This window comes from Nyctereutes procyonoides, unplaced genomic scaffold, assembly GCF_905146905.1.
Source record: "Nyctereutes procyonoides isolate TBG_1078 unplaced genomic scaffold, NYPRO_anot_genome, whole genome shotgun sequence".
Classification (NCBI taxonomy): Eukaryota; Metazoa; Chordata; class Mammalia; order Carnivora; family Canidae; genus Nyctereutes; species Nyctereutes procyonoides.
The window spans coordinates 34,493,131-34,637,309 of NW_026575160.1; the positions used below are offsets into that span (position 1 = coordinate 34,493,131).

At 44.4% G+C, this 144,179-nt stretch overlaps 1 protein-coding gene across 1 annotated transcript; it reads right to left on the bottom strand.

Annotated features, from left to right (window-relative positions):
* Positions 1–13,471: 13,471 nt before the first annotated feature.
* On the bottom strand, positions 13,472–111,063 carry SLC13A1 (solute carrier family 13 member 1). The gene is made up of 16 exons (XM_055314864.1): positions 110,948–111,063; positions 91,736–91,864; positions 83,852–83,988; positions 81,368–81,555; positions 80,767–80,824; positions 80,637–80,685; positions 62,166–62,317; positions 50,025–50,144; positions 45,498–45,596; positions 45,001–45,102; positions 41,608–41,714; positions 39,067–39,176; positions 36,812–36,973; positions 35,232–35,369; positions 32,900–33,064; positions 13,472–16,066 (listed from the first exon to the last, which is right to left on the bottom strand). Exons 1-15 carry the CDS (start codon positions 111,044–111,046, stop codon positions 32,927–32,929), a joined length of 1,788 nt encoding a protein of 595 aa, XP_055170839.1. The 5' UTR covers positions 111,047–111,063; the 3' UTR covers positions 13,472–16,066; positions 32,900–32,926.
* Positions 111,064–144,179: the final 33,116 nt, after the last annotated feature.

Below are 144,179 nucleotides of genomic sequence, written 5' to 3' on the forward strand. Positions count from 1 at the left end.
AATGTAGGAATTTATTTCAGCGCCTGCAGATAAAAACGTAGCATGGGCCACCTTCTTTAGCAATTGAGTGATCTTAGAGCGTTAGTAGCTCTTAACTGGATTTATCGAGTGTGCTCCTCAAACAGGCCTCTGGATATATTCATAAGACTATGAAATGAAGATGGAATTGTTGCCGTTAAGGTTTATAATGAAAGTGATGTAGAAGCAACTCGTAGAAGCGGGTACGGGATACGACCACACACGTGCCGCCTGCTGCTCCTTCAAGCTCCGCTTCCTTCCGTGAACTCACCTGTCTTAACGTCCTGTCACTGCCCTGCGTCCTGTGTAGCTTTTCTTTTTTTTTTTTTTAAGTGATTCACCGGAAATTCGGAAAGGTCTCCATAAAGGTCACGCGAAGGCAGGAATGTGTAGGAGCTCGGGTCATGGCCTCGGGGTTGCGGGTTTGAGTCCAGGTAGGGCTCCATCTCCGCACAGAGTCGGGGTGAGATTCCCTCGGGGCCTCGGACCCGAGGGTCGCCTCCCATCTGGTTTGGGAAGGGGACCGTGTGTATTCAAGCAGATACAAGGGGGGCCCCGCGCTGTGTCCCTGGTCCTTCCTGTGACTTGAGGTTCAGACGGGCCTGGAGGGGTTGATCTTCTGAGGGACTGAGTGGCCCGAGGCATTTGCTCAGGCCCCGACTGGACGGGGAAGGAGGCTCGCAGGGAAGGAAGTCAGAGGCAGGGGCGGAGGGGACCAAGGGGAGATCTTATTTATTTATTTACGTGAGAGGGAGGCAGCGTGTGCACAATGGCAAGGGTGAGGGGCCGGGAGAGGGGAGGGGACCTCAAGCAGGCGCTGCACCCAGCTTGGGGCTCTGCCCGGCTCGAACCCATGACCCTGGGACTGTGACTGCAGCCAAAAGCAAGAGTCGGAGCTCGACCGCTGAGCCGCCCGGGCACCCCTTCCCTAGAAGTTTCTTAATGACATTTCCTTTCCGAACAGTATTGTAGGAACAGGGTATATAACACACGCGAAACGCGTGCTCACAGGGCCCGACGGCACCGGCAAGGCCTCTGCTGGCCTCCGGGTCGTGAGCGGCCGAGCCTTGGAGGCGCCCACGTCCCTGCAGATGTGCAGCTGCCGGGGGTGGCTGCTCGCGTGTCCGTGATGTCAGCCCCTCGTCGTAGAGCAGCTGCGGGGCCGGACTCGAGGCCCCCCCCTCCGGGGCATCCACCTTGGCCCCACGCACGTCACAGCTCGCGGAGCACGGGGCAAAGTCTCAGGAGGCTGAGCAGTGGACGAGCGCAGTGCGGGGCCCCGGAGTATTTTTGGGTTCACAGATGTAGTGATAAGAGATCCCGAGGTTTCTTTAGGTTCTTCTCATTAAAAAATCCTGCCCCTAGAACACACGTGCACACAATCCACAAAATGGGAATATGTAGCATTTATGATCTATGATGGGTTCTTGGGGAAACTCCTTTTGATAATGAGAAAGGAGTGTCTTTTTTTTAAAAAAAACATTTATTTATTTATTCATGATAGATATATATATATATAGAGAGAGAGAGAGGCAGAGACACAGGCAGAGGGAGAAGCAGGCTCCGTACAAGGAGCCCGACATGGGACTCGATCCCAGGACTCCGGGGTCACGACCTGGGCCAAAGGCAGGTGCCAAACCGCTAAGCCACCCAGGGACCCCCGAGGAGTGTGTTACAAAGCAATGTTGTATTTTTAAAATATTTTTTCTTATTTAACCATCAGGTATTCAGTTCGCTTGAATCATCAAAAACCTTATTTCAGACGACAACTGACATTTTCTCATATTAAAAAAAATAAATCCTTGAGTTGACAGACATTCAGCAGTAGGAGGGAAGGCCCGAGCTGACAGCTGCTTCCTGGCACGGGCTTTTAATTACAGAGTCGGCACGCAAGCTCCAGAAGCCCCGGGAGCGGAGCGAACGCTGACTGGCAGCCCGGCCGCGGGGAGAAGCGAACGGGAAGGGGGGCAGCTACCGGCTTCGGGGGGAGCGTGAGGAGCGTGCATCTGCTCTAGGGCCGGGAGCCTCGGCGTCCTCTAGGGAAGACAAAGACCGCCGTTGCATCCGTGTAGCTTTATCAGAAAATAAAATAAAAATAAAATAAATGGTTTCCCATAATTAAAATTTTGTGATGCTGAGGTTTAGAATTTTTTTTTTTAGGTTTAGAATTTATTCAGTTACATTTAAGCTTTTCAGATATTTAAGTCAAGGCTTTTCAACGTATGTCAGGCACTTTCTCGTCCTGTTAAGTACAATATCCTGAACAGAACGGAAAGTTCTCTTGTGCAGCCAGAGTGATAAATCGCAATTCTTTCCATTTTACTGTGGATGTGGCGAGACCCCATTTTTTCCAGCTCTGGGTTTTATATCAGCTCTTCTTGCTCAGCATCAGCTTCTGGCTCAACAGCCGAATTGGCCTTTCTAAGAGGTTGTTTAATGTCATCTAGGGGCACAGATGACCAAGTTTGTTAACTTAAAAAATAAAAAAATAAATCATTTCTTCATCATTGTAAATCAATGGGCTTTTATCTGAGGCCCCAAAGAAGACTTCTTTTCCTGTGGATTTCCCTGTGCATGCAAGCATTTTATTATTGCCATTTTTCTAATCAATTCGCAAATGATTTTCAGAGCATCTGTTATGCCAGTGGTGGAAGAGTTTGCCAGAAATGTGTCCTTGGGTGAGCAAAAGGCCAATGAAGTCTGCCACTGGGGAGTGGGGGTGGGCTGTGGGTCTCCGCGTTCCTGCCCAGGCCTTCACGCGTCCACGCATCGCCGGCTTTTTCAGACCTTCTGTCTTCTGAATCAGCAGGAGGAGGGGACGTGACCTCTCTGGCCTTTCGATCTTGGGGTCAGAAGCATAGGTCTCCTGTGGGGCCGCCCGTTATGGCCCCGGACCCCGGGAAGCACAAGGGCCGCGGGCCAGACCCCAGAAGCAGCTCATGGCCTTCCAGGCGCTGGCTTGAGCCCGATCCCAGATGCGGTCAGTGTTATTTATGTGACGTCTTCCGGCTGCCCGGCACCTAGAGAACGTAAAGTATATTCCAGAAGCAGGTGGTAAACAAGCTTCTCCACTTCCAAACAAAAACAAACCAGAAGTGCCGGGGCTGGGAGCTGGGGAGCGTTGGGGGGAGGAATGAGAATCAAAGTCCTTGATTCTTGGTGAGAAAGCTCACCCTGTGACCGTGGAAGTGGGCACGAACCAGCCGTCCCGTCACCGCACGTCGTTAAACGCAAGTGTCTGAGGCTTTCTCTCCCGCCCTGAGCACGAAGCAAGCACGTGGACAGTAATTGCTGCTCCTCGGGTCACTTGGGCCGTAGCGTAACTTGATGTCACTTGAAAATCAGTTTTGTGTTTTAATCACAATAGAACACACCGGGAAGCGTCCTGACACCGCATGGTCTTCAGCTATCGGGTGGAGACGCGACTCCCGACGAGGCCACCGGGGCCGCCCCTTCTCATGCTGCTAGAATAAGGCATTTTCCACCCGATTTCATTCCGTGGAGGTCGTCCGGTGAGGTACGCTGTAGGTCGGCCGTGAGCCGAGCACGCCCGCCCCGACCCCGGGCAGCCTGCCCCCTGGCGCGCTCCTGGCCCCCGCTTCTCGGAGCACCTGCTCGAGGGGGCATCACGTTGCTCCTCTGGCCTCGAGGCCGAAGCCCTGGGGCAGCCCCGGTGGTGGTGCGGGCACCTGCGTGTCCAGAGCAGGAGGTGGCCCCCATGGCCCGGGCCGTGGCTTCTGTCGGGCAGCTCCCGGGGACCCCCGGAGGGCCACGGCCACCGACTCGGGAGGGCTGGGCCAGGCCCAGGGCTCCCCCGCCTCGCGTCCCTGCTGCGCCCTTCGCCCCATTGCGAGTGCCCTGCACGGACCCTCCTCCTCTCGTGTGACATGACTGGTGGGGTGGCCGCGCCAACGTGGGGACACAGGCCCAGGCCCCTCCATTACCCAGTGTGACCACAGGGGCCTTGGCAGAGGCGGGGATGGGCCTGGATGAGGGAGGAGCTTATCTGCTGCAGTGACAGGTCTCTACCCTTCGTCCACTCGATCTGAACGAAAACCACAGAAGAAAGCCCCTGGGGCATTCCACGGTGTGGGGACTCCCCACCGCCGCGGCTTTACTGCCTCTGGTGCTACGGATTCATCGTGTTGGGGACGTCGCCGGCTGGAGCAGGGGGTGTCGACAGCCTGGGTTGCCCACCGGGTCCCTGTGCACCTGGAGGGAGCGGCCCGGACTCACGGAGCCCCCGAGGCCAGGTCGCAGCCAGCCCTGGGGCTCTCTGTCCCCAGCCAGCCGCCCCAGCCTGGGGGTTGTGCCCTTACACCTGCCAGGGGACAGCGGGCGGCCGTCCATGATGAACGAGCTCCAGGGGATCCTTCAGAACTAAGGGGTTAGGGAGACGCTAAATACAGCATGACTGAAGCTTCTTTTTCTTGAGCTCTTGGTCTCACTGCTTGTCTCACAAACCGTCCCAGCAGGTATGACCCAAGCAGTGAAGACGGAGGCCGCGGAGGCCGTGGAGGTGCGTGGCAACAGCGTGGGGCGAGCAGCGGGGCTGACAGCAGTGCGGGGGAAAGCAGACGGCACAGGGGCCCTCGCCCTCCTCACCTGGCTAGGCTGGGCTCTGACACACGGTTCCGCGCGTGACACGTCAGACGGCTCTGGGACGTAGCTAGCAGGCGGCCTGCAGCCCTGGAGCCCCCGTGAGTGGCCCAGTTAGAGGCCGGCTTCCTGCTGTGAGCTGGTCCGGGCAGCGAGACACGACAGGCTGCTGCTTGGGACAAAATCAAACTCTGATGCCCGAAGGAAAGGGTTTTCTCTGAATCAATAGCAAGTCAGGCCCAGACCCTGGCTGACTTCCTTCCGAGGATCTCCAGCCATCGGGGGGACGGTCCGGGCACCTGCAGCTCCCGGCTGCTCACAGGCTCTCTTTAAAGAGCTGCTCGGGCACTGAGGGGGGCACTTGCTGGGATGAGCACTGGGTGCTATTCTGTATGTTGGCAAATTGAACACCAATAAAAAATAAACATATTTAAAAAAAAAGAAAAAATAAAGGACAATGCTTTTACATTAAAAATAAATAAATAAATAAAGCAGGAAAACAAACAAACAAAAAAATAAAAATAAAGAGCTGCTCGGAAGCACTTGCTTCGCCTTTGGGAGGGTCCTCGGACCCCCGAGCCTGATCTCACGTGGACTCACCTGCACTGCTTGCAGCTCCGAGGCCTCACACCACTTCAGGGTCTCGGAGCAAGTTCCTCCCCGGAGGCCCATGGACTGGGCACCTTCCTGCCGGGCCGTCCCCCAGAGGCGAGGGTGGAAGATCGGGGAGCGCAGGCAGCTCCTGCGGGGTCTCTGTCAACCTCCTTCTGAATCACCGTTTCCACAAGGCCAAGCTTTAGCTTCTTGGTGCAGAAGCCCAGCCCCAGCGCGTGTTTCTAGGGAAGGGGGAGCACGGAGCTTCCTCTGCTCGGGTTGCTCCCAAGGGAAGTCTCCAGCTGCCGAGGAACCCACTAAGCGCTCACAGAAGCCCTAAGAACCCCACATTGTCAACCCGTCGGGTTTTAGATTCCCATCTAAACAAGCATTAGAGGGATGCCCGGGTGGCTCAGTGCTTGAGCATCTGCCTTTGGCTCAGGGTGTGATCCTGGAGACCCGGGATCGAGTCCCACATCGGGCTCCCTGCATGGAGCCTGCTTCTCCCTCTGCCTGTGTCTCTGCCTCTTTCTGTGTGTCTCTCATGAATAAATAAATAAAATCTTAAGAAAATAAATAAATAAGCATTAGAGAAAATGTCTTCAAAACACTGTTTGATTGATGATACTCTATGTTCTCGAACTCTCGGTCATTTAGAAAATATTTTCACAAGCATTATCGCAGTCTATGGATCTCGTGATTACCACCCACCCCTCCGTTCTTATATTTATTCATCAATAATTTTGAGTCACTTTAAACCACCAGATAGACCTGTATGAGCTACATAGTAACAATTTTTTTTCTGAATTGAGGGAATTGAAGGTGAGGTTGATTAAATGACTAGATCAGCATCATAAGAGAGTAAATCCAGGGGGTGCAGAGTCAGGCAAATCCAGTCCCGTCCTCATGACTTTCAGAGTTGAAAAGCAGTTTACTTGAGCAGAGCAGACGACTAAGACCAGTGACTATTGCTGCTGAGATAAGTTTGAGCTTTAAGTATTTTTCTTCTTCTTGTTCTTCTTCTTCTTGTTGTTCTTCTTCTTGTTCTTCTTCTAGTTCTTCTTCTTGTTCTTGTTGTTGTTGTTGTTGTTGTTGTTGTTGTTGTTCTTCTTCTTCTTCTTCTTCTTCTTCTTTTCCTGATCCACGTAGGTGGGAAGTCTAGCTCAGGAACCAGAAAAACATTCATTGTGATATCTATGTTCCGTCATTTCTAGAAGGAGAAGAAGTAGAAGAGAGAGTCTATCAATCTCCAGCTCCCGATGACAGAGATTAACGATGATGGTACATTAATGGGTCTAAAATTACATAATCACTCTTCTTTGATTTGTACGTGCCTGGAATGTTAGCCTTAGATGACACTTGTGCTGATATTTGTGAAATGTGTTTCTCTGAGAAGCTCGCGACGTTAAAAAACTAGCCATCTTCCTAATTTTTATGTCGCCGTGGTAAGGAAGCCGTGGTACCTGAGATGAGTTGGACGATGTCAGAAAAACTGTGAGACATAAACTGATTCAAATACGTTTGAATTTAGTCAGAGTATCAGTTAACACGGTGGTGCTAATTTTAGAACTTTATTAATTCTTGATTATATTGTGTTAATTCTGGGTTCACCTTATTATCCCTTTAGAGACTGTGACCATGTTCCAGAAGGGAATAGTCGCAATCAACTTTTCTCCTAGTATTTCTGTAGGGCCCGCAGGAAGCACGGCACATGTATTGGTCAGGACAAACAAGGCCATGCCCAGGCAACCTACTAGCCGTGAATTCCAGCGGTTAAAGACCATAAAGGTTTATTTCTGTGTCAGGGCCATGCAGAGGCAGGCTCTGCTCCACAGAATCACTCGAGGATCCTGGTTAAGGGAGGCGCAGACAACTCAGCGTCAGGTCTCAGGGTTTGCTGTAGGAGGCGTAGAGAGCCTGAGGACCGCCTCGACCTGGAAGCGACCCGGTCATTTCCATTCACATTCCTTTAGCCAAGACCAGTCCCACTGGCCTGCCTAATTGCAAGAACTCCTAGGAAATCCAGTTTCCCTTATGTTCAAGGGCAGGAGAACTGCATGTACAGTATTTGTCTCAGCAAGTCTGTGATACTCACAACACGTTGATGGGATCTGGGAGTAGAGAAGATGAAAAGGTGTGTAAACCAGTTGTCTAAATAAAAGAAAATACAGCTGGCTACTTGATACCGTGTATAATTCCTTTTAGTTCAAAGTATATGTCTCTCAAGCCATCTTCCTTCATATTGTTGATCATAATAAAGAATTTTTAAAGGATTTCATGAAATACTGTATTACTCAGAGTTTTCTAGAGAAACAGAACCAGTAGGGTGTCTGTCTGTGTGTGTGTGTGCGGAAAAGATACCTATTTTAAGGAATTGACTCATATGATTATTGAGGCTGGCAAATCTGAAACCTGCAGGGTGGGATGGCAGGCAGGAGATCCAGGAAGAGCCAACGCCGCACTTCAAGGACACAGGCCATCTGCCGCAGAATAATTCCCTCTTGCTAGGAGGTCAGCCTACAGTTCTCAGGAATTCACCTGATGAGGCCCATCCACTGTAAGGAGGGTAATCAGCTTTATTCTAAATTACTATTTTAAGTGCTGATCTCACCCAAAACAATGATTATCACAGAATTATCCAGAAAAATGTTTGACCACATACTGGGCACCGTGGCTCAACGTAGTTGACACTTAAAGTCAATCATCACACACACGGAAGTATAATCCCACCAGCTGAGGGAGCAAGGAGAATGGACTTGCCCTCATGACCAGTGCCTTCAGCATGAAATAAGCTTTTCTAGCCACTTACAGATTTATAATTCCCTAAGAATCACTGTGTTTAGTAATAATCCCTTCAGAATTACTGAAGATCACTTTACTTTCAAATATTAAGCTTACAAATCAAGTCTAAACCTAATGGCATTGCTTATCCTCATTAGTTCAGTAAATTCCTTTTTTTAAAAGATATTATTTCTTCATTCATGATAGACATAGAGAGAGAGAGAGAGAGAGAGAGAGAGAGAGAGGCAGAGACACAGGCAGAGGAAGAAGCAGGCTCCATGCAGGGAGCCCGACGTGGGATTCGATCCTGGGACTCCAGGGTCACGCCCTGGGCCAAAGGCAGGCGCTAAACTGCTGGGCCATCAAGGGATCCCAGTTCCTTAAATTCCTTTACAGCATCTGCTCTTTTCAGATTCTTAATCACTAAACCATTACAATCTTTTATAAAAGCTTTCCTTAGATTTTTTTCCTTCAAGTATGAAAATATTTCTACCCACCCAGATCAAGTCTTTAAATGTGTATTAAAATCAGACTCCTTTTCTATGTTAAGAATTAGGTACTTACAGTCCAATAGCATGTTGAAAAGTAGGAAGTGTATTGTTGCCTGAAGAAAAGTCATCCAAACCACCATGAGATACCACCTCACACCAGTGAGAATGGGGAAAATTATCAAGGCAGGAAACCACAAATGTTGGAGAGGATGCGGAGAAAAGGGAACCCTCTTGCACTGTTGGTGGGAATGTGAACTGGTGCAGCCACTCTGGAAAACTGTGTGGAGGTTCCTCAAAGAATTAAAAATAGATCTGCCCTACGACCCAGCAACTGCACTGCTGAGGATTTACCCCAAAGATACAGATGCAGGGAAGCGCCGGGACACCTGCATCCCGATGTTCACAGCAGCAATGTCCACAGTAGCCAAACTGTGGAAGGAGCCTCGGTGTCCATCGAAAGATGATGGATAAAGAAGATGTGGTCTATGTATACAATGGAATATTCCTCAGCCATTAGAAATGACAAATACCCACCATGTGCTTCGACATGGATGGACCTGAAGGGTATGATGCTGAGTGAAGTAAGTCAATTGGAGAAGGACAAACATTATATGGTCTCATTTGGGGAATATAAAAAATAGTGAAAGGGAATAAAGGGAAAAGGAGAAAAAAAATGAGTAGGAAATATCAGAAAGGGAGACAGACCATGAGAGACTCCTAACTCTGGGAAACGAACTAGGGGTGGTGGAAGGGGAGGTGGGCAGGGGGTGGGGGTGACTGGGTGACGGGCACTGAGGGGGGCACTTGGCGGGATGAGCACTGGCTGATATTCTATATGTTGGCAAATTGAACACCAATAAAAAATAAATTTATAAAAAAAAAGAAAAAAGAAAAGTCATCCAACTTTCATAAGCAGAAGAAAGGAAGAAACTATCAACTATCACATAATAGCTGAAACAGAGGACTTCATGGAACAGGTTTTTCAATAGTTTTCCTTTTTTAAGGAGCACTGGTAAGGCGCTTAATCTGTGTCTCTGAATTAACAAAGCCAGTGGAATCGTGGTGTCACCTATTTGTGGAGCACCGGGTGAGGATTAACACGATCTTGGTGGTAAATCGCTCGGAGAATCTCAGCTGAAGGCAGTGGGTGAGAAAGTGGTCAGCTAAGCGCCGATTACAATACGCTCACGTATGTGCAAATAAGTACACACACTTCTGACGTACACTTGTGTGTAGGGTGTGTCCTGACGGCTTCTACGTGTTCCTGTGTCGTCTGGAACAGGGTTCTCAACCTTCGCACTAGTGACATTTTGGGTCAGACAATTTGTTGTGTGGGCTGCCCTGGGCACCCCTGGTCTCTACTCACTAGATGCCAGGGGCACCCCTCACTTCAGCTGTGACAACCAAAAAATGTCTCCGGACATCATCCAATGTCCCTTGGAGGGCAGAAATCACTTCTGGTCTAGAACCACTGACATAGAGACTAAGGTAGAACTAATGGCGGGAAGTTAAAATATGAGAAAATTCATATATTAGGCTAAAAGGGAGCTTTTAAATTAAAAAGAGAATGAAACAGTTTTTATTCAAAGTGATAGCTCAAAGGAGACTTTTTTTTTTTTTTTAACTTGCTACTCTGGCCCCACAAATTTATACTGGAAGAAAAAAAGGACAAAAATAATGAAGATGATTTTGAATAAAATTGGCAGGAGAATTGCTCTTTCGATTAATTATTATATTAATTAAGGCAGAATTTTTTTTCCGGGAGGGCAAAAACTAAGTTTTTATTTGTGTGAAGGAATGTGCAATTATACATGCAAATTTTGAAATGTCTAGTATGAAAATTAGGAATTTCAACACATTGAACTCTGCAAAGACATTTACATTTAAATATAAATCCACTTACTAGTTAGGTAGTAAAGAAAATTTTACATGTCTAAGCACAAATACTTTATATAAATACCCTAAATGTTGAAAAGATAGGTGCTTATACGGACACACATATGCAACCACTACATACCAACAGGTAATTAGACCATATATTCTGAAATTTTCTTCCCAAATACCTAAATGGTATTTTTATGGAATTTTTATGTTAAAAAAAGTCACTACTTAACAGTCAAGACCTTACAATTTTTTATGTTAAAAAAGTTACTACTTAACAGTCAAGACCTTAAAAATAAACATTTTATGTATATTTGTTTGAACATTTAATGTTCATTTTAATAGCCTGACTTCTTTTTTCTTTGTTTCTTTTTTCTTTTTTTTTTTAATACCCCAAATTGTTAAGTAGTTATCTAGGGAATTGTTTTTTGAGATTTATTATTTTTTTAATAAATTTATTTTTTATTGGTGTTCAATTTGCCAACATATAGAATATCAGCCAGTGCTCATCCTGCCAAGTGCCCCCCTCAGTGCCCATCACCCAGGCACCCCCACCCCCCGCCCACCTCCCCTTCCACCACCCCTAGTTCGTTTCCCAGAGTTAGGAGTCTTTATGTTCTGTCTCCCTTTCTGATATTTCCCACTCATTTTTTCTAATGAAGGCAGAATGTTATTGAAACAGGACTAGACAAATTATCCAATGGATCATGATAAAGAACCTAGAAATATACACAAACACAAGATGCCCCTTAACCTTTGTAGGGTCTCGGGCAAGAGTGGAAACGAAAACCCATATGCCATTTAATCAAGCTAGCAAACAATGAAGCGAAATATGTTTCATCTTTTCATTTTGATATATGCACATTTACCTGTATATATATTTGGAAGGCAAGATCTGAATTTATAATTCTTGGATTCCTGGAGTTCTGTCTCAGGACGTGGTGCTATGGGAGGAGCAGACCTCAGCTCCAGCTCCCGAGTCTCAGCCTAACCCTGTTCTCTTTCCATCCCCGAGGGCCTCATGCGCACCTGTATGTGGACGCCGGGACCGTCGCCTGCACATCCTGGCTCCTTCCGTGGACAGCACAGCCCCCATACTTACTGCGGTGTGGTCTGCCCTTGGGGGGGCTTGCTGCAACCACACCAGTGCACCCACAGTTGTCTGGGCATAAGATTCTGGGATCCCGGGTGTCTATCGCTGGCTAGGTCTAAAGCTGGGACACGGGCTCCGGGTGGGTAAGTCTCTTGCGTCGCCATCTCCTCTCTTCATGAGAAGGTCTGTGGCTGGAGGGGAACAACAGCAGACCCCCTGAAGCACGGGGCCTAAGCTGGAGGCTCCCCCTTCTAGAAGTCTGTGGTGGCATCACACAACCGTACATGGAAATATTTTATATGGCAGAGTCTTTCAAACTAGTGGGGTAAAATAGGGGCATTCAACAACCAGTTTTAGAATAGTTGGTCATTTATATAGAAAAAATTAAGTTGTATCCTGTCCTTATAGCAGCACAAAATAAATTCAAAGCTGTATCAAATACCAAAATATTAGAAGGAAAGCTTTAAAGCTTTTGCTTTTCTTCTTCTTTTTAATATAAGAAAATGACCACAGTCCCAGAGAGAGTATCATGTGGAGCCACAGGGGAAAGTCAGACAGATGCAACATAAAATCTATCACCACAGGTTTATAATTGATATCCTGGTGAGAAGTTTAAAAGAATATTTAGTTGCTCTGTAAACATTCACCAGAATACAGTTTAGGGCCTCAATTCAAAGATCTTAATTTGTTTTAATGAACAACAGTAACCGTGATGGGCACCCTGCTGAGGCAGGATTGCTGGTCTCCCCTCCTCTTCAGACTTAGTTCCTATGTTAGGCTAATAAGCTACACAAGCTCCAAGAGGGTACGAAACGTTGTATTACTCACATAATGAAACTTTCTGGGGAGAGCAGGGCAGGCCCCCAAGCAGCTCAAAATACTTAGAGGCCCAGTCTAATCATGATAAAAAAAAAAAAAACATTAGAAAAACACCAATAGAAATATCAGAAAGGGAGACTGAACATGAGAGACTCCTAACTCTGGGAAACGAACTAGGGGTGGTGGAAGGGGAGGGGACGGGGGGTGGGGGTGACTGGGTGACGGGCACTGAGGGGGGCACTTGATGGGATGAGCACTGGGTGTTATTCTATATGTTGGCAAATTAAACACCAATAAAAAATAAATTTATATAAAAAATAAAATAAAATAAAATAAATAAAATAAAATAGAAAAACCCCAGTAGAATGGCATTCTACAAACTACCTGACCAGGACCTCTCAACATCGTCAAGATCGCTAAAACAAAGAGCGTCCGAGAAATTGTTGGGAGAGCCTAAGGAGATATGACACCTGAAGGTGGTCTTATCCTGGAGCAGAAAAAGGACATTAGGTAAAACTAAGAAAATAGGATTAAAGAAGGTACTTTATTTAATAATAATGTTCCGATATTGGTTTCTTAATTGCAATATATCTTACCAATTAAGATGTCAATAATAGGGGAAATTGGGTGCAAGACATAAATATTATACGGTCTTTGCAACTTTCTGTAAATCTAAAATTATCTGAAAAAATCTTATTTAAAATTCATATTAAAACTTTATTTTAAAAAAATAGAACCAATGGGTCAATGAAAGAGATGAAAGTCCTCGCACAGGGATTATTCTAAGGAAGTTTGGCACGTGAGAAGACAGTCTTGCCAATCGCCTGGGAAAATATTAGACTTCTTAACTTATATTACCAGGGCAATAGGTTTATTCATACTGAAAGCTTAAACATAGATGCTTATTCTCAGTGTTTACCAAAATACATTTTAAATGGATTAAAAACAAATGTGAAAAGCAAAACAAATAATTTAAAAGAAACTGTAGAAAATAACTTTCTAACTGGAGAAGAGAAGGCTCTTCTTAAATAAGATACGTATAGAATAAAAAAGAAAGGAGACATTAGTTTGATAAAAACTTAATGAGGATTAAAAGCTACTTTGATGAGGGTTTAAACCTAAACTCTTCTATTAAAAAAAAAACAAAATAAACAAAGGCAAAGACGGTCGTTTATCAGGACAATTGGACGCGGCTGCAAGTGTCAAAGGATTACAAATAGGAAGGTACAAGGAGATGGTAGTTTGACGAACAGAAGCCCAACAGCTCAACAGAAACATAAATGGGAAAACATGAAGAAGCAATTCAGAGAAGAAATTAAAAATATTCTCATTATCAATCAGGGAAATGCAGGCTTAAATCATCAAATACTGATTATCTGTTCACCAAGTGGGCCGAGATTATAGGAAAGTTGCAAATATCAATTGTTGGGGGAAAAAAATGAGGGTAAGTGAAAATGGTCGGTCATCCCGGTAGGAGCAGAGTGTGGCTACTGTCAGGGGTCACCTGGCGGCCGGGGGCTCTCACTCCCTAGCACCGTGGGCCGGGGCACTGCCGGCATCCGCAGGTGCCCCAGCGCAGGTGCCCCCAGCAGTGCCGCGTGGGCTCCTCGTGCACAGACGTTCTCTGCCACGGTTGGGAACTCAGGGAACAGGCATGTCATGGTGTGTCGTATTATGAATATATATTAAGGGAAACACATATACGGACGAAGCACGAACATAAACAAGGCAAAACTTAGAGTGAGACTTTCATTCCAGGTCGACCTCCCACTATCACATCCTTGAATCTGCTGGGATCGCATCCCCCCAGTGGTGTGTGGCGGAGGGCGGTGGAGACAGGGCCTGGGGCTGGGCGTTAGCCCTCTGGGGGTCCCAGTATCGGGGATGGTGTCGCTGCGCAAGGCTTGTGGCTGTCCTGTCGCCACCACGACTCCGAAGGCCTCAGGCCACTTGGTCACAGCCATGTCACCGGTTCCCGAACCCTGCACTATCCGTGTCACTTCTGCTCAGGGAAAACGGATTCTTTTCTTTTCTTTTTTTTTAAGATTTATTTATTTATTCATAGAGACACACACACACACAGAGAGAGAGAGAGAGAGAGAGAGAGAGAGAGGCAGAGACACAGGCAGAGGGAGAAGCAGGCTCCATGCAGGGAGGCCAACGCGGGACTCGATCCCGGAACCCTGGGGTCACGCCCTGGGCCAGAGGTGGTGCTAAACTTCTGAACCCCCCAGGGATCCCCAGAAAAAAGGATTCTATTTGCTTTTGTCCACATGGGATCTTAGACCTCATGTCTCTAGGACAGCCTCCCTGCTCCCTGCCATCAGGTCTCCTGAAGATTAGGAGCAAGACAGGTGTCACCCCGGGTCCGGGCAACAGGTGCTGGTGGCTGCCCCAGGTCCCCATGACCCCAGGGCCCCTCCTCAGGGATGCTCTGGTCCCGCGCCCCCCCAGGCCCCCTCCCCAGGGATGCTCTGGCCCCACACCCCCCAGGGCCTCTGAGGCTGGAGGCCACACTTGGGGTTCCTGGGGGGCTGCTCGGGGAGCTGCTGCCAGGTCGGCGGGTGGGAGGGGGGCGACCACAGGCAGCGAGCAGCACCCCGGGATGGGCGGTGTCCAGGCCCGAGGAGGGCCATTGTCTACACGTCTGTCCCGCCTGAGTCCGGGGGCCTCCCTCCCAGGCCCCCCTGGCTTTGCAGTGCCCAGACCCGTGGCCAGCAGATGGGGCAGGCCTGGCGCAGCCTCAGCAGATGGCCGTGGGCCGGGGGCTCAGTGCCAGGAAGACACAGGTCAGGTGCTCCCCGTGGCGGCTGGGGGCCATGCAGGTACTGCCCCTCATCTATGTGAACCCCGCCGAAGACCGCGGGATAAGCGTGCAAAGGCAGTGAGCGAGGCTTTAGAAAATAGCACCAAATGAATGAAGAAGGGAAAAATAACAACAACAACAAAATCCTGTGAGGATCATTTAGAATCTTCTATTGTCACCGGCGAGATTTTAGGCGTATAATTCCAAATAATGCATTATGTCCGGCTGCCTTTGCGTGTTTTTGCACAGGCACGCGGGTGCTGGCTGGTGCCGTGCTGACCCAACCTCCCTGGCGGCGCCAGCTGCACCCTAATGGGAAGGGCAGGAGGGAAATGCTGAGGACGTGTCCTCCACTGATCCTGCTGCCGCTGAATCAGAGTTAAACTAATTTTCCACCTTTAACAAAGTGGTGAGGTGACAGGGAATGGGCCCAGTGTAGGAAGCCCTAAGTGCCCTTAGGGCTGCCGTCCCGAGTGGCAAGTGGGAGCCTGAGAGCCGTGGGGCCAGGCCTGCGCCCAGGAGGACGCTGGCCCTGTCGTGGGAGCCGGGCCCAGGCCAGCTCCGAGCGCCCGCTGTCCCCCGCTACTGGGGAAGGGGTGGGGAGCGGCCCTGGCCCCCAAGTCCTCAGGGCCGGTGCCCGACACCGGGGGTGTCTGGGGCCCGGGACACACACCAGGAGCAGCCGGGGCTCCACTGCTCTTCTCTGCGTGCAGCCAGTGTTCTTCGGGCAGCACCTGGGCCCGGTCGCGAAAGGGTGACGGCCTAACCTGACTAGGAGCAGAGATCCAAGTCAGGAAAGCGGTGACACAGGCTGCGTCCCACAGGAACGGGGGAGACGGCAGCTTCTCCCACGGTGCACAAGTGACAGGAGCAGGACGGATTACAGTGAATCACTGGGCATCGTGTGGAATCCACGGGCGCGGCAGCTCGCGGAACAGGTGCTTGTTCTGACCACGACGTCGACAACATAAAATCCGCGGGGACCTATGAAGAGAAGACTGGAATCTTATGAAAGCACACACAGCAGGATCTCAACAGCCGTAGCACAGAGGAAAATGCACAGGGCATACGAGCACAAATCGCTCGGTAGCGACACGCTGACAGCACCGAGATGCTACTGGAAGCAACTTATGGAACATCCGTAGCAAACACACCAGCATGACTTACAATTCACGCCATATGATCATTTATTAGAGATGTTTTTAAAACGTGTAACGCTTGAGGTTATTTTGAACTATCTTTATATTATTAGCTACTAATTTTATTACATTGTGGTCACAGAACATTGTCTCAAAATGATTTGTTGTGATGTATTGAGAGGTTTTGTGAAATAGTTCATGATCAACCAATTTGTGAAAAAAAATATAATGGAGAGATGGGCACAGTTACAGATATAATAGACAAAATAATAGGATCATATCGAAAACTTTATTCTGATAATACTGAAAACTGAGGTGAAAGTCATTCATAATAAAGTTTTTTAAAGTCCGAATTGATTTACTACATTAAGGCAGAATCAAATCTATTTACCCCCAAGAGTCTAGTTGGGCAGAGGGATGGAGAGATGGACAGATCCGTGATAAAGCAAGTAGAGTAAAATGTTAGTGGTACAATCTAGGTAGTAGGTACAGGGACCTTCACTAAAACTCATTCGACTTTGCTATATGAGAACTTTCACAGTAAAATTTTGTGGGAAAATTCTAGATACTTATGTAGTCAATTTCTCTCGACTCTTGGAAGAAAGGTAATCTATAGCAAACAGAAATGGCTTCAGGGAATAGAAAAAGTGGGAAAGATATTTAACTCACATGATGAGTATCATAACTTTGATAAGGAAATTGGACAAAGACAAAGAAAGAAAAATTATAAACTAATATTATAGATGAGATTGCTGCAAAACATAAGAAAATAGCTTTATGCCATTGGGACACAGGAATGGGTTTCCTAAATGAGTGCATAGAGTATATCCATAAGGGCAAAAAGGGCAGAAACCACAAAATGCTAAAGAAAACAACTCATAAGTTTTACTACATTAAAATTAACAAATTGGTTCAAAGATAATCCATCATGGAAAACAACAACAACAACCTGCCAACCAGCATGAAGACTGTTATTTAAAATATAAATTAAAAAAAAGAATTACTATGAATCAATAAAAAGAAATAGCAGAACATTAGGGAAACCCAATTTATAGACACGTCAAAGAACATGAAATTCTGAGGGCTGGCTAATAAATATATGGAAAAATGGTCAACCTCAGAACATATTAGAAAAATGTTAAAGCAATATCAAGACAGAATTCCTATGAGAATGGCAAAAATTGAAATGTCTAACAACAAACGTTGAAAAGGATGTGGGCAAGTGAGAACTCCTGTATGTTGTGGGCAAGTGAGAACTCCTGTACGTCACTGCCGGGAGGATAGACCCATACGGTCACTCCTGAAAGCCGGCTCGGTGATGCCTAGTAAAACTGGAGGTGTCCGTACTCTGGAACTGAGCAATTTCAATGGTACCGATCTTCTCTGGAGAAATTCATACGTGCGCACAACGAGCCATGGGCAAGAATATTACAAGGGAAAAAAATATTGTCCACGACTAGAGGAGTTGATAAGATTGTCTTTTAACATAAGATCTAATGCTATACAGAAATTAAAATGAATAAACTAGGCCTATTAATACAGTTATTATAATAATTATCTGTTAATATCTAATAATACACATTGATACAGTCCCTAAGAAAAATATATTGTAAAAATACACTGATAGAATGAGAAAAGTTATATAAAACTTAAAAAAAACCCACTCTCAACACAGTATTATAAATTGCTTATGGATACACATAGATGTTGAGGACGTATGGCATCGTGGATGGATGACAGTGAGGTCAGTGATTACCTCTAGTGGAAATAATGAGTTTTGGGGGGCTTTAGATGTTATTTGGAATATTTATTTCTTTTTGGAAAAAATACATGGAATGAACATTATACATTGTTATTAATTTTAAAGACCTGCATCGTGGAGTCATGGGATAGTGGGTGTACTGGTATTTTTACTAATATTTTCTGTGCTTTTCTATGTATTTGAAGTCTTTCATGGTAGAAAAAATAGATAAAAATAATTGATAACATGGAATATATTTCAAAGACAATGATGGGATGAGCACTGGGAGTTATGCTATATGTTGGCAAATTGAACTCCAATAAAAAAAAAAGACAATTATAGTCATTCTTTAGATAAAATATTGAGTCAAGCCAGTAGGATACCAAACACCTGAACTAAATGAAAGTGTGTCATTTCCCCTCCATCTGCCCTCCCCACCTCAACTCACCCCCACTGCCCACCCGGGTTGTAACAAGACTTGCTTTTCCTGAGTAATATCTTGTGATTATTTTATAGGATTTTATTACAGAGCATTCTAAGAAACAGCTCTGGAGCTTCACTATTATATTAATGTCATGAAGGCTGGGATCCTCTTTAGCACCAAGGTAAAAAGACACCTGACTCTGTGCGACAGTATCTGAAATGCACTGAAATGCATTTAGCATCAACTGATATTCCTGTATTTATTTTCCCTATACTCTTTCTTCCTCTATTTTTAAAAATTATCTTAGATTGCAATATCTATAATCCAATCACAACCCTTTTTGGAAGGAAGTCCAGGGTAAAAGTTTAAAAATAAACAGAGTAAAAGAAATTATCAAGAGGATTCAACAGGAGTTGATTTTCTGACCCTACTCTTGTATAAGAGCTGTGATCCCTATAGGCAAAAACGTATTTTATAAGCAATAATAAAATAATGAGGACGATTTTAAAGTGCTTCCTAAAAACTAAATACATGCACTATATCTTGTACTCTCAATAGTATGACATTTTACAGGGGCGAGTGGCAGAGACAAAGGGAGAAGCAGACTCCTCGCTGAGCAGGGAGCCTAACGCCTAACTCGGGGCTCGATCCCAGGACCCTGAGATCACGATCTGAGCGGAAGGCAGACACTTTATGACTGAGCCACCCAGGCACCCCAGGCCTTGGGATTTCCTACTCTCAAACCAGGTTCTTAACATATATATATATATATATATATATATATATATATATATATATATATTTTTTTTTTTTTTTTTTTTTACTTTCCTAATCTTAAATTAGACAACAGTACTCTGGCAAATAATCTAAATCCAAGGCATCTCGATAGTGTTTGTTTGTTTATTTTAAGGATTTATTTATTTATTTTAGAGAGAGAGAGAACGCATGAGGGCCTGCACGTGGGCAAGAGTGGGGTGGAGGGAATCTTCCAGCAGGCTCCTCATTGAGCGCAGAGCCCTTCTCGTGACCCTGGGTCACGGCCTGAGCAGAAACCAAGTTGGTGACGGAACCGATTGAGCCCAGGTGCCCTGGATGATACTTAAATATTATACAAACATGTTCCTACCTTATCTTGTACTTCCCCACCCCAGGCTTTCATATTCCACTCACTCGTTCAAAACAACTTGGTCACACCTTCCTTATAATCAGCTGGTCAACGAGCTCTTCATATCAAAGATCTTTGAGCATCCACATTTATACAAAAAAATGAGAATGTGGACTAAGTGATCTTTTCCGGATGATCATTGTTTATTCTGATTTTTTTTTCCCCTAAGAGTGACAGAAATATTTATTACAATGCTATGTTCTCACAAAGAATTCCTAGAACCGATCGCAAAGTCTTGCTTGAAAATAACGCTTTGTACAACAGGCTGAATCAGCCCCCAACTAATTCTAGCCTCTGAACGGGAGTGGCTGTGCGTGTGTGTGCATGTGTGTGTGCGTGTGAGTGTGTGTGAGTGTGTGTGTAGGGGACGTGGCTGATTTCCCAACTCTTCCTGGAATGTTCGCACGTAACGCTGATAGGAATTAAGAACAACACTGTGGAAACAGAGAGCACTATCAGATCAGCTCTTGTTATATTTTTTTCTGAGGGAATTAGAAAAGGGGATAGAAAATGTCAACAAGAAAATTTTGGAAAGTCTAATTCACAAGCTGACAATTTCCCACAAGCGGGAGTCAGAGCATGAGCTGATGGTTGCGTTGATGGTTCAGCTCCTGCTGCTTCGCCTCACATGTGGCACGTCCCTGGACTCCGCTGAGAACGAACAATGCGAAGGTTCGTGGAAAACAAGAGGTCACGGGGGGGGGGGGGGATGCGTCCTCCAACTCACACATTCTGTGGGCTTGATGGAAAGGTGTCAGCCACCCAGATAGGAAGAATGAGAACAGACGGGTCATGAAGGATGACACTAGGAAGGGAAGAGGAGGCCCAGAGCTGCTCCCTCCGGGGTCACCGGGTCACCACGGTGCCTGCGCAGCCCAGGCGTCTGCACCTCTGGGTGCCCCACTGCCCCGGCACCTTGCAGCGCAGCCTCGGGCCCCACACCCCTGCTCACCGTGATCTCCCGTTGGCGGTGGGGGGACTCAGAGCCACGTCAGCAGCAGGTGTTTACAGGGACTCCTGCTAAACTCTTAGCACCTCGGGAAGTGCGACCCCACAACCCTGAGAGGCGCCTGGGCCTTTCCACCGGGCGGCCACGGACACGCAGGGGCTCTCTAGGCCCTAGAAGGCCCCAGCTTGGTGCAAAGCAAAGGTTGTTCTTTTTCAGTGCTGAGTGATGTTCCCCGGTACGAGTGTGTCGAAATGCTCCACCGGACGAGCTCTGAGGGTCAGCAAGTCTGTTTCCAAGGTCTGACCTTCACTCCTATATAGGAGAACATACATTCTTGTTTCCCCGGAATAAATGTCCACAATTGCAATTTTTGGGTCATATAGCAGTTTTGTGTCCAATTTTTTGTTAAGAAGCTGCCGCTTAGTTTTCCAGGGCAGCACCTGTATGCGTGGCCGCCTTCCTCCGCTCCTCGCCAGCATTTTGTGCCATCATTATTCTTTATTTTAGCCATTCTGATGCGGGGCTGGTAATATCTCACTGTGGTTTTAATTTGCATTTATCTAACGGATCATGATGTTGAACAGTTTTTTCCTGTGCTTACCTAACATCCGCATGGGCTCCTCTGGGAAGAGTATCTTCCTATCTTTTGCCCACTTTCTCATTGGATTGTCTGTTACTGAGTTTAGGCGTCCTTCATCCATTATCAGTATTATTCCCTGTGGTTTGCAAATATTTTCTCATTTCGTGGCTTGTTTTTTTGTTCTCTTAATGGGGTATTTGTTGAGCAAATTTAAATTTTAAATTATTAAGTTTTGCTTTCGTGGACTATACTTTTGGTGTTAAGTCTAAGAACTCTTTGCTAAACCCTAGATCCATAAAGATTATCTTCCATATTTTTCTCTAGATGTTTTAGAATTTTATGTTTTTCCAGTTTATGCATTTAAGTTCACGATCAATCTTGAGCTAAATTTCATACAAAGTATGAAGCTTGGGTCAAAGTTTTGTTTGTTTTGTTTTCTGTTTTGGTCCATGGATGTTCACTTCTCTAACACCATTTGCTGGAACGGCTATTTTTCCTTCATTAAATTACTTTTGTAGTTTTGTCAAAAATAAGCATAGTTATGTGAGACCACTTATGGGTTTTCATTTCATGTCAACCCGAGTTGTCCATCTCTTTCCCAAGAGCACATAGTCTTGATTACTATATCTATTTAATAAGTCTTGAACTTGGGTAAACTATCTAGTCTGGTTTTGTCCTCTGTCATGACATTCAAAAATCTAAATTTAAAGTCTATTTTGAATTTCTTTGAATGTTTTTTGTTGGATATACTGAGCCGCTTTACTACTGATTCAATATCCATAATCTTTAGAGAATAAAATTCAGAGGAGATTGCATGAGATGCAACAGTAATACTAGAATCACCGGTACTTGTGTGTTATCATCTCTGCTTTCCATATAGGTTTTCCCAGGAAAACTCATCAAGGATTACTAGTTAGAACAGCTCTTTCTTGGAAACTTGCTTTATATTTTGCAAAGTACTTGGCTAATGACAGATTTTTAAAAAGCAAGAAATGCTCAAAACTGCTTTAGGAAATTGCATACAATTGTGTTTTTTTGTTTATATTCTTTAGTCAAATGAATATGTGAAGATAAAGGAGATAGATATAGGAGATGGTATGTACACAGAGGCCAGTGGGACTTCTGTCTCCATGAGAAGACTGAGGTTCTTTATAACCTTTAGAGTTCTGGTTTTACAAAAGAAAAGGAGGGGGGAGGGAAGCAAGCACAAGTAACAATAGCCCTCAGTAATATATTAACTACAAAGCTGCTTTAAGGGGCACCTGGGTGGCTCAGCGGTTGAGCATCTGCCTCTGGTTCAGGTCGTGATCCTGGGGTCCTGGGATCAGAATCCCACATCAGGGTCCCCGCAGGGAGCTTGCTTCTCCCTCTGCCTGTGTCTTTGCCTCTCTCTCTCTCTGTCTTTCAAGAATCAATAAATAAAAATCTTTAAAAAAATAATGAAGCTGTTTTTAACTCAAAGTATAAAATATCTAGCACATTAAATCATGCATACAGTCCTGACTACAGATGCAATAAAAGAATTCGAATTCCAGTTCTGATGATGGATTCTGGCCTTGTTCAAATTCTAGGGAGGGCCCATGAGTAGGTTCTATATGGGGGAGGATGAGGACCCTACTAGATTCTGTGAGGAAAGGACTGCTTGCTCCTGTGAACCCCAAGCTCTGGCCAGAAGCAATTACTTTCCCAGCTGAGATGGAGATGAAAAGTTTATGGAGAGCAATATCAAGGACTGCAGTCAAAAATGCCTTCCCAGACCCTGAGGAATAACCTGCCATTATTTATTATTCATTTAACATTTGTTAGATGATCTACCCAAAAAGCCCCATGGCTGTGAAGATACAATTTTCTTGCCAGACCACAATCTCTGTCAGAGACGTAATCTTCTCAGGTTGAACTTACTTTGGGGCTGAATTGTTCTCTGAACAATTTCCCCAGGATTTTAAACTTGCTTATTCCTTAATTATTTTTACATAAAAACAACAACAACAACAAAAATGAGTTATATTTAAATAATATTGTACAATTATATTTCAAGTATGGCCATAAAATCTTCAGTTTTGAATTAAGATAATAATTAAAAATATATCAAACAATTTAGGACATTAGTATCAAGTAGCTGTCATAGTATTGAAGTTGATGAAAAAACAGAAAGGTTGTTCCTACACATTTTTTTCTATGTTCTAGACTCCATCTTATATTTTAAACTAGAATGCAGGTCCGACCATTATTCTGCATCTCACATTTGGATTAATTAAGTGCCCATTAGTTATTTCTTCTTGAGTCTCTCATAAGTGGTGAGTAAATCTCAAACTCAACAAATTCAGAATTGCATTCCTGAGGTAATAGGAGGAGTAGGCTCCTCATCCAGGGTTTGCCCTTATTTAAGAGCTACATTATACACCAGTGATTAAAATTGGAGACTTCAGAACCATCCAATTAACTCAACTTGTTCTGATTCCAACCTTACTAGGAAAAATAAAAATAAAAAAAGACTGTAATGAAATCTGACTCTTCTAGATACTTCTACTTTCAGCAAAATGCAGCATGAGGAACAGGAATACCCTCTGCCTGAAACAACTACAATAGGAGAAATTATTTGAAATGGCAGTTTTCAGACATTGGACATCAGGCAACATAGGCAGTGATCGCTGAAAGAGAAAAAATAGTTGAGTCCTCTGATTATTCCAACTTACAACAAGGGAAGAGTTTCCAGGCAGCAGTTCAAAAAAGGAGGAATCCAGGCAGATGCCGGTGATCATGTGTTGAATAGTTGGAGCTGGGAGTCTGAAGAGAGGTGGTGGCTACAGTTTTGGGGCAGAGAATCAGAAAGGAAAAACAGGCACGGACATGGGACATGTGCATAAAGATCTGTGGGCATCCTGTCCACTATTCTGCTGACTACTGATCAACATAAGTCCCAGAGGAAACTACCTGAGGGTGAAGAAAGAACTAATCAAAATTATTAGATGGAACAAACTCCAAAAGCTAACACAGGGCTGGGAATTAATTCATGTTCCCACCAGCTAGAATGGAAAACCTTAAATTTAATGGAGCATTAAGTACAATGCTCAAAAGGGCATTGTCTTAAAAGTGAGGCCAGTGTAGCTGTAGACTAAGGGGTGTTCTAGTCTCACTCGATAAATCTGAAGAGCAGGGCAGCCCCGTTGGCTCAGCGGTTTAGTGCCACCTTCAGCCCAGGGTGTGATCCTGGAGACCCAGGATCGAGTCCCACGTCGGGGTCCCTGCATGGAGCCTGTTTCTCCCTCTGCCTGTGTCTCTGCCTTGCTCTCTCTCTCTCCCTCTCTGCATGTGTGTGTCAAAAATAAATAAAATATTTTTTAAAAATCTGAAGAACAAACCTCAAAAGGATCAAATTGTTTCCAAATAATGCAACTGCATCCCAGAATAACATTCAAGTATATAGGAATAAAAATATATCTGGTATTAAACAAAGCAAAATAAGCAATGTCTTTCTTTCAATTGAAAAAAAATATCAGGCAGAAAAAGCAGGAAAATCTGACTCTTGAAAGAGAGAGAAATCAAGCAATAGACATAGAGGCAGGAATGAATATGTGATAGAATTAGTAGACAAGAAGATTAAAAGTTATTAAAACTATACTATGTATGTTCAAGAAGGTAGAGAAAAATATACATATGCTCAGTAATGACAGGAAAAATATAAAAGACCTAAGTCAAATTTCTAGAGTTGAAAATTACATTTCCATTAAATGGAAAACACACTTGATGGATTTAATAGAAGATTCAGCAGTGCAAAAGAAAGAATTGGTGAACTGAAAGATGTAGCGATAAAAACTATTCAAAATAATACAGAGAAAATGGTGGAAAAAAACAAAGAACAAAAAACAGAGCCATTCCAGCAAGTGTACTTTGGGATAATTTCAAGTGACCAAATATGTTTGTAATTGTAGTCTCTGAAATAAAAGGTGTAGAGAGAATATTTTAAGGGATAGTTGATGAAGATTTTCTAGATTTGATTAAAAAACAAACAAACCTATAAATACTTCAAAGCCTAATGAACCCTGAACACTAGAAACAAAGAAAATGACATCAAGGTACCTCACAATTAGATTGCACAAAATCAGTAATAAAGAAAAATATCTTAAAGGTAACCAGAAGAAAAAAAATACACATTACATTCAAAAGAACGGAGTTAGGAATTAAAGTACATTTCCCATCAAAAAGGATATAAACCAGAAGAAATAGAAATAGAAAAAAATAGCAAAATGGTAGACTTAAGTGCAATTATACCAGTAATCACATTAAATATAAATGACCTAAACACCTAAATTAAAAGACAGAATCTGTCATTTTTTATTAAAACATAAGAAAGCAAGATTCAATTATATTTCCTACAAGAAACTCACTTTAAAGACTCGAGTAGGTTAAAAATAAAAGGCTGGAGAAAGATAACTCATGCTAAAACTAATTTAAAAAGTTGAAATACTTATATTAATATCAATGTATTTCAACGTCTTTTGTCAAACTGGAAGCCAATTTCATGGCAGTCGTGTTAGGATAAATCAAACTTGCTTTTTTCAAAACATCTCATCTCTTCTTTCCTAGCTTTTCCAGCAAACATTTCCCTCACTCTCTATCAAAATGACTTGGAGTTTGAAAGCCATTGCACAGAATATAAGGTAGGTAATTTTCAAGCTTTATTTGAAAATTTATCCATAGGCCACAACAGAGGTTGGAATACATGGATGAAGTGATCTATTTGTATTTTTTTTGTGTGGAAACGCTGTCAGAGACCAGTATTCTTAGAGATTCTAACAAACGTAGCGTCTGACTTTCCGAGAAGTCCAAACGCATTTGCTTAAATAAAAATAAAAGACAATATGTCAAGAAAGACAGGTGTGCTGATAAAAAAGGATAGAATGAAGCAATTAGAATAAATAAGGAAAAATAATGGAAATGCTGGCTGTTGCAAATGGAGGCAAGAGCACATACATTTTCTGGGAACAAAGGAGGAGGCTGCGTTACATTTCCAATGCTTGGTCCATCTTCCAGTCATACTTTTTACAGAACTGTAGCCACAAAGGCAGGTGTCAACTCCACGGCCACCGGGGGTCAGAGGGCACACGGGCCCCAGCAGGTGCCCTACAGGTGGGCTACAGGTGTCAGGATCCATCAACACCCCGCGGGCAAACTCCGGGGGCACCAGCAGCAGGGCGAGGTGGGGGGGGGGGAACTATCTGAACATCCCTGAAGTGAGAACAGTGATGAGAATCGTTTCATGGAGCAGGAGGCTCATTCGACACCAACATGCCACTATTATTATTGCACTAAGTTATTGAACTTGGGTTGCAGCATCGCATGTGGGGTGGAAACCCTCCTAGACTGTCTCCCTGAGCCGGGCTCTGTAAGTGGGGGCCCGTCTAAAAAGATACATGCTTCGTTCACCCTTTGACCTCCAGGGCTCTCTCTCAACCGAGGACTGATTTTGTAAAAATAAGATTTTCTGGAAATCTGCACTTGGGCGTTACAAACAGGAGTCGCCCTTCTACCGTAAATCCCAGGCTCCGGGGAGACCCAGCTAGAGTCTTCCAAAGCAGGGCTTTGACCCAGGTGGTGGGTGCGACTCCTGGGGGGGTCTGGGGCTGACCCCGTTGCACCTGCACAAGCCTGGGGAGAGGCCTCCACGACCCCTCCTCTCATCTCCGCAGCCCTAGAGGCCGTGCCCAGCCGCTCCAGGTGAGGACCGTACAGGTGAGGGCTGGGAGCAGGGCCTCCTGCCGCGCGAGGCTCCCCTCCGGGGCATGAGGTCACACTCCTTATTTTTGCTGTGAACCCCTTGCTACTAGGACTCAGGGCAGCAGCAGTGAGCACTTCCTGGGGCGGGGAGGGGCCGGGCTTCTGGGCTCAGGTGGGGCTCCATCCTGGAGACTGGGGGCCCGGGGTGCAGAGAGCACGAGGCTGGCTCTGCAGAGATGGAGCGACGGGGTGAGTGGGACGCGGGGGGCACAGTGTGGGGTCAGAAGCTCCAGCCGGCCTCCCAGGGGGCTGCGGACACACCCACTACACAGTTTAGATAAAACCCCTAAGCGAAATCAATAAGAGAGAGGCTCTAAAAACCTAAGGCCAAGTTGACTAAATTAAACTCTGACATCCGTTAAAACACAGACATGGTGAATTCAACTTGGATTCAACTAGATTAAGTGTTCTGCCGCCAAGAAAAATGGGGGCTTCAGAGAAAATTAGAATGTTTTGCCTCCTTTGAACTGTATGTTACACTTTTGCAGGATTTTAATTCTAGTCGGTTTTTTAAACCCACGTATAATGTGTTACATTATCTTCTTTGTTGGATTATCTTTTCCTTTGTTATAGACATTGGAAGTAACTTTGGAGCTTTGGTTGGTGGTAAACTCCCTTAGTTTCTGCGAGTTTGAAAATTCTTGAGTTTCCTTTTATTCTTAAAATGTAGATTTTCTAGATGTACGATTCTAGGTTGACAGTTCCTTGTTTTCGCACTTGCTGTACTTGTTTCCAGTTGCTCTGGAGAAGGTAGCCTTAGGCTAAGTCTTAATTTCTCTGTTAAGATCTTGTCTTTCCTTTGGGGGTTCCACTATTCCACAATCATGGAGGTGAGTGTACATTTACTTTTTTTTTTCTTTTTAAATCCTGCTTTGGATTCTTTATGCTTCCTGAAAAATCCTGTTTCACTTATTAGTATTGGAAATTTATCACTCATTGTGTTCAATGATTGTTGTCTCCCTTGTTTTTTAATCTAGTCTTGGAATTTCAATTAAACATATGTTATATTTATCATCCTGGCTTGTATTTTCCTTAATGTCCCTTTCAGAGTTCCTTTTGTCTATCTCTGTGTTGCGTTCTAATTAATTTTTTTGGAATGTGTCCTCAAGTTCACACACATTTCTTTCCTAGTTGGTGTAATGTGCTATTTAACCATTTCATTATGTTTTTAATTTAAATTATCATGCTTTTCATATCTAAAATTCTTATTCAATACTTTTTCAGATATGGTCACTTTTCACAGTCTCTCATTCTTTATTATATTTGATTTCTATTGTTGTCATGAAAAAAACTACCATAAATTTAGTGGCCTAAAACAATAGTCATTACTATCTTAAAGCTCTGTAGATGAACAGGCCGGTCCAAACAAGTCTCATAGGACCAAGATCGAGGCCTCCCTCTGCTGCCCTCCTTAATGGAGACTCTTAAGGAGAAGCTACTCCCAGGCTTCCCACATGTTGGCAGAGTTCAGTTCCATGCGCCTGTAGGACTGACGACTCTGTTTCCTTGCTGGGTTTCAACCAGGGGTCATTCTCAGCTTCCAGAGGCTTTCTGCATTCCCTGGTTTATAAATCCTTTCACCTTCAAAACCGCCAATATTGGGTCCATCCTGCTCATGCTTTCAATCTCCCTGATTTCCCCTTGTCTCATCTTACCCCCTTGATCCTTCGACCTTCCTCTTTTGCTTCTTAAGGCTCATAGGATCACACTAGGACCACCTGAATAATCCAGGATAATCTCCATCGTTTAAGGCTGGCTGAATCCATGTGTAAAACCTCTTCACAGCAGTACCTAGATCGGGGTCTGACTGAGTAACCAGGAGCCAGAAGTCTTAGGGAGACATTTTCAGCATTCTTCCTACCACAATTACATTTACAATACTCTCTTTTATATTCTCAAACATACTTCCTCATCTTATATTCTCTATCTGATAATTAGAGTATCTGTTGTCTTTGCACTTGGATTGTTTCTTTTGTTCATGTTGCTCTTGAACAGTAGTGTTTTCTGTCTTAGCATAATTGACAAGTTTCGATCATAATCTCTTGTCGAGCTTTAATCTTAGTAATATGTTGAGCCCCAGGTTGAAGAAAGTGTTCCTTTTTTTGCCAGGTACTTAGGCACACTATCAACCCGGAATTGTTTTAAAATAAAGTTTGGGATTAAGGGTTTGGTCTCTCCCCCACCCCCCTCCCCACACTGGTATTGGCCCATAACCTGCACATTGTGAATTCTCTGGGGGAGATTCTTTCACCCAGTGCATAGGCCAAGACATCGAGGTTCCCTTGAGGTTTCCCTTTATAAGATGGGATTTTGTCCTAGCTCACATCTTTTCAGAGAACACAGCCCTTTGAGATCCTCACTCATAGTTTTCCACTCAACCCACAACTTGCTTGGGTCCTGGGTTTGTCTCCCATCCCTTGTTCCTTGTATTTCTGTTAAAGAAAATGTGGGATCCCTGGGTGGCGCAGCGATTTGGCGCCTGCCTTTGGCCCAGGGCACGATCCTGGAGACCCGGGATCGAATCCCACGTCGGGCTCCTGGTGCATGGAGCCTGCTTCTCCCTCTGCCTGTGTCTCTGCCTCTCTCTCTCTCTCTCTCTCTCTCTCTGTGACTATCATAAATAAATAAAAATTTAAAAAAAAATAAAGAAAATGTTGAGCTCTCTAGGGATTAGCAGTTGCCACGTCTGCATTCTTGCTGATGCTCCATCATCTTTCTCTTTGGAGGATTTCCATTATTTTCTTCCTGACACAGAATGCACATAATACAATATTTTTTTATTATTATTATTTGGCTTTAAGATCTACTCCCCTCAAAACTGCCCCTAGTATCTCCACCACTATACTATAAGTAAGAAAAGTCCCTTTGTTTCTTTTTAAACGCTGTGTCTTTTTCTTCCAAGGTAAATGAAGATCCCCATATTTGGAAAAACCCTTTAGCTTCTGCTTTGGTTATGTGCTGTTTCACTGTTTGCTCTTGGGCTAGTCTGGTCTTGCTTCTACAATGGGGACCTGTGTTTTTGATATGTGTGTTTTCAAAACTTACCTAGCAAATTTTTCCTTTGACTAAAGTGCTTCATTTTTGAATAACATGGCTAATGGTGTCCTAGACTAACAATTTTAACCTTTCCTTTTTAGATTATGTTAGAGTACTAAAACTGACCCAGTTTGTTTGAGTGTATTCTTTTGTTTTTAGTACAACCCTCCCCCTCCTAAAAATTAAAAAAAAAATTTAATTTGGTGAAATTCACATAGTCGAGCAAAGATAGTCATTCATTAACTGAATCAGTAATATTTTGGAATAAAAGGACGGATGACACAGATCTTTATCATATATTTAGCCATGGCAGAGATAGAATAATATATTTAATAACAAATCTTTGAAATATAATCCTATGCAGTACACATGTCAAGAAACCGTTCAGGTATCAGGATAATTTTTTTTAAATCAATTTTGGCTAATAGGATTAATTAGTACCATTGGCAAAAAGCATACTTTCCTAATGTCCAGGCTGAAAGGAGAGAACAAAGCCTTGGATACCAAGTGAGGTGGAAAGAGTGCAGACATTTGAAAGGAAGGAAGTCTGAGTTCTGGAGATGCTGACATGTTCAGAGGCCGTTGGGGTGAGTGAAGGATCCACACATGTCGGTGGAGTCTTCCACGCACTTGCATGAACAGACAGTAAATAGGCACTTAGTGAAATTGCTACTATTATCTAGACAAGATCCAACCCTAAGTGAGATACTGGGATTTAAAGTGACAAGGATTTCTAGTTAACCTTTAAGTAAGGATGAGGATAATGACAAAAACACTATCTACCATAGAGTGGGAGGACAGAGATTTGTTTGATCATCTTTCCAACTAAAAGAGCTTGAGAACTTTGATGTAAATGGAACAAATGTGAAATGGATGAGTTTAGTCATTTTTGATATATCAACTAAACAGAAAGATGTAGCAAGAGAATGATATGGCTCACTTAAACAAATTTTGACTATTACTTTTCCTGTACTCAGCTGGCAGCTGTTGGAAGTAATTCATTAAAATGATTCAAGTTGAAATGTTTATATTATTTTCTTGAGAGCAAAACTTACTCATTCTAATTTGAAAAGTCATTTCATTTTTCATAATTAAAATGTATTCATCACATAATTCAGCAGTGATAAATTGAATGACTAGAAAAAAGCCCAAAAGAAATACTATTGATCTTAAGTAAATATGTAACATATGATAGGGAAAGAAACAAATGAATAGAGGGGGAACTTAGAAGATATACATAAAGTGGCAGTATATTTTAAGGTTTAAATTGACAAATTTTTAAAAAATGACAAATTGTGCATTGACTGATTAATAAATAGATAACAGACAATCTATCATGTATGCTTTTTAAAGAAATGTCTTCCTTTTTAAAAATACTTTTTACTATATTTAATTTTTAAGAACAACTTTATAAATACCATCATTTGCAAAAAAAAAAAAACAACAAACAAAAAACAAAAAACAAAAACAAAACAAAACAAACAAAAAAACCCCAAACCAGGTCTGATGCCTTCTATGAAGATTAAAAATACCAAGGATATTTTCTTGGCCTGTCTTCCTTTTTATTTTTAAAATGAAATTGGTTATGTTTTAACTCCTCCATCTTTTCCTAACTGCACATTATTTTGTTTTTGATTGTCATTTTTCCCCTTGTAGTCTGATTTTGGAATGTCAATACACCTTATTCCTCTTCACATCCCTCATATTAGGAGACTATTCTCTTCCACTTTTTGTTTGAATGTTTAGATCTCCTTTTTTTGTTTGTTTTCCCATGAATAATTCATTTTCTTTTTGTAAATTTTTCAACAGTTTTATTCTTATTTTCCATCTGATATTTCATCTCAATGTTGATAATAATGGAGTTGTGTGACCTTTTTCTGTCTCTATACATAATGATAATTCATTTAAATTTCTGAGTCTTTTTACATGACATTATGTATTTCTATTTCTAAACTTTTAAAAATTTATTTTATTGTTTATTTATTTATTTTTAGAGAGAAAGAGAGAGAGAGAAAAAAAAAACAGGGAGAATGAAAGAGAGAATCTTAAGCAGGATCCAGGCCAGGGCTCGATCTCATGACTGTGAGACCATGACCTGAGCCGAAATCGAGAGTCAGATGCTTAACTGACTGAGCTCTCCAGACACCCCTAACTTTGTGTATTTCTGAAGTAAGATAAACACTAAAGCAAAATTGCTATACAGCTACATAAATGTGTTAATAGTTCTATAGTGTTTAGCTTTCTTTTATAACTATGCTGTGCTAACAGTACATCTCACAGCAAGCATTAGTCACAGCCCTACAAAATGCATTTCTTAGCGCACGGAGATATTAAAGGTATGAATTACATTAATCTAACCACAGGGTAAAGTAGAAATTAATCCTTATCTACAAGTTTTCTGTTGTTTAGTTGATTCAGTTATAATTTTGAAACTACTAATTCAATTTCAATTTTTCATGCCATATCTATACATGAAGAATAATCTGGCATTTTCTAAATGGGAGGATGCACATTTCATTTAGACTAAAACTTTTTTTCTGCAATACGGTGCAGATAACCACAGTGTTGGTTTTTCAACAAATTCCCTTCAACAACACAACAGGAATGATTTATCCATGTATTCATTAACTGGTATGTTTTATTTCCTATTTCTAACTTTACGGGAAGTTTTTGAGATAATAAATTGATGTTTGAAATGTTACACCAAACCCAAACTGTAAAATGAAGTAAATCGCCTAATCTTTTTGAAGGTCATGTTATAAATTATTCTTATGATGAAGCAGGATGCATATGGTCCATGAGCAGAATCTCAGCTGTGGGCTTCTTGATAAAGGGACGTAGTTGCTCTTTGGTTGTGTCTCAAAGGAACTGTGAACTCTAGGTTACGACGGCAGGTTTTGGGTGTTTACTGGAACCACAGCAGCTACAACAGGACTAATTTAAATGAGTCTCCAATTTTCCAATGCCATATCTGCAGTGAATTCTCAATGGTTTCCAAAACTCACCAAAGGATAGTCATAACATTCAGCTTGTCATGGCATGGTCTCATTACTGATTGGAGGAGCCCAGGAAGGGTAAGTAGAGAGGTCAAATAGAGCCCAAATCCAGGTGGACATGCCAAGCATCACCACAGCAACACCCACAATATTAACGCCAAGTCCAGCTTTAACCTTGAATAGGGAAGAGCATAAATGTCAGTTTCCTGAAAAGAAAACCTATAGGAGAATCGGAATACTACCGCAGAAAGTATATGTCAGACTTGTTTACATCATAAATGATTAGCATAAATTGTTGTTACTTCACAAAACAATGAGCTCTCCATTCATATCAAAACAGAATCTATCCTCAACTAAATGACATTTAGTTGCAAATTCTATGAGGTTCCTTTTAGGAATATACTGGAATCACTCTGATTCAAGAAAAATCCCTTTAAAAATTTCCCATTTCATGTTAAATCAGAATATGAGTTTTGAGGTCTTGTATTTCAGTGGATAAGGTTCAGGTCACTATATGATAACTGGATCTTTCAAATTCACTCAATACCATTATTAGTTTAGCCTTCAGTATTCTCTTATTGAGATTTAATAAAATGCCACTTCTATTCATCTTCTTTAGAGTTCTCATTTTTCTAGCTCTTGTGTCATCATCCTGGTGTCCACTAAAAATTTCAAAGTTGCTTTGAATCCATTAAAACAGAGGTTGGCAAACCTCTGCTCATGATCCGTTTTGGCAAATTAAGTTTTATGGGACCACAACCATGGTGGTTACATATTTTGGCTACATTCATGTACAATGGTGGAACTGAGCAGTTGTGACAGAGAGCATATGGCCCAGAGAGCGTTAAATATTTACTATCTGACTCTTTACAGAGAAAGCTTATCTCTGCATTCTCTGTATTAAAACATGGAGCCACAAAGCAAAAGGGGATACCTAGCAATGTTTATTACAGAGGCCCCCTTTTCTGTACATGCAAGCCACTCATTTAATCCAGAATCCTGTTTTTTTTTGTTTTTTTATAAATTTATTTTTTATTGGTGTTCATTTTGCCAACATATAGAATAACACCCAGTGCTCATCCCGTCAAGTGCCTCCCTCAGTGCTTGTCACCCAGTCACCCCCACCCCCCGCCCACCTCCCCTTCCACCACCCCTAGTTCGTTTCCCAGAGTTAGGAGTCTTTCATGTTCTGTCTCCCTTTCTGATATTTCCCACTCAAGAATCCTGTTTTTATTTTTTTTAATTCACATACGTCCGACACTGGTTGTATTCTATTATGCACATTTTCTTTTCCAAAAGGATATTATGTGACTTCTGCATAGAGACCTTTCCAGAGTTTTTACATTGCAGAGTTGTAGGGACAGCACTGTGTGTGGGAGGAGGCAACTGAGACCTTGGAACTGAATTTTCATAGTAAGCTCATTGAGTTTACTTTGGTTATATTCTTTTTTTTTTTTTCCTTTTTTGGTTTGGAAGTTGGTAATCAAGGTTAGGGGGAGACTAGAATATTCTCAAACTAGTCCTTGACAATCACTACTTTTGTATTTGGGGAAAAATGACCATGTTTTATCACTTGAATGTCTCATTATTGCTTGTGCTTTTATGTCAGGTGCCACCATTAGAATCAGAGCAAGAAAGATGACCTTTCATCAGCAGGTACTGAGTCCAGTGTATTATGTGAAGCAAGTATTTGCTGCAAAATATTTGTGGTAGAAAACCACAGCGTGGGTGGGGATCCCTGGGTGGCTCAGCGGTTTAGCGCCTGCCTTCAGCCCAGGGCGTGATCCTGGAGACCCGGGATGAAGTCCCACATCGGGCTCCCTGCATGGGGCCTGCTTCTCCCTCTGCCTGTGTCTCTGCCTCTGTGTGTGTCTCTATGGATAAAAAAATGAAAGAAAGAAAAGAAAGAAAAGAAAGAAAGAAAGAAAGAAAGAAAGAAAGAAAGAAAGAAAGAAAGAAAGAAAGAAAAAAGGAAAACCACAGCGTGTAATTGCTGAATTTCATTAACCCTATTTCTTCCTTTTGACTAGGTCAAGTTGGATCCTGATCCTGATATGCGAGTTTAAGCCATTGTGTTGCACGTACTCTGTGCTCTGTTCATTTTTCAGGTACATTACTGATGCGTTCAGTATCTCTGTGTTTGTGACTGCAAATCCTAACGGTAAGTTTGCTTCTAGTTCCCATTTTTAAAAACAGTTCTGTGACCAATCATGTACTCACCTTCAGAAGCAGAACTAAAGCCTTGCTTTTCCTGGCAGTTGATAGTGTGTAAAAAGAGCGATAACCCAGGACATAACACACACACAAAGATGTCTATTGGACCTGATTTCAGCTCACTCACCATGTCCATAACTTTTAGATGGCCATAGGAAAAAACAATAGCATTGGGTGGATTTGCTACTGGTAGGAGGAATGCAAATGAAGTACACAGAGTAGAAGGTATCAAAATATAAAGAGGGTTCACTTGAATGGCTTCAGCCTGTTGGAAAAGATAAGAAGGAGTTTAAGTAAAATTTCGAGGTAGGCACCAAGCATCAAAATGAACGATTATTATGATGAGCTTTCCCAGAAGCACGTTAAAATCTAAAGACCTAATACTATACACATAAAGGCAGTTATCACGTGAAGAATATTCTTCAGAAATGCAGTTATCACTTGAAGAATATTTTCCTCTTGTTTTTATATGGTAATTAGTGCTATTTAAGTGCTATAGCTCAGTTCATATAGAAAATAAAGTATCATTTACTTCAAGAACCATATAAAAACAAAAGTAGTTTTTACTCATCTAGTGCCAGGTGCTCTGTGTGTGTGTGTGGGCGGGGGGTGTGCATTTATATAAAATAACTGAATTTTCCCAGTGACCTATGAGATGGCTACTATAGCCCCAAATAACAGATAAGAAATTAAGACATGGAAAGGCAAAAGTAACTTGTCCAGACACAAAGCTGGCAAGCAGTAGAGTGTATGTAGGGTCTCCGGTCCCTCTGGCTTCAAAGCTTCTCATTATTCCATTAATTGTCTGCCCCTGTGCCATATATAATTTAAAATTGCTTAGGGATCATCATAGAAGAAGAGTTACTACTACCCTTAATTCATCACATAATTTTCTAACTGTGCCCTGTTGAGAAGCAAAAAAGAGAAAAACCAAAATGATATTTTACCATTAAAAACTGCCTACATTTCTTCTCTAATTTGAAGCAGCAGCTCAAGAACGCCAACATATGCCCCTTGAGCTGTAGCAGAACAATCCCAGAAGGGCGATCCTTCTTAATTTGAAGTGCTATCCTTTCACCAAACTCAGCTGTCCCCATAAAAAAAAAAAAAAAAACAACACTTTACTTAAGGCTATTTCTTGTAACTGCTAGCAGGTGGGGAGACAGAAGTAAGGTTGTCTTTTCCTCTCTCTCCTTGCGAATCTGCTTTTTTACTTCTCTTTAAAAACTATTCCCTGGGCCGCAGAGAACTGTGTCTAAGATATTTTAGCTTAAAGCCTGAAGTGTAAGCCTAGGTTTTCATTCATTTGCAAATCACTTATATGAACCACTTCTCAGAAATTGAAGAATAATCCGAAGAGAGAAGTGTCAGTGTCAGAGCCAGAGTTGCCAGGAAACATGGATTCCCAAAGTCTTACAGCTAGAAAGGATTCAAGCTGACCCTCCCGATGATCTGCAAATATAAAATCCAGGGAGACCGAAGAAGGTAAGTGCTTCTCTTAAGATCCTTCTACTTGAATGTGGAAGAAAAGAGTTCTCCGGATTTAAGGTCTCCTAAAAATGTATTCATGCAAATAAAGACCACCCTATAAGTTACTTACAGGAAGATCATTCACACCCGAAATGATTCTATACCACAATATGAGAACAAGCAGAGTGGAACACTCTTCTTTCGATGAATATAAAAGCAGATGAATGAGATACTCACCAAAGGAGATAATATAGGGAGAAGGAGGGTAATGGTAGCTGGATTGCTGGCTACCTCTGTTAAAGATGTGACGAGCAAAGAAGATATCAGAATTATCAGCCAAACTGGTAATGAACCTAGAGGAGATAATTTATTTCCTATCCACTTAGATAATCCTGACTCCTACAAAAAAAAATTTCAATATTATTCATTAACAATCATTTTAATCAGACACAATTTAAATGCATAAGATGTCAGTTGCTCTAAGAACTCAGTTTCTAAAATACAATTTTAATCTTTCCTATTTTCCCATGGTTTGGTGGATCTAGGCGGCTTTGACACAGAGAAGCTCTCAATTATTCTTATTTCAAAACTACTGACATGCTTTAGGAAATTCTAATTGTCTTCCCACATTGTTTCAATTGAAATTTAATTTTATCTAATTAATATATGTGAAGAGTTTAACAAGTCATGTGGCACTATACGGCTTTAGGAAAATGGCAGCCTCTGGTCTACCTCTCTCCCCTCCTAAGTTGTGTTCCTCAGACACAATTTTCAAGCCGCATTAGCTATATATAGCTAGTTTTTAAAATATGCTTTTTCCTAATTTTCACATTTAGACATTGTTTACTAACTTTCTAACATGCTACATAAGGATTTAGTTTTCTTACATCATCAACCATATATATATATTGTGTCCCCCTATTTCTTTTACTCTTATATCCGCATTTTTATTAAGTCAATGTTTAAAGTTTGCCATTATGATTATATCAATATTGCTCGTACCTGAATCACTTAGTGTACTGTGAAGAATAAAGTTGCTACTTCTTTGTCCTATGATCTATCCAGTTTATATAAAGTACAAGTCTGGGGACGCCTTTGTCACTTGAAAGTCATTGTAGGACTCCTAGAAGGAAAGTATCTTCTCAAAACGTCCATGAAAATTTTTTACTCCTTTGACTAATTAAAAACCTCTCATTTCTGGATTTCGAAGCCTTCTGTGAAACATTTAAAGCTCACAGCTGTTCCATTTCCTTATCCAGTCATCAAAGTAAAAAGGTTGGTGAGAGAGATGTGTTGTGTCCACCCTTTTAGCTTCTGGAGAGTTAAATTTTTATTCTTCTCAAGACAAATAACTATAAGCTATTTTCTTAACAGCCTATAGGGAGGGTTTTTTTTGTTTCTGACTTTACTGTCATTTTTTTTTTTTATTTGGACACAGCTCTCGGCAATACGATTTAGTAATGGTTTGAAAATCTTAGAAATTGTCTCAATTCTGAGTGCCACTTACAATGTTGTTTGATGTCTAGATTTGGCTTGCTTCATAGACCACTCAAGTTTAAATGATAGAAATATAAGACAAATACACTTTTCTACTATTTCAGCAAGACTGAGACCTGGCTTCTCAGAATCAATAACTTCCATTCTTTTGATGGCTACTTTGAATTGTGAGGGAATCAGAATCAGCAATTGCAACCTTGACATGAATTTTATTCCTTATGTTGTTTTTTTTTTCTCTTTAAAATTGGACATGATATAATATTAGCCATGGTCATATAAAATTCTGACTTCATTCAATAAACATGTACAAAGCACCTTTAACATACTTAATATGTAATAAATAATGTAATAAATAAATGATGTAATAAAGTACTATTATTTCTCCTTCTCTTTCTCTGACAGCCTTAGGACTATGATATATTGAAAAGGGGTCTGTGAGCTACTCAAATTCATCATGAAGTAAGATAAGGTTATAAACAGAATGTTTTACGAGGAGTCATTGTACATATGACTTTTATATTTTTTCTTTTTAGTCAAGTTTCTAATACTATTTCATGGATTAAGAATTCTAATCTTCAGGGTGCCTGCGTGGCTCAGTTGGATAATGACTTTTGATTTTGGCCCAGGTCATGATTGCAGGGTGGTGAGATTGAGCCCCATGTCAGGCTCTGTGCTCAGCGGGGAGTCTGCTTGAGAATCTCTCTCTCTCTCCCTCTCCTTCTGCCCCTCTTTACCCCCTTCCTGCAGAATTCTAATTTTCTCTGCTTTATCCCTTTCGACATACTGAGACATCATTTAAAAACGATGTTTAATGCCTGCAGCCTGCCAAAATTATTAAACTCACTTCATCTGTGTGGTATACTTACTGCATGGCTACTAAAATCTGCATCATTAAAATGATAGGATAAAGTTGAATACGCCAAAGCTTGAATGTCTCCTGTTTTTCTTTTAAAAAGTCTAGTTAACTGTTAAATATCTTAGTCACAGCATATTACCTCACAGCCATCTGCCAAGGCAAACCCTCCACCAACAAGTATGGCTATATCCCAGGGCATGAATGACTGGAATTCTTTCCAAGTGATCAGTGGAGAATAATCAAAAGCAACTGCAAAACACAAGCCCAATAGTTATACATTGCTTAATTATGACCATATTACATTTTTTTCTATTATCCCAAATCACCATCTCAGGAGAAGTTTTTAATATCCCTATCTTGAGGTGGAACACTGCATTACAAAAAAAGAAAAAAAATGCCATATCTTGGAAAAATCCTTTGGATCATATTACAGAGTAAACTTAGAAAGACTATATCATTGTCCTTTATAAGGCCTTTCATTCATTCATTTCACTAACATCTTTGCCTACTATGAGTGACACAGTGCATTGGACTGTACTATTCTTTGCTATACAAAATGTGTATAATATGCCATTGGTTCTAACATCATCAGTGTGACATTATACTTTTATTCACTAATATTTACTTGAATCTTTATTTTTTTCCAAATCATGAGGAAGGTCATAATAGATTCATCAGGATTTCAGTGTAAAACAAAGCTCAGATTAAATAATTTAAGTATCATTTATAAGACTCTTAAAATTCTTATAAAGCAATTATCATGAAGATTTCTCTTGATATTTGGGTCATAATGGCTCATTTGATTTATTGAAAAAAAAAGTCATCCATGAATATATAATTAACATTTAACATTTGTGTGTAACAAGCAGCCTTCTACATGGTAAAATTTTACCATCTTACCGTACTGATAAAAATTTTATTTCTTACTTGAATTAAGGCATATGTCCTGTAATTATGCAAACATCTCTGAAATGTACCTCTCATGTAAAATTTAACATATGATATCATTTTTAAACCTAGCGTGAGTGGGTTTTCAGGGAGAACAAGAGTTGAAGAATGAGAAGAGAGAGAATTGTGGATAGGGGTGTGGGGTCTAAGGGCAGGCTGTCCCAAGATGGGCCTCTTTGGCATGAACATTATTTTGAGTTAAAAGCAATCAACAACCAGCAGATTCAGAAAAAGCTCTTGGCCTCCCCCTCAACTACCCAACTACCTTCTTATACCAGGAAGAGAGAGATTAATAAAGATTCCTTTTTACCTAAGAATCTTATCTTCATAATTAGGCAGCCTTTGTTTTACAAATATCTCCTTTCACCTTCCTGCACATGGTCTTTCTCCTCTTTGTATCCTCAGACCTCTACCCTTCTTCACAGCTCATAAAAGTGTCATGTTGCCTCACTGTCTTTGGAACTTCCACATCTATGTGGATTCCTTGCCTGCACACTATTAAATTTGATTTTCTACCATTAATCTGTCTCATGTCAACTTGATTCTTAGTCCAGCTACAAGAATCTTGAAGGGCAAAGAAAATTCTTTCTTCCCAACAGAAGCAAGGCTCTTTCTCAGTGGGTGATTCAGATATGCGAGCCAGGAAAGTTAAGCCAAGCATTGGTTCTTCAACATTTGCCACCGACAGGCCTTAGGGCTTTGTGCAATGGTCAATACTCAGGGTCTCATAGAAATCGTTACTCTGTACTTTGATATCTCCTTCTAACATGCTTTGAGATGTTCTAGTGTTAAGTAAAGAACAAAAGGCACTTATATCTATGCTGTGGTATTTACATATATCATGTCCTAGACATCTGACTCAAGTCATTTATCAGTTTGGACTCAGGGAGTCAGAAGGGTCAACCCAACTGCATGAATCCCAGTTCCATCTAAGTAAAAAAAAAAAAAAAAAAAAAAAAAAAAAAGGAAAAAGAGAAATAAAAGAAAAGCCATCAGGAAGAAAGCCCACAACTATACTAGACTATTTTCAAACGATTTTAAGCTATTTGTCCCACAATAATAACATAGGAATCTGACTACCCAAAACATACTGAATTAGTACAGCATAGATGCAGATGAATCCTATGTTTAAAAGGTGTGTGTGTGTGTCAGGCAAAGGAAGGGTAGGTTCACATAAACGTGGGTACTTCTTTATTCACGTATCACAAAGACAACGAATGCTCCCACGGAATAAATACCTCATCTTTCATTTGTGACACTAGGTTCCGGCTAAGTGTGGGCTTGATTTGCATTCCCTCCAGGATTACTGTGAGGCTGTAATAGTAGTTTCCCTTGAAACTCCTCATCTTTTTAGATCCTTAGCACTTATTACCAAGGGCTCCTCATGAAGTGTGCCTTCCAAGTTCTTGTTCCTATGTTTGCCAATAGTAAGATTAATTCTGATTATGGCAGGGGAAGTGGGTTTATTGTGGACCAAATAGTATCATTCGTAATGGAATCCTAACCATGGTACATAAGGAAATCTACTTCTCACTTCTGCCAAGAAAGATGATCCTTCTTGTAGGGGGAGAACATGTGCTGGCTGAATCAGGGTTGCGATGTGCACACAGGGCATGCCCAGACAGGGTGAGCACGTCCATTCTTTCTGTTTTAAGTACTAACTGAAACCAATGGAATTTTGTAATATTTTCTCTTCTGTCAAATTCATTCAGAATTATAAATAATACTCAACCAATTTCTCCTGTAGGTGTAGTTTTAGTCAATCTCTTAGCTGGGATAATAAAGAATAGGATTCCTATAAGCAAGGCAACAGTTGAATCTGTAGCAAAACCAGGATACCTGAAAAAGGACAGATGGATACATTAAAAAATTGCATCAAGAATTTGCATGAACTGAAGAACAATTGACTATGCTAATAAGCATACAAATAGTGATGTTATAGGTTCTTCATTCTGGATAATCTGGTCTAACATCTATGGATTTCCAACCAAATATTAAAACTTAGTAAAGCCAAAAATCTCAGACCATGTTCCCATTGTTTCCATATGTTTCCAACATATAATGATTCCTTATTTTCAAAACCATGAATACACATGCTGACATACAAGGGCGACATGGCAAATTCCTTTTAAGGTAAAGCTTAAGGATTTGATAAACAACTTTTTCTTTGAATTATTTCTTTTAATTATATTGGCAGAGAATTGAGGCCAAAACAATTGCTAGCCTAGGTAAAACCCTGTATGATTGTTGTGTAACATCCTACTATTGCATTGTGGCAAGGAAAGGGTATTTCTGGAGTCCTCTAAAATTCCTCTGAAAAGAAATTGATCTGTTTTTCTAAGATGCAACATCTGCTACTGTGATTATAGGCCCTAGCCATATCATACAAATGAAATCAACCCATTTAATGCTTTGCACCCTATGAAACTCAATCAAGAATATTAATCATTAGAATGGTTTATGAGATGCTCATAAATGATCACTGTGCAAATTAAGAGTGATTCAGGAACAGATGGGGTCTTAGAATCACCAGGCCATTCCAGCAAATAAGACAGGCTCCCAGAAGCCTCAACAGTTAAGAAGCACCTGGAGACCAGATATGAATGAAACAGACATAAATAATTAGAATTCAGTTCTAAGACTCAGCAATATTAGCTAGTGAATATTTGCAGTCTGAGAAGAGCTATGTACACCCCGGAGATTATTTTGCTCTCCTGTGACTCAGCAACGTGTCCACAGTATAGATGCCTCTACATCTGTGATTTACTTGAGCAGTCTAAACAATCAAGGAAATGGACTATTTTATTCAACCTGACAAAGGATAAAGGAGTCTGTTTTCCTTAAATATAGATTTTATTTATTTCTTTGCTGAATAAAAAGCTATCTTGGTGTAATTCATTCAACAAATGTAACCAATATTTATTATGTTGTTGTTGTTCCTTATTTCTTTTATTTGAGCTGTAATTTTTTACGGTATTTTTGCCAAATTAGGTCAGGCATCATGTAATCTGATTTTGTCTTATATGAAAAGACACATTGAATTCAGTCCAGGTTCAAACAGATGGAATGAAAACATTAGGTGGTAGCCATAAATCTTGATATATCATTCTAGCTTTGGAAATTCGAAATGCTTAAAATCTCTATAATGTACATTCTACAGATTATACTTTAAATAAAATCAAGCTATAAATACTGAAGTAATTTTGTTCCAAAAGACCTTTAACACTATAATTATTTTATTGTTATTTTCATTTTATTTTTAGTTTATTAGGAACAAAGGTTGTCTCACCATTACAAAATATTAGGCTTACACAAATTTTATTTGCTTTGGCAATTTATGAATCAAAGTTGATTAGATTTGTATCCTCAAATCCCCTTTTCTCTCAAACCTTCGTTCCTTTTCCTGTTGTTTTCTCAGAATTCTAGGTAACCTGAGCACCCGCCCATAGCAAATATACTCTGCTCTCCTGCTGCAAACAAAGTGTCTCCTGAATTACACTCTCCTTCAGTAAGGAATAGAAATTAGAAACTGATTATATTGAATTTTCTGCTGGGATTTCTTCCTGGTTTTTATTAGCTACTGTGTGATTTCATTTGGTTTTTACACCCTGGTGTTTAGAGAAGACTCTCCCTTCCTAAGGTAATAGGACTAGGATTTTATTTTATTTTATTTTTAAAGATTTTATTTATTGATTCATGAGAGACACAGAGAGAGGCAAAGTCACAGCAGAGGGAGAAGCAGCTCCCTGTGGGGAGCCCGATGTGGGACTCGATCCCGGGACCCCGGGGTCACTCCCTGGGCCGAAGGCAGATGCTCCACCGCCGAGCCCCCCAGGTGGCCCAGGAGTAAGATTTTAAAAGAATAATAATCACTTTATGTTGGTTTAGGACCTATTACAAGACTAAAAAGTAATACTCAGGGTGCTAAGTGCTAATTTGCTATGAATAGCCTGCTTTGAATAACCGGATGCTGCCTCGTGTTTGGACTTTGCAAAGTGACAAATCTTAGTTCAAAACATGAAGTCACCGTCTGAAGCCGACCCCGTGGAACCCGCCCTCACGCGGCACCGCTGCGCCCGGAGGAGACCTGCGCCCCCGTGGAGCTCCCAACAGCCGTGGCAGGGCCCACGCAGCCGAAGGCTCTGGCTCAGGGGTCGGGGAATTCTTTACTCCATGTGGGCCGGGTACTTCTAACCCCAACAATTTTGGTTTCTGTCCCCACAAACGTGGATTCCCGCTGTGGGGTGTGAGGCAGGAAGTCCCCACCAGCGATCTGCTCAATTTAAGAACCCGAGCACCTCGGTGAGAGATGGATTAACAGCACAAATCTCAAAAACCCAAGTATTTATATTGATATGTAGGCTGGTCCTTAATTTAGAAAATCACAGTCTCGTCGTCCCCCTCACTTCATGTGACTCAGCATGACTGCTGGCCTGGGAGATGCGAGGAGGTAAAATTAACGTGACCCAGCTTCCAGCTCCTAACGTCAGTCTGTAGAATCGGTCCCATTACTTACTTGGAAATTCCTGGTCACAAAATAGGGGCAGGGATGGAGTCATAGTGAACTCGTGTGCAGGTGAGCACGATGAGAGGGCAAGGCGAGATACTGAACTGAATAAAAAAACAAGCTGGCAAGAATCCCAGAATGTGAGCCTCTCTCGGGGGGCCAGCGAGGACAGGGTGGCATTCATGTCACCTAAGAAACATGCATCTCGGCCCCCCCCCCATCGTGGAGCCACCATCGCCAGTGTCCCTTCCAGGCCCAAAATGTGGGGGACTCGCCCCAAGCGAGGAGCCCGGTGAGACCCAGCGGGGCCCCGGGGCTCTGCTCCCACCCGGGGCTCTGCTCCCACCGGCACCCACAGGCCCGTTACCGCCTCACCCCTTGGGGACCAGCAGGGCCTGTTCGGAGGAGCCTGGCTGGGCATGCACCTCTCGTCTGCGGTCGCCCCTGTCATTTCACTCCTTCCCACCTCTTGTCCCGAAAAGATTAGAACCGAGCCAATCGAGCCACCTTCCCAGCAGAGACGGGAGTCCCTCCGACCCTCCGAGTTGTGGGGCCACCGAGGAGAGAAACGGGGCGAGGCGGGAAGGGTCAGCACATGGGACACGGAGCGATGCTTACTTGGAGAACAGCGCCGACCAACCGGGCACAAACCCAGGATCCCGGCTGAACCAGAGCAGAGCCATCACGATGAAGAGGATCAAGGTCACGATCTCCTGGTACCTGCAGGAGGAGTCCGTGCCTAGTCGGCCCCGGGCCAGGACGCTCACAGGCACCCGGAGCCCGGCTGAGCCGCGCGGGGGCAGGCCCGGCCCGACCCCACACTGTGGCCAGGTGACCGCGACCAGCGGCTGAGGGCGACTGTCGGGTTAGAGGACTCGACTCCTCGCCGGGGCCCTGGCTCCCTTCCACTCTATCTGGGAAATTTTTGTTGGGCCGAAGTATGTGTTTTGTCACGTCGAGTCCTATTTACAAAGGTCAGCGGGCTCCAGGCCCCCGTTATGTGTTTAAATACGTTAAATTACGTTAAGGTGCACGTTCACCTTAAACAAACACAGGCCTCAGAAGCCTCTGCGTGTGTCGGAGTGTTTGCACGTGCGCCCGCGGGCGTGTCTCACCTCATTGGCCCGAGTTTCTGGTATTCTTGTTTGATCACCTCGGCACAAGCTTTTTGTTTGGCTGTTTTGGTCTTGCCGCATTTGAACATCTCCTTGAAGCTGAAAACAATAATGGAGCCCGTTAAGCAGAGGATTCTCCCTAAAGAGGAGATTTGTGCCAAAGCTTCACAAAATACCAACCTCCCGCCAACAACAGAGATCTGTGTGCAACGCCGATGCCTCCGGGTCCTCCTTTGAATGTCCTCTCCCCTCTTCCCGCCTTGCCTGGTTTGCTCCGTTTTCAAGGCTTAATATTTGTTCCATATTTCACACATCCTCCCCCGATCGCCTCCTTCTCGAAGTGCTCACATCATTGGAATTTTGCCACGTGCTGCTCATCTCTGACTTAATGCGTTATTCCGTACCTGAGTGTTACAGATTTTAATTTCTTTATTGTCTATTTTGATTGTTAGTTGCTGCACATGTCTAGGTTTTATCTCTTTAGATAATGAAGTCTTGGAAGGCGGGGCAGTGCCATTGGTGTTGGCTCTGGTGCAGGAACTCAGCGCTGGCATGCACAACAAATACTTGACTCGTCAACTCAACAGAACCTTCCTCAAATTTATGGGACTGCTGGTTGTCAGATCCATCAGTTTGCACAAAATATACCAGACTCGAGCCATTCTCTAGGGCAGAGAAGTCATGTACGCTGATCGTGAGGGGAGTCGAAGCTAGGGCTCTTTCGCTCAGGACGCACACCAACTCTATTACACTTTTTTTTCTTCAAGTTTCTTTCATCCTTTGTGTCCTAATAGAATCCACTAGTTTCCCATCTTCTGCCAATAGTAACTGCCAGTCTCCGTTTTCTACTGACACTTTCCCTTGTGACTAATTTTCCTTTCCTGAAGTCTCAGGTCTTCAAAACTTTTTTTTTTTTTTGGGGGGTGGGGGTGAAGTACTGCTCTAGGCCTAGATTTAAAAAAAAAAAAAATTCCTCCAGTGGAACAAACAAATGAGCAAATGGTTAGATTCTTATGTTCTTTTTTTTTCTTTTCTTTTCTTTTTTTTTTTAGATTCTTATGTTCCATCTTTTGGAATGTCTATAAGTAGCTCAGTTAGATCACATTATGTGTGGGTAGGGAAGGTATTTCTGAGTGGAGGATTAAGGAATTGAAATCTGGATCTTGAAGAGATACCTGCATTCACGTGTTCACGGCAACATGACCACAATAGCCAAGGCGTGGACACAACTCAGATGTCCATCGACAAACAAGTCGATAAAGAAAAAGTGGAATAGAAAGAAAAGAAAAGGTGGTATAAACATACACTGGAATATTAGCCTTAAAGAAGCAGGAAATCCTGCCATTTGTGATAACTCAGATGGACTTGGAGGACCTTGCGCTAAGTGAAATAAGCCAGACACAGAAAAACCGAATATTGTATAGTCTCACCTATAGGTAGAGTCTAAAATAGTCAAACACATGAAAGCAGAGAGTAAAACAGTTGTTTGTCAGGGAATGTAACGAGACAGAAATGGTGAGGTGTTAGTCGAAGGGTGCAAAGTTTCAGTCACCGGAAATAAATAAGTCCTGGAGATCCACTGCACAAAGTAAGGCCGATAATTCATGACACTCTACTGTCACTTAAAAATTTAACGAGAGCGTAGCTCTTACGTTAGGTGCTTTGACTATAAAAGGAGAAAAAGAAGAAAAAGAACCTCAAAAAGCAAAGGGGGCAACAGGAAACTTTGGGAGGTGATGGGAAAGTTTGTGGCCTTCACATTGATGATGGTTCATGGGTGTCCACGTATCTCCAAAGACATCAAGTCATATACGTTAATTATCTACGGCTTTTTGTATGCCAATCGTGCCTCAGTAAAAGCAGATTTAGAAAAAAGAATGAGTGCAGAAGCATGTTCTCCTATAAAATTGCTGGGCTAAAAATAAATAAATAAATAGATAAATAAATAAATAAATAAATAAATAAATAAATAAATAAAATTGCTGAGCTAAACATGGATAGATATGAGGGAAAAAATAAGAAGTCTAAGATGGTGTGACCGTGACCATCACACACATTTTTATTTACTTATTTTTTCCGTAGCTCTGCCATTCTGATATGTTTAAACTCTTATTCCCTTTGAATGAACAGATTTTCCTCAATTCTTACATCCATCGTACGTATTGAAAATCATCCTCCTGGACACACTCCAACCACTGGACAGAATTACATGGATGTTGTTATATTTAAGATCGATGAGGTAATATTTAACTTTTATGATCTCAACTAAACTACTGACCAGTGCCAATCTTGAAATTTTACCCCTTGCCACAATTTAAATAAGAGTATTGTGAGAAACGGATCCACGGACCACTTTGAGATCCACCTATAGAACAGAAAGTAGAATTTTAAAAAAGGGTGAGTCTCAGGGCGCCCGGGTGGCTCAGTCGGTTAAGCGTCTGACTCTTGGTTTCAGCTCAGGTCATGATCTCGGGGTCGTGAGACTGAGCCCCTCGTTGGGTTCCATGTTGGCTGTGGAGCCTGCTTAGGATTCTCTCTCCCTCACCCTCTGCCCCTCCTGACACTCTCTCCCTCTCTCTCTAAAAAAGAAAAAAGAAAAAAAAAGAAAAAGAAAAAAAAAGGTGAGTCTCCTTAAAAAATGTTTTTCACCCAGTGGACTGCATATGTACTTGGTCTTTTTGGTTGAAGATGATAAACAGTTAATCCCGGCTTTGGACAAATGAAGGTTGGTGCCTTCGAGCGGCCTGTGACAGGGCGGCAAGCTCTTGCTTTGAGTAGGTTCAGGGCGCTGACGGACGAGCTGCTCCCGCCAAGTGTGCTGGGGTCACTTATAACGGGACGTCAGCCGTGTCGCCCTCCAGCCCCGATCAGCCCCGTTGCCCGGGGTGGGGCTGATCATTTCTGGTTGTTGCTCTAAGGCCCCTGGAGGTGAAGACCCTGCCGCCCTGAGGCGGACACTGCAAACTTAGCAGAGGCAAAGCCGTGCAAGGCCTAAGGGACACGGCGGGCGGCGGGGGCTGCCCCAAGGTGCCCGGAGTCATCGGTTAGGGGCCTTGCCTAGCGCAGGCACCTCACCGCATTCTCGACCTCCTACACAACCCCCTTCGGTGCGCCTGCCCTCTATTTTCTTGGTTTTCCCTTTATACACGGTGGGCCACTTCAAAATAATGACCATGGTCGCGTACGTTTTTTATAAAGTCCTTCTATGTAGCGAAAGGGAAGGACACCGCTGTGGGTCTGGGCCTGGGCGCTGTGTCCCACGGCTGGCACTGCCGCCCTTCGCCTCCTGCTTTGCCACCCTTGCGGTTGAAGCCACCCCAACGGCGTGCGTCTCCAGGAAGGGGCGGTAGGATGCAGCTGGCCTCCCCGGGCCCCTGCTGGGGTCTGTGACCTGCCACACATTTGCTTCAGCGGGAGGACGGCCGCATGCTGGTCCCACAATCTGCACAGAGAGTGGGTTGTTTTGTTTTGTTTTGTTTTGTTTTATAGCCATCAGTACTGTCTTCCAACTATGAACAAAACTGTGGCCGTTCTGGAGAAGACCCGGGAAGGGGAAAGGAGGGGGAGGAGCACCTTCCTGGTGGGGCTCGGAGGGCGGCAGGGAGCACCACCTGGTCACTGCGCTTTGCTTTGCAGAGCGAGGCTGCGGAGCTGACCGCGGGCCCCCGCCCGGCAGAGAGCATGTGGTTTTGCTCACAGGTCCTTGAAATTATTTGAATACAAGACAGTAAAGATGAATTTGAATTATTTTGTTTTTTTTTTCAGGAAAAGATCCTCAGGGTTTGATTTACAGTCATTTTCCTGGTCTTTCTGGGGTTTTGTTTTATGTGCTCCAGGTATAGGCTGCATTCGGATCTGCCGTGGAGCCCTTCGTGATTTTAGACGCCGCCCGTCACTTAGGTCATTTAAGTAGCTCATTAGCTCCAGCCACAGCCGAGGCAATATTTGCAGATTCTCCTTGAATACAGAGATTTGACCTTTTTTCAGCTTGCACCCATGTGTGTTAGAACCACAGCGTGGGAAGCGGGCTTACTCATCTTCCAGTTAAATTCCATCGTTTTATGATTGAAACACTGAGACCGAGACAGATGGCTCGTCGCGAAGAGCCACAGCTCTGTCCCCGGTCTTCCGGCTCCTCGTCCCGGACACACAGGGCGCGCTCTCGGTCTCCCTGTGGCTCTTCAAGGACGTGCCAGTCTTGGCGGCGGCCGCGGGCACTGGACGGCGCAGGCGATGCCCACGTACACGAGGGGGCAAATGTCTTGGAGCACCCCCCGGACGGGCTGGCCTGGCCCATCAGGAGGAGGCCTCAGGCCCGCCGCTCAGTGAATCACTGCGTAGGACCCGGAGGACGGCAGGACGGGCTGGGCTCTACAGGCCCCCTCCTCTGCCAGCCTCGTGTGCGGACTTGCTAGGGGCCTTCAGCTGGGCCCGGGGGCTCTGTGAGTCCGGGCACCACGGGGCTCCGGCTGCTCTCGGGGAGCCCAGGCAACCTCGTCCCGTCATCAGCATGGGGGCTCTACTTACTTGAACCCTAGGAAAAGCCACTGGAGCCAGATCCAGGACAAGAGCAGAATGATCACAGCAGCCGGGAAGGAGAGCAGAAACCAGGATCCGAAGTTAATGCAGCGGCAGTCAGGGTAGCGCCTGTGGAGACACGGAGAGTCACGGGTGTGCGCCCGGAACCTGGCCTGGGGCCTGGGGGGTCTGGGGGTCTGGGGGCTGGGGGCCTGGGGGGTCTGGGGGGTCTGGGGGGTCTGGGGGCCTGGGGGCCTGGAGCAGTGGCCCGCATCTCCCCGCGGCCCAGCCAGCAGGAGGACGTAGGGCGGTCGGTCTGACCTCTGCCCTTGGGTCCCGATTCCGGGAGTGCTCCCTTGTGGCTGCTTCCCGTCCAAGGACAGTGGGACCTGGGGCTCGGGGTCTCCTGTCAATCTGTGAGGCAGCGCGGCCGAGCCGGCTCAGGCCCGGCTGTCACCCAAGGCCAGGAGGTGGGAGCGCGGCCTCCGGGGGCCTTGCCCTGGTCCCGGCCACCAGAACGGCCACCGGAACGAGCCCCAGGATCCGACCGGTGCTGCCACCGCGGGGCGCACCTGCCCCCGCAGCCCCCGTGGCTCTCCCCCTCCGGGTCGCCCGCCCTGAAGCAGCCGTCACCACCAGGCGGGCCGAGGCTAGCCCTGGGCTCGCTTGAACACTGAGACCAGTTAAAAACAGTCCAGAGTTCTGTGGAGAGCGTGAGCTCGGCCGTCACTCCTCCTACTTTCAGGTGTTCAGGCCACACAGTCACGAGCAGTAACAGGACACCTGGGGGGCGTCAGACACCAGCATAGTTTCTTTGGTAACCTCACACTTATTTTTGCGAAACATAGTATAAATTCCAAGTAAAATCTCATATAGTTATCTATTTTGTGACAGAAGAGGGAAAAACAGATAATTTGAGAGACAATTGTCCTTGATTTTGTTTCTTTACACAACGACCCAAAGAGTTGGAACTTTGGAAAGTATAGGAAATATTCAGAAGCAATAAAAACACCATTAACATACATTTATTACTTTTGAAATTACAAAATACAGAGAACTTTCTAGGAATGATAGATTTTTAAACTGTTATTCTATTGAAATCACACCTTGTATTTTTCCATTTAAAAAAGTCATGTAACTAAATGAAATGTTTCATACCACATGCATCAGCAGAAGCCACATTTTTTCGTACTTTATAAATCGTTTCTTCTTCTATTTTAGGATGGTTGCTAAGTAATGCAAAGACTTTTTAAAAAAACAACAATGGGTTTTTAAAACTCTAGGTTTGTAATGTTTTCTAAGATTTCTTTGAGGTTATAAGAAGTTGTCGTGGATTCTAGAGTTATCATTATCAAGTTGAGGGCGATTATTATCGACCACGAAGAGATCTAAAGCTTAATTTACATATTATGCAATTAGAAGCGACAAATGAAAATAAATAATAAATAAATAAATAAATAAAGCAACAAATGATGAATAAGACATGCTAGAGAACACAGAAAATTGATGAATGGAAAAATGCTTTATCACGTCCACAAGACTGTATTGGGAATGCTCACTTAAAAAAAAATGTTTGTTGTCTTTAGTTGGAAAATGCATTAAGGAGGAAATGCTTAAGCTTTTTTCCCATCAATTTATTAGACCTGGGTTACAGGTCGATGACCTAGTTACTCTGTCCAGCCTAAAGGCATTTAGAGATGCTGCGGTTCGCCCGCCCAGCTGCGGCTGTCACCATCTGCGGCTCATACCTTGAGGTTCTCTCCACCCAACCCTGTTGAATTTGTTTAACCGAATGGGGGTTTTAGTTGGAATTTTTGCCTGGAGGGATAGTTCAGGTAGAAAAATGAAAGCCTGCAAAAGCGAAATTCTGTTTTGTGTTAGTTTTTTTCTTTAGTAAGGAAGTGAGCACCGTGCAGGACAGTGGCCTCCATGATCACAACCTTTACGCTTCCATCTGCAGTGACTATTTTGAACGATAATGGAACGAACGGCAAACTGTGAGGGATTGGTTTCACCGTTTCTTTTCCCACTTCCTCATACCCTGTAAGAATCTGCCCAAAGTGAATATAGAATTCTTTCATCATGAATTACGTTAAGTACAATTAATTCTGATAGAATCTTTTGCCCAACAGCATATTTTGAGCGTCTACCATGTAGACACCTACCAGGCGCTCTTCCAGATAATGAGGAAATACTGGTGAAGTCGACGGATGCAGTCCAGCCTCTCATAAAGTTTACATTTAAATGAGGAGCACAGGCAGTAAATAGGTAAGCATAAAAAGAATCAGAAAATATAACAAAATAATATAATAGAAGGTTGCTGGGGGAAGGAGAGATTTTACATAGTGTGGTTAAAGAGGGTAAGATTCGGAATGAGATCTAAATGGCAAGAAGGAGCCAGTCATGTAAGTAACTGGGAAACAGCATTCCAGGCGGAGGAAATAGCAAGTCCAAAGGCCCTAGGGTAGGAATAAGAGGAGCATGTTTGAGGATCAGAAGGCCGTGAGGCTGTGGGTGGTGAGCTAAAATCAGTGAAATCGAGTCTACGAAGTAGCCGGTAGGGATCAGACCATATAAAGCCTTGTAGGTCGTCAGAAGAAATGTGGATTTTAGTATGAATGCAACTAGGCATGATCGAAACAGGAAATATGTTAGTGACATGACTTAGAGTCTGTAAATTTGTGATTTACTCAAAACATCCTGGTTGGATGATCCTCAGGATTGAAGGCCACGGAGTAGAAGCCACGGTGCGATAGGTGACCCCCTATCTGCCTCTGGTATAAATTTCTGTATAATCCTCCCTCCTTCTGTGCAGGCGGAGTCTGATTAGGTTCTTTCATGGGAAAGGTGAAGGGATTTTGTTGCGGAGCCAAAGTCCCCATTGAGATAGACTCTGGTTACTCAAAAGGGAGACTTGGACGGGTCTGACTTAATCAGGCGAGTGCTTGGGGATCCCTGGGTGGCGCAGCGGTTTGGCGCCTGCCTTTGGCCCAGGGCGCGATCCTGGAGACCCGGGATTGAATCCCACATCGGACTTCCGGTGCATGGAGTCTGCTTCTCCCTCTGCCTGTGTCTCTGCCTCTCTCTCTCTCTGTGTGACTATCATAAATAAATAAAAATTTAAAAAAAATTAAAAAAAAAATCAGGCGAGCGCTCAAAGGACAGCCTTTCCCGCTGGCCTAAGGAAGCGAGCTTTCCTGCTGTCAGTGGAGGGCTCAGGTGGCGAGGATCGAGGCACAGCCTCTGGAAGCAGGGAGTGACCCCAGGCCACATACAGTGGGCACCTCCGTAGTTGAGCCACAGGGAACTGAATTCAGCCAGTGGGTGATCTGAGAACAGGGCCCTGACTTCCGTGGGATTTGAGGCCCAGCTGTCACCTCAATTTCCATCTAACGAGATCCTAAGCAGCAGACTCACATAACCCGGGCCTAGAATTCCTGACCTGGGGAATTATGAAGTCATAAACTCATGCTTTTTTAAGCCACTAAGTTAATGGTAGTTTGTACAACAGTCACATAAAACAAATACGCAAGGAAATTCGTTAGAGGACAAAGAAGCTTGGCAGAGGAGGAGGGTGCGAAGGCGTAGGAAATAGAGCAGATTTGGCTGGAGGCGGATTGGTGGCGGTGAAGGTGAAGAGAAGACCATTGGTTTCCAATATAGTTGGGACAAAATGTGGAGAAGCGGGGAATAGGTGCCATTTATTGAAATGAAGTCTGAGGGAAGAACAGGTTGGCAGACGGGGAGGGAGCGGCTGGGCACACACGCCCCGCGGGCACGCTCACCTGAGGTGGGAACGTCCCCAGGCTCCCAAGTGCTCACGTGGGTCTGGCCCCGAGGGCAGAGGGCAGGTTACATATAAGATGGGTAGGTAGCGACAGGTAGGTGACACCGCAAACCAGAGGAATGGGTGTGATGGTTTCAAGAGTAAATGGAGGCAGGAGGAAGGGGGTGCTCACCCCGGGCGTCCAGCCACAGGTCACACCGACGGCTAGGACGAGCAGGTGAGCCATGCATGCTACGTTCCAACGCGCGTCCAGCATCTTTCCACTTTCCGCAGGATGACACCATCTCACGAGCTTCGGTGGACTCTTCAAGGTCGCAGACTGTGCAGCCGAGCAGAATTCTCGCCCCAGAAGGAGCACTTTAAGCGCAGCGTGTTTGCATCGAAGCCCAGTGTCCTCAACTCCAGCCCCGGTGAGAACAGACGGTTCCGTGTGTGCTGCGGAACGTGCCCAGGCCAGGCCTGAGCCTGGTGTCCTCAGGACGCGGTAGAGCCCCGTGGAGATGCTCTCACCGCGACGAAGGCCAGCCCCGGCCCGGAGTGCGGCCCAGCTGGGGGAGGCCTTGCTGCCCTCCTCGGCCCCACGGCCCGGCCCACGCGCCACGGCCTCCAGCGAGCAGCTGGGGAAGTTTGCGGCCTTCAAACCACGTTTGGCCTTTCGAGCGCCCGAAGCCGTGGCCACGCTGATCGGAGTCCTTTTGATTACGGACTGCCTTGATTACTCCTGAGTCCGAGCCACTCGTTCGTGTATTTCCAGACGTTTCTTTTCAAATATCAGCTCCTCCCGTTCACGAGCCAGCGTGTCTACGGGCAAGGGCCTAGGAGGGGAGCCGGCGGCCAAGGCCCACCCCTCGCCAAGGCCCACCCCTCGCCAAGGCCCACCCGTGCATTCTCCAGGCAGTCCTCGCAGTCCTCTGACATTGCCCCATTCGGCAGAAGGAGCGACGTTCACAGACGTCAAGCTAACATATGGCAGGACTGAAACCTGAGCCAGTCAGAGTCCAAACTCTGCAATGCCCAAATCTCCCCTATGGTGTTTGCCAGAGAAATTATTTCTGAGAAATAGAATTGCTCGTCCCTGCAGGGGAAAATCGGGGCGACCTCTGACGGCAGCTGCTGCTAGGTAAGCGCTTCACCCTCCCCTCTGCAGGGCGCCAAGAAGAAAGGGCGGGAAGGGGGGCTCTGAAGTTGGCGCCCCTATGAACACATTTATTTTGCCATTTCTTAGTTTGTGAACCTAGAGTAGTTATAATTTAACACGTAATTAGTAACAGTGATCGCACTAATTATTGATGACAAAACTTCCTTCTGTGCTTCTGGTACACCCACAAGCTGACACCCACAAGCTGAGTCATATACTCTGACAATTAGCCAGCGAGGAGAGATTTCTCGGGATAATCTTCCATTTTAATCCGGTAGATTTGTTTGTTTGAGTCTGATAGCTATTCTGTTTGTTAACTACTATCGATGCACCAAAACTACTCTGCTATGAAAGCAGTCATTGTCTCTAATAATATTTCCCTCAATAGCATAATTTTAATATCAAAAGATTATTTCGTTATTTAGGTGATTCCCAAGAACAGTAAACGCTTCATGTGTGTCTTGGTACGGTCCATCTCAGATAGTGCTTATTGATCGCCCTTTGTGTGATAAAAGGATGAGACAGCGGTCCCTGCGGACTCGACGAGATTTCAAATCATTAGGGGTGACGGCGTGAGCGTGGGTGAGACAGGTTTGTAGAAACGCAAACATAGTTCATGACAAGAGGAGCTGGGAAAGGTGGCATAGCAGCACCTGAACAGAGGGGCAGACGAAACAGCATCTACAGGCCGAGGAGGAAGTTGGCAGCGTCGGCCCACCTTCCGGGAACCGGAGTAGGAGGAAATGGCTTGCTGACAGCGTGGTATTTGTTAGCGACATCGTCGGGAAAGACGGAGATTGGGTGACGACTGGGGGCGTTATCGGGGGAGCAGGAGGGAATGGGGGGCAGGTAGAGAGCACCGAGCAAGCAGGATTTATCCACTGGACACGCCAATAAAAACCTAACAAAGCAGCAAGTTGTAACAGGAGGCGAGAGAACAAAGAATGTTTCCAGAATGCTCTGTTCCAAGGATTAATTAAGGCCAACGATGAATTAATCACAGATAAGTCAGAGCTTAGGCACCTCTGGAGCTCGCTTCCAGGATTAAGAACGCAAGAAATGTCACGCTTTATACTTGAGTTAGGTATGTCGCTCCGTCTTGATAGTATTATCCTGAAAATCACCTCCCGAGCTGTCTATCGGCTCATGACGAGGGGATGGTTCAGTCTAACCCGGAGCTAACTGAGCTTTGCAACTACTTCACATAACACGCGCCGAGTTTGCAGGCTCACGTTTATAGGAAGAAAATGCGACCCGTGAATGTGAACACGGATGTGGCCCTTGCTACTGGCAGCAAACTCACTTGTTTTTCTAGATCTTTGCAGGTTGGCACCTTCCCCATGGTCTGCGAGGCAGGCTGTGGGGTCAAAGGAGCCTGGGACTCGGCCGTCTGCCCTCAGCTGGCAGGCCCTTCGTTGACTAGGGGTCATTACTGAGAGTGTCCGAGCCATGGGGCCCCAGGCTCACTCAGTGGAGCGTCAGACTCTTGGTTTGGGCTCAGATCATGACCTCAGGGGCTCGTGAGGTGGAGCCGAGTGGGGCCTGGTGCCCAGGGCAGACTCAGCCTCAGATTCTCTCCCCTGCCCGCCCCCCCCCACTATCTGCTCTCTCCCAAATAAATAAATACATCTTTAAAGTCTCTGTGCCTCAGTTTCCTCATCTGTGAAATAAGGGAATCATATATGTAACCTGAAGTGTCTGTGTCTTCCCATTTTTCTACTTCCCCCATTAGTCCTCAGGACGACACGTCCTTCTTTTCCAAGACCGACATTTCTATGCTTGTTTCTATTTTCTTTCTGCTTCTACCCGACACTTAGCCAGTCATTTCCTTCTCTCTCTCTCTCTCTTTCTCAAAACGTCACGTTATCTGTTTTACAGTTTCCTTCCTGAGCGTAACACAAAACTGAGGGCTCTCTGCCTCTGGGCACACCACGCTTTGCTCTTTTCTTCTTTGCTTCCTCAACGTCAAAGGAAATCATTCCAATTAGCTGTTTCCCTCCCCACTGCTCACATCTTCCCTCTCCTCGGCCTAGCTCTGCCCTGCCTCCCACGTCTTATGGGAGGGCGCCCATCAGAAAGGAGCCTTCCCATAGCCACGGTCCCCCTTGGCCCTTCTACAGTGCGGCTTGTTCCAACTCATCCTCCATTCTGAAAAAGGTCTCATTTAACCCTCAGAACACCACATGCCCATGGCTCTCCACCCACTTTGATAAACTTTTGTCATCTTCTTTCTTGTCAATAGTTAGTTCCCAAGAATCTATCCATGTCTTGATTCTTTCAACTTTCTTCTCCCTATGTGACCATTTCTACATTCAAGACACTAATTTCTGGGTTTATATACACATAGCCCTCAAAGTTTTCCACTCCTTTTGCAAATGCCTACTAAAAACCCCGTGCAACACAAAGAAAAACTCAAAATGGATGAAAGATCTTAATGTGAGACAAGATTCCATCAAGATCCTAGAGGAGAACACAGGCAACACCCTTTTTGAGCTCGGCCACAGTAACTTGCAAGATACATCCATGAAGACAAAAGAAACAAAAGCAAAAATGAACTGTTGGGACTTCATCAAGATAAGAAGCTTCTGCACAGCAAAAGGAACAGTCCACAAAACTCAAAGACAACCTACAGATGGGAGAAGCCATTTGCAAATGACATATCAGATAAAGGGCTAGTATCGAAGATCTGTAAAGAACTTATTCAACTCAACAGCACAGAAACCAACAATCCAATCATGAAATGGGCAGAAGACATGAAGAGAAATCTCACGGAGGAAGACATAGACACGGCCAACATGCACATGAGAAAATGCTCTGCATCACTTGCCATCAGGGAAATACAGATCAAACCACCATGAGATCCCACCGCACACCAGTGAGAACCGTGAAAATTAACAAGGCAGGAAACCATGAACGTTGGAGAGGATGTGGAGAAAAGGGAACCCTCTTGCACTGTTGGTGGGAATGTGACCTGGTGCAGCCACTCTGGAAAACTGTGTGGAGGGTCCTCAAAGGGTTAAAATTAGATCTGCCCTACGACCCAGCAATTGCACTGTTAGGGATTTACCCCAAAGATTCAGATGCAGTGAAACGCCGGGACACCTGCACCCGATGTTTCTAGCAGCAACGTCCACAATAGCCAAACTGTGGAAGGAGCCTCGGTGTCCATCAAAAGATGATGGATAAGGAAGCTGTGGTCTGTGTATACAGCGGGATATTCCTCAGCCATTAGAAACGACAAATACCCACCATTTGCTTCGAGGTGGATGGACCTGGAGGGTATTGTGCTGAGTGAAGGAAGTCAGTCGGAGAAGGACAAACAGTGTATGTTCTTATTCATTTGGGGAATATAAAAAATAGTAAAAGGGAATAAAGGGGAAAGGACAAAAATGAGTGGGAAATATTAGAGAGGGAGACAGATCATGAGAGACTCCTAACTCTGGGAAATGAACTGGGGGGGGGTGGAAAGGGAGGAGGGTAGGGGTGGGGGTGACTGGGTGACGGGCACTGAGGTGGGCACTTGATGGGATGAGCACTGGGTGTTATTCTATATGTTGGCAAATTGAACTCCAATAAAAAATGAATTTATAAAAAATTTAAAAAATAAAAATAAATAAAAACCCCATGCATAGGCTCTGAGCAGCCATCCCGAGATATCTAAAATCAAATTTATTAATTTCTTCAATGAACCTAAAAGTTCACAGCATCACCATCTATCTAGCTGGATCAGCAAAAATCCCAGACTTGCCCTAACCCCTCATGGCCCTTAAATCCTCACACCTGATTACTCACCACCTTCTGCCTGTACATTATCTTGAGTCTAAATCCTATCACTTCATAACAGTTTAGTTCTGCCCCTTGTCACTTGTCAGCACTTTGGTAACAGACTCCTAAATGGTCTCCTATCCCCAGACTCTTGGAATGCCAATCAATCTGCACACTGTTATTTAAACAGTGCAAAAAAAGGTAAAGAAAAAAAAAAAAGAAAATCCACAGGCTCTTTTACTGCCTTGAGGAAAAAAAAAAAGAAATGATTACAAACTTTTTGTGCTTTCATTTTATGAATTATTTGCATTCATTTTCTCCATAAATGTGGTGTTTACCTCTTAGGACTGAGCCATGTTGCACAAATCTTCTCTAGTGTTTGAAGGGTGCTGCATACAGCTACAGTCCCCTTTTGGGGTATATATTCAATTATGTTTCTAAGGAGGTGATTTTTTAGGGAGACAGACTTTGGGGTTTGAATGACCATAGTCCGAACTTCAGTCTGCTAGATGAACATCAACTTTCTCAAATCTCATAGTAATAACCAACATTTACTGAGCATATTCTCTGAGACAGGTACGATTTTAAAGTGCCATTTATTTTTTAATAAACACTTTAAACAATTCTCTAAAAGAGAGTTATTAATACTCCATTTTTCTGGCAAGGTAAGAAGCTTAAAGAGAGTAAGTAGTGTAAGATCACCCAGCTTGGAAATGGAAGGGCTGGGATTTCAACGAAAGCAGTTAAGCCCAGAATCTGTGCTTTACTCACCTCCATATGCTGCCCTCACAGCAAGGGCATATAGAGTAAGTGTGTACTGCGGAGCAGGTGGAATCCAACACATACCACCCACCTACTGGCCTCCATGTGGAAAACCAAACGTTATTATGTTTTAAATTTTTTAATGGTTTTCACAGATGTCTAGAACCCAGAGAGAATCTCAAAGCTTCCTGGCCAGTTTCATTGTTTTTCATTCTCCAAAAGAATTCACAACAGTGCCTTGCTTGCACATCATCAGTCCTAGAACAAATGTTTATTCTGAGGAAGCTAAATTTTATTCAGTGCAAATAAAAATAAACTTTTATCCATTCACTCGGTCAATAAGCATGATACATTTTATATCTGCAAGTGATAGGTGAATAGATGGATAAACAAAGGCTTTGAAATCCGCTCCCCTCTTCCCACTGTTTGTAAGATAGCACCTTTCTCTAGATGTCAAGTCACTGATTCTTAGGATTCATGCACCCATGGAGTTAGGCAAGATCCAAATTAAATTATACAAAATGACTGTCGATACTGCTTTAAAAAGGATGGCAAGCAGTGTCAAGAGGAAAAGGTGGCATTATTGCATAAGGTTTGGAAACAAAGGGCAATTTCTTTCCAGGTCCAAACATCTTGACAAAGAATATAAATATTTTTTTTCCCTGTATTTCTAAGTTCTTGGCACTTTTTCCAATGAAATTGAATGCATTTCATTCCACTGTTGCTTTGAGATGTGGTTGTATCTTGGGGCCCATGTTTAAGAAAAAGTGGGTTAAATATCTGGCTTGTTTAATAGGATCAATCATATTGCCTCACATAAGTTTGTTTTCCCTCTCTATTCTAGTATTTTCTATCAGGAAGGGATACTTTGAGTTTCTTTCTGTTTGTGTATAATTCTCTAATGTTAAAGCAAACTTTTGAAGAAAAAACTTCACTAAATTTCAAGTACATATTAAGCATTTTCTAAATTAAAGAATATTTGGCCAAATTCCCATGAATAGGAGAATTGGAAGATTAGATAATTAGGGAAAATAGTTACTGAAACATTTTGCTTAAAGTGCTGCAATGCTCCCAATCTGTCATTGCAAATGGATTACTGCATCCAAAGAATCAAGGGAACAGTTAAATAAAAGAAAGAAAATTTGGTTGATACATTGTGCAAGACCGCAGACAAAGGGCAAGTCAGCATGGATTACTGCAACAACATGGATCTCATGAGAATGGTGGAAACCAGCAGTTCTCTAACACCAAGAGTAAAACAATAAAATTTTGGTCTACATTTTAGAAAAAGATTTGCAGAGAAGACCAAAATGTGGAATCTCTTTCTGGGGGAACTCATGAAAAAGGATGGAAGTCTAGTTTTCAGAAAGAGATCAAGTACATTTCCTGTCTTGAATTAGGAGACACATTAGATAAATCCTCTCCGACACAGAGAGCTTCAGAAGTCTCCCACTTAATAAACCAGATGCCGTTTTAAGGTTCCTTTCGATGTTGGCCACTGGAGCATGCGTGATGGACGTGCAATCATGGAAACAATAAATACACATGGAGGTCTGTATTAGACGGTCTTCAGCTGCTGTCCCACTGTTCTTGGCACACAGTTCTTGTTCTTTTTAGGACAACGGAGTGTGACATTTTTTTTTTGTCTTAGGTTTCCGAGAAAAGATATGCATGCACAACATTTTGCAAATAATTTTAGAAAGGTCATAAAATCTGTGAATCTGCTTTGAAGAATGTAGTCTTCCTGACTCCGAACCCTAGTCTTTTTGTGAAAAGACGTACATCCTGTTCCAGGGCATCCTTAATGTGGCCCACCTTGCTGGAACTCTGATCATCTGTCCTGTTAGTATTTGAAAACACACTGCGGTTGTAGAATTCAGTTTGAGTCCTCACGTGAAAGCATGGACTTTCAAACTATTGTATCAGTAATTCTTACAATAGCTCTCAGAAATAGCATCAAGTATTTTTACATGGTTTACTTCATTTAAGTCTCACAATAATCATCTGAATTGTGACTGTTTTAGATATGAAAAATTTAAGTCTTGGGAGAGTAATTCACTTTTTGTTGTTCAAATTCACAAAGTAAGTGGCTGAAAATTACAGATTTTTTAACCCAAGTTATCTGACTCTACCCACAGATTCCCCATGTTCTCCAATAGATGAACATCACGGTTGCAAACTTATATTTAGAGTCCTATGTCTGTCCTTAGAATACTTTATCACTGACATTTCTTGCAATTGCCCAATCCTTCAAATCTTTTTAAATTCTAGGCAAGACTTCTGTAATAAGCACGTTTGTGCGCAACTCTCATCTTTTATGTTTAAATGCTAGTTCCCAAACCCTACATACATTTTCCTACTCAGATAATCCCTAATCACATTAGTTAACTATCATTCACAGTATTATTTGTAACAAGAAAAGTCTTCCCATTTGATTAGAATGGTCAGCCAGACATAACTATCTATTGTGAGCTGACTTGGGGAATCTTAAGGCACCTGTTAATTCACTACACCCTCCATATTTAACTCTTAGTGGAAGGGAAGGTCTCTAGACCTATAGATGTCCTGATGAAAAAAAAAAAAAAGGTTAACTCAGTACAGCAATTTCCATTCCTGATTCTCTGAATCAGTGAAGAATAAGCCTCGTAAGTTATGTGCTGCCTATTTATTTAATCAACGATCCAATCATTTTACTTACGTATTGAAATGCTCAGAGAAGATCAAGTTGGTAGAAGTGCCTGTGATCGTTGTGAGTCCACCAATGGTAGAAGAGTAAGCGATACACAAACACATAAGTTTACACATCATGTGGTCCTTCTTTGTCCGGTACTTGGTTCCTGTGTCTGAGTTCTGTTCAACAAGAAAAAAGTTTACACATCATGTGGTCCTTTGCTTAGTATTTGGCTTCATGCCGCCAACATTTCATCATTTTCAAGTCGTCTTTACAAAAGGGAAAATGGCGGCCTTCGTTACCTTCTTCTCAATTAAACCACGGCCCTACCTCGCCCCCATTTTCACAAACTACGCAAAAGAGTTGTCTACATTCACTGACTCTGTTCCTTTAACCACTCCAATCTGGCTTCCGTCCCTTCAGGCCACCCCAACCGCCCTTGCTTTGATTATCAATGTACTCCTAAACCCAACACATACTTCTCAGTCTCAGTCTTGTAGACCTCTTGACAGTACCCAGAAGAGTTAACCACTTCTTCCTGCTGCAAAACTCTTCTTGGGGCTTCTGTGATATCTCACTTTACTGGTTTTTCTCCCACATCTCTGCTTGTTTCTCTATTTAACTTGCCAATTCATTTTCCTTTATCCTTCCTTAAAACTGGAGTTTCTTGAAACTCCGTCACGGCTACCTCTTTTTTCTGAAGTATTTATCCTTAGGAAATCTCATATATTTTCACTGATTTAATGCCTGTAGATACACCATACCATCAATTCTGGTCTTCAGCCCAGACTTCTCCTTTTAGACCTATATATCCAATTGACTATTTAACATAACTTGAATATCTTAAATAAAACTCCACTCCCAAAATGTTCAAGACCAAGCACACTATTTTCTTCCTCAAATGTAGTTCTTCTTTAGGATCACCTATATAAGCTAATAGCATTATCATCATTATAATTACAAACACAGTGTGCTCCATATATAATAAACACTATTCTAAGATCAAAGTAAATAAACAATTTAATCCGTGTTATTCTTACAGTGCAATGAGGTTAGCACTGTATTTATCACATTTCACACATGAAAACATGAGACAGAGTAAAGTTCAGTGGTTTGCCCAAGGTCACAGAGTCTGGAAATGGCAGACTTGGATTTTGAAACCATGTAGTCTTGCTGTAGAATTCATACCCTCAGCCTCTATATACTATATTGCTTGTCCTCCCTGAGAACATTCTCTTCCTTCCCACCAAATTGGGTCAATTTTATCTATATAAATATGTCTGGACTCTTTCATGTTCATCTCCATTGCTATCACTTTGGAATAAATCAACATCACCTCTGATTTGGGTTATTGTAATAGCCTCCTTATATTTCTTCATGTATCAATTCTTGCTTATTTATGATCTGTCCTTATTTAAAAATATACAAATAGAAGAATCACCCTGTTTCATACAGAGAGGTATGCTGTCTGTGATATATACACTGAAGAATCTTTTTAAGAAATCATGGAAAGGAAGTATTTAAAAAGAAATCATGGAAAGGAAGTATTTAGTACTCATTGAAAGCCATCATGGATGTGGGAATGACCTAGCATAGTAGGGTCAGGTGCATTGGATTATAATTTGCCTTTTATGTTCTAATTAATTTAAAAGTTAGCTCTCAAAAAAAAAAAAAAAAAAAAAAAAAAAAAAGTTAGCTCTCTGGGGTATCTACTCTTCACCCCAAACAAATTAATTTATAAATATCTTGTTTGTCTTATATTTCATACATGGGAATGTTTTATATTTTCCATGGTAACTGTTTCCATTGAAAACTTGAAAAAATGGTATGTAAATAAATAGCGAAATAAGTTTAAAAATTCTTATAGTGTAGTACTAAGTGGCAACTGAAATTTGGGGCTTAAATATTAACTATTTTACTGTAGAAAAAATCAACAGAAACCAGGAAGTGATATATAATTTGGATATTATTAAACTGAACATAAGAATGGAAACTTAAAGATATAATGTACATAATTCTCACCACACTTAAACTTTCTTAATTGCAAATATATGCATATACAGATATATATATGTGTATATAAAACATAATGATTAAAAGGTATGGGTAAATACAAAATTAAAGAATCAAAATAAGAAAATACTAATATATTTGCCATGCTTTATCCTTTGTGGATTTCTCATACTTTTTCCTATGCATAGACCTTTAAAACATACACTAGGTGATATTTATGCAAATATTACAATTTAGAAACACGTTAAAAGTTCAGGGTGAATTTAAATTCTGCAGTAAATTGTAATGCTAATATACCATAATACATGTTGAGGAGTAAGTGCAGGCGTTGGGAGGTGGGATCGAGGGCAACGTCTGTATTATCTTGCCAGTAAACATGAACCCCTTCCTGTCAGCTCTATTACAGTTTTTCGCTTAGGGCATGTGATTGCTGGGCTGGTTGAAGAGAAGATGCTGTAGTAAGGGGTAAAGACCGAGGACCAGAGAGACAGTTGGGAAGGTCAGTGGCAGAATAATAGAGCTCTTAGGAAAGCCTGAGATGAGTCATTAATTGAGCCAACTATTAGTACAGAAACTACAAAAACAAGGGAAGGGTGGGGGATCCCTGGGTGGCGCAGTGGTTTGGCGCCTGCCTTTGGCCCAGGGCGCGATCCTGGAGACCCGGGATGAAGTCCCACGTTGGGCTCCCAGTGCATGGAGCCTGCTTCTCCCTCTGCCTGTGTCTCTGCCTCTTTCTCTCTCACTGTGTGCCTATCATGAATAAATAAAAATTAAAAAAAAAAAACAAGGGAAGGGTGGATCATCAACAGATTAGTCTTTTGCCTAAGATGCTAGTTTCAACCTGAGACCAAGGGTTTGACCTTGGCCCAAAGGGATCTGGAATAAATCATTTGGAAAGTTAAGAGCATGTGTTTGCAGATACCGGGACAACAGAATAAGCACGACATTTTTCCATAAGTGGAGGAGGAATTTGGTGTTTGTGTGTATGTGTGTCTGTGTGTGCATGTGTGTGGTATATCTTTTCCCAAGAGTTTCGGTAGGAAAAAAAAGATTCCTACCCAAGAAGGGAGGAGAAGCAAAGAATCTAGAGGCATGAAGCTGTAGGCAGTCGGGGATGGCATGGCTAGAGGGAACCTCCTGTGCTAAGGTGACCGAAGGACATTGCCATGGACACACTGTGAATGGGAAAATGCTTGTTTTATACTCTTTCACAACAGAGGACTTATGTGAAATTAAATACACACAAGGATGTAGTTTTTATGATAAAAATATGTCCACACACATAAAATGCCCAGGAATAGACTAAACTGAAATATGTCAAAATATTAACAATGGGATTGGGGATATCTTCTGCCTTCTTGATACTTTTTGTATCTTCTACAACCATAAAAAGTCTTTCCAATATATGCAAGAATTGTAGACCCCTTAGTGCAGAAAGTATTCAGAAATTAATGTGGTACGAAGACCAGGGATGCCTCACTATTGCTACCTGGTGGTTATGGGTGCAGACCCAGGGGCTTACTCAACACTCCATCCATGAACCGCGGGGGCTAAGCCCAGGGTCTCCAACGCTGTACAAGACAACTCACTGGGGGGACAGTGGCATGAAACCGTTAGGGTTTCTATTTATGGTTGAATAATAATGTGAGACGACTTGTACGAAATATCACTAATCATTTTCTGCTTGCCAAACAGCCAGGTTAAAATCTAGCTCTTTTTGGATATTTACTTGCATTAGATCCATCTGGTATCGCATACTGATTTCTCAGTTGTAGGCATTGTGGTTAGATTTCCACTGTTAGATGATGAGGATTTAGCTTTTGTTGATACACTCGACCACCCAACACACTTAAACTTCATGTCCCCATCCTCCTCCTATTACAGCTACGTGATAATCCTACTTAGAGCGGAATTCAACATTTAGAATGTTGTCGAATAGAAATCCATGAACATCTGAGAAATATGACCTATATTATTTTTCCTGTTTCGTACTCCTGCTCTACCCCTCCTGGCTTTCTTGGTTTCGTAAGTTTCGCTTAGTTTTCTGAATAACCACTAAATGACTCCAAACATTCCATGGTTGTTTAAATCTTCTCTCAGAACAATCAAGTAAGATACTTAATCTACATCAAATATTCTACCCATTTCATTGTCTTAGAGCACGTCTTCCAGGACGTTCCTAACCTGTCCTAACTCCGAGCATTTTTCTCTCTGGATCTGCAAAGATTTATCTCAACTTCAGTCAGTCTTCCTACTTCATTGATAGCTTGGTTGGATATTGATTTCAAGTTTGAAAATAAACGTCATGCCAAATGTTGAAGGCATCCTTTTCCGATTGTTTGAGTTTCCAGTGTTGCTGTAGAGAAGTCTTTAAACATTCATATTTTTTATCTTTTTTAATGAGTCAGTTTTGTCATTTTTCTGAAAATTTTTAGGATTTTCTCTTTTCTCATAATATTCTAAACTATCAATAACCTTCTCAATGTGTGTTTCAACTCTTGGCTGGCACCCAGTGGGATTATGTTCTTACACTATGGAAATTTCCTTCAATTTTTGATGTAGTCTCCTCAGTTTTCTCTATTCTTTTTCTGAAATTTCCTATTATTCTCTTACTTTGTTTCTTGGCATTTTTCTACTAGATTTTCCATTTACGATATATTTTTATATCTTTTTAACTACATTTTATATATTTATTTTATTTATATTCATATTTTATTTTTTGTCTTCTTGGTCCTCTTTTAAAGAATGCCATTCATGGATAAATTCCTAGAGTCTCACATTGTACCAACACTGAATCATTATGAAATAGAAAATGTGAACAGACAGATTACTAGTAAGGAGATTGAGTCAGTAATCCAAAGTCTCTCAACCAAAAAAGTCCAGGACTAAATGGCTTCATTGGTAAATTCTACCAAACATTAAAAGAATAATCAATGCCAATCTTTCTCAAATTTCCAAAAAATAGAAGAGGAGAGAATCTTCCAAACTCATTTTACGAGGCCAGCATTACCCTAATACCAAGACCATTCAAGGACACTACAAAAAAAAAGATAATTACACTTCACTATCCAAGATGAACATAGATGCAAAAATCCTCAACAAAATTGTAGCAAACCAAATTAAAGAATACGTTAAAAGAATCATATACCATTATTAGGTAAAATTTATAAAAATAATATGATCATATCAATAAATGTAGAAAACACGTTTAACAAAATTCAACATCAATTTATGATAAAGTGGGTGCAGAGGAAATATATCTCAACATCAAAAAGACCATATATGACAAGCCCACGGTTAACATCATATGCAAAGGTGAAAAGCTTAAAGTCTTTCTCCTAAGATCAGGAATAAACAAGGTTGCCCGCTCTCACCATTTCTATTCAATATAGTATTGGAAATCCCAGCCAGAACAATTAAGTAAGGGAGAAAAAGCCATCCAAAATCAAAAAGAAGTAAAACTGTCACCATTTGTAGATGAAATGTTATTATATATAGAAAACCTTAAAGACTTCATCAAAACACTGTTAGAACTAATAAAAAAAATTCAGCAACATTGCAGGATACAAAATCCATGTGCAAAAATCTGTTGCATTTCTATACACTAAAATGAAATGTCAGAAAGAGAAACAAAGAAAAGTACATCATTTATAATTGCCCCCAAAAATAAAATATCTAGAAATAAATTAAACCAAGGATGGGAAATATCTGTATATTGAAAACTATAAGATATCTATTAAAAATATTGAAGATACACATAAATGGAAAGATATCACATGCTTATGGATTAGAAGAATCAATATTGTTAAAATTGAGACTACTCAAAACTATCTTTAGGACCCAAACTACCCAAAGCAATCTACAGTTTTGATGAAAATTTGATATCAGAATTCCAATGGCATTTTTCAAAAATAAGAGCAAACAATCCTAAAATTGTATGGAACCACAAAAAAAAAAAAAAAAAAACCTGAATAGTCACAGTAATCTTGAGAAAGAACAAAACTGGAGGCATCCTGCTGCCTGATTTCAAACTATATTAAAAATCTACAGCAATTAAAATAGTATGCTATTTGCATACAAATAGACACAGATCAGTGTAACAGAATAGAGAGCCCTAAAATAAACCCACATAGATATAGCCAATTAATTTATGACAAAGGAGCCAAGAATATATAATGGGGAAAGGACAGACTCTCCAATAAATGGTGTTGGAAAAACTGGACAGCCACATGCAAAACAATAAAATTTTACCACAATCTTACAGCATACACAAAAATTAATTCAAAATAGATTAAAAACTTGAACATAAGACCTGAAACCATAAAACTCCTAGAAGAAAACGTGGATGGTTAGTTATTTGACATAGGGCTTAGTGATAATTTCTTCAATCTGACACCAAAAGCAAAAACAACAAAGGCAAAAATAAATAAGTAGGACTACATCATACTAAAAAGTTTCTGCACAGCAAAGGAAACCATAAAAAAATTGAAGACAACCAACTAAATGAGATAAAATATTTTCAAATTGTATTTCTGATAAAAGGCTATTTACTGAAACATACAAAGATTTCATACAGCTCAATAGCAAAAAACACCAATTTTATTTTTAAAATCAACAATTTGATTTTAAAATGGGCAAAAGGGGGCACCTGGGTGGCCCAGCAGTTGAGCATCTGCCTTTGGCTCAAGGCATGATCCTGGGGTCCTGGGATCGAGTCCTGCATCAGGCTCCCCTCCTGTTTTTCCCTCTTCATGTGTCTCTTCCTCTCTCTCTCTCTCTCTCTCTCTCTCTCTCTCTCTCTCTCTCTCTGTGTGTGTGTGTGTCTCTCATGAATGAATAAATAAATTCTTAAAAAAAAAGGGGCATGGGGATCCCTGGGTGGCGCAGCGGTTTGGCGCTTGCCTTTGGCCCAGGGCGCGATCCTGGAGACCCGGGATCGAATCCCACGTCGGGCTCCCGGTGCATGGAGCCTGCTTCTCCCTCTGCCTATGTCTCTGCGCCTCTCTCTCTCTCCCTCTGTGACTATCATAAATAAATAAAAAAAAAAAAATTAAAAAAAAAAAAAAAAAGGGGCAGGTCTGAACAGACATTTTCCCAAAGAAAACTTACAAATGGCCAATAGGCACATGAAAAGATGCTCCATATCATTAATTATCAGGGAAATACAAATCAAAACCACAATGAGCTATCACCTCATACCTTTTAGTATAACTGTTATCAAAAAGACAAGAAATAATAAGTGTTGGTGAGGATGTGGAGAAGAGGGAACCCTTGTGCAGTGACAGTGGGAATGTAAATTGGTGCAGCCACTATGGAAACCAGTATTGAAGGTCCTCAAAAAATTAAAATAGAACTACAACATGACGTAGCAATTCTACTTTGGGGTATTTATCAAAAGAAAATGAAAACACTAACTCAAAAAGAAATATGCATGCTTGTGTTCATTGCAACATTATTTGCCACAGCAACGATATGGGAACAACCTAAGTGTCCATTGGTGGGTAAATGGATAAAGAAATCGTGGTAAATGTACACGGTGGACTATTACTCAGCCACAAAAAATGAACAAAATCTCGCCATTTGTGACAACACGGATGGAGATCAAGGGCATTGTGCTAACTGAAATAGGTCAGAGAAAGACAAATACATGATCTCTCTCACAAGTAGAATCTTTAAAAAAAAAAACCCACAAATACAAAAACACACAAAAGAACAAGCTCATAGATGCAGAGAACAGATTGGTAGTTGCTGGAGGCAGCGGGTCAGATAAATACGTGAAGAGGGTGTAAATTTATTAAAAAATTAAAATTAAAAAAATTAAAATTAAAAAGGAATGTGCAATACAGCATATCGTATGCTACATTTGTTTGTAAAAAAGCAAAAATAAAACAACATATCTATGTTATGAAAAATAAAAGGATATTCATATTCCATGAATGCAATTCTTTTGTTTTTCTCTGAATATATTAATGATAGTTTTTCTTTCCTGTGCTTTCCTTCTTCTTGCATAGTCCCTGTTTCCTGCAGCTTTCTGCTTTCTTTTTGCTTCTTTGGAACTCTCTTTCATGCCCGAACTTTTCTTCAGCTATCCAGGACCTTCTCGCTGTTTGCTTAGATTTGAGACCACGAAAAGCTGTCTGGAAGCTCTGTACCCCTGTTTTGGGAGTTGTTGACTGTGGGCTTCACTGCAGTACCTCTGACTGGGCCTCTTCTTTTTCTGAGAAAATCCAATTGTATATATTTTCACCTTTTCTTTTTTTTATTTTCACCTTTCCTTTATGTTGATTATATTCCCCAGGAGAGGATCTCCTGACGTCCTGCCTGCTGACGCCTGGAAGGAACAGGCCTGGATCCTGGAACTAGTGGAGTAGAAGCAAGGTTTCCCCCATTCTGCAGGTAAACTGCCTCTCAACGCCCCCCCCTCCCCCTTTCATCGTGAAACCCTGTGTGACCTGAACTGTGCCTGGTTCTCCTTACTCTCTGCTTTACTGGTCTAAAGAGGACACTGGTGTTTGGTGGAAGAGAAACAGTTGCATCTGTGTGGAGTCGAGGAAAAATCTGGGAATTCATCTGTTTTCATAAGCAGTTTTTTACCCCTGATTTTCAACATTTTAAAAACTTTGAAGGCTACTGCTATGTAACCTGGATTTTTCATTGCCTCTCCTCACTGTTGATTTAGGATTCCACTTTTATGAAATAACTGAGTCATTTCATATCCATCCTTTTACTTTCCAGCTTCCAAAATGATTTTGCTGTCATCTCTTCTCTTGACATTTACATAATCATGACTTATGACTTAAAAGGTCTATTTGTTCCTGTTTTAATGGAGATTTAGGAGATACTGAAGGTAAATGGGTGTATTCAATCTCGCATCTTACTGGAAGATGCAACCTTCCTCTTACATTAAAAAAATAAATTAATCTTAATTAATAATCGTTGCACAGACTGACCTCCGTTCATGGTCTATATGTCAGCGGGTGATATAGGGAAAGATGGGGGGAGGAAAAGCTCAATAGTGTGAGGAGCGATTGACAGCGGGGCCCTGTCTCTCTCTTTGCTCTCAGCATATTGAGTTTACATGTGCTTGGTTAAGTGAATAACAGTTACACTTTCTAGTTCTAATTAAAACAGCCCTCTCATAACGTGCATGTGGCTTTAAATGATTTCTATAGGAAATTATTCATGTAAAGAAAGCCCAGAATAAAGATAATACATAAGTGAACGGCAAGGAAATATGAGGAGAGACCCTTCTGCTACTGTTGATATGAACTCATCATGAAGCTCTGGTAAGAATCTAGTCTGTAATAACCTGAAAAACTCAGAGCAGTTGGTAACAAAACTGAAGTTATCAATAAGACTCCTGGAAATATGATTTTTATACACTGTAGTTAATAAAGAATTATGCTGCATATTGTGAATTGGAATATTACTTTACATAGTAATAGTATGATGAATAGAAAGGTCTTTAAAATTAAGCACTTAAGACCTGAGGACTCTATAAAAATTCTATTTTTTCAGCAATATCAAAAATCATAGTTAAATTGAAGATTTATTTTATAAAATGCTATTATCCTAAATGTTAAATATTTAGAAGCTTCCTTTGTAATTTATTTGTGAGTAGCCAAAAATAAATATGTATTAGAAAAAAATCTTTTTCTTTCTATAGCAGTAAAAATGACTGACATAATATATAAATAATATAGTATTTTTCTTTTCCACAGCATGACAAATCAGATTTCCTGTTAAATAAAATGTTTAAAAAGCATCTTAAAAATGTATCTCAAAACAATACAAAAATAGGGAATTTGCCTTGACCCTAAATCAAGTGAAAGTGGGAATCTTGAGTAACTAGGCAGCTTTTTGATCTGAGAATCTCAATCTTTTTGATTGAGCTGGATATGGCAGATAATGCCTACGGCCCATCATCTATGAGGAACCCTACAGGAAAATACGCATAAAGCTGGTGTCCTCTGCAAAAGTTGACAATAAGGAAATCTCATGCTGACTTACAGGAAAACAAAATGTAGCCTAAAAACTCCTAATCACAGGCATTTTTAGCCTAAATTCGTGTTACCTGTCTGTTAAAATAAAAACAATAATATAAAAGCTCTTCCAGGAAGCTGCAACTCAAGACTTAAGGAATTTCCAGAGAAGTCTCAAGGAAACCTACTATTTCAATACTTACATAGCTCAATATCTCAAAAGCAAACAATCCAGTTAAAAAAAAAAAAAGGGCAGAAGACATGAATAGATATTTTTCCAAAGAAGACATCCGGATGGCCAACAGACACATGGGAAGGTGCTCCACATCCCTCATCAGGGAAATGCAAATCAAAACCACAAGGAGACACCACCTCACAGCCCTCAGAAGGGCTAAAATTAACACGGGAAACAGTAGATGTCGGTGAAGATGTGGAGAAAGGGGAACCCTGTTGCACTGTGGGTGGGGATGCAAACTGGTGCAGCCACTGTGGAGAACAGTGGGGGGTGGGGCTCAAAGAGTTAGAAATAGAGCTACCCTGTGATTCAGCAATTGTACTACTGGGTATTTACCTAAAGGATACAAACATACTGATTCAAAGGTGCACCTGCACCCCGATGTTTACAGCAGCATTATCAGCAAGAGCCATATTACAAAAAGAGCCCAATGTCCATCAACTGATGAATGGATAAAGAAGATATAACATACGTATATGTGTGTGTGACTATTAGCAAAAAAAAATGATATCTTGTCATTTGCAACAACATGGATTGATCTAAAGGGTATAATGCTAAGTGAAGTAAGTCAGAGAAAGACAAATATTATACAATTTCACTCATACAAGGAACTTAAGAAACAAGACAAATGAACAAAGAAAAAAAAGACAAACCAAAATATAATCTTAACCATAGAGAACAAGTTAGTTGTTACCATAGGGGAGGTGGGCAGAGGAATGGGCTAAATAGGTAAAATAGGTGATGGGAGCTAAGAATACACGGTCATGATGAGCACTGACTAATATAGAGAACTGTTGAATCACTGTGTGGTACACCTGAGTCTAATATAACACTGTATGTTAACTATATTGGAATGAAAATAAGTACCAAAAAAAAGAGAAAGAAAGAAGAAAGAAAAGAAAGAAAGAAAGAAAGAAAGAAAGAAAGAAAGAAAGAAAGAAAGGAAGGAAGAAAAGAAAGAAAGAAAACTGGCATTGCTTCATTAGCATCAGACAAATAAACTCTAAGACCCCAAAACATCAGGGCACTGAAAAATGGTAAAAGCATTAATTAACCAGGAATATATAAACATTCTAAACTGGTAGGGACACAATAACATAATCTAAATAAGTCCAAAGTATATAGAAACCAAAATTGACAGAACTAGCAGGAGAAATAGTCATATCCATAACCTAGAGGGAGATTTTAACAAAACAGTTTCATTAACTGCTGGGTTAAGTACAAAAAATCAGGTCACAGACAATTTGAAAAACAACCAGCAAACTTGATCTAACAGACTTTTGGAAAATATTGCTCCCAGTAAGTTGAGAATATACAATTCTTTTTAAGCACGATGAGACATTTATCACAATTGACCATGTGCTAGCCCATAAATCTGCCTCAACAAGAACTGATGTCATATAAACAATTTCTGAGCACAGTAAAATGAAGTCAGAAATAAAAACAGAAAAACAAAACGTATCACAAAAGTCTCATTTATTTCAGATTTTAAAATGCACTTCCAAGCAACTCATGAAGGGAAGAATCTAGTAAAACAGAAATACAGAAGATACAAAGAACTGAAAAATATGTGATGGAGCTAAGTTAATGGGAGAAAATTCATCTCCTTAAATCCTTACTTTGGAAGAGAAGAAAAGCTCATGTTTCATAATGTGAATGTCTAATTTAAAAAGTAAAAGAAAAAAAATAATAAAAAAATAAAAACTAAAAGAGCAGCAGAATGAATGTAAAGATAAAGTAAAACAAAATAATAAAGAGAGGAAATGAATAAATTAGAATACTTATAAAATATGATCAAAGAGCCAAAAGTCAGGTCTTTGACAAGACTCATAAGACTAATAAAACTAATTTTTGAAAGACTATTGAAAAAAAAAGCTTAAAAGCTTAAGTAGAAATATTAGCAATGACAAAAGCTATAACTAAAAATACTTTAGAGATTAAATTGGTCTTGGTGATATTATAAACAACCATATGCTATTAGCCGCAGGATGGAAGGTGTACGGTTCCTGGAAAAATACAACTCAAGAAGAAATAGAAAATGTAATTAATCCTAAAGCCAGGAAAGTGATAGAGTAATTCCTGAGAGCCTCTGCCTTCTGCGTTCTCCTCTTCCTGTGAGCCAGAGTAGAGGATGGGGAGGGCGAGGGGAGGCAGCGATCTTGCCCCGGGTGGGGGGGGGGGTTGGTGCTGAGGCCTCAGAGCTGGGAGGCAGAGTCGGCCCAGTGATGTGGAACCCCCTGCCCGCTTACTCCTCTCGTTAAGACTCTTGCTATTTGGGGGCTCTGTGGTGATGAAGGGGTAACCAGGACAGGACGAGCAGAAACACTGAAAAGAGGACGAGAGAATGATTGACACGACCTTCTGGCCTGTGTGTCTGGGCGAGGGGACCGGCGAGTGACTGAGCAGAGGAGGCGGAACCAGACAAGGCCCTGAGACTTTTCGGAATTAGTTAAGCTGGGATGTGAGGTATACCATTTTGTGCATTTTTATATCCTTTAAATTTTTTCTGTTGCATTTAATAAATGTGTGTCTATTTCACATATTTCATAATCAAGTGCAAAAGCCATTTGGGGACAAAGCAAAATGAATGTTTTCCTGTTTTAGGGAATGCTATTGGAAGACGCACGGAAACACGCTGCTGAGGGTTGAGAAGATAAGGTCCACCGTAGAGCAGACGTGGCCGCAGGAGGCTCCCACCCGGCCCACCCGGCCCCCACTGCCCGGCCCACCCTTAGCTCCAGATGCCAGGACCCCCGTTTCGGGGACTCACAGATGGAAGACTCATGGGACCAAAGCTCTTCTCAGCGGTCGTTTCAACAGCACAACGTTGTGTGGAAACACGCCTGAGTGCAGACACCGAAGGAGCCGGGCCTTTGACCTCGACGACAACTGGGACCACGGGGAGGTCGTGGGCCCAGGCTGCTGCCGGATCCCCGCTCCTCGTTACAGCGAATGTCAAAAAAATTCCTCACTCAGAAGTGAATTCACCTCCCCGGGGGTTGCCCCGGCTTCCCTCTTGAATCGGGAAGTCCTCGGGGTGTGATTCCAGGTGGACCGGGCCCGGCTGCTGCCTCACGCGCTGTCCACTGTGGCCTGGCCTCGTCCTCCCGCACAAGCCCAGGCTTCTGCTACACACAACACTGGGGGTGACAGGTGCCCGGATTCTGGACGGAAATGTGATCTCCCTGTTGGTCTAGGAAGTAAGGGGGCTACGGTTTCTTCTAGAAGCCCCACGTCTCCTCCCAGAGGCTGAAGATGCTGCCCCATCAGGAGAGGCCACGCAGTGCACAGCGGGTACACACGGCCTGCCCTGAGATGACCCAGCTGGCATCCGAGCCCACGCTCGGCCACTGCAGGGGACCACGCTGCCAGCTCGGCCGGAGGTGCCCAGAGCGCAGGCCCCACACACACATGTGCAAGAGCCAAACATGGGAAGTGGGTGAGCATCCAGGTGCTGCCAAAGGATAGGGGCGATCCTCTCACGGCCACACGGACACCCAGCCACCTGGCTGTGACCTGAGACATGTAGACATCGTGAAAAGTTTACCCCAATCCAGCCAAATCAGCACACCCTCCACGTCCCTCTCCTTCCTTCCTTCCTTCCTTCCTTCCTTCCTTCCTTCCTTCCTTCCTTCCTTCCTTCTCCTCCTCCTCCTCCTCCTTCTTCTCCTTCTCTTTCTTTCTTTCTTTCTTTCTTTCTTTCTTTCTTTCTTTCTTTCTTTCTTTGTCAGACATTCAAGCACCATCACCCTACCTAACCAACTTCAACCATACAACACTGCCAAGTATACTTTAACTTTATACCCTTGGAGCTTATCCGTCTTACAGCCACAAGTTTGCACCCCATCCCTCAACTCTTGACAACCACTTCTTTACTCTTTGTTTTTACGAGTTTGACTTTTTATTTTCTTTAGATTCCACATATAAATGCTACCGCACTATATTTGTACTTTGCTGCCTGTCTTCTTTCACTTAGTCTAATGCCCTCAAATTTCATGCATGTTCTTACAAATGGCAGGATTTCCTTCTGTTTTGTGGCCGAATAACATTCCACTGAATACGCATAACGCATGTATCCATCCATCCGTCAGTGGACACATTCTCCGTATTGTAGCTAATGCAAATAATGCTGCAATGAACGTACGTGCAGATATCTCTCTGGGATCTTGTTTTCATTTCCTTTGGATCTATACCCAGAAGTGGGATTACCAATTATCATATGGTTATCCCATTTTTAATGTTTTAGTGAACCTCTGTCCTGTCTTCTGTGGTGACTGCATCAGTTTACACCACCGAGAGTGCACAGGGCTCCCTTTTCTCCACATCCTTGCCAGCACCTGTTATCTACTGTCACTTCGATGCCGCTCTTTCTCTGTCATCATCTCTCTATAAACTACAGGACTCGGCTGGATGAGTGAAAGAAGACACGTAGGTTGTGTCAGGTGAGGACTAATATTGGCCTTGCCACCCAATTTCACCCAGCATTGAATTGAAGCGTAATCAAGGAGGATAAACTCCTGTTTACATTTGATAGACACCGGATATTCTAGGTTTGATATCCCCTAACTTGGCAGAACCAATGACCCTAGACCATGATATTATGAACCGTGCTTATTACCGTTAATACGGTTCTTTGAATTCTTGGAGAACATTAAACAGTGTTCTTTAACAGAATTCGGTTTTCAAAAATAAGGAATTTCACCCCCAAACTAAACACTCAATTAAAAAGCAATATTTAATTTGTTCAAGGAAATTTTTCCTTTGAACTTTTCCCTTTAGAGAACTACAAATTATATAAGATGAATGGAAAACAATTATCTTAGACCTTTCATTAAAAGCGAACTGATTCTCCGATTCCTTTCATTTGAAGATGCCTGGAGTTTAGAAATGGAGCTAGTATAAAAATCTGGGCTATCTCTTTGAATGATACTGGTGTTTGTGAGGAAGGGAAAAATCTAGCAATTTCATTCTTCTTTTGGTATGTAAAAAAATGGAAATAATATGAGTGATGATGACTGGTCTCTCAGTTTTCTCACTGGAACCTGACAAATATATTTCTCCATGTACTGCCAGTGTCCTTTTAGTGTATTCCATTCTTTTTGCCCCTTTTCTTCTCAAAAAAATATTTTAACTTCTTTTGGAGTCATGCAGGATTTACAGGCTAAGTATCTACCCACCACGTTTATTCTGGACACAAGTAGGAAGCTCTGCTAATGTTTGGGTCATGGCCTATGATAAGAACAGAACTTGGCGAGTCGTGGAAAACATCTATTTTTAGATATGCAGCATTGGAAGATGACTATTCTTTAATCAGTTTCTGGAATCTAAGGGACTAGTGACTATCCACCATCTTTAAAACCAACATGTAATCATCACCATCAGCAGCCAAAGTAATGGCAAAAATATCATCATCATCATCATCATCATCATCCTCATCTACATCAGAAATTTGCAGTTTTATTAACAAGAATTTTAGGGCTGATAAATTTTAGTTCCCAACCCTTGCTTTCTTTCCACCAAAAACAAAACTAATCTCCATAAATAGCCAAGGCAATCCTGAGATAGAAGAACAAAGCTGAAGGTATCCCACGTCCTGGTTTCAAGCTATATTACTAAGCTGTATAATCACAATAGTCTGGAATTGGCATAAAAACAGACACACAGACCAATGCAACAGGATTGAGAGCCCAGAAATAAATCCTCACGTATACAGTGAACCCACATGTGTCAAGGAGCCAAGATACCCAGTGGGGAAATGTTCGTCTCTTCAATGAATGGTGTCGGGAAAATTCAATAACCACGTGCAGAAGAATAACATTGGATTCCTATCTTGTACTCCTCACAAAGATTAACTTAAAATGAATTAGGGACCCCAAACTGTAGAGCTCCTAGAAGAAAACATAGGCACATGCTCCTTAACATTGGTCTTGGCAACACTTTTTTAATGTGACACCAAAAGCAGGTAATACTTTCATGTATCTCTAATAAAGAACACTTTTGTAAAAAGTCGTCCTTTAATTTTTCTTTTACACAAAACTGAATTTTTATACCTTGAGTTCTAGAAAGACCATAGAATCATTGTTTAAAGGCCTTCCTTGCTCTCTTCCCCCAAACTCAGAACTCAATCCTCATTGCCTATGATGTACCCAAATTGCCTTACTTTTGCCCCCCTGGAGAGTAATTCCTCCTTCTGTGTTCCCCTTCTCAAGCAGTGGCGTCACAGCCTACCTTTACCAAGTTTATTCCAGCAAAGCGTCTTCTCTACGCTTCTCTCTCTTGTCTTCAAAGTCTGATTAATCAAAAGTCCAGTTAGGTTCACACCCTCTGCCCTTCGAATTGTTGCCATAGTGAGTCTCTCAATGGCAGAACCTACCGTGCTGCTCTCCAGCTTCAGCGATTCCTAAGGTCTCTGAGACAAGCTCTACGCTCGTTGGCTGGCTTCAACAACCGTGTCTAACGCGGCCCGAGCTCTCCAGGCATCTCACTCACCACAACTCAACCCTGGCACCTGCAGTACTGACGTTTCCTGAAGGAGCCCTGCTCTCTACATACTTGGGTCTTTGAATTCATTGCTTTTTCTAATTAGAACACCTCTTATCTTTCCACTCGTTAGTTAATTAACCAGGATAGGGATCTACTGAGCATCTACCCTGTGTTAGGGGATGAAGCGCGCCAGGGGATGAGGTGGTCAACGACGTAGACAAGGTGCCTGCATACATGGAGCCTGCACTCTGCTGACGGAACATGTTGTCTCCTCCCGGACTCACGTTCCTTTTGCTTGCACCCCGTCCTGCAATATCCCCTGATTCAGTGAGTCCCTCCACCTTTGGAAGACTCAGCCCCTGTGCATGCTTTTGTCGTAGGATTTATTTATGTCACACATTTTTTTTTTAAAGTCCATCTTCCCCGCTAGACTCTGAGCTGCTTACAGTAAGGGGCAGGTCTTTTCACCAATGGACCCTCCTAAAATGCCGAGGACAGTGTTAGATGTCAGGTTGATTTGAAGGGGCTTGACCCAAAATTTAGGCATCGGGTCAGAAAACTGGGTTTCTAAAGTTAACCGTGAGAAAGTTACTGTGTGCAAGTATATTCTTTCTGTTTATGCTTGCCAATTTTCATGATATTTAAAGCTCATTTTTAATGTATTCTTCTGTAATATACCTCACGTACTATTGATTTTCTGTTTTAAAAGAATTATTTCTATTCCTAAAGATGATAATGTTCTCATAAATATATATTCAATACTCATCTTTAAAGCCCCTAACCCTTACACTGTAGCTAATGGCTTAAAACGTATCTTCGTTATTTGTATTCTGTTTGCAAAGAAATCATTCTTTCCCTGAAGATTTCTGTAAATAGCAAGAAGGTTTTCTTTCTCCTAGTGAGTCGCAAGTAAATGCATTGTAGACTAAGGAAGGACCATATGCCCCACTCCATTCCTAATGCCATGGTTACCAGAAAACCATTTCTATGCAGGATTGTCTTTCAGTGGTCTCAAGATCTATTGCTCCCAATACAACTTAATATAGGATTTTTATATTGATTTATTCTGGGTGCAATGAATTCTATGCGATAGTTTACAAGAGTCTCCTTCCTTCCTTCAATAGCTAGAATGACTATGACTCCTTCATCTGTTTGACAAGAGCAATTCATAAATTCTGCACTGAATTTTTTACTGGGGACACTAAAGATAACTGGATTGTAATTAGGCAAATAAGAGTTGCTCTAAGTTTATGACCTGAAAGAAATAAGGATAGTACTAGTGAAAATCAGGCTTTCTGGCTGATAAGATTTTAATAAGAAAATGAGACATTCTGAGACTGGAATTATATTTCTTTAAACTGCATATGCTAACTACCATCACCATGAACTCAGTGGAAGGAGAAACTAACGATGCTAATCCTCAAACCCAAACATGTTTTCTATCAGAGTTTTGATTTTAGTTTATGTCTGTGAGGACTCATCAAACCATTACACCCGCTTTGACTTAGGCAAGGAAGGAAGTAACAGATTTTAATGTGCATACATCTCAGGGCGCCCGGGGGGCTCGGCTGGTTGAGCATCTCACTCTTGATTTCAACCCAGTCATGATTTCAGAGTCATGAGATCGAGCCCCGGGGATGGACTCCACACTGAGCTTGGATCCTGTTTAGGATTCTCTCTCTTCCTCTGCCCTTCCCTCCTCCCTTTCTAAAAATAAAAGAAAAAATGCATGCATCTCTAACTGCAGGTCTAAGATAATTTCACATATAATCACATTTAAGCTACCTTTTCTGGCTCCGTCTTGCTTGAAATTTTTCCTGCATCATTACCGTATCTGAAAAATAAATTGACCCAGTTTATAATTTTATTAAAATGTAATTTAGAAAATCCTGATCAAAATGTCAATATTCCTTACCCTGGAGCTGGTATTGTTTTCTCATTCCTCTCATTTGTTTCTTGTCCATTAACACTTTCTGCAAAATAGTAAAGAAAAACAATTTAAGGGGTTATCAGCATGTGCCTGTGTGCGTATGTAAAGATGCAGGCATTGCTAGAAACTGAAAATAAATTCACCTGTACTAACATTAACATTCATTTTAATAAAGCATTTTATAAATATAAATATCACCCTACCATTTTTCACTCCACCAGGGCAATTTATCAGAGCCAGAAATAACCACAGCCAAATGTAATAATACTCTTTCCAAATGGAATGTCGGAAGTAACGATTCCCACCATTATGCAGGAAGGTCGATTCTGTCTGAGAATCGGGGCCCATGAGAGGCAGGGAGGGAAAGAGCTCCCTCAGGGGCTGGAGGCTCCGACGGGCATTCTCTCCTTTTTCCAGAGAACGTGGATTCAGCCATTAAAGGAAGATAAAATATGCGGCAATGCCGCTCCCTTGCATAAATACTGGGAACTACAGAAAGGAGAGAGTTAAATGCACGTCCTGCTGGTGTGGCTGGTGGAACCCACGCCAGGCCTCTTGAGCTTCTGGCTGGGGCGCCATGTGATACCGTCGATCTCCAGTCCATGGTTGGTGGATCCACCGAGAGAGGTCATCTGAGTGGCCTCCACCTCTGCCTGGGCACTGATGATCTGCTGGGCCACGGCCTCCACGATGGGCATCACCATGGCAGCGGTTGACGTGTTGCTGAGCCACATGGACAGGAAGGCGGTGCTGCTCATGAGCCCCAGCGTCAGCCTGGAACGAGAGGGCTTTTAGGGGGAAGGGGTCTCCAGCGTCCCTGCTCTGTGACTCTACTGGAAAGGATGCGGCTGCTGGGCTGGGGACAGTTTCAAGACACACGTAGGTTCGGGCTCCTCTCAGATGAGGAACCCGAGGACGGTGGAGCCGGGAGGGGACGGAAGCGGCATTTGGAAGAGGGGTGTTCCTGTGGGACGAGACTCTCTCACCCCAGGAGAGGGGTCAGTTATGACCAACTGCAAGTCAAACTGAGTGTATAACCGCTTACATGTCACGCCAATATCTGAAGGCCCTTGATGAGTGACACTTACCTTGAAATACTACTTAGATGAAATCAAATCAGTTTTTCAATTTAGGGTCCCTTACTCTTTCTTTGATCTTTTGGTCACATCTCTGTGTATTAGTATGTGTGCCAAGGAGGCACAAGGACAAGCGGAGAAATTAATATTTGTAAATCTACTTTTTACCTTTGCCTGCTCTGGTTCGATATATGGTAGGTGGAGGAAAATGGTTAAAATTGCCAGCTGAAATGCAATGTCAGAATTTTCTGTAGATTCTATTATTTGTGCTTTCCCGAATTCGACACTCCTGCCTGTGGTCAAGAACTGGATGTGTGACATTGTCTTCTCTTATAAATAGAGTAGTTCTTCTCCCTTAAAAATAGCACCCCTCAGATTGTAGGGTTTTTTGTTTTTTTTTTTAATTTTTATTTATTTATGATAGTTACACACACACACACACAGAGAGAGAGAGAGGCAGAGACATAGGCAGAGGGAGAAGCAGGCTCCATGCACCGGGAGCCCGATGTGGGATTCGATCCTGGGTCTCCAGGATCGCGCCCTGGGCCAAAGGCAGGCGCCAAACCGCTGCGCCACCCAGGGATCCTGATTGTAGGGTTTTAAATCATATTTTTAAGCTTTCAAAATCACACTTGGGGAAAAAATATCATCTCTTTTGAGTTGGAAATCCCAGAAAATCATTCAGAGGCAGATCTTTCCATATAGAGCCACTTATGAGATTCTGTGACTCCCTTTGTAGGTAGATCTACAAGACAAAGTCTGCACTCCAGGTTTCAACTTCAGATCAAGTGAATGATTTCTACATATAAAACTTTTTAGATATCTGTTTAAACAAGAAATGGTTCTCGATAAAAACTAAACTAGAAATACTTTTAATTTAAGGCATTGGCAAGACGTGAAATCTTCCTGTAAGAAAAGATGGCGCGCAGATAAGCCTCCGTGGGGAGAATGCCTTCAAAGCCACGTAGTGGCACAACGGGGAGGACTCTGCTCCGCTGTGCAGCTCACTACCCCGTCCCTTGGGGTCACTGAACAGGTGGTCAAGGAAAAGATACACATCTCTATGGCACCCCAAGGGGCAGGAAACACCATTTCATCTCAAGAGTGAAATTCTATTAATACATATATGTCATAGAAATTAAAGTAACGAATATTTTTTTTAAAAATTGGCTCATCTAAGTTATTTTTTGTATTTAACAAAACTGTTTGATTCATAAATGATAAATACAGATGAGGATATATTCTAGGAGGAATTATGCAACATGATTCAATACAATTTTCTTATTTTCCAAGAAAAATGAGAAGGGAAGAACCACCTAAGGCTTCAGAGCTTAACGCTATGATGCAAGTGTTTATGACACTGGAAAAATTTTTTTTTTTAGCTCACATCCATGCTCTTAACAAGAGCTAGAATTAAAACTAAAATAGACAATGTAAAGGGAAAAAAGTATTTATTTCAGCGGGGAAAATCAGTCAACTGAGCGATTTCACACTCTGTAGATGAAATTTCTTAAGTTGGTTGTTTGGTTTCTCAGCAGTTCACTTAAAAAGAAGAATGTTCACCCTGGAATTTTCCTGCACACATCTGTATTTTGCCAGTCACGTCTTTGTCTTTGGTTCTGAACGTCCTCCCTGTGATCAGGGATGCTCTTGAACAAGCCTTGAATGTGAAATCGGCCAAATAAACGAGATAGGCCTGAAATCTACTCTGAAGTCTCTCCGTCCCGTCTGTTGGGGTTCAAGGCTGCTCACTGCGTGTGGAAGGTGCAGGGGTCCTGTGCACTTAGGCCAGCCTCCGTGTAATTAGACCTGGAAGCTCTTGCTGCTATTGTTTCCTCCTACAACACCAGGGCACTTTACATCCCGCTCATATTTGCAGAGGAAAAAAGGCATGAATTACACGGAGATATGAATGACTGCCTGGATGTGCATTACCTATTTAGCTATTTGCTCTGTTTGGAAAGCTCACCTGGAACAGTACGTGGAGTACTTACCATGCTGGGTTCACACCCACTGTCATCACCATCCTCAGAGCAATCCTTTTGTGCAAGTTCCATTTTTCTATTGATGTTGCTAGACAGATGACTCCAATTAGCAGTAGGTGAAAGTCTTTGAAATAAGCAGATGCCACCTGAAATTATAATTAAACCCATGATTATTTATTTATTTATTATTTTTTAATAAATTTATTTTTTATGGGTGTTCAATTTGTCAACATACAGAATAACACCCAGTGCTCATCCCGTCAAGTGCCCACCTCAGTGCCCGCCACCCGGTCACCCCCACTCCCCACCCACCTCCCCTTCCACCACCCCTAGTTCGTTTCCCAGAGTCAGGAGTCTTTCATGTTATGTCTCCCTTTCTGATATTTTAATTATTTATATCGGTAGGAAAACAGTATTGCCCAAGAAAGCATTGTCCACTTTGCTCTATTCAAACGTTACTACCTTGATGGAGCTCCTTCCTGCTTCTCGCACGGTTATTATTGGATCTGTGTCTTCCTAATCTGCCCCTTACCATTGTCACAGCTAGTTTTCTTAAGTGTAAATCTTTTTTTTTTAATTTTTTATTTGTTTATGATAGTTACAGAGAGAGAGAGAGAGGCAGAGACATAGGCAGAGGGAGAAGCAGGCTCCATGCACCGGGAGCCCGACGTGGGATTCGATCCCGGGTCTCCAGGATCGTGCCCCGGGCCAAAGGCAGGCGCCAAACCACTGCGCCACCCAGGGATCCCTTTTTTTTTTTTTTTTCTTAAGTGTAAATCTAATCACATCACCGTGCTCCTTGTACGCCTTCACTGGACTCCACATCTTTTAAGACTTTATACAAACTTCCCACCCAACATGTCTTCTTCTTTTTTTTTTTTTTTAAAGATTTTATTTATTTATTCATGAGAGACACACAGAGAGAGGCAGAGACACAGGCAGAGGGAGAAGCAGGCTCCATGCAGGGAGCCCGACACCGGACTTGATCCTGGGTCTCCAGGATCACGCCCTGGGCTGAAGGTTGCACTAAACCGCTGAGCCACCTGGGCTGCCCCCCAACATGTCTCCTAAGATTCTTCATCACCTAGTCCCATCTCACTTTTCCAGCTTAGTCTGTTAGTGCTCGGCCAACTTTTCCTACGTGTGACATTCTCTGGTCACAGAGATGCTCTAACACTTGCCTGTCATTTAACCTGGAATGACTGTCTTCTCTTTGGTGATCCAACATCTTCCTTCATGGATGAACTCAGGCGTCAGTTCTAAGATTCCTTCCCTGACTGTCCTCAACTTGGTTGGATGCTACTTCCTTTTGTCAGAGCACATCTTAATCTATACAGTGATCATTTATTTACTTAATTATCCCCTTTATTAGACTAGACATATTTTGAAGGCAGAGATGTATCTTCCTAATCATTGAATTTGTGGACTTGGCCCATGCCCGACACATACTGGCACCCAGGAGATATTGAATTACTAAGTCCCTAGACTCAAGCTTAGAGGTTATTAGGCAAGAAAAACAAGTTAACAGACTGCAGTAAGGCATCATAGGTGGATGGGACATGTTTCTTCAAGGTAGAGTTGAGGCTCAAAGAGTAAGCGACCACCTTTATCTAGGGGAATTGGCAAAGTCTTCTTAGAGGACCCAATACTCAAGTTGACTCTTAAAAGATGAATAGACATTTGAATTTTTCTCTTCTCATCTCTTTTACAGTTTTGCTCATGAAAATAAGACCCACTCACCCTATTCTCACAGTCTGAGAATTCAATGAAAAAAATAAATGCAGAATGACTTCAAAAACACAAAGGAGCAGCAAGCCATAATTAGTAAGTACTTAAACACAGAAGGAAGGCCAGGACCATGAGACATTCTTATTGTGATCTCTTTAGATTATGCTAACAGTTGGCTGACTTGGTCTGTAAAAGGTCAGATAATAAATGTTTTAGACTTTGTGAGCCTTATTGTTTCTATTGCAACTACTCAACTTGTCTTTGTAGCAAAAAAAGCAGCCAAAGAAAATATGTAAATGGATGACTATGGCTTTGTGTGTTTCCAATAAAATTTTATTTTAAAAGTTGGGTAGCGGGCTGGATTTGGCCCTCAGATTCATAGTGTGCCAATCTCTTCATAGACTATGTAAACAAAAAATGGCCTCTAGCCCAATTGTCTAAGTGAAATCAATTGCAGTTTAAGGAGGAATTTTCACATTCTTTGCTTTTCATTGTATTACCCATACTTTGGGTTTCATCAGGTTAGTGTATTTGTAGCACATTAGTCACAAGCATATGTGTTTCTTTATAGCCTACAGACATAGGAGGTAATAAGAGAAAATGCTACTGGTTTGAAAAGGTCACTGATATTTTTGAGGCAAAGTAGGCATGTCAAATAAAATTCCTAATGAAATTTGAAATCTATTTTTAAGATCAAGATAGTCCTATTTCTGTCTCAAAATGGGATTTCATAAAAAAAAATGCAGTTTTGCAATCACAGCACCTGGGTTCTCTCTTGGCTATAAAATGTACCAGTTCACACGCTTTCTACAAGTCAATATGCTTGCCCATAAAAGTTTAATAATACTGCACATCAGGTTTGTGAATTAAATGAGATTTTTTAGAAAAGCTCTTAGTAATAATGCATATGATTAGAAATAATTCTATTATATCATATATTTTGCTGTTTTAAAAAATATTTATTTATGCTTTGTTACTAATTCCAACGGTCAAGTCCCAGTTTTCACATTAATTGACCTATTAGCAGATTTGACACATTTGATCATTGCCTCGTCCTTAAAACATTTCTTCACTTGGATTCCAGGATTCCACACTCTCCTGGCCTTCCTTCTACCTCAATAACCTATCCTTCTCATTCTTCTTTGCTACTACTTTCTCTTCTCATCAATCTCTTAATATTTTAGTTTTCCAGAGCTTGTTCTTTGTCCTCTTTGATTTTTTTAAAGATTTATTTATTTATTCATTTATGATATATATATAGAGAGAGAGAGAGAGGCAGAGATCCAGGCAGATGGAGAAGCAGGCTTCATGCACCAGGAACCCGATGTGGGACTCGATCCCGGGACCCCAGGATCGCGCCCTGGGCCAAAGGCAGGCGCTAAACCGCCGAGCCACCCAGGGATCCCCGTCCTCTTTGATTTTGTTTTGTTTTGTTTTAAATCTTCACTCACTCTCTAAATCACCTCATCAAATTTTAGGGCTTTCCATACCGTCTATTTGCTTGACAATTCTCAAATCTGTATTTCCAGCTCAGGTCTATTACATAAACTCTGGACTCATTTGTATTTAACTGCCTCACCAACACCTTCACTTAGACATTAGTTATTTCAAACTTAGTGTCAAGCTTTGTACTCCCGGTGTCAGCCTCTCTTTTGCAAGAAGCCTGCTCTGCTCATAGTTTCCCCATTTCAACTGATAGCAACTCCATTTTTCCAGCTGCCAAGTCGAAGAGTTTTGAAGCATCCTCGAATCCTTTTTATCTTCCCTGTCATATGCCGTATCGAATCATACAGGAAATTTTGTTGGTTTTAATCTTAAAAATACATTAACAATAGATTCAATATCCCCATTACTATTCCTGGTCTGAATTACCACGGCCTCTCAAATGGATTATTGCAATAACCTGCTACCCGTTTCCTTCTTTCTGCCTTATTTCTCAACACAGCAGTCCAAATTATCCTTTTAAATAAAAGTCAAACTGATAATGTCACTCTTCTACTTAAAACTCACTAGACGGTCTCATTTCATTGAGAGTCACACCTTTGCGGTGGCCTACCTTGGCCCTCGGAAGTCGAGTCCCTCTGCTAATGATCTCCCTGGAGATCAACACCTCCCTCCTGTCCTCGCCTGCTCTCCTCACACCACAGACACGTACCTGCCTCGACATCTTCGTGGTGGGTGTTTGCCCTCAGCAATGGGTGTTCCCCCGATGGCCACACGATGAACTCCCTCATGTTCAAGTCTTTGTTCAAGTACTGACACCTTATCGAGGTCTACTCCGATCATCCTATTTAAGACTGAAACTCTCCTGATCTCCATTGTCCTGTTGCATTTTCTCATGACACCAATTACCTCCTAACTCACTGTAATTCACCTATACATTAAGGTATATTGTCTCTTCTCTCCTAGGAAGACGAGGACTCTTGTCTGTATTTACTCATTAATGTATTCCCAAGAGCCTAGCGCGTATTTATCAAACGACTGAGGAAATATGTGACATGACATCTGCATATGCATATGCACATATACCTCCACTTTTATGGGTGTAAAATTCATGTATAAACATATGCTCAATGACACTAATAATGATGTCTGTTTTGGAATATCTAACCGGGCACACTAAATATTTAGCATTTCAGATTTTATTCAACAGACACGAGAAAATTCAATACTTGTTGATATTCTTTGGTACAAGGTGCTCGGTAAGATATAGACATTTAGCATTGTCTTAATAAATACAGAAAGTGCGATTAAAACTATGGTGGCCAAAGAGGAGGCTGTGGAGGGCTCTGGGCTTAGGGGAGGATACCAAAGACTCACGATTGTCAATGGCTCTCAAGGAGCTGAGATTCAGTACGCTTCCGTGGGCTGGCATGAGAGTCCAACACCTTTGACTGTGGGTATTAAAATTCATAAGAATACTTGATGCGTCGTATGCATTAGCATTACACATCTACTATTGGCTTGACTCTCACAACCTCCCCTGGATTGTGTGGCACTGTCATTCCCTATTCGTAGGTGAAAAAAAAGAAGCGTTGCCGAGGCACAGATCAGGGTCATATAAGTAATTAGTGGTGAATATTGGGTGGGTTTTTTTATTATTATATCTTTATTTGACACAGAGAGAGAACATAAGCAGGGGAAGCAGCAGAGGGAGAGGGAGGAGCAGGCTCCCGGCCAAGTAGGGAGCCTGACGCAGGACTCGATCCCAGGGGCCTGAGATCACGACCTGAGCCGAAGGCAGACGCTCAAGCGACTGAGCCCCCCGGGGCGTCCTGAATATCAGGTTTTAGGCTCAGATCTTCTAACTCTCTAGACCTTTCCCTGTACCTTTGGTCAGATATTTCCCAGTAAAAGATCAGTCGTACTGTCTGGAAAGAGGATCACAACGCTGAAGAGAAGTCGTCTACACTAAAAGACCTAAGGACTTTGATTTGCTGTAAATTCCCATTAAGCTTAAAAAAAAATCACACAAAGTTTAAAATGAATTTAGGCTGAAATAGCGGAGGGGAGATAGACTCACTTAGCTTTGCAACAGTCCAAATGTGTCTAGAGTGACCTATTCACTGCTGCCAGTGTGTAAATAATAGTGCTGACTCGTGTGCACCGAGCGCTCCCCACGTGACCCCCGTTACACTTATTAACTAGTTAATCTGTAAGCGTCACTGACAAACCAGAGGCGGTTCCAGGAAGGGGAGTGAAGATGCTGGTGATGCTGCGGGGGTGGGGGTTGAGGAAGGGAGCTGAGGGGTGCGGACCATAGGACCATACAGACGAGGTGGGGAGGCGGCAGAAGGAAATGACAGCTATCCCCATCCAAGCAACACTGTCCTGTGGAAGGCGAGGGGGTTTTTGTTGTTCTTGTTGGCTGTGTGCGTGCGTGTGTGTGACCTGGGATGTTTAGAGGAACGCTGAGCGTCAAAGTGACTGAGTTTCACACTTGAGCTCAATAAAGATAAGTGACTTGGGCCCCCGGGGGGCTCGGCAGTTGAGCGTCTGCCTTGGGCTCAGGGCGTGACCCCAGGGTCCCGGGATCGAGTCCCGCATCAGGCCCCCTGCAGGGCGGCTGCTTCTCCCTCTGCCTGTGTCTCTGCGTCTCTGTGTCTCTGCGTCTCTGTGTCTCTCGTGAATAAATAAATAAAATCTTAAAAAAAAATAAATACAGGTGAATGACTTAAATATTAAAAGTTTTGAAAAATAATATGCATTTTCGTGTGGGCTGTTGTAGGCCCACACACAGGAAGCCTTTATTTCCTGAGTGACCTCATCTGTCAGGAATCCTGGAGGGAAGTCCCCGCCCAGCAGCCAAGGTCCGGCGGCTGGCCAGCGGGCCGAGGCTGACGTCGGGGTGCGGGCTCGGCCTCCGCAGCCCCCGGGGCCAGGGCCAGGGTCCCTCTGGCAGCTGTTGCGCCGCCCGGCTCCCCGGCTCTGTCCTCCTCTAACCTGTGGGCACGGAAACGCCCCGACTCCGGGGAGCCGGTCTCTATCTCAGCCTCTCTCTAAATAGTCGCCCTAGTCAGTTCTGAAGCCCGAAGAGCCAAGCACGTCCCTGCTGAACCTGAGGGTCCTCGGGGCGAACCCCCCAGGCCGCGGGGCGGGCCCCATAGGGACACGTCGTCCCCGAGAGCTCGCCAGGCCCTTCACCGAGAGCCCGCAGGCACTCCCGGGGTTCCGGGGCCAGGCCCAGGCGCTGTGGGGTGGCGGGCCCCAATCCTGGAGACCCTGCCCCCCGCGAGCGGGCCGTGCAGGCCAGCGTGGAGGTCAGGAGGGAAGGGGAACGGCAGTGAGGACAAAGGAACAGGCGGATCTGAGATGCAGAGAGATGAAAGCAAAAGCAAAAAGATGAAAGCAAAAGCAAAAAGAGATGAAGGACACATGAAAACAAGGGAAAACCCAGAAAGATTCTTGTCCTGCATCACGGGTTGGTAAAAAGAAAAGTCTGCACCCTGTGGCCAGACAGGCGCCCCATGGCATTGGGCTGTAGCCTAAGACCTGAGTCCACAGGCGCCGGACTGCGGGCCTGGTGCCCCAAGGACCTGGGCGCTGGGTGCTGGGCGCTGGGCGTTGGGTGCTGGGCGTTGGGCGTTGGGTGCTGGATGAGGGCACCCTGGGGCGGCTCCTCGAGCCGGGTGGCCAGGCCTGTGACGGGAGCCCCGAGGTCACCGGAGCCTCAGCCTGCGTCGGGGGTTGCACCACCTGGCGGGACTAAAGTCCTTGCAGCAGAGCAGATGGGTCACACGGCAAAGTTCATTGGGCTTTGTCTCTGGAGGTGGCAGGAGCGTGGACAAGAGAACACAGTGGCCTTGTCCTCATTAAACACAAACATTGCTTTTTTACATGGTGTGAAGCCAAACTGCTGAAAAGCAGCAGCTTATGCAGGACGTGAAAGGCTTGGTCCTGTCGTTGGGAGGTGGGTACAGGTGGGTGCAGGCAGGTGGCAGGTAGGTGGAGGTGGGTGGAGGCAAGTGGAGGCAGGTGGCAGGTGGGTGGAGGTGGGTGGAGGCAGGAGGAGGCTGGTGAAGGCAGGTGGCAGACAGGTGGCAGGTAGATGGAGGTGGGTGGAGGCAGTGGCAGACAGATGGCAGGCAGGTGGAGGGGGGTGGCAGGTAGATGGAGGCAGGTGGAGGCAGATGACAGACAGGTGGAGGTGTGTGGGTTCAGGTGGGTGGAGGTGGGTGCAGGTGGAGGCAGGTAGGGGAGGGTGCATGCAGGAAGGTGGAGGCAGGTGCAGACAGGTGCAGGCAGGAACGTGGAGGCAGGTGCAGACAGGTGCAGGCAGGTGTAGGCAGGTGGCAGGTAGGTGGAGGTGGGTGGGTGCAGGCGGATGGAGGCAGATAGAGGCGGGTACAGGCAGGAAGGTGGAGGCAGATGGAGATGGGTGCAGGCAGGTGCAGGTGGGTGCAGGTGGATGCAGACAGGTGGAGGTGGGTGCAGGTGCAGGCAGCTGCAGGCAGGTGCAGGCAGGTGCAGGCAGGTGCAGGCAGCTGCAGGCTGCCCTCCCACGCAGCCCTCCCGCCCTGGGGGGCGCAGCCCGGGGGGTGTGCGGCCGGGGGCGCCTGCGCTGCTGGTGCTGGGCGGGGGTGCGGGGGCTCCGGGCTGGGTGTCGGGGTCCGGAAGCGGCCGAGGGGCGCCGGGTCCCTTGCGCTCCCCCCGGGGAGGACCCACCTCCTTGGAGGCCGTGATCCCGAAGAGCGGAAACAGGAGTCCGGGCAGCAGGGCGGTGACAGGCAGCGGCAGGGCCTCCGTGAGCCAGAGCGCGGCCACCACGGCCAGGGTGTAGGCGCATTCGGCCTCCTGCGGGCGGAGCGGGCGAGAGGCGGTGAGGCGGCGCGGCGCACCCGCACCCGGACCCGCACCCGCTCCCGGACCCGCACCCGCACCCGCACCCGGACCCGCACCCGCACCCAGACCCGCACCCGCATCCGGACCCGCACCCGCACCCGGACCCGCACCCGCACCCGCACCCGGACCCAGACCCGCACCCGCACCCGGACCCGCACCCGCACCCGGACCCGCACCCGCACCCGCACCCGGACCCGCACCCGCTCCCGGACCCGCACCCGCACCCGCACCCGCACCCGGACCCACACCCGGACCCGCGCGCGCACCCGGACCCAAACCTGCACCCGGACCCGCACTCGCACCCGGACCCGCACCCGCACCCGGACCCGCACCCGGACCCACACCCGCACCAGCACCCAGACCCGCACCCGCACCCGCACCCGCACCCGGACCCACACCCGAACCCGCACCCGCACCCGCACCCGGACCCACACCCGGACCCGCACCCGCACCCGGACCCGCACCCGCACCCGCACCCGGACCCGGACCCGCACCCGGACCCGCACCCGCACCCGGACCCGCACCCGCACCCGCACCCGGACCCGGACCCGCACCCGGACCCGCACCCGCACCAGCACCCAGACCCGCACCCGCACCCGCACCCGGACCCACACCCGGACCCGCACCCGCACCCGGACCCACACCCGGACCCGCACCCGCACCCGCACCCGGACCCGCACCCGGACCCGCACCCGGACCCGCACCCGCACCCGGACCCGCACCCGCACCCGCACCCGGACCCGCACCCGCACCTGGACCCGCACCCGCACCCGGACCGGCGCCCCGCCCCCCGCAAGCACTCCTAGCCACCCCCCAGCACCCCCCCAAACCCCCGGCCCCCCAGCCCCCCCCAAAACCGAGCCCAGAAGGCGGGTAACTGCAGGAGCCAAACCCTGGAGCCCGCGAGGAAGGCGACGCCAACCAGGTCCTCATCCGCCGGGCTCCTTCACCTCCCCGTGGGGGGGGACCGCGCACAGCTCCTGGCTCCCCCCGGAGCGTGCGCCCCTGAGCCTGCCCCCGACATGCACCCCCGGCCTAGAGCCTGTGCACCCCTGAGCCTGCCCCCCACATGCACCCCAGCTCCAGGCCTGCACCCAGTCACGGGCTGCCTCCCCCGGGGCCGGTCGCACACGCTGCCAACTGCACCTCCTAGGCCCATGGCCCGCCGCACGTGGGCCTCCCTGTCCTCCCATCACCAGGGAGACGTGGACCCAGAGAGAACTTTGCTGCGCGTGGTCTCCGAGGAGGGAGGCCGGCGCCCGGCTGGGTGCCCGGGTGAGGGGATCAGACCCTGAGGGGCCCCCAGGGTGAGGGCCTCCCGCGCAGCGCCCTGGGGGCTGAGCCCCTGGGCAGGCACAGGAGGCCCAACAGAAAGAAGATTCTTAACAGTGTCTGTGAAGGGATCAAATTGTGCGTTTCTGTTTTAGGGCAATGATGGGAGAGGGTTGAGATCCGGATTCAGGGTGGGGGTGCGGCCTCGCCCCCTCCCGCAGTCACGACACACCCACAACTACACGGGAGATCATTTCTCCTGGAAGTCTCTGCAAATCGCCCAAGAAACTAAGAAATCCCCTAAGAAGCAGCTGAACGGCTTCCTTCGTCACAAAGGATGCAGGAGCCGCATCCAGAGGGACGGACAGACAGATGCGGTCCTACCAGATCCCCCATGTGCCTGCGGTGACTCAGCATTGGGAGGAACCTCCAGGTCTGGGGTTTCTTCCTGAGCAGTGGGGGGTTTGCGCCCCACCCCAGGCGCCTGACTCCGGGATCTGCACCAGGGAGACCAGCTCCCCGAAGGTCTGGCTTTGAAAACCCATGAGGCTGAGGTTCTGGGGAACCGGGGGCCATGGGCGTGGAGAGTCCCCTCTGCTCCTGCCCCACTCGTGCCCCCAACACTGAGCCCCAACAGCAGTTAGAAGGTGCCTAGAGCACCCGGGCAGGGGCGCTGTTCGCTAGCCTTACGTGTCACCCCGAGGGGCAGTGCCTGCTAGGGCGGGGTCTGGGGGTGCAGGTGCCACTTGGCGCCCCTCCTTTGCCTTGCTAACGCTAGTGGGCCTGCCCCACTCCCATCCTGCCTGCACCTCCCGGGCACGCCAGCGTGGGACAGGCCCCTGGGCTCCGGGAGGACAGCGCTCCTAGGCCCTGGCGGCCCTGCCGGGGCCTGGCTGCACCCGATGCGGGGCGTCCCCCACAGTTCAGAGTCGTGTGAGCACGTGTAGACGGAGATGGGATGCGTGTCACGTACACACGGATGCCGTGCGGGTTTTCTCCCTACGTATAAACACATGCACACGCAGTGGAATCCCCTCAGCCCTACAGAGTGCTAAGCTCGCCCAGCTGGGCACCACGAGTGGCCCTCAAGGTCTATGGTCAGCGACGTAAGTCACACAGAGAAACACAAGTGCCACACGACTTACTTATGTGTGGGAGCGAATAAACACGGAAACAAAGGAAATCAAGCCAAGCCAAGCTCATGGACAAAGAGGACGGCCTGGAGGCTGCTAGAGGGGAGCGCGCTGGGCAGGGGGGCCAAAGGCGCGGGAGGGGGTCAGAACGTGCCAAGTTCCACTTGTAAAATAACGAAGCCACGTTGCATGTACAGTACAGTGACCGCGTCGATAATGACGCATTTCGAATTTGCGAGATGCTAGGAACGTAAATCTCGTAGGTTCCTATCATGAGAAAAAACATGCTGATTCTGTATGGCTGCAGGTGGCACCAGGGCTTCCCGCCGTGGTCGTTTCATGACGCAGACAAACGTGCCATCGTTAGGCTTCATTATACCTGAAACTAACGCACTGTCGGGTATCGATTATGTGTCAATACAAACGCTTGAAATGTATTCTTCTACGTGGCTTATAGAAATGATTCTGAAGTGAGAGCCCCTGGCCCGTCCTAAGTGATCAACAAGTCACGTCTATTCTGTGGCTTTGTTTTGCTCTCACGGGGCTTAATCTCTGCAAATTCTGAGCTGCCTGTGAAAAATGTACAAAAACTGCTCTGAGTTTAATGAGGGGTTTTATTTGTGGTTTTCCCAGGGCAGCAAAATTTCTAGCTCTGCTCCCCTCAGACGCCCCCTCGTAGGGTGTTTGCTCACCCAGCAGCCCTGCACCTCCGGGCAGAGGCCTCAGAAACCCTTCGGAAGCTGCGACCATGCTACGTCCTCACTGTATCTTTTGAAAGGAGGAAGCAGAAAGGGGTTCGCAGGCTGACAGTTTTATGGAAAGTCCCGTAACCTTGACAATAAAGCAATGGAACAAAGCCGGGCCTTGACTGAAACTTCCTAATTTGCCCTGGAGAGAATTTGTGAATACGAGCTCAATTAGGTCATTAATTAATTTTTAAAAATATATTTAATCTACTTATTTTAAAGACAGAAAGAGGTGAGCAGTGGGGAGGTGCAGAGGGGGAAGCAGAGACCCTCCAGCAGATTCTGAGTTGAGCCCGGAGGCCGAGGCGGGGCTCCATCCACAACGCCGAGGTCATGGCCTGAGCCGGGACCCCGATAGCCTGGGCCCCCCAACAGCCCCCCGCGCCCCCCACCAGCCTAGCTGTGCATGCCCGGGCCTGTGGTCCTCCTGGCGGACATGCAGGGATGCCCCGAAGTGCCTCCTCCCGACCGTGCTTCCCGTCCTGCTGATGAGAACCTGGGTCTCCAAGATGAGTGGACCCCGGCACCAGCCCGCCTCCCCATCCTCATCGTTCTCCCTCTCTGACCCGCCTCCCAACCTGCACCCCCTTCTTCCCAGGCCGCCCCACAGCCACCCCGTCTTCCAAGGATCCACTTGGAGTTTAAGGGACCGGCCACCTGACGACGCTGGGAGCACCAGCTCCAGCTGAGCGCGAACAGAAAAGTAAATAGGAAACCCGGCGCCAGCTGCCACCAGCCCGGCCTCATCCCAACACGGGCCTCCTCAGCGGACGTCACCGGCCGCTCACGCGTGGCCACTTTAAAGCATGATCAAAAGCAAAATTCCAAGTACTGAATTATTAGTTTCCCTAACAACGTTCCTATTTCACCTGGCCCTGCCCTGATGTGAAATCAAGTCAGGGATTTTCAGTCATTTATTGGAAATGATCTGAAATCCTCATCTCGCATTTGAGGCCCTGTCCACTCTGACTGTACGAAGACCTAGCCCACGACCTCCTGGCATCACGTCTCTATTCCTAGAGTTGATTTACATCCTTCTCGGTGTCTGGGCTCTGACCCCCGCTCCTTATCACGCAGCCTCCTCCTGAACTTGAGTAGGTAATGGTGAGCCAGGATCCTGCGGGGAAGTCCCCAGGGGCCCTTAGTCACGGCTCGACCTGCCTGTAACCGCACTCTGGACTCTTGGACCCTGCTCCACAATTTAGATGAAGCAGTTGCAAGCTGATGACCAAGCCCAACAGGAAAATACGACGTATTTGACTCACGATGGAATGTGTGTGAGTGTGTTTCCTTAGAATTATGATTTATGAACCAACACATTTCATATTAAAAATAAAATCGGAATTTCTGGCTTTCCTTGAAAAACTGAGGAATTTGGTAATGCTAGGACCATATTCTACGTCAACAGTTCTTTGCACTCAAAGGGAGCCCCCCCTTCAGAGACAGGCTTGTGCTTTTCAGTTGTGCACGCTCCCCGTCACTTTTCTGGCTTCCCTGCTTGGCCGTTGTGGGCATTTGAATAAAATCTCTTGTAGTAAAAATGCTGCCCAGATACCCTGCCTTGCGAGTAGATCTTGCCCTACCGTTCCAGAATCAGCACGCGGGCTGTCCGTTTGCACTTCTCTGCGCCCCCCCCCATGTGGCCCCTGGACCCACAGCTCACACAGGCAGACATCAGGCCCTCCCCAGACTGAATTGGGAGCAGGCTTCCCAGGTGACCCCTGCACAGGTTGGAGTTTGAGAAGCACCGGGTTACCTCCTCCCCAGACCCTCCCCTTTATCTCTAACTCTGGGTCCAACTCAGAAACCAGACACTTGCTTCCAGGCCATGTCTTGCCTAAGTTCAATCCCTACACTCAGAACTTATTTTGAAAAGTTGCCCATCCTTCAGAGTTAAGGTTCAAATTTATATCTTGTCTACGGAGCTTCCTCCAAACACTCATGCAGATTATATATATATATATATTTTAAAAGATCTTATATATTTATTCATGAGAGACCCAGAGAGAGAGAGAGAGAGAGGCAGAGACCCAGGCAGAGGGAGAAGCAGGCTCCATGTAGGGAGCCTGACGTGGGACTCGATCCCAGGTCTCCAGGATCACAGCCTGGGCTGAAGGCAGACGCTCACCTGTTGAGCCACCCAGGCATCCCCACATTTTATTTTTGCATATAAGTCCCAGGGGATTATAATTGTAGCTGGCTAAGACACCACACCTGCATTGTCCTTAAAGAGATGCCTTCCCAGAATCTGTGGGAAATGCCCCATTTTTCATAACTTAATGAAAAATCAAAGCATAGAAGAGAAGGAATCGGGTCTGAGTGGGTAGGAGGGCAATCTGCCTCAATTTGGGGGGATAGTGCTTGTTTACCCCTGTTGTATTGGTGTCTTTCTGATTAGCAACCTTTTCATTCCTAAAGTGTCCCTCTTTGATAAGCGACAGTCATCCTACTGATGGGCCCACCATCCCAGGAATACCTCCTTCCAGCTTTCTGTCCTGTGATCCTTCTTGGTCAGGCTGGGAGACGTGGGCGGGAAAGTACTCTTTCCCACCAACACTCTTCAGGCCTTTAACAACAGAAGGCTAATCCAGATACGATGCTTTTAAGAATCTAATATTAAAATACATAGAATCCTTTTTTAAAACCAAAATCTAAAAAAAATAAATAAAAATAAACAAGATCTACAAATATCCTTGTTAAGAAGAAGTAACAAAAGATAGAGGAAAACATTCCATTGTTTTCTGTTATTCATATATATCCAAAAAAAAAAAAGCCCCTAATATCAGGGTGAATAATTTTTAGCGAACACATTCTTCTGATGAAGGAGAAAAATTGTCAGTTGTCTGTGCTACCACTAGAATTGTGTCCTGGATAAAATTCCTTCATTCCGTCAGTGGAAATCCGGAGACTGACCCATTATCTGTAGCTATAGCATCTTTGTCTCCTGTGGATCCCTTTCATTTTTTTCTCTTCCCTCTCTTCACCTTCTCAGCAAGCGCCTTACTCCTAAAATCATCGCCGCTGTCCACCGCGGCGACCGCAGCCACTACCGTGAACGATGGTAAAGCAATGGGAAAAGAAGGCCAGTTGTCAAGTCAGACTGTGGGTCACCTGTTCCCCCCCTTCCAATTCCTCTCGGGTATGGGGAAGTACTGATGTCTTTATTAAAATGAACTCTGCAAGCATAACAAGTAACAATTTGAGTAAAGTTTTGTTCTAGAAATAGCAAAGAGCTTTAGTATATGAGTTCTTGAGCTAAAGTAGAGCAACACGTTAATGTCTACTTCTTTTTTGTTTATTGTGATGGAAAATACAGAAAGAAAAGGAAGGTTCAAAATTCTAAGACCCATCTTACAAAAAATATTTTTTAAATCATGATTCATTCTAGGACACCCGGGTGGCTCAGTGGTTGGGCATCTGCCTTGGGATCAGGGCGTTACCCGGGGTCCCGGGATCGAGTTCCACATTGGGATCCCCACAGGGAGCCTGCGTCTCCCTCTGCCTGTGTCTCTGCCTCTCTCTGGTTCTCTCATGAGTAAATAAATAAAATCTTTAAAAAAAGAAATAAAATCATGATTAATTTTCAAAATACTGCACACATGAAACAAGGGGTGGAGGGAGCTGAGAGGGCTTCCCTAAGTAAAAATACCTCAAAATAAAATAAAAGGACAAAATTTTCTGCTCAAAAATGTATACACTCCCTACCACTTCCAAAAATTACATGGACAGAGGTAGTAGTGCCGAATGCAGATGTTGGAAATTCCGTTACATAGGATGAGGCAGTGGCACTTAGCCATGGTTTCCCACCTTGGTGAGTACAACATGCCTCCCTGGCTCCGGCGGGGCCACCTCCACCCGAGGGATGAAGCCGGGATGTGTAGACTGATTATCCATATGGATAGGAAATTCCTCTTCCCTGACAATAGAACAAAGTATTAGAACCCTTCTAGCAATATATCTTTTAAGAGTTTTTTAATGAAATACCAAGAACATATGAAAAATAATATAACACACTCTATGCTTCATATCTTTAAAACGTGGCAAATTTGGCCACATTTGCTTGAAACTTTTTAGGAAAATAAAACATTCCTCATATAGTTCAAGACATGTGAGCCACTTCTTCATTTCTTTCTCCTCTGTCAACCCCAAAGTCAGCCGCCATCTACGGTGCGGGTCGTATCCTTTCCATCCATGTTTTTGTGGTTTTCCTACATGTAGACATGAACACACTGACAAACGACGCACGATTTTAAGACTAAATAAGGTTTACTGTATATGTTATTTTTCGGCTTGTTCTTCCACTTGTGAAAGAAGAAATATATTATTTTTCACTCTATCATTTTACTCATGTATTTCAAATGCATTCATAGTGATGCACATAGACGTAGTCATTCCTTTTAAATGGACATGGCATTTCTTTTTATGAACATATTACAATTCATTTGTCCATTTTCCTACTGAAGGCTATTTAGGGCTTTTCTCCCAATTGTTCATTATCATAAGGCTATGAACATCTTCGTACGTATCTTCGTGTGGATAAAGGAAAGAGATTTTCTAAGCTAGAGTATAAAAGTAGTGGTGAAATTTCTGAGTGGAAGAGGAGTCCAACTGTAGGCATATTTGCCCATTTGGTATCCAAGATGGTTTATCAGTTTGTATCAGTAGCAATAATGGGAGAAAATTCCACCTCGCCAACTTTGGGTATATTGGGCTAATTTATTTATTTGACAATCTAATGATATGGAAAGTTCCTCTTAATTTAATTTGTATTTGCTTGAATACCTTAAAGTATTTTTTCATGGTTATTGAAACATAATTGTTTCTCTCATACAAATTACCTTATTTATAGCCTCTTACCATTTTTCTGTTGCTTGTTTGCTTCTCTTTTTCATGAATTTGTAGTTATTTTTAGAATTCTTATCATTTCTTCATAACTTAAATATTTGCAAATATTTTTCTTGATCTCTGGCTTCTCTCTGCAATTTGCTTTATTCTATTTTTGGTTGTAGTGCAGTTATTGTCAAATTCTTTGCTATGTTTTTACTACCTTGTATGAGAAATTTTTCCTATATTATACACTCCCATGTTTTTTGTCTAAAGTTTATAAAGTTTCAAGTGTGGGGCCTTGATTTATTTGTATAGGAAACAGACACCTTATTTTTCATAAATGGGTAGCCAAAATGCCTGGCTTTTTAAATTAGATGGTCCATCTTTCCCCCACCACTTCCTATTGCTCTATATTTCCTGTGCCAAATTTCTACAAATGCAGGCAGATAGGTTTCTGGGCTCTTTATTTTGTCCCTCAGTCATCAACACCTTTTGAAAAATCACATTTCGCAAAATTATTAAACTCTTTTAATTATTACAGCTTTTCAACAAGTTCTGCAATCTGTGTCTCAGGCCCCCATCTTATATTTTTCTCAAACTTGCCTTGATTCCCCTTTGTTTTCATTCTATTTGGAGTGCTTTCATCTCTGTGCTTCCATTTTCAGTCTTAATTGTCTTCTTGCATGTTGAAATTTTATTTTTTATTTTTTAATTTTTTTAAAGATTCTATTTATTTATTCATGGAAGACAGAGAAAGAGAGAGAGAGAGAGAGGCAGAGACCCAGGCAGAGGGAAAGCAGGCTCCATGCAAAGAGCCTGACGTGGGACTCAATCCTGGGTCTCCAGGATCACGCCCTGAGCTAAAGGAGGCGCTAAACCACTGAGCCACCCGGGCTGCCCGAGATTTTATTTTCATATTTATCCTGTGTGGTAGTTGTTTTATTTTTGTGCATATTCCTTCTGTATTTTTTATTCCTCATCTAGAATCTTTACAGTTGCCTCCAGTTAAGTCCCTAGCTTCCCACCTAGAATGTCTTCTCCTGGCAGCCTGGGGTCCTGTCCGACCAGGACCATGCAAATCCACTCATCTAGCCGGACCCAGTAGCTTGAGTCATGTCCTAGCTGGGAGGCTGGGAAGCGCCTGCTTCCTGTGAATGCTGCACAGACAGTTGTCGATGTAGCTTTTTTTTTTTTTTTTTTTTTTTTCCTGGTAGCTACAAGAAAATTACTCTCTGGCCCTTAGTTCAGGTCATTGAACTTGCCTGAACCCAGGATGATGGGAGAGCATTTTCAACCATAAGGTTCTCACCTTCACTACCCTTGTTTGCTTGTCTGACTCACTCTGGTCCACAGGAAACACGCATCTGTTTAGAGTGGAGGGTGGTTGGGGTGGAGGAGCCCTAACTGTGTGAGCTGAACTGCTGATCACAAGCTTTGTAGATGCAAGAACTTACTTAAAAGGTAAAGACATCTAACAAGTAAATAGACAATGCTGCTTTTCTGTCTTCTGAATAAGTAAAAGGATGCTTTATGAGGATGCCACCACACACCAGGTACAGTACTTGGAGTTCCGCAGACTCCTCTTATTTAGTCTGCGACAAAACTCTTCGAGGTAGGCATTGCAATTCCCTGTTCAAATAGAGATCAATGACCACATTGCTAAGATGAGGTAGAGTCGGGCTTCAATCCAAGCAGAAACGCCACGAGAACATATATTTTGTCATTTATTGCTCTGTTCCCAGTACTTAAGGCAATGCCTGGCGTGTAGTGAGCACCAGTAATATTTGTTGAGTTGTTTTCCTTTCACAGTTTTGCTGTGTTCTTCCTACGGTTGTTTCTATTTATATGTCTTGACCCCTACGTAAAAGTCTTAATCACTACCCTAGATATAAAATTCTTCAGCATAGGAATCTTGCTTTCTTTTCTGCATTCTCTCCTACCTGCTGGCACTGGATATCGTAACCTCACCCCACAGGAGGAATGTTTCTCCGTGTTTCCCGGAGCTCTCATCTCTCTTGCCAGGAAACAAGAAGTAGAGCTAAAACTTTTCCTGCATCGAACACTATCTTCCCCAGGCCCCACTTAACAATAATGCAGTCGTACCTCGTCTTCACCACCTCAACCGAGTGCAGCCGGGGCGCTCGCTGCAGAGGCAGGAAGGCACATGAAGCCATGACTAGGCAATTTGGATAATGGCTTCTCCCCCACAAATTCCGACTGTCAAACTGTCTTGGGAAGTGCGGCTGATTATATTTAAAAATCACCTTGTTTCTCTTTTAAATTATACCTCCAGATGGAATTGAAATAAAAATTAGTCTGTAAAACATAGTTTTTTTCACCCCTTCCCTCCATTTTTTAATGACACTCTGACGGATATTAGGGAGCAATTTGGCTGATGAATTAGTACACACGTGGGCACGATCACTCAGCACAGCTTGAGAAAAGCAGGACCAATCATGGGCCTCACTCGCTGCAATTGATTTTCTAAAGAGAACACAGAGCAATTAAGAAAGGAGAAAAATCATGTATTTTAAATCTGGGTGCTACGAGAAAAACACTATTATTATTTGACAGAGCCTGTAAAGGGCTTGCATAGTTTGTGATACACCTACCCCTTCTGCGGCAGGGATTTCTCAAGACTCAATCCATATTAATTGCAAGGCTTAAAATGATTAGAAATATTCTCCTGTCGGAAGATGAAGAGTAAGGAGGAGCTCAACTTACAAAGCCAAGGAAAAAAAACTAGCATTTCTTGTTACTTTTTAGCCCAAATGGATGGCAAGGAAAGGCCATGGGTGGAGTCACTCTGCCAATTACTAGAGAATGTTTAATCCCTCTTTCCATTTGACCCCTGCAGCTAGTTAGCGAGGGGGACGTGCTGTCCGCACCTGCTGCGCACACGGTGGCACCAGACTGGCGGCCCAGCTCACTAGCCCCGGCCTGGGGGCCAACGTGCAGGGTGTATCACCGCCTCCGGACCCCGGGCCGCCACGGCCTTCGCACCCACAGCCACCCACAGATGCCGCTGGAGGCTCCTCCAGGGCCTGGTCCACTTTACAGACGAGGGGGGCCGAGGTGGCTGCAGTCCCTGTCGCTGAGAGCCACCAGGGCCTCATCCCGGGTTGTGGTCACCCTGCGGCCCAGACAGGGGATGTCCCCTCCTCTCTCGCTTTATGACTGAAACCCAGAGACGATGGAGGGAGGCAAACTGGGCACGAGCTCCTAAAGGTGGGACACAAATCCTAGTAAAGACGCAATGTCCCTATGGGCTCGGGAGCCGCCCAGACTGCGTTTGAACCCCCTCCCTTACTTCAGGAGGCAGTGAGCTGGGCAGATTGCTCTACCTGTCATCAAGTCTCTGCTCATCAGGGATGATAATGGGGATGATGAGGATGATGGGGTGATGGGGATGATGGATGATGGGGTGATGGGGTGATGGGGATGATGGGATGATGGGGATGATGGGGTGATGGAGATGATGGAGATGATGGGGATGATGGGATGATGGGGATGATAGGGATGATGGAGTGATGGGATGATGGGGATGATAGGGATGATGGAGTGATGGGATGATGGGGATGATGGGGGTGATGGGTGATGGGGATGATAGGGTGATGGGGATGATGGGATGATGGGAAGATGGGGTGATGGGGGTGATGGGATGATGGGGTGATGGGGATGATGGGGATGATGAGATGATGGGGGTGATGGGGATGATGGGGTGATGGGGATGATGGGGTGATGGGGATGATGGGGATGATGAGATGATGGGGGTGATGGGGATGATGGGATGATGGGGTGATGGGGATGATGGGGATGATGGGGATGATGAGATGATGGGGGTGATGGGTGATGGGGATGATGGGATGATGGGGTGATGGGGATGATGGGGATGATGGGATGATGGGGTGATGGGGTGATGGGGATGATGGGATGATGGGATAATGGAGATGATGGGATGATGGAGATGATGGGATTATGGGGATGATGAGGATGATGGGGGTGATGGGGTGATGGGGGTGATGGGGATGATGGAGTGATGGGGATGATGGGGATGATGGGGATGATGGGGATGCTAATGAGGATTTCTCAGGTTGCTGTGAGGCGTAGACTGCACAGTCACCTTTATTACTGTCGCCAAGACAGGCAGAAAAATGGACCTCCTCGTCCACCAGCACTTGCTGCGTTCCCTTGCTACACTTCCACTCTATCTGAAGTCCCTTCCTTTCCCCATCTTTCTTCTCCTGCACCCTATCTTTGCCTCTGAGGCTGGGGAAGCTCCCCATCCTTCTGCAGGGACAGGTCATCCTTCTGCGGGGACAGGCCATCTTTCTGTGGGGACAGGCCATCAGCCCCCACCCCAGCATCTCTCTGCAATGGCCGATGTCTCCGAGGCCTATAGGCCCGGGGAAAGCACACTGTCCCCAGGCCCGGGCCGGGTGCAAGGGAGCGCCGAGAGGACGCGAGGCCACAGCCACAGCCCCCTTGTCCAGGACAGAGCGAGGGAAAGGGCGCCCCAGGACCAGGGTGGAGGATGCGCCCCCGAGACTCCAGGCGGCCGCCCAGGGACTTCATCCAGGGAGATGATGCTGGTGTGGGAGCTGTGAATGCGGGACCAGGTGCTGGGTTGGCGGGCTGGTTGTTAGGGCAAATGCATGGCAAGATCTTAAAGACCCATCAGTGTAGACACGGCTTGTATAGACACTTTTTCCCCTGTAGGCAAAGGGAAATCACTGAAGAAGTTGGACCAGGGGCGCAATAGGACCAGGTTGATATTTTGGAAGTAGCACTCGGGCAGGACCCTGGGGGAGAAGACTATGAAATGATCCATGGGAAAGAGAGGGGGCGGCCCGAGGAAAGCAGGGCCGGGGAAAGGCAGATGACGGAGCAGATGGGGCAGCCCGGGGGCTCAGCATGGAGCGCCGCCTTGGGCCCAGGGCGTGATCCTGGGGACCCGGGGTCCAGGGCCCAGGTTGCTCCCTGCAGGGAGCCTGCTCCTCCCTCTGCCTGGGTCTCTGCCTCTCCCTGTCTACCATGAATAAATAAATAAAAATCTTAAAAAAAAAAAAAAAGCAGATGGGAGGGGGTTGGATTTTGGAAATGAGGCAACACAGCCCCATGACCTGAAGCACCTGAGATGACACAGGTTTCAGGCCTGGGAACGGGGTGAAGGCCAGCAGGTTCTCTGAGATAAAGAAAGGAGCAGCAGGTGGTGGGCAATGGGACTGCGTGTGGCTGGGGACGTGGAAGGGCTGGAGGAGGATGACTCCCTGGAGATTTAACTACCTTTTAATCACACGTCTAGACACAAATTATTTGTTTAAATCACTTGGCACATATTTATATACAACCTTGTTTTGTGATTAATATTTGCCATAGCGTAGGTGGCAACTGTGCAAGCTGCTTGGAAGCTGAAGCATTCCTTTACACTTACGCTAATATCCCACAGTTCACTTAGCGCAGCACTTTGGGCTTAGCAAGTTCTCATAAGATATTCGTGGAGAATATACACCAAATCTGGATTTCTTGGTTTTGCTAATCGACCACATTACTATTACCATGATTTCTCTTTTTTCTTTTTCCTCACCCTCCATCATTCTGATGCTCTTTTGTGGCTAAAATGCTTACTTTCTTGGAGTTTACAGCATTTCCCCCCTTATCTTAAACCCCTACCATATTTTAAAAGAACATTTAAAACAATATCAATTATTTCTGTTAATATGCTTATTTGACTTGTCCCCTTCAAAGTTCATTATGTGGGATCCCTGGGTGGCGCAGCGGTTTGGCACCTGCCTTTGGCCCAGGGCACGATCCTGGAGACCCGGGATCGAATCCCACGTCAGGCTCCCGGTGCATGGAGCCTGCTTCTCCCTCTGCCTGTGTCTCTGCCTCTCTCTCTCTGTATGACTATCATAAATTTAAAAAAAAATTAAAAAAAAAAACAAAGTTCATTATGTTTTGCTTGGAATTCCTCCCATTCCTCTTCTTTCACTTGTAGTCTTTTTAAATTCTATCCCCTTCATTTTCATTTTCTCTGTCAGACTTCCCTCCTTTTAGTACATTCTTTATCACTTACAGGTTTGCATTTCTCTATGAGCACAATATTTCTCCCAGATTTTTTTTTAGATTTGGCACCATAAGTCTCTCATTATAGATCATTTCTTCTATTTATTATTTCTATCATAACTTTGAAATTCATGGTATGGGGACATCTGAGTGGCTCAAGTCATGATCCCAGGGTGCTAGGATAGAGCCCCACATTAGGCTCCCTGCTCAGGGATAGATAGAGCCCCCAGCCGATCAGGGAGCCTGCTTCTCCCTCTCCCTCCTTCTCATGCTGTCTCTCACTGACTCTCTCTCAAATAAATATATCTTTTAAAAAAAGGAAATTCATAATGAAACAGATGAATATATTGTGAAGGAAACACAGGTAGCACGTGACAGCTGCAGAAGTACCGCCGGCCCTTCATGCTGTGGTTCCTCCCTCCCTCACCAGCGCTGTGCCTGTGTACTCACGCTCTGCTGTGTTGACTCTCCTGTTCTCTCTTCAAGTCTCTCCTCATGTAAAATATTTTGCAGAGAAATCCTGACGTATCTGAGAAATAACTGAAATCTGGTTTTGGTTTTACAACCAATCAACTGAGGCAAGCAGCTCAATATCCATGTGTCTGTTTCCCATCCCCTTATCTCAGGAAGGGGTCCTGGAGCACCTGGGTGGCTCAGTCGGTTAAGCAGCTTGAGGGTCAGACTTTTGGTTTTGGCTCAGGTCAAGAGCTCAGGATCCTGAGATGGACTGGGTGTGGGGTTCTGCTCTCAGGGCAAAATCTGCTTGCAATTCCCTCTCCCTCCCCCTTCACTTATGCTCACATGTGCATTCTCTCTCTCTCTCTCTCTCAAATAAAAAAATAAAATCTATAAAAAGGAGGGTCCTAATTAGAGACAAACCAGGGATAAGCCAGACAGAGTGAGACATACCTGGAAGAAATGCACTATACACACGGAAAATATTATTGCTCAATTTTCCCCACTTACAGCTCCTCAAAAAACCCGGGCCTTCTTTCTATCTCTTTGTTTTATTAATAGAGAGACAAAGAAAAGCCAAGAATTGAAAAAAATGAGTAAAGATATAGTACACAGTACTGAGAAAAGCAAAAATTAACAAGATACTTGAAATAGTAAAAAAAAAAAAAAAGGAAGAAAGTTGCAAGAGGATATCGTTGGAACTATGGCATGTACTCCAGGCCAATTTTAACTTTTTTCTGGGAATACTTAAGAAACTTCCTCTCCAAAGTGAGAAAAATTCAGCGCAATTATTAATTTCATTCAATTATTTACATTAGTAGGAATAATATTACAGGCTTGTTTAATTGATCACTAACAACTACTTGGAGAAAGACTAAGACTACCTCTGTGCTTATGTGACAATAAAAAAGACAGAATTCCTGATGTTTTAGTGTAAAGCAGTGAGAAAACAGGATTCCTTTAGTAAAGTGATATTTATCCCAACACATTACGAGTATACATATCACAACACCGTGGAAGCCATAAACACATCGATACTCAGTTGTGGTTGAAATCTCGGCTCTAGAGTCAGACAGATGCTGATCGGAAACATCTATGTAGCCACGTTTTGGCAAGGTATTTACTTGTTTCTGTCTCTGTTTCTATCTGCAACATTGGACTAATAATAATAATAATACCCAATTTATAAGGATTAAATTAGAGCTTCTGTTTGACTTATGCCTGGGAGCATATTCTTCTTTGCTATAAAATATTTCCAGGAAAACACTGAAAACCACAATCTTAAAATTTCTTCCAACTAGAAGATAGGAAGATGCCAACCTAATGCCGTGATCCTGGTGGACATCTGGGCACAGGTGTGAAGGGGGGCAGCATATCCTGACAAGCCCACGTGACCTACGTGTGCAGCTGGGACTCTGAGACTTTCAGCAAATGGCACAGACGACTGCTGCTTCGGTGCAGGCCCCTCCCCGTGGTTAGAATCACGGCAATGATCTACCTTCAAGACGTTGGGTAGCATGAGGTCAACTGAGGAAATGGCTGAGATATACCTCACCTGGGGTTTGACCTGTCCGACGTATTAACACAGAGAAACACCCGAGCTATTGATAGCGACTCTCCAGTCACACTTTATCTAACTCTGCAAAATAGGGGTCAATCTTCAAAAGTATAAGTACGGAAAAGACATAACTACTGCTTAAGCATGAGTTCTGAGTTCTGACAGAATGTGGGTTTAAGTCCAGTTCCTACAGTATCTGGGTGGGCGATGTTTGTTGGGTCACATATCTGTGAGCATCAATTCTGATGATACGATATACGTGATTGTCTTATGATTAGTGATGAAGGTTAAATAAGATAATCACGCAGGATGCCGAGCGGAGAGGTGCGCTCCGCGAAGGGTTCCCTTCTCCTTCACTCTGAGTAATTCACCGTAAAACCACGGAGAGCTTCTTATGGTTGATGCCACATTTCCGAACTGAGATGGAACTAAAGTAAGGGTTAAGGCCAGTCCATAGAAACAACCGAATAATCAGTAGAAAAATGGGGAAAAAGTCAGTCAGTAATTCATTGTTCATCCTACATTGTGTAGACTTATTGTGTCTTTACAAATCAAAATTGATTTTTTTGTTTTGTCTGAATTCTTTAGTTGTTCTATTACTGAGTGTTTAGAAGCACTGAGTTCTCTAGTTCAGTAACCTAAAGGTCATAATAGGTTGATTTGCATCCTTGTCGCAGTAGCCTCTACTTTGGGTTCACACCCTCCAAAGACCCATATTCTTTGAAAAAAAAAAAAAAGTTCTGTTTTCATTGTAAGGAAGAATCAAAATAATATTCTTTGAGTTTATTCAGCAGTTGATTGAATGATTTAATATGCATTTGAAGAAGCCAAAAATGAAATCATGTTATTGTACTAGGAAAAAACCCTCACATTAACATTGATTGAGTTTTAACAAATGAATTGATTAGCGGAAACGGAAAGAGGAACACAGTTCGTCAAATGCAACTTGGTGCCAGGTCTCTGGTCTCTCCACAGGCCTAATGTACTCGTATCATAACACCTTGGGGAAAAAAATCAGTGACTGCATTTCTTGGCAAGAAAACACTTTCTGATTAATGAATCATGCGCTGAAACCACCGCTTTTTATTTATTTAGTCGTTCTCCCTTTCAAAGAATTTATATTCACTGTCTCTGAAAATTATGGAAGAACATCAAAGTGTCATGTATGAGTACGTCAAAGGAGCAGCACAGAAGATAGGCAGCTGCAGCCTAAGCTTGCATCGACTTGTTTGGTTTCTCATTTTCTCCGCCATAAGTAAGGACTCACGCTGAAGCTAACCAGAAATATTAAAATATAGCAAGGTCCAGGTATGAACCAGGATGCAGTCATAGTAGAATGGTAGTAGTCACCGGATCGGGGGGAGCCCCAGGCCCAGGGCAATTGAAAGGGAACCACCACACATGCTAGCCAGAGGAACAAGTCTATGAAGGGGGCTTGGGCCTAGCATGTGGATGAGAGCCCTGTGTCGTCTAGTGGCCGCCAGAGACTCCTAGAGGAGTCCTCAGAAGTAGCTAGATTAGGAAGGGAAGAGGGGGAGAGGGGAAGATTAGCCCCACGAAATTGGAAAAACAAAACCAACCAAACCAAAACAATGGACTGTGCCTGTTGCTATCACTAGACATTCTTTAGGGCTGTGAGGGTTCAGAAGGATGTTTGACCAAAAAGGGGTGGGGAAGGTCCCTTCTCCAACAGGGAACTGTGAGACATTAGTGGGAAGAGAGGCCCAGCCAGGGGCGCCGCTAGAGCTGGGTGGTTGGTAGGTAGCCAGGGCAGCAGGGGCCAGTCCCTTCTCCAACTACCTTGGTAGCCTTTCCATTAGCTCACATGAATTCCTTCAGAGTCCCAGCCCAGGGGCGGACTGCCGAGGCGGCTGAGGATCCCCTGTATCGTGATTACTGTGATGCTATTTTAACCCAGATGGTAAAACCTTGGTAGATGCTTGTTGGAGAAGAACATCAGAAAGGCACCATGGGACGATGGGAATTGCCCCAGCTGTGGGTCAACACATTTAGGGAGACTCTTGCAGCCCAACTTACTGTGTGCCAGCCGCGCTCCAAGGAAGTGAGGACTTCCTTGAACTTATGCATTTAATTCTCACAACAAGCCTGTTTCTATCCCAATCTTACATATAAGAAAATAGAAGAGTAGGGAAGTTAGCTGGTGTGCCCGGGTCCCTCAGCTTGTGTACAAGTGGAGGACCTGGGACCTGACGCAGAAAGCCTAGCTCCAGGGGTTGTCCTTGTGCCAACTGACAGTCATCATGCTCATGCCTGGCACAAAGAATGCTCACTGTTTGCTGATTCAAATCATTTTACCATGGAATTAAAAATGTCTTGGGTTTATTGTTCCAGACTAGTAGACTATTACTTAAAAGTAAACAGAAAAATGCTTATAAGGACGCCAAAATGAAATAACATCTCAGATGATCAGAACATGGTGCAATAACTTAATTTTCCGATTAACCGAGGAAAATTGCTTCGTGCTTTCAATGTTGTCTCATCCCATAAGGAAACTATATTTCTCGGGGGTTTGGTGGCCCACACCAGCCAGGGAGCTGACATGTAAATTAGTCTGTGCTAGACCCTGGGGCTCCCGGTTGCTTTTCCAGCTCTTCCCCGTATCGCACGGCTGCCGGGGCGCAGGGCACGGATTGGTGCTAATCCAGGATCTCCTTGGAGATTGATGACCGGAATGGGAAGGTCCCAAGCGATGTGCTGCTTTTGCTCTTCCTCTCAACTACTTGCCAGGCAGAGAACAATTCTGACTGAGTATGTTATTTAATTATTCTAGTTAGTCATACTGAGAATCGGTCAACATTAACCACGAAAAAGGAGAAAAACCCAATGCATGACCATCGTGACTTCAGCTGGAAGCAGCACCTTCCCTTCAGCTCTGAACTGGGCCATCACACAAAAACAATAAGGGACAACGAAATAACCCAGGAAAGCCATCAGCCTCCTCTCCAGGTTCACTCACCTTGGTGCGAACGATGATTGGCAGCGGCAGTAAAACCAACGGAGGGAGAACTATAAGGAGAAACCGGCGATAAACTAAAATATAACTGAAGACTTTCATTGTCCCGAGCAGGAGCCTTTGACAGTGCTCTCCTCAAAATAAGGCAGACGTTAAATAACCAATGTGGATTAATATTTCTCCAGCCCATCATCACCATTTCCTGCGCTAGACAGATCAACATGAGTTAAAATTAAATCTTGATTTTTATTGTTTTACTGTCACAATTAACATGGAGAGATAAGCCCAAGAGTGTTTGCAAGAAATCACATGCTACTTGCTGGTGCGGCTTTTTGAAAGATACAGTTTTTCTTCCTTTATTTAATTTGTTCACATTGGCTAGAACACTTACCGGCCGTATCTAGGGGAAGGCAGCCTTGGGAGGTAAATTGGGTCTGTCTACACTGCAGCCCCTCTGCCCCTCTTGACGTTCCCTGACTCTCGGTCTCTGTGCTTGGGTGGTACCTTGGGCGTCTCTACCGGCTGCCTCCGGTGCGCTTGCAGGGTGTGAATTGAAACAGCAATTCCCGTACTAGGAGCTTCATGTATGGCAGCGTGAAAGGAAAGGGTCTTGGTACAGGTGTATTTTTCTAGGGCTTCTCAGATAACGCACTGAGCCAGCCCTCGACACTGCCTACGGGAAGCCTGGCTCAGAGAGGAGCTCCTGACCTCTCTCATTCAGGAATTCTCGGCTCTCGTTCAAGAGGTGGATAACACGGCTCCTGCTGTTGAGCAGCATTTCCTCCCCAGTACCACTCGCAGCTGCAAAATGATTTATTCACCGTTTAAAAGCCAAGTTCTGTGTATTTCTTGAACCCTATTGCCTCTTTTGACAGCAAACCAAAAGTTACCATCAAGCCTTTTTATTTTATTTAAGATTTTATTTATTTATTCATGAGAGACACAGAGAGAGGCAGAGACCGAGGCAGAGGGAGAAGCAGGCTCCATGCAGGGAGCCCGACGTGGGACTCGATCCGGGGTCTCCAGGATCACGCCCTGGGCTGAAGGCTGGCACTAAACCGCTGAGCCACCCGGGGATCCCCTATCAAGCCTTTTAAAACCCTCCTTGGTTCTACTCCTTCAGGATTGAGCTGATGCTCTGTGCTGATATGGACTAGATAATTAACGGGAAATCTGCACAGAGATGAGTCATGGGGGCCACCCACGGGGTGATTCCGGGGGGGGGGTGTACGTGTGTATAAGCACAAATGTGAAGATGGGGACATTTATGATAGTGATTTGGGGGATATATTTTAATAATTATATTATATATTATCATATACTTTATATAATTAATTAATAATATAAGTAATATTAATATATTTTAATACATTTAATAAGGACTCCGGTTTGTTTCTCATTATAATGTAAATTAATAACCCAATATACTTCAATTAAACAACTACTAAGCACCCAGTCCTAGGTGTCAACAGAACACATTTCTTTCTTTCTGTAATTTATAGTCACTTTCTCTTGGCATAAATAACCTTGCTCCGATGCTGTCTCTAGTTGGCTTTGAGACCTTATTTCTGATTCCACACTAATGGAACTCTGCTTTCTTTTCCTACAAAGAAAATAATTCTTTTGCCAACACTTACTTTTTTTTAAATGTAGGTGAAGAAGCATTTTTTTCCCCTCTGTCTAAATTTCTAAAGATACATAACACATAGTGATTCAGGGAAATCAGCAGAGTAAACAGGAAAAAAGTCTCCAAACCAGAAAGGCACATTATATCTTGAATTTCTCAGGTGAAAAAAAAAAAGAGAGAGACGGTAATTACAAATGATAGTAATAAATAGTGATCAATAATACTAAAAAGTGTTAAAAAAAAAAACACGTTAAAGGAACAGAGTTACTCAAGACCGTCTCAACACTTCTTTTTTTTCCTATGTAACACCCTGTACAGTTCACTGGATGCTTTTTTTTTTCTTTAAGAAACCATTTCTGTTCTTAAATTCCCTTAGGCCACCTGGTGAGACCATTTGAGCCCCACTTTCTTACCTTAGAGGATTTTACTTTATGAGATGACACCCAAAATGAGAAGGCATTTGTGTGACATTTAACAGAAATGAGGGGACAGTGGCACCCAACCCAGACAAGGATGAAGGGAAAACTCGACGTCGCTTGGCGCCTCCATGCCGCCTTCTCTCTCTTTCTGCTGTTCTCACCAGGCTGGGGCTGCAGGGCGGTCCTGTGGGCGGAGGCCGGGCCCCCCCATGGTTCTGCGGGTGCCCTTGATGCTAATGGCTCAGCCTTTCCCTTGTGTCTAGCCGGTCTCCGTGCCCCCCACACGGATCAGGGGGCTGGAGGGATAATTCACGCCCAGCATGCGTGTGTGGCACCCTCTCCCCCGGTCACCAGGGCACGACCCTCTTAATGGGAGACTCTGGGCCCCTTAGAAACATATCTGAGGGTGCCCCTCAAGCCACATCGCATTGCTACCTAGGCCTGCCATCGTCACACTGCACCCGCCTCCTTGGCACCTAAGCAAGAAAAACATGAGTCTCGCTTAATACATCACAGCTGTGCTGTTTTACCTGTTTGACCTAAGATGAATTACACCATGTGCAATCATGGATTAATTCTTATAAAACATGCTCTTTACAAATATAAGACTATTATAAACATTATTCACTCATTTACAGTTGTCTGCTTTGTGCCGGGGAGTTTACTCACCACTGCATTTAATCTTCAAAACCCGATACAAGGTATTGATATGGTAGGTATCGTTATAATTAGTTCTCTTTTATAGATTTGGAAACTGAAATTCAAAGAGGCCAAGTAAAATGTCCCAGGTACTCTGTGATATTGTGATGATTTAAATCCAGTTCTTTCTGGCTCCAAAGGCAATGATTCTCGTGTGTGTGCTAGTCATACGTCTACTATAATGACTGTCAACGTGACACTCAACACCAAATCATCCGATCTAGCATTTGTACAAAGGCACATGATTCGGTCAGCTTAGAAGTCGTAGCTCTAGGGTTTGCTTTTTTTTTTTTTATGTTTCTTGAGCCTTAGGATTGAACAAGACACGTGAGACTCAGGTTCAAGTATACGGAGAAAGAAAGCCCCCTTCCTTATGTGCTCTGAGTAGCTTTGTAAAGAGGTTAGACTGTCCAGGACAAGTAAATAAGTAAGTTGTGTAGACAATCACCCTGAAGGGAGTGGAAACCAGTTTCTAGGTGGCTATCCTACATGCTTGCCCCAGCCTTGTTCTCTGGGTGTCTCTTACGCCACGTTTGCTCCCAAATTGGTGCTTTGCTTCAGGACTTTCCCTCTTCCAAGAATAAGCTTCCCTTATCTATTTTTAAATCCCACCAATCCTTGAAGTGTGACTTGTCAACTCATCTCAAATCCGCGGCCTTCTGTAGACCCATCCTGGCAGTTCCTGACTCTCCATGCACCCACCCAAGAGCCTTACTGGGCCAGCTACATCCAAATAACCTGGAGCGCCTGACGAAGGTACAGATTTCCTGCCCTGTTGTGGCTTTATGTTTAGTTGGCTCCCTGCGTACTTTTCATGCACATTCATATTTGAGAACCATTGACTTAGTATCTGTAAGATATTTTCTGACCTGGAGCAAACTGACTTACATTACTTACTCTTTCAATAATACATGTCAATCCTAAATCCTCAGTAAGACTGCCAACTCCTTGAGTACAGGAGACATGAATTCATTTCCCTTATGTCTCCAACAAGGTGCTAGGGACAAGTGAACACTCCGCGAGAACTTTCTCTAAGCTTAACTACAAATATAGATAAATGGGAACCACTTAGCCTCATTGCTGACACAGGATGGTTCATAAGAGCAGTTCTTCAACAGAGTGTTAAGTTTGCCAAGAGATGTGGCTTAATGGGGGAATATTTGCTCCGTTGCAAATGTACCCATAAATGCTTAGATAAGAAAGTGTCTGTACTCAGTATAGACTTCAACAAGGAAAAAATAATGCTTTTATGGTGTGTTCCTATTTTCATTCTTAGAAATTTTAGAGTTCAATGTGCATGATGGCACCTTTAGTCGACTGCTGTTCTTGAGACTATCGACTCAAGGAATATAGGTCGGATTGTCTCCTCACAGTCATTTGTTTCTAAGCTTCACCTAATCCCTAATTCTGACACCGACTCATGGTGCGTCTCCATTTATATGTTCTGGTTACGGTATAAATTCCATAATTCCATAACTGCCACACATTGCACTGTGAAGGGTTTACTCCCTGGTGCCGTATGTGAACTGTGCCCCCAAACCTTTTTAGATGCTGTGGAAACTAAGGTAATTTGTTCCTTCCTAACAGGCATCTAAAGATCATTTTCCCTAGTAATCTTTAATATTTTCAATTTCCTCTGACCCTTTTTTATTCTGTAAGATGATGAATTCTCTTGATGAAAATGAAACATACAGATAATGTATATAGTATAATTTCCAGGCCCACATCAATTAACTGTGCCAGTTCTAATTTTTGTTTCCTGATATAAGGGATAAAGTCATTATCTGGGAAGGAAAATCTACCCTAGAAACTCCAGATTCCCATGCAACGGCTAAATACCTACATTGGTACACTGATTATTAACTACAACTTCACTAATCATTTCTCCACTGTCATGAAGTAAATGGTTGACTGAACAGTGAAGATTGAACTGTGTCCTGTGAGGTGAGGACCTGAAGTCCCATAAACTGAGAAGCAAAGCACATTCCAAAAAGAGGACCAATTCCCAGCAAAAAAAAGCAGTTGCCAAAATACCTTAGTGCTCCAGACCAGACACAACTGGTCACACCCTCTACTGGGGAGGGAGGAATCTGTTTCCTTGACCAAGGCTGACCATATGTCTTTATCTTGGGCTCTCTGGGAGATAAGAGGGAAACATTGGGGGATGGAGGGAGGAAGAGGGAAGTGTTGAGAAGAAAGAAAGAGGAGAAAGTACTTTCTAGAATACTTAGCGTAACCATCAGAGAAGAAAGATGAATTGTCTAGAACTCTGTTTACTGCCCCCTGCCCGTCCCTCCCTGCCCTGCCAATCCCCTTACGTAACAGTCATGTTCCAGCAGTCTGCACACATGAGACGGTATTGTCACCCTCGTGATACTCTGTAGGGTATCCAGAGGTGAGCCCAGGACTCCTGGGTGTAGCAGGAGTCGGGATCTGGATGGGAAAGCAGACCAGGGCTTACTTGGGCTGCTCTGGTTAAAGAAGGGCCGCGTATGATGGATTCCAGGGCTCCCGGCCATGAAGCTGAGGAACCACAGAAGCACCACATGACCCCAGCTGATCCATGAGTCCAGGCTTCTCGTCGAGTCAGAAGGATTTCTTAGGGTTCAAAGCAGGCGGTCAGAAACTGCCTTGGGGTATAGCTAGAGAGACCAGTTTAAAGAAACCAGCGAGGTAACAATTTTTCCCCTGGTTATCTCCATTCTGCTACGAGTTCACTATTGCTCCACAGCCTCGTGTCTGGGTTTTTTTTTCTCTCTCTCAGAAAAAAACATTGGTATTTCTCCCACCATTTTTAGCACCAAAAATATTGCCCATTTGAGCTTGGAACATCTCCTGTCCTTGATGACAGTGAAAAGAGAAAGGGTTAACATAGCTCCTAACGGTGATTCCATTTCAAGTGTAGTAAGGGGCACTGACATAATGCAGCTTACTGTCAAGCTGACCCATCTTCCTTGAGAGTTATTTTTTACCTAAGTGTAGGATATTTCACAATATGTCATTAACGTGAACACAGGAAGTTAGCCAGGCTGACCTGTTGCAGTAATTTTCTGTTGGCATAGCTACAGCATTCACTGGTCTTCACACCATGGCTTTTGTTGTTTGGGTTTGGCAGTTTTGGGTTCAAAGTGGTTGCTTATAGAAAAAATTCATTGTTTAGAGGAAGTTAATATGTGCCTGGTACCAACTGAAGACCTTATGAAGAAACATAACCAACATTTATTCCGACAAGTTATTTATGCTTACGTTTTCGTCCATTTTTTTAAACCACAGATTCACAGAGGTACATTTTCAGAACAACATTTTCCTCTCAATTTATGTGAGTGTGCAGTTAAACCACATTCATGTACAGACCATGAGGACACAGCTTAATTTAGGTGTTTGGCCTGGATAAGCATGATATAAAATGACAGTGGTGAGTAGTTTGAATTCTGGGAGATTTTAAAAGAAATGAGGCTAATAAAATGGACCCTTCTAGCGAGTGAATTGATGTGAATAAGATACTGTGCCTCCACAAGAGCTTACATCAAATGGGGAAGACACCATGCACATGGCGAAGACCGCCTCATGGCTCAGAGCGTGAGACACACGCTGTGGGAGGGCGACTACTGCTGACTGGTCTGTTGGCTTTCACAACAGCCTCCGTGTTCATAGTCCCTAGAATAACTACTTAGAAATTCTCACAGCAAGAGTCCTGACCTAAAGTGGTTTCCTCTACATGTGGAGAATCATAGTATCTCTGGTTTGGAAAATTGTTTAGGCCCCTGTGACACACCGGTGCTGAAAAAAAAGCCCTGTTTGCTTGTTCATTTGAGCCCATTTTACGAAGTAGATAGGTTCTACAAATATGTATTGTATCTGGATTATTACTGCAAGTTTTAAAGTTCCTTCCATTTTTCGGCTCTTTCAAGACCTTAGCTTTAGTCTCCTACCATCTTCTCCGTGCCTGGTTACTGCTCTGTGGACGTTCCCCAAATAGATAAAGCTTCCGGCTTCAGAATAAGGCCTCATTACTCTCCCTTTAAAAATTAAGGATTTATATGATCTCATGGCTCTTACATTCTATATTTCTAAAACTGACTTCTATTCAAAGAATTTCTTTTCAGTATATACATTAAAATTTTTCTTTCAAAAAATACAGAATTCTCAAAATTTTCTAGAAAGATGTACAGATTTCTTTTGGTGCAGTTTCTTCTAAAAGTGAAACAAAACAAAACAAAAACTCTTAACAATACAAAAGAAACTATCCAAAGTCAATCGAAACAAATAGCCAAGAGATTTGCTACCTAAAAAGCCTTTGGACATACTTATTGCCATATAGAACCTCAGAAAATCCAACCTAGATAGTATAAATGTTCAGATGATTTTATACGGAATCATTCATCTTTCCATAGACCCAGCAGCTTGCTGTGATCACTCACCCTGGAAGATGGTTCATAGACACTGAGTAAACTGTCTCCCACAATTGACTTCATTGTCACATGTTTTCACTAATTATCTGGCAGCCAGCACTCTGTCCAAGAATGTGCACTTTGAATTTGAGTGAAAGCACAAGTAATTGAGACTGACTTGGAAGTAGTGAAAATAGAGGAAAAAATAAAACTACTTTGATGAAGGTGAGGAAGATAACTCAATGGGGAAAGAAGAGTCTTTTCAATAAATAGTGCTGGGACAACTGTACATCCACATGCAAAACATTGAAGCTGCACCCCTGCCTCACACTATATACAAAAATTAATTCAAAATGGATCAAAGAACTAAATTTAAGAGCTAAAACTATAGAATTTCTAGAAGAAACATTAGTTTAAATATTTGTGACCTTAGATTTGGCATTGGTCTTTTTTTTTTATTTTCATTCATTTACCCATTCATTCATCCATTCATTCATGGTGTTGTCGTTGGCTTTATCTAGTCTATTTTTTATTTTTATTTATTTATTTATTTATTTATTTATTTATTTATTTATTTTTTATTTTTTTCTAGTCTATTTTTAATTGAGATATAAGCGACTTATCATATTAGTTTCAGGTGTACAGAAAAATGGTTTGGGATATTTGTATCTTTGAGAAATGTCACCAGAGTCTAGGTAAAATCCAACACCACACAGTTATGAAATTTTTCCCTTGTGATTAGAACTTTTAAGATCCACTCTCTTAGTAACTTTTAAATGTACAAAGTGGTCCATTACATGCCCATAGCTTATTTATTTTATAATTGGAAATTTGTATCTTTTGACCACCTTCACCCACTTCTACAACCCTTGACACCTCTGGCATTGTTTTGTTTAGACATGATACCAAAACCATAAGTAACCAGAGAAAATCTAGACAAATTGGGTTTCATCAAAATTAAAAACTTCTGTGCTCCAAAGACACTGTCAAGAAAGTGAAAACACAGCCTATAAAATGAGACAAAATATTTACAAATCACATATCTGGTAAGGGTGTGGTACTTAGAATTTATTTTTAAAAATCACAACTCAATAATAAAAAGATAAATAATACATTTTTTAAATGGGCAAGAGGCTTCAATAGACATTTCTATTAAAAAGATACACAAATGGCCAATATGTTTACAAAAAGATGCTCAAGATTATTGGTCGCCGAAGCAATGCAAATCAAACGATAATGGAGTATTACTGCAAACTCACTGGGGTGGCTACAATAAACAACAATAACATCAATAACAATAAACAATAATCTAACAAATGTTGGCAAGGACTTGGGCACTGAACCCTATATGTTATGGTCCAAACGTAAAATTGTGCAGAAGTTTTGAAAAACAATTCTGAAGTTCCTCAAGTGTTAAACATCCAGTGGCCTTACGACCCAGCAATTCCACACTGAGGTACACACCCAAGTGAAACAAACACTTGCGCATGAGTCTTTATAAGAGCATTTTTTACAGGATTTCTGAAAAGTGGAAACAATTCAAAAGTCCACTAAATGATGAGTGGATAGACCATGGAATGTCTGTACAATGGAATATTAATAAGCCACAAAATAGAATGAAATCCCAATATATGCTAGGACACGGACAAACCTGGATAACATCCCGCTAAGTAAAGAAGCCAGATACAAAAGGCTACGTATTTTATACAATAACCTGTATCCGAAATGCCCAGGATAGGCAAATCCACAGAAACAGAAAGTAGGTGAGTGGTTGCCAAGAGTTGGAGAAACGGGAGAATGGGGATTGACTACTAAGGGCAATGGGGCTTCTCTTTTGGTTATGAAAATACGCTGAATTTGTCGGTGATAATTGTACAACTTTGTGGAAAAACTACTGAATTGCACACTTTAAGAGTGAACATTATGGCATGGGACTCACATCTCAATTCAAGAAAAAAGTAAAGTGACTCGAAATTACATAATAAATGTGAAAATTACTTGAAAAGCACTTTGTCAGCAGTTCTCAGACGTTCAGCCTCAGAACTCCTCTGTACTCTTACCTCAACGTTTTCTCACACGCAGTTAGAAAATAAAACTGAGAAAAATTTTAAATGTTTAGCAATTTGTTTAAAGCCAAAAATAATAACCCCATTATAGGCTAACGTCAATAATACGTTTTAAGAAGCCTGAATTTACTCTTAAAAAAAAAAAAAACGGTGAGAATGGCGATATTGTTTCACATTTTTGCAAATCTCTTTAGAGCCTGAAAACAGTTGGATTCCGCATTCCATCTCCTGGCCTACAGGCCGTGTTGCCTTGGGAAACGCCACCGGACACTGGCGAGGGAGCAAGGGAGGAAGGGAAAATAATAAGGTCTTTGGCTGATTATGAAAATAGTTTTGTAGACCCACAGGAGTCCCTGTACCACATTTTGAGAAGCGCTAACCTAAACAGGCGGTAGACCATTGCTGTTAGAAAGAAGTTTGCCTTCCATGCGAGGTAGGCAGTTAGAAGCGTCCACCCAGTTTGGTGCTGATACAAACAACTGTTCACGCTCAGAGAAGACTGCTATTAAATAAGAAAATCATTAATTGTTGAATCCTAGACCATGGACCGCTCTGTGTTCACGATAACCATGAACTAAGGCATCATTATGGATCGAGGTAGCCGGTGGAGTGGGAGCCACGTGTTTGATTGCTGAATCTGGACACTTTTGAGAACAGAGGGGATGTTCTCAATAATTACTCTGGGGCTATCCCAGGAAATTGCATCATGTGGGCCCCTTCTTTTTATTTTTATTTATTTTATTTTTTATTCATGATAGAGAGCGAGGCAGAGACACAGACAGAGGGAGAAGCAGGCTCCGTGAGGGGACCCGATGCAGGACACGATCCCAGGACCTCGGGGTCACACCCTGGGCCAAAGGCAGATGCTCAACCACTGAGCCCCCCCAGGCAGGCGTCCCTAGGTGGGGTCTCAAAGTAAAGATCTGGGATCTTCGGAGGGTCTGAGGTGAGGGTTCTTGTAAAAAAAAAAAAAAAAAAAAGGAGACTGACTTGAGTAGATTAGTTCATAGTACAGGATTTTAGAAATCCTGAGAGCTACCAGAATCCTAAGATGAACTAAAAAACTCACTAAGTGTTTTGAACACTGAATCTATTTTTGAGTGTCAAAAATTAGTTTGCGTGACAAGACGGTCTCTAGGAGAGAGATTTTATTTATGATTCTGATAGATTTGCTGATTCACAGGCCGCGGAGCTTCATCTCACCGAGAAAATAAAATGCAGTTGCGGTGAAAGTTACTGCGGAATTCACGCCCCTTCCATCCCGGAGGAGGAATTGCTTTCATTAAGGTCAGGGTCCTTCCCCGTACAGCAGATACAATAGCCCGCAAGCAGGGCTGCAGACCCACAAGCCTTTAGTTCAGGACTGCCAAGGATGGAGGGGAAGAAGAAGCGGAGGACCTGGGGGAGGCCGAGCAACGGCCCACTAGGCCACGGAGCATCCGCAGGGCCAGTCTTTTGGCGTGACATGCCACAGGTCCCAGGGTGTCAGACTTCTCTGATTTTCTAAAAAGAAAAACTCTCACAAACCTAATCTTTTATGTGACATTTCCTGATACTTAAACGTTGGCAACCGATTCAGTGTGCCACTAACGGAATTGAAGGCATGAATATGATCCCGTTTGTAGTTGTTCCTAAAGCTCCGTCTTGTGGCCCAGGACAGACCTATGCCTTGCTCGTCCCATATCCCAGAGTGTGCGGATGACTCAGAACAAATCAATACCATTAATTAAGAAAGAACGTCAAAGTCAGGTCTAACTGAGAGGTCGGCGTCATCCTTGTGTCCCAAGAGATGCTCATTGACGGTGCGTGGTCGCTGAGCCATCTCTGACTACAGACGCGCTGCCTTCTGCTCAGGAGGGCACTAGCGGGTCACGACCCAGCAGGGACGTGAGCTAAACACACAGAAGCCACACTGCAGTGGGGCCTTCAGGCTCCTAACCCTGATCCTTGTGTCCAAGACGAGCAACTGGGCTTCTTGCTCAGAGCGGACTCCAGCCGTGGTCACACTGGTGCTGCCTTTGTCCCCTCTCCATCCCACTGGATTTAGCATCGCGTCATGATGGGACATGTGAACAGCCCCACAGCATAGCCCGTGTCCACTCCTTATAAAGGAACCAAATAATCTACTGCTTTTTGTAGGGAGAAAGCTGCAGGGCTGACTTTGCCCGACGTCTGCCCCTGCGACCGCCTCTGCGGGACAGTCTAGGGCCTCAAAGGCGACGCTGCCAGGATTCTGCTCCTTGGGGGGTGGGGGTGCGAGGTAGGTTGGGGTCAGAGGCTGAGGCTGCCCCGCGGGAGGAGGGTCCCAACAAGGTGACCCGTGAGATCACTCCACCTCCAGCGGCTTTGAGAACCAAAGCGTCAGAGCCGAGCCGCCCAGCTTAGCAAGAGAAGGGGAAAGGGAGGGGACAAGGGAGAAAATAAACTGAAACCTCCGCTGTAGAATCATTTTCCGTGACTGAGTTTGGACTGAACTCCCGCAGATGCCTGAATGAGCTCTTCGGGGGCTCTCCCTGGAACTCGGCAGAAACACCAGCAAGCAAGGCCTGCGACTGGTTTGCTGCAGGGCCCTGTGACCTGGACCCCTACATGCAGGCTGCTGAGGGCAGCTGGCAGTGGGCCCTGGAACCTGCTGGAAGGTGCTTCTGCTGGAAGGACCCAGGGCAGACCACTCATCAGCCCAAGGAAAGGGGTGCTGTGGGGACCAACCACCCTGGCACAGCATGGGCACTCTCCAACGGAAAGACAGAGATGCAGGATCCCTGGGGGGCTCAAGGGTTTAACCCTGCCTGCAGCCCAGGGCGTGATCCTGGGGAGCCGGGATCGAGTCCCACGTCGGGCTCCCTGCAGGGAGCCTGCTTCTCCCTCTGCCTGGGTCTCTGCCTCTGTGTGTGTGTGTGTCTCTCATGAATAAATAGATAAAATCTTTAAAAAAAAAAACAAAAACAAAAGAATCTTCCCCTTATCAGCTTCCCAAGTTGGAAGAGAGGAAGGGTTAGGTTATACTTAAACTCTATAGGTCTTGCTAAGATTTGTGTCAATGGAAGATTTAAAGCATAAAAGCAACTTAAATAGATAAGCATTTAAGATTGCTAGTTCTGGCCACAGGTTTCAGGACAAATTAGGACAGGGCCCTGTGTTTTTTTAATTTTAATTATTTGAACTATTTCATTTTTCGACTGTGTGTTTTAATTTCTTCAGTTAAGTTTCAGTGCTTTGTTATTTTTAAAATTTCTTCTATTATGTTATCCTATCTGTCCGTCTATCTATGAATCCATTCATCCATCTGTCCATTCCTTAAAACTAAATATCAAATTCCACTTTCTCTGGAAACATTGATTTTTTTAGTGAAAGAGTAGATAGGGGAAAGAGAAAAGAAAGAGAAAGAAGATCAAGAAAAAGAGGCCAAAATACATCTTTCACTAGAAAATATGTGGTAGCATCATTCAAGGAATTTGTCAAACTTTCATTAAGTCTCTTTCATTTACGAGGCATTTTGCTCAGTGCTGGGGATATGAAGATGAAGAAGACCCAGTCATTGGTCCCCAATGGCACACAGCATAGGAAAGAGAAGCGGACTGTGTGAATAACGGCACGGAAGTATTTTAGAGACTGATGAAACCTCGTTAGGGGACAGTTTTTTTTGTTTTGTTTTGTTTTGGTGGTGGTGGTGGTTTTTTTTTTTTTTTTTTTTTTTTTTAGGGGATAGTTTTAAAACAAAAGAGTGAGTGGCTCGATCTGTTGGGGAATTTAAAAAAGGGGACAGAAATGCTTAGTATGAAGAAGACAACTGAACAGCTTCGTTAACTGTGTAAATGTTTCCCAGAGAACATCCAGAGGAAGGACTTTACAGAAAGGAACAAAGACGTCAGGCACCCTAGGTAGTGGAGGTGCTGAGGGGAGCACTTGGCTGGAGTAGGTGGGGTGTGTGGGGGGTATTGAGGGGGGTGGTGAAGCTGGATGAATTAAAAGGACTGGGTAAATTCATCATCTATTTGTGATATATAAAGTTTATATATAAAGTTTATATCAGGCATCAGCGACTGTGCCGGAAGTGGGCATACAAGGGTAAATAGCACAGTTTTTGCCTTTGAAGGGCATACAGCCTGGGTGTAAGGCCAATGTCTACGCCATTTCTCTAATGTGATGAGTTTCAAAATAGAGACACGTAGGACGCACCTTGAAAGAAAGAGGGAAAACACGTAACTCTGCCGAGGGGGTTGTGGGGAATAAAGGTCAGGGTGAGTTAGGACACGGAGAAGGAGAGGAGCGCTGTGTGCTGGAGAGACAGAAGTGGAATTAGGAGCATTCCAAGCAAAGCGTAGAGCCCTAAAAACAGCCGCACATAGAGGGTCCTGCATGTTGTTTGCTGTTCCTGGATCAGTGCCCGTGTGGGGAGAATTAGAGGGCACGAGGCTGGAGAAGCTGATGGAACCTAAATGATGATGAACCTGGAGTAAACAAGTTAAAGAATCTGGACCTCGTTATGTAGGCAGTAGAGAGCCCTGAAGAAGTTTAAGTAGGGGAGTGCAATGATTGGGTTTACCGTTGAGAAAGATTACTTTGGGCTTATAAGGGGGCAAGAAAAAGAGTGGATTTTACTGAAAGAAACCAGATCACTCAGTAGTGATCCATGGAACCCCCAGGCAAGCTGAAGAACTAGCCTCCAGGCGACTTTGAAGAATGACACCCCGAATCGTGCTCAGAACTGCCTCCATCGGAGACGGCCGTCTCAAATGCCGCCTCTGGACACCACAGTGACTCTGTTTCCAGAACCAGACTTCCTGCCACAATTGCCCTCAAAATGGAATGTACGTAGAGCCTCCTTCTTTCATTTACACACTTGGAATCCAAGTGTTGCATGGATGAGCCTAAGTAATGGGGCCCAGTCCCCATGCCTGTGCCCTTGCTACCAAGAAGCCAGAGAACGTAGATTTCTAGGATTTCTCCGGGAAGGCAGACTCCAAAACGTTGGACATTCTCCAAGCACAGCAAGCCTGGCCCCAAGGTGCTGGATTCTCATGGCAGACGGCCATCCCACCTGGTCATCGAGTTAGTTGGAAGGAGGCAAAAGAGTTGAAGACATTTTGCAGTGGTTCAGGTGATATCTGAACTTTGACACCAACAGTGGAAATGGAAAAAAAGAGGAATCGAGACTAAATATGTGAGCGTTCAGGGGGTCGAATCTATTAAGACAGAAGACAGACTGGATTAAGGGATCTGGAGAAATAAAGGGCCACGGGGAGGCGGCCTGGAGGGACGGGAAGAGTGATAATCCTAACCAGATGTGGTAAAACCAAAGGGCAGTTATGCTAAAGGATGGTAAAAAGTGAAAATATGGGAAAATATACCCAGCCGTTTGAAGGGTCTGCTTTTAATCCTCCAGAAATTTGCTTTTCAGATATTTTGCCTTCTAAGGACACTAACCAAATGAGGCAATAATTTATAATTATATAAATAATATATAATTATAATTAATAATATATAATTTTATAATTTATAAAACCCTTGGTTATGTTCAAGGAGTCGAGATGGTCACTCAAACATATCCGCCCTCCATTCCCTGTAATATATGCGTATTACAGGTCTTGCAAACTTAGGATATAGGGACAAATATTAAGGAGTTGATGTTTTCAGCCGGTTATCAGGTGTTACTTTTTCTGGCATTCACTCTACCTAGGTAGTGATTTACTTATTTAAATATATAGTTTGTGTCCGAATTTAATGTCTGCAGAGAACATTTCTCTCTGAATCCTTTTGTGGTAATAGCTACTACGATCCGGTCGGCCTGGACTACAACAAGCAAAAGCGCACGGAGGATGAATGGCCTTGTCCAGTCTACCAGGGATCTTTTCCACCCCATCGGGCGCTCGGTCAATCCCTGAGAATGTGGCCTGGGGGACATTTGGCCCCGACCCGGTGCTACCCACAACACGGCAGCCAGTGGCCCTGCTTCCCTGCCTCCCAGAGCCCCGCAGGCTCCTTGGGCTCTTCCTCCAGCCGGGCCAGGGCCCTTCTCCCTCAGCAGTGGACCCGGGCGGTGGGAAGCCAGTGTCCACGTCCAGTCCCGGGGCTGGACCTACTCACTCCCCCGGGGCGGGCACCGAGTGCTGCGGCGCCTCCCGCTCTGGGCCCACAGCTGCCTGCTCTATCCCTTCCACCGGGGGTCTGCCTCTGCCTCGCTGCTGCTGAATCTGCCCTTTGCTTCGGGTTCCATCGTTCCTATAAAAGCGACCAGCAAGCCACAAAGCGCTCTAGGCCTGTCGGGCGGGCATACGGTCTGGACCAGAGCTTCCCGGGTCAGCAGGGCGCCCCGCACGTGGCCGCATGCGGTGTTCACAGTCTGCTCGTGACAAAACACCAGCTGCGCCGTGGTGGGAAAGGCTCGGGTTTGCAGTCACCAGCCCTGGGGGCCACTCACTGACTTTAACCTATGTGGACTGGAGCAAGCCAACTCGCGTCTTGGAACATTATCAAAGAGGCAGGACTGCTCTGAGGACATGAAATAGCCATGGAGACACTCGGTGAACTGCCAAGAGGCGCCCACACTGATGCGACACACTCAGGCCCCCGCGTGGCCTACCGAATCCTGGGCCCTCGCCACACAGAGGAAACATTCCCCCAGAGCCCCCCCAGCTGTTGTTGGAAAAACAGGTCCCCCAGGAAAACCAGGCCCCCCGGGACCACCTGTGAGTAAACAGTAGGATGACTGCTCTTTAGGAGGTCCCCTCTTTCTTTCTGTGTATTTATCTACAGATTATATTACTCTTCTGTAGCCAATTTCCATCTTTGTACTCCCACCGTGCATCCCACACCCGGGCTTTTCACAAGCGACTTTCTCCGCTAGCAATTCTCCGCATTCCCACCTGTGCTGACCACCATTTGTCCATCCTTCAAGTTTCAACATAAGCATCAGTCCTTCTGGCAAATCTTCCCGGCCCCCCAGAGCCAGCTGGGTCTATCCCAACTAGATCCTCACAGGTCCTGCGTTTTACTGAGGTTTTCACAATTGTGATTTAACTATCATTTCCACAATTAATAGTGTGACGTCAGTGTTTGCCATCGTACTATAATTTCTGTAAGAGCAGGAGTGACTTCTGGTTGGTTACTGGGAACTGGTTCTTAGGTCTTTGGACTGTGCCTGGGATATGATATTACTAAGTATTTGTTGAATGAAGGCAGGACTTTCCTGTTTTGCCATATTCTGACGCATCTGGTTGGGAGAAATGTCTTCCTGATGTAATTAGATATTTTTCACTGAATGAATCAATCCCATCAGATATTTATATTCGATCCCAGGCACCTTCCAAATGCTTTCACAGTCCCCAGTATTTTCCTCTATTACGGATGCTACTAAATTTACTTGCATCTTGTTTTAGAAAAAAAATTGCTGATGTCCAGGCACTGCCTCGGACCAATGAAACTAGAATCTCTCAGTTGGAACCCGGTATCATTATTTCTTGAAAGGTCTCTCTGGCGATTCTATTATGAAGCCAGAGTTGAGAACCACTGACATTCATCAATTACTGGCATGTCTTATCTTGCCACGAGGTTCAAGCCTTTGAAATAAGATTTATTCATTGTCCTATTCTCTGGATCTAGCATAGAACTGAATATTTTAGAGATTACTCAAAAAAATTTTTTTAAATAAATGGTTAGATGAATATGTATCATTGGGGTAGAAGCAAGTGCATGCCAACACCAGGCCACCCTTACGTTAGATATGGGCAGCAAGAGAACGTTGTAATAAAGACAGTAATTTCTAAGTAGTACACCAAGGCATTCTCCACTGAGTGGGAAAAAAAAAAAAAAAAACTATAGTAACCTATTGTTGACAAAATCCGAGATTTTTTTCCCTTCTTGGATAATAATACATCAGTATTTCAGTCGTATAGAGGATATTTCCAAAAGTATTTAAAAAGTAAATATATGCCAGTAGAACAATGATGGTATTTTCTTTCTGGCACTGAATGGAGAGCAGCTGGACAGGATAGTGTTGGGAGGAGAATGAAAGGAATAAAATTCAGTTTTTCCAAAACTCTATGGCTAAGAACTACACTGGTTTTGTCAATGAGGCTTTATCCATAATTTTGCACACATCGGTAATTTTTATTCTTTTCTAACCTCTTTGAGTACTATTTGATTTATGGGCCTACCATACACCACAATTGGTTTATCCAGCCATCAGCTGGTGGACATATGGATTGTCACCAATTTTGGGTTATTTTAAGTAAAACTACTATGAACACTTGCATACATGCCTTTTGCAGACATATATTTTCATTTCTTTCGAGTAAATACCTAGAGCGTGTATAATAAAAAATAACCTGCCATACTATTTTCCAATGTGCTCGAATCGTTTTTCATTCCTACCAGCAGAACATGCGTTCCAGTTTTTCCAGAGCCTTGTCAACACTTGGTATTCTAGGTTTTTGAAGTTCTAATCATTCTGGTTGGTATGTAGTAGGACCTCAGTATGGCTTAAATTTGCATTTCTTTATTGAGTAATGTTGATTATCTTTCGTGTGCTTATTAGCTATTCTAGCATATATTCTTTCTTTAAATCTTGGTCTTTAAAAAAAAATCAGAATGTCTAGTCTTCCTACTATTCCTATTACTATGATTGAGTTGTAAATATTCTTTATATATTCTCAATACAAGTTCTTCATCAGATCCACTTTCTTTCAAGTCACACTGCATATGCTGGGTTCACGTACATTAAAGTGCTCCTTCTGATATTTCAAGTTCCTTATAGAAATTCTACCTCAAAATAAAATAAAATAAAATAAAATATAAAATAAAATAAATTAATTAAATAAATAAATAAATAAATAAATAAATAAAAATGAAATAAAATAAAATAAAATAAAATAAAATAAAAATTCTACCTCACATGAGATGTGCTCTAAATCAACATGGGTGGAGTCTCTCCAATTAAAATCGATGCTCTGTTGAAATTTTAAGTAAAGAAAGCAGAGTGGTAATGCGACTTCTGTGCACAGGAGCATTGCATTTCTAAATATGGTCCTTTAGTCCTTTATCTGATGACTGGTCAGAACCCATGAAAGTGTCCATCTCTTTTCTTTATGCGATTTCTCACCTTTTGTTAGCTTGTCTCAGAGTCTTAGCACATTGGTTATCCTTCAACCTGAGTCTTCAATGATCTAATATAACTCTGCTCCACTTAGGAAACTGTCTAGGTTATAAAGATCATAATGAACATACCCACGTGCTTTGATTACGATTTACTACTTATTGAGAACCGATGGTGCTGATTTCACATGAGTTAGCGATAGGAGATGCTGAACATCACCGGCGACTGCATTTCACTCAAATTTCAACTCCCAGATAGGTCAATAGAAGACCTTACCCATAACAGATTTTTATTAAACAAATTATGGATTTTCCTAGACCAAATATGGTATAAGTCCCTGCCATATGCCTTTGCTACATACAGCCCCCAAATGCTGGTAGGATGGATACTTCTTGCCTGTGAGGATGTCTCCTCTGTGAGGATGGAAGTATCAGCACAACACTGGCCTCAGACAGCGTGTAACTAGGCCACAAGAAAATAAGGGTTTTCGTGGAGAAAACTTATATTTCTCCTTTTAGAATTCAGCTACAACTTGTAGATCTGATACAACAAAGTCACAAATATATATGCTCAATTCAGAACTCTTCTTCGGATCTAGACACGTACGTACAGCCACCTACTTGAGATTTTTCTTGGATTTCCCCAAAATACCTCATTTAAACTCAGTCTTCCTCCCAGAACGTGGTCTTCTAGAAAACAGCACTGTCATTCATCAGTGGTACAAGCAAAATCTAGTTTTCCTTGGTACTTTCCTCTTCTTTTCCCCTATATCTAATTCACTGCGAAGTCTTCCTGGTTTTACCTTATAAATAGATTTCGATTTTTTTCTTTTCATCCCCACCCTACCAGCACTATCAACACCACCATCATTTAAGCTTTTGCCTCCCAATTGATCTTTCTGCATTCAATCTAGTCCTTTCTCCACTTTGTTGCAGATCTGGTGGATCCCTTCCCTCTGTCCCTGTTCTTCGGCTCGCCACTGCTCTTAAGATAGAGACAATGCTGCCCAATGGCTTCTAGATCTTTGTTCTGTCTTCCCTCCACGTCTCACACAGTATGATCCCTTGTGCTCAGAGGCTCTGGCCTTCAGTTGTTTACAGTTACCGCACTTATACCCCATGCTCAGCATTCATGTTTGCCCTTTCCTTTGCCCAGAATAATGTTCCCTCCCTTCTGTGTCTGGTTATTCCCTATTTATCCCTCAATCTCAATTAATTTCTTGCAGGGAAACCTTTCCTGACCCTGTAGTCTTATATTCATCTGTGAGTTCATCTTATTAATGTCCACCCTTTAACCACATCTAACTTTTATGAGGACTCCATTCTCCCCCAACACCTAGCATAAGGCATGTGCTCAAAAATAGTTATTCAATCAATCAATCAATCAATCATTCCTCTGACTGAGCTTTCAGCTGACTTGGAATCTTTAGGTCTTCCCTCAAAGATCTTTTCCTGTTTCACATTCCCGCATAGGTTAACAACCCCAGCTCAAGTCAACCCTGTCTAGAGCGCAAATCACTTGAGGGAAGAAATCTGCTCTTTTTTTTAATCTCTATAATTTTTACAATGCCCAGTGCAATGTTTTGAGTGTAGTAGATGCTCAGGTACAGCAGCGTGAATGAACGAAGGGAGGATATGAATGAACGCATGACCTACCCTACCTACTCTCATTCTGTTACTCTGATTCTTGTGTCTCTGAGTCTCTTGGCCATCAAATTGGATGTAAATCTTTTGCCATCAGATATTCTAATTTCTTGCACTGTATCACCTGTTGCCCGTCTGACTCAGCTTCAGGCTCCACGCCTTGGTTTGTGTCGATGCACAACACAAGATCATGCAAACCAGACCCACTCAGCCTTTGCGGTCCTCCGTGGAACCAACCTTCTGCTGTGGACATGCTCTTTGCCGCTGCTCCTCACAGATGCCAGGCTGCTTCTCGTGTCAGGGTGTGTGCTTACGCTAACCCTCCTGTTGAGATACCCTCCCTCTTCTCTCCTGCCTTTTGGAATCTGCACATACTTTTTAAGACTTCCTCTGGGTACTTCATTCTGCTACAAGCCTGCAGGAGCTCGCTGTGCATCACGGTTCGGCTGTCGGACAAACTAGCCCTCAAATATGGATTCGGGCATTGCTAACTCTACTATGGCTGAATTACGTAACCACCCTAAGAGTAATATCCTATTTATAAATTAGGAATAATAAGGGTATGCTGTTTTCTCCTGGTAAATGAGAATAATAAAGGGAGTTGTTGAGAGGATTAAATCAGAGAAGATACACAAAGTGCTTTGCATCGTCCCTGGGATACGGTGAGCACACAATGCTCAGCAAATGTTGTTATAACAGTAGTGATTTATAATAATGATTTAAAATTACAAGAAAAAAAATGTAAACCTATGTATTTCTCACTGCTCTCTCTTTCCTGTGAGTTCCTATTGCATTGAGAGTCGGTCCACACGGTTCTCTGGTTATTTCCCATGTGCGGGCTTTGGCTCCACGGTTCAGGGGTGGGCTCTGGAAGGCACCAACACAAAGCCAGCTGCATAGTGGGGACGCAGTACAAACTGGCAGATTGGTCGATGGGCTTCACCTCCGGGTTGCTGAAATAAGACTCAACAATGCTGCTACCCGGAACAATCCAGGTCAAGAGTGGGACCTTTCTGAATCAAAAATCTAAATTTCCAAAATCTAATTATGGGAAGAAGATTTGTGCTGAAGCACTAGACACGCGCGGGAAGAGAACGATGAACGTTCTTGCTGGAGTCAGAATGGAAGCCATTCCTCACAGTGAACGTCCCAAAGCTGGGCTGCAAGCCTGACGGGGGCTGTTCCCCTTATAAATTTGAGATTAGGGGCAGCCTGGGGGGCTCAGCGGTTTAGGGTCTCCTTCGGCCCAGGGCCTGATCCTGGAGTCCCGGGATCGAGTCCCATGTCGGGGTCCCTGCATGGAGCCTGCTTCTCCCTCTGCCTGGGTCTCTGCCGCTCTCTCTCTCTCTCTCTCTCTCTCTCTCTGTGTGTCTCTCATGAACAAATAAATAAAATATTTTTTAAAGAAAATTTGAGATTATTACCCTTGCAGTATCTCTTCTGCTTTGGTAAACATTCATTCATCTTCAGACTGAAACTTCCTTTTCTGAAACCACAGATTTGTTTGCTGTCAACACCTGTGATTTGAAAACTCTTCCATCTTTCTGACGACCACAATTAAGAGCGTTCACCACATCTCACTGCAGGGTGGAGGATGATCACCAAACACCCAGAAAACAATGAGGAATATAAGTACAAAAAAAAATCACTTCATTTATTTGTTCTTTGAACTTATAAATGCTCCCACTGTTTATTTTTTAGTATATATAATTCAACATAGATAAAATTTGGCTTTAAAGGGATGAATGGGGGAGCACCTGGGTGGCTCAATTAAGTGTCTGCCTTTGGCTCAGTTCATGATCCCAGGGTCCTGGGATCCAGCCCTGCATTGGGCTCCCTGCTGGGTGGGGAGCCTGCCTCTCCCTCTCCCTCTGCTGCTTCCCCTGCTCATGTGCTCTTTCTCTCTCTCTCTCTCTCTCTCTCTCTCTCTCTGTCAAATACATAAATAAAATATTTAAAGGGATGAATGGGGCACCTCAGTGGCTCAATTGAGCTCAGGTCATGATCCCAGGCTCCTGATAGAGCCCTGAGTCAGGCTCCACCCTTAGGAGAGACTCTGCTTGAGGATTCTCTTTCTCCCTCTCCTTCTGCCCCTCCCCGTGCATGCGCGCTCTCTCTCTATTTCAAATAAATAAATAAATCTTAAAAAAAAAATAAAGGGATGAATGTGTCACCAAAAGGAGTTCTGGGAAAGTGAATTAGAGCAATAGTTGAAAAGGAGGAAGCAAATATCCCAAAGGATTTGGTGAGTGCTTTGGAGGGTTTTACTCTCCTTCTCAAGTAACCACATATTAAAATTCTCTGTTCGCTATCACTAGTACCACCACCAGCTACTGTTTCCTGCTTGTTCTTTGGTCCTGTCCTGCTAGACCCACTTGAACCTACAGCACATCTTCAGCAACTCATTTATGGTTTTCCTTTTAACCTTCCCATCCTTATCCTGGCAGCTCCGAGGGCCATGCCACCCGAACACCCTACTGACAGCACATGCCGCACTCCTCAGTAGCCTTCGTGGAGTGATCAGTTCGTAAGCATTTGCCGCGAGCCTGGTGTGGCCCTGAACACTCACATGCGTCACCTAATACAACCCTCCAGCGGTCACGCTCACTGTCTCCACACAGGGTGCTCGTGGGTGTTGGGCAATTTGTTTATCCAGCTTTTCCTGACTTGCTGGTACCGTCGTGTCCCTGGCCACAGAAAACTTGAAAGTAGTAGGGTTTTAAGGAAATATCTTTGAATTGACAAAAGAAACTACTTGGGAGTTCTGAACTGCATTTAATTTAAGGTATAATTTATCAATCATAAAAGTATAGCAGAGATACGGAGCATATTATTTATTCAATTTATAAATAATGCTTCATTTTTATATAACTTTAAAAACTCCTTGCAGTAACTCTGTGTTCCACAGATGGAAGAGCTCCTGGGAAATAGGCAATATGATACATTTTATTTTATTAATTATCCCATGTTACCCATTTTGCGTGTTTATGCCATACTTCCTACCCTAATTACTGAACTAATTAGTAAGCTTCTTGATTTTAAAAAATGGTTGAGAAAATAGGGCTTGAGGGCAGCCCCGGTGGCTCAGCAGTTTAGCCCCACCTTCGGCCCAGGATGTGATCCTGGAGACCCGGGATTGAGTCCCACATTGGGCTCCCTGCTGGGAGCCTGCTTCTCCCTCTGCCTGTGTCTCTGCCTCTCATTCTCTCTGTGTCTCTACGAATAAATAAATAAAATCTTAAAAAAAAAAAAAAGAAAATAGGGCTTGGAATAAAAATGGTAAATAATGGATTTAATACAAACTATCTGTGTGATGTTGGGAAAGTTACTTATTGCTCTGTGCTTCCATTCCATTTTTTTAAAAAAAATCAATCTAACGATGATAAGAGCATTTACTCTGTAAGGCTGTTGCAGACCTTTAATGAGCTAATGCATGTGAAGTGCCCAGCGTATTACCCAGAGCACGGTGAGCACAAGCATTACCTGCAAAAACTACTGCTCCTATTACTGTCATTGCTGAGTCTATAGTGGTTGCTCAATAAATACACTCGGTTGGGACTCACACGGTTCATCCTCCTCAAACTGAGGCCACTTCATGATAGTCATGATGACCCATGAGTAAATATGATTTTTTAAAGTTTTTATTTATTTATTCATGAGAGACACACACAGAGAGAAGCAGAGACACAGGCAGAGGGAGAAGCAGGCTCCATGCAGGGAGTCCGACCTGGGATTCGATCCTGGGACCCCGGGGTCACGACCTGAGCCAAAGGCAGACGCCCAACCGCTGAGCCACCCAGGCGTCCCAATACAATTTTTTTAATCCAATCGTTATACTTTTTAGAGTTAAAAGGGATCCATTAATACGTATGTTGGTGCAGCAGGCATAAACTGAATCTGCACTCTCGAAACCAGAGGTGTGGTCATGGGAAATAATATCCTTAGGGAATTTAGGGAATTATTCCTAAACTATTCCTAAAGCTGTCCCAGGGAACAGCTCTATTCAATAGCTCTATGTCTTCCTTTTTCAAATTGGTTTTAAAGATCGAACCACTTAGCAGCTCCAGAACTTACTGTTGTCTATAGTTTTATTATCCAGCATGAATTACAGTGCCAAGTCATTAACTCCACTATCAGTAACCGTCAACTGTTATTTATTCCTTGGTGTTTTTGCCACGGGTAGTTGCTCATACGTGTTTATTTACAAGTGAAAACCTCACCCCAAGCATGTAGAGGTTTTTAGATTAAATATCTTTTTTAGATTAAATATCTCCTTTATGGTAAAGGCCATATCCTGAAAAAGGGCATTAACACGCAATTTCCATGGGACCCCCGGGTGGCTCAGCAGTTTAGCACCTGCCTTCGGCTCAGGGCCTGATCCCATATTTCCCGGATCAAGTCCCACGTCAGGCTCCCTGCATGGAGCCTGCCTCTCCCTCTACCTGTGTCTCTGCCTCTCTTTTTCTGTCTCTCATGAATAAATAAATAAAATCTTTTAAAAAATGCAATTTCCAATTATAATAGAAATGTAGGCAGGGTTGATACCAGAGTCTTGTGGGTTCTATGTCTTTATTCCAACCTAAACCCCTTTTCTCTCATCCTCATCCAATTACTTTAGGGAGAAAACACATTGATGGCTTAATGAATATTTATTAACAGATACTACCACGATGGCATTGGAAAAGTTTAGATTATGAGCAATATAAAATATAATCCAACTCATACTGCCTTGTTTTCATAGAATCATTTTCATTCCTGTCACACTGAATGAATAGAGCAACGAACTCTCGGAGTCTCCACACACAGTTTTCCTAAAGGGATACTCACGATGCCAAAAGCAAAAGGAAAACAAATGATTTTCTTCTTTTACAAGGACCCCCTTCAGAGAGTGCCAAAAGGCCATTTCATTTCATTTTATATATTAATTTATTTATTTATTAAAGATTTTATTTATTTATTCATGAGAGACACACACAGAGAGAGAGGCAGAGACACAGGCAGAGGGAGAAGCAGGCTCCATGCAGGGAGCCCGACGTGGGACTCGATCCCGGGTCTCCAGGTTCACGCCCTGGGCCGAAGGCAGGTGCTAAACCGCTGAGCCACCCGGGCTGCCCGGCCATTTCATTTTAATTAGTAATTTGTAAATTTTGAAGGATGCCCTTCCTCTCCTCACACTCCATTCTGTTCTGACTCCAAAGCTCACCACCATCATAAACCACAACAGAAAAAAGAGATCCGGTGAAGACCAGCCTTTGTCTCAAACCCTCATTCTTATCCTGACTTTTACTGCTAAAGTAAGGGGGAAAGGTAGTTTTCCTCCCCATAACCAGTGGTCCCTTGTGACTAGTTAAAGCTTTCTTTTGGGGCAGGAGAGGGTTTTGTAGGCCCATTACAGGGAAATCAGAGATGGATGATTTGTACTTTCTGCTCCATCAACAGCCTCTCTTCAGGGGTCCATTGTGGCCAGATGCAGAGCATCCAAGGATGATGGCTGGTTTTAAGGCCACTCTGCACAAAGTCATCTTCACCATTAGAAATAGAGCTCATGGGACACCTGGGTGGTTCAGCAGTTGAGCATCTGCCTTTGGCTCAGGGTGTAATCCCAGGGTCCCAGGATCAAGTCCCCCATTGGGCTCCCTGCATGGAAACTGCTTCTCCCTCTGCCTATGTCTCTGCCTCTGTCTCTATGTCTTTCATGAATAAATAAATAAAACATGTTTTAAAAAAAGAAATAGAGGGATCCCTGGGTGGCGCAGCGGTTTGGCGCCTGCCTTTGGCCCAGGGCGCGATCCTGGAGACCCGGGATCGAATCCCACGTCGGGCTCCTGGTGCATGGAGCCTGCTTCTCCCTCTGCCTGTGTCTCTGCCTTTCTCTCTCTATCTCTCGTGAATAAATAAATAAAATCTTTAAAAAAAAAAAGAAATAGAGCTCATAACTCAATGCACTCATGATAGAATCTTAGCACTTGAATGCTCACCGCTTTCATGATTTGTAAAGACTAGGACATCCAGGCAGGTGATACAAAGACCAGTTGACAGATTCAGGAGAAGTGAGCACAAACAAGCCAAAAAGTCACCTGCATCCCCTAACTTTCTGTTTGGAGCATTATAAGTTCTGTACTTTATGCACAATTTTTGATGAGAGTGGAAACCCTTATCCTTTACCTTTGGGTAGTCAACCGCTTCATGTAGATTATGGTGTGCAGTAAGATCTAGATGGGAGGACGAGGACAAGAACGGAGCTCCCCCAGCCCCAGGACTGCTCCTAAACAGAATTCCACCCACATTTCCATCCTACTCCTAACCGTTTCCAGTTCATCTTCACGGCTGGACCTAAAATGTGGCCTCTCCTGGGAAGCTTTCCCTCATCTCTCAAAAAGAGATTAGGAACTCCTGTTATACCATCTCTCCCCACTCCAAAAGAGATTAGGAACTCCCGTTACAGGCTTCAAACGACCACGTATTTCTCTTATTTGTGATGACTTGTGGAACCAGGGAAGTCACAGCTCAGACACCTAAGATGTGTTTAATTCAGGGATCCCAAACTACAGGCATGGCTCTTCCTTACTCATATCCACTTGGTTTTTGGGTTCTCACCTTCTACTAATGGGTGTCCCAGTGTATAACGTGTGCTTGGGGGATCAGGTTATCTAACAAGAAGACTATGCACACGCTAAAGGCACAAGCAAAGAAAGGGCACACGGCAGGAGTCGAAGGAGACAGAGATGTTCAGCTTCGGTTCAGTTATATAGAAATTTGCAATCAAACCATCTGATATTTGAATATCTGCATATATGTCAAGTTTGAATCATCAAGAGCTATTTTGATTAGGATTATGAAGAGTGGGACGCACCCAAGTCTTGTTATTGGTTCAGGGTCCTGCTGACCAGGCTGTGGTGAGGTCCTAGTCCATGCCAAGAAGGGAAATCAACTGGAGGAAGCCCAGGTGTGGATGATGGACCATCTCTTCCGAGTTATGGTGGGCAAGGACTCAGCCCCCATGGGACTTCTGAAATCTTGAGCACGCCTCTTATGGTGATGTTTTCCCTAAGTCCACTCAGTTCTTCCAGAATGTTCTTGGGCAACTTCTCAGGCATCATCCTCAGGCCTTTCCTGAGTATCCTCCCCTCAGTGTGCTCTTTCCCCCCTTTGCCCTTTTCTCTTTCATTCCTGTCTCAGGTCCTTGTCCCCTTTATCCTTACAGACGCCCCTCCCCATTCCCTTGTTCATTTTCAACAGACCTCCCCACATAATGACTGTCACATAAGTAAGGAAGATTCTGGAAGAGGTTGTCTGGCCACATTTTTCTCAGTTAAGTTTCTGCTGCTAATAACTAGGAATAAAAAGTGGAGACACTTATCGACCTCTCAGTGACTATTTTTAACCTGACGCTGTTCACTACCTTGCCCTCTGCCAAGGATACTGCACCGGTGGGTTGAGTGAATGGTTAGTCTTTACCGTATTATGTGCAACATTCATTAATTTGACACCGATTTGAGAAAAGTTAATTGAGCGCCTTCTTGTCCTCATCAAACTTGGAATCTGCAAGGCAAGCAATGAACCAGTGAAAACAGCCCACTAATTGCAAATCAGGACAGTGCTTTGGTAGTGGGTATGGGTTATGGTCAAGTAAGCCTGAGCTTTCAGGGGGATGTGTTTGCTTCAAACAACATTAAACCTACCTCTGGGTCCCCAGCACATCAGCCTGGTGGGAAACTCCATCTCAGCGGGGATAGGGCCCACCTCCTCCTCCTCCAAGCTTCAGGCCGGTGAGGCCGGGGTTGGACGGTGGAAGCCACTGGGCCCACACGGCCTGGGGAGGGCGGGCAGCCCGTTGCTCCCAAAGCTATATTTGAGCTCAGAACTCTCGGCTGAGGCAACGGGTCTAGTTCCGAGGGACCGACATCCCCAGAGACCCAACAGGAGGCTGCTCGGCAGGACTTGGAACCTCCTGTGAGGTCCCGCCAGGAACTGGAATGGAACCACCGCGTGGATTGGCTGCTCTGTCCCTCGCCCAGGGTTTGGGGATGTCCTCCCCCACCCTGTAACCCCGACCTCACAGGCATGGCCTTCCCGCTCTGCCTCCTGGAGTGCCCAGCAGAAGCTCCTCCTTAGGCCTTCCAGAAACCTGGGAGAGAAACACGGAAACAATAGCTCCCAGGGTGCTGATTCTTCTACAGCAACGAAAAGAAAACATGAATTAGTGTCTTAGGAGGTTCCGGCGGCACAGTGCGCAGGGGACAAGCGGCGCCCGACCCTGATACCCAAGTGGCCTCCGTGACTAGGAGGTCAGAGAAGGTGCCAGAGGCCAGGGGAGGGGGGCACGGGAAGAGGGGCCCAGGGCATCGCCCGCCGCGGGCAGAGGCCTGGAGGGGGACCAGGCCCCAAGGCTCCCAGGTTGGGACATCCCTTGGAGGATGCTCACAGGTGACGCGGGGTGTCTGGAACGGTACGGGGAGTCTTTCCAAACTCAGCAAGTGTGCGACGGTCTCGTAGGTTCACACCCGGCCTTGTTGGGAACCTCTGGGTGACCGGCACGAACACAGTCCCCAATCTCGAGGCGCCCCTAGTGGGAGTAGACAGCAGTGGACTACCACCGTGGGGTCGAAGGCCAAGGGCAGGGCACCAGGGGGGCGGGGACACGGGAGGACACCTAGTCCACGCTGGGGAGACCACAGAGACCCAGGGAGACCCAGAGAGACCCACGGAGACCCACAGAGACCCATGGGAAGACCCATGGAGACCCAGGGAGACCCACGGAGACCCGGGGAGACCCACAGAGACCCAGGGAGACCCACGGAGACCCACGGAGACCCACGGAGCATTGTGCAGGAGGCCCATCCGGGATGCGCCTGGAGGCAGGTGCGGCAGGAGGGCAAGCACCCGGCCAGGGGACCCCGCGCGGGAAGGATGAAGGCCTGCGAGCCCCTGCCCACCCGGGGAGTCCTGGCTGTTTCGTTTTCTTTCTTTTTTTTCTTTTTGAGATTTTATTTACCTGAGAGAGGGGCCCAAGGTGCGGCTCCGTCCCAGGACCCCGAGATCATTCCTGAGCTGGAGCAGACACCAGGCCGACTCGCCACCCGGGACCGGGACGCTGGGGGTGTCCTGCGGTGTCAGTAGAGCCGGTTCCTGGGAGTCCGTGGAGGCCCCACCCAGTGCAGCGTGGACCCGGCCACGTCCCTGGCCCAGAGCCCTGGAGCTGCCACTTCCTGGCAGGCAACGGCGACGCCTCCGGGCTCCCGGGTCCCAGCGGCTCCAGTGGTGCCACCTCGTCGCTCACTGCTTGACGATGAAGTAGTGAGTAAATCAAATAAAAACGGGGCACGCACGTGTGCCCTCCCATGTATCTTCTATGCTTGAAGACTTGCAAGTAGATCCCAAAACATTTTTTTCATTCTTCTTTATTTCTTTCGAAGCTGCTCCCGCCGCGTCACACTGCCTTGTCGTTAATCACTCCCAGGGGAAAATAAGGTACAATATTCCGGATTTCCTCCTGCTTCTAGGAAGGCAAGGTGCAGCGGTTCCCCTGTAGACGCTCCAGGCTTGGCACTGGTGGGGGGCGAGTATGCATCTCACGCCCCTGCCCCGGCAGGTGCACACCCCGCGTCCCGCTGCAGCTTCGACTCCTTCCCACGGGCTGCTCAGGCGCCTCCCGGGTCCGCTCACCCCGCAGCTGCCACTCGGGGGTCCCGCACAGCTCAGTGCGGGCCTAGGCCACCCGAGCCGGACGGTGGCCAGGGGGCGGCAGGTGGCGGGCCCGCAGAGCCAGCAGGACGCGGGGACCCAAGGGACGAGGCCACAGGCGCCACTCGCCACCTGCCCACTGAGGCCCAGCCTGTCGCTCGCCACCCCACGGGTGGGTGTCTGGGAGGGCGATTTAATCTACCCAGACCCCGCGACCCCTAGTGACCTGTCACCCTCGCCACCTTGCTCACGTGTGTGAGACACAGGAGTGAACAGAAGCTGTGGCGAGTCATGGCTACAGAGCAAGGAACGGGGTCCTCGCATCCAGAAGCGACTGGCCACACACAGCACCAGGGCTGAGCCCCACTCCAGGACCAGGCCTGAGTTCCCTCCAGCACCAGGCCTTAGACCCCTCCAGCACCAGGCCTGAGTCCCCCCCAGCACCAAGCCTTAGACCCCCTCCAACACCAGGCCTTAGACCCCCTCCAGCACCAGGCCTGAGCCCCCTCCAGCACCAAGCCTTAGACCCCCTCCAGCACCAGGCCTGAGTCCCCCTCCAGCACCAGGGCAGAGCCCCCCCCCAGCACCAGGCCTGAGTCCCCTCCAGCACCAGGGCTGAGCCCCCTTCCAGCACCAGGCCTTAGACCCCCTCCAGCACCAGGCCTGAGCCCCCTCCAGCACCAGGCCTTAGACCCCCTCCAGCACCAGGCCTGAGCCCCCTCCAGCACCAGGCCTTAGACCCCCTCCAGCACCAGGCCTGAGTCCCCCTCCAGCACCAGGGCTGAGACCCCTCCAGCACCAGGCCTGAGTCCCCCTCCAGCACCAGGGCAGAGCCCCACTCCAGCACAGGGCTGAGCCCCCCTCCAGCACCAGGCCTGAGCCCCCTCTAGCACCAGGCCTTAGACCCCCTCCAGCACCAGGGCTGAGCCCCTCTCCAGCACCAGGCCTGAGCCCCCTCCAGCACCAGGGCTGAGCCCCCCACCAGTACCAAGCCTGAGCCCCCCTCTAGGACCAGGCCTGAGCCCCCCTCCAGGACCAGGGCAGAGCCCCCCTCCAGTACCAGGCCTGAGCCCCCCTCCAGTACCAGGGCAGAGCCCCCCTCCAGGACCAGGCCTGAGCCCCCCTCCAACACCAGGGCTGAACCCCCTCCAGTACCAGGCCTGAGCCCCCCTCCAACACCAGGGCAGAGCCCCCTTCCAACACCAAGGCTGAGCCCCCTCCAGTACCAGGCCTGAACTCCCCTCCAGTACCAGGCCTGAGCCCCCCTCAAGACCAGGCCTGAGCCCCCAGGCCCCGGGAGAACACTGGTGACCGGGTGGCCTGAGCCCACAGCCGGGCTGGGACGTGCACCATCCAGCTCCCTGCCCCCGAGGCCCGGGGCCCCTCCCGGCTACACAGCAGGAGGCCGCAGCAGGTGTCTCTAGGCAGGTAGGTACCTCCGGAGTGACTTGGGTGGAATGACCGTGGCACCCAGGGCTGCTGCACCCGTCGCCAGATCCTCTAGATTTGTGGGAAGCCTGAGAGTTTAAGGGCACATATGAATCTTCATTGGGAAACAGAAAATTAATAATTTGGGGATTCAGTAAAACTGTGCTCAAAAGATGATTTTAACTAATTAATCCTCCTGTTCGGATTTTGTGGGCCCACCGTTCTGTAATGGGGAGAGATGAGGGCTTCCTGTGGCCGAAGGGAAGCCAGGTGAGGGCAGTGCCTTCGGAGAGGTGGAGAGCTCTGGAGCCAGAGACTCGGGAGCAGGCGCAGGGGAAGGGGAGCGGGGCCGGTGGCTGGAGCGGGAGGTGCCTGGGGAGGCGCGGAGGACCTGGACCCAGGACGCCTTCCCCGTTAACCATGAGAGGAAGGGCAGCGGAGGCGCGCGGGGTCTGGGAGGCCCACGGGCTCCCACCTGCATGACTGCGTGGGGACCAGGCCGGAGCCGCCAGCTCAGCAGAAGCAGCTGCCGTTAGGGAGTTCAGTCCCACTGGTGCCACCTGGTCATCTACGGGCCAATCATCTCATCCTGCGACAGCAGCAGTCTGTCGGGGTTGGATTTATTTACATCAACATTATTAAAGTATCTCTCTCTCTTTTTTTTCTTTTAAAGATTTTATTTATTCATTCATGAGAGACACAGAGAGAGAGAGAGAGGCAGAGACACAGGCAGAGGGAGAAGCAGGCTCCACGCAGGGAGCCCGACGCAGGACTCGATCCCGGGACCCCAGGATCACGCCCCGGGCTGCAGGTGGCGCTAAACTGCTGAGCCCCCCGGGGTACGTGCTTTAATACGTGTGTTTGCAACATGATTGTTAAATACCCGACACATTTATTCTTTTTATTTTTATTTTTTTTTTAATTATTTATTTATGATAGTCATACAGAGAGAGAGGCAGAGACAAGGCAGAGGGAGAAGCAGGCTCCATGCACCGGAAGCCCGATGTGGGATTCGATCCCGGGTCTCCAGGATCGCGCCCTGGGCCAAAGGCAGGCGCCAAACCGCTGCGCCACCCAGGGATCCCCACATTTATTCTTTTTAATTCAGTCCAAGGCATCGGAATCATATAGGTTAGCCGATGGGTGTCATAAGAATATTTCTTTTTACCTTCCCTCTAAATCATGTTTACTTTTTTCTTATTTCTTGTGATGGAAATCCTCACACTTAAATATTTGTCTTGACACACATAATTAAATTTAGGACAAATAAATCTTAACTGGCTGGATCTTGCAGTATTGAGCTGAATGCATGGACGGCAGGGCCGGCCCGAGCCGAGGCGTGACCTGAACATCCCCCCGGAAAGCCACGCCATGGCCGAGCCGCCGGGCTGACGTGATGGATTTACGAAGGAGAAGCTCTCTGGTTTGGAAAGATCCCGCGGAAAATCGGTGAGCGTGATTCTGGCCTTTTGTCGCTCAAGTGAATCGATAGTGATGGTGTCATGAGGCGAAATGGTCCTGCCTCTGCCACCGAGGGCCAAGGTTGGCCACGGTCCCCAGATGTTCGCCAGCTGCTGCCCCAGCCACCACCGGCCTGTGGCCCAGCGACCTGGACACCTGCGACCAGCAGAGCAGGTGCCGGCCCAACCGCTGCCAGCGGCGACCTCCTGGTCCAGCAGCCACGGCCACCTGCATGCGCCCAGGGACCTGCTGAGACAGGCCCCCGCACCGCGGCTGGTGCGACCTCTGTGCCCCCAGTGCCCGGGGCTGCCGTGCAGGGACCCTCCGGCCGTCGTGCGGGTCCGATGCTCCCCTGTTGACAGGCCCCAGGCTGTGCGTGGGAGCCGAGGCCCTGAGCGCCCAGCGTCGGGTCCCCCCTCGGGTGTGTTGGCCCTGGGTGGGGCAGGGTCACAGCCGCAGCTGCCTCTGCAGCCTGCCTTGTTTTCTCTTGCAAACCTTTCAGCCACACGGGCTCTCCAGGGTCTCAAGCTTGCAAGCCTCGCAGACCCCCTAGCCCCGACCTCCAGACTGTTGAGTCAAAATAACAGTTCTCCCCTGGAGGCCAGACGGAGAGATAACCCAGAAACTATGCATTTGTTAGTCTCCCACTTATCCCACAGGATCCTCGTGACCATTAAATACATAAACACTGACGGGCGATGCATCATATCATGTTCAATCCTC

Bases quoted from the DNA above. Each gene is read 5' to 3' on its own strand.
- SLC13A1 (XM_055314864.1), bottom strand. From the start codon at position 111,046: ATGAAAGTCTTCAGTTATATTTTAGTTTATCGCCGGTTTCTCCTTATA. The intron at 91,865-110,947 runs GTGAGTGAACCT...CTCCGCCCGCAG, and splicing joins CAATCATCGTTCGCACCAAG to GAGGCCGAATGCGCCTACAC. The intron at 39,177-41,607 runs GTTGAGTATTAT...TGTGTTTTGCAG, and splicing joins TACACCTACAGGAGAAATTG to TTGCTTTTGATTATTCTCCA.